The 144,179-nt window shown below is 43.3% G+C and overlaps 1 long non-coding RNA gene across 2 annotated transcripts; it reads left to right on the top strand.

The window, feature by feature from the left end:
• Window positions 1–36,542: 36,542 nt before the first annotated feature.
• Window positions 36,543–143,897, top strand: LOC126263105 (uncharacterized). Of its 2 annotated transcripts, none has more exons than XR_007546840.1 (3): window positions 36,543–36,687; window positions 132,899–132,989; window positions 143,707–143,897. It is a non-coding gene; the product is annotated as an uncharacterized LOC126263105 (long non-coding RNA). The 2 variants fall into 2 exon arrangements; XR_007546839.1 differs by lacking the exon at window positions 36,543–36,687 and adding an exon at window positions 119,188–119,292.
• The last annotated feature ends 282 nt before the right edge of the window (window positions 143,898–144,179 follow it).

Raw genomic sequence — 144,179 nt, 5'->3', positions numbered from 1 at the left:
CGTCTTGTGGTGAAGGGTACTTGTGGCACCACTGACTGATCCCCCTATCCTGTTTCACTCACGAATGGCGCGTCGGAAGAATTTTCTCGTCGTGGCCATTTTGCGAGATGTATGTGGGGGGAAATAGTGTGTTGTCCAACTCTTCCCAGAAAGCGCTCTCTCGAAATTTCGGTAGTAAAGCTCTCCGTGATGCACAACGCCTCTCTTGTAACTTCTGCCACTGTACATTGTTGAGCATTACGGTAACGCTCTCGTGCCGACTATAAGATCAGATGACGAAATGCGCAGCTCTTCATTGGATGTCCTCTATCTCTTCTATCAGTAAGGATCCCATATTGATGAACGCTACTCAACAATCTGTCGAAAAAACACCTTATAAGCCACTTCCTTCATCGACGAGTTACGTTTCCTTAAGATTGGTCCTATGAATCTGTCTGGCATTTATTTTCCTACAATTTTTTTTACGTGACCGTTCCACTCAAGGTTACTCTTGATAATGACTCGTAGATTTTTTACGATAGACACTGTTTCCAGCAGTTTGTCGTCAATAGTGTAGTTGTGCAGTACTGGACGTCTTTTCCTTTGTACGCGGAATCATATGATCAAAACATACTACAAAACAATTTAGAAAAAATATCTGAATGGTGCGAAAAGTGGCAGTTGACCCTAAATAACGAAAAGTGTGAGATCATCTACATGAGGGCTAAAAGGAACTCGTTAAACTTTGGTTACGCGATAAATCAGTCTAATCTAAAAGCCGTAAATTCAACTAAATACCTAGGTATTACAATTACGAACAACTTAAATTGGAAAGAACGCATAGAAAATGTTGTGGGGAAGGCTAACCAAAGACTGCGTTTTATTGGCAGGACACTTAGAAAATGTAACAGACCTACTAAGGAGACTGCCTACACTACGCTTGTCCGTACTCTTTTAGAATACTGCTGCGCGGTGTGGGATCCTTACCAGATAGGACTGAGAGAGTACATCGGAAAAGTTCAAAAAAAGGCAGCACGTTTTGTATTATCGCGAAATATGGGAGAGAGTGTCAGAGAAATGATACAGGATTTGGGCTGGAAATCATTACAAGAAAGGCATTTTTCGCTGCGACGGAATCTTCTCACGAAATTCCAATCACCATCTTTCTCCTCCGAATGCGAAAATATTTTGTTGACACCGACCTACATAGGGAGAAACGATCACCACGATAGAATAATGGAAATCAGAGCTCGTACGGAAAGATATAGGTGTTCATTCTTTCCGCGCGCTATACGAGATTGGAATAATAGAGAATTGTGAAGGTGGTTCGATGAACCCTCTGCCAGGCACTTAAATGTCATTTGCAGAGTACCCATGTAGATGGAGATGTAGATATGTAGCATTTATTTACGCAGGGTCAGTTGCCAGAGCCTACACCGTTAATAAATGCTTTGCAGGTCATTTTACAAATCTATACTGTTTTTTGCCGGATCCCTAAAACAAAACAAAAAACTGTCTTCTGCCGTCGCTAGTTTCTTAAAGACAACAACATCATCTGTGAACAGTCTTAAAGAGCTTCCGACGTTTTCTGCTAGATCATTCATCTACATCTACATCTACATACATACTCCGGAATCCACCATACGGTGCGTGGCGGAGGGTACCTCGTACCACAACTATCATCTTCTCTCCCTGTTCCACTCCCAAACAGAACGAGGGAAAAATACATTACATTAGATATTCATTGTAAACAGTACCTTGGGCTACTCCAGAAATTACGTTTACGTCTTATTTCATCCTACAGTGTAGCTTTTACATCTGTCGATTTTGTTCCATTAAGAGCGACTTGTTGAGTTCTGTCTGCAAGGAAGTCTTGAATCCAGTACTCGATAAGCTCGTATTTCTTTTTTTTCACTAACCGACAGTGCGATACGGTGTCGCGTGCCTTCCTGAAATCAAGGAACACGACTTCGACTTCCATTTCAGCACCGTTGTCTACAGCGCTATGGATCTCATGGAACAACAGAGCAAGCTCAGTTTCGCAAGATCTCTGCGGAATCTTTGTTAACTTTTATAGTAGAGGTTTTCCCTATCCATAAACGTCATAATTGTTGAGCGTAAAACATGTTCCACAATTATTCAACAGATTGATGTCAACGATATAAGTCTATATGTGCATCTGTCCTACGGCCCTTCTTGAAAACTGCAATTACCTGCCCTTTTTTCCAGTCGCCAAACACCCTTCGTTGCTCTGACGGCCTACGATAAACTGCTGCTGGAAGGGGAACAAGTTTTTTCGCATAATGTTTGTACAGTCTCACAGATATCTCGCCCTTATGCCTGTCCACTATCAAGCCATATATTTGCTTTTCTACTCTGCAGTCTGACAGGAGGGAACGTGTTACGAACTTCCGCAAGATCGAATTCAGAAATTTCGGCCTTCTCTTTGCGATATTCCCTTTTGGTGTCAGCATGCTCATTGAGTTAAAAATATAGGATTTCGAAACGCTTAATGACTTTACATAGGACGATAACCTCTTAGGCTTCTACTCAGATTGGTTGACAACTAGTCCATTCAGAGTCCTTGAACGCGTCTCTCATTGCTCTCCTTACTTTCATTATTAGTTGGAGGTGACTTTAATATATCGAGTGTATACTGGAATGTCTATGGATTCACTGCAGGTGGTATCGACAGACAATCTTGTGGAGAAGTTCTGAGCACTTTTACCGAAAACTGTCTTGAGCAGCTAGCTCGACAACCCACACGCAATGGCTATATTTTTGACGTTGTAGCCACAAAGAGAGCTGATCTTATCGATAGCATCCATGTCTGCCAGAAATTACTAAAGTCAATAAATCCCTCAAGAAAACTGGGACATATTCACATGGAAGAGCCTAATATCGTGTAGGGCCCCGCGAGCACGTAGAAGTGCCGCAACACGACGTGGCATGGAGTCGACTAATGTCTGAAGTGGTGCTGGAGGGAACTGACACCATGAATCCGGCAGGGCTGCCCATATATCGGTAAGATTACGTGGGGGTGTAGATCTCTTACGAACAGCACGTTGCAAGGCATCCCAGATATGCTCAATAATGTTCATGCCTGTGGAGTTTGGTGGCCAGTGGAAGCGCTTCAACTCAGAAGAGTTTTTCTGGAGCCACTCTGTAGCAATTCTTGACATATGGGGTGTCGCATTGTCCTGCTGAAATTTCCCAAGACTGTCGGAATGCACAATGGATGTGAATGGATGCGGGTGACCAGATAGGATGCATATGTAAGTGTCACCTATCTGAGTCGTATCTAGAAGTACCAGGGGTTCCATATCACTCCAATTGCACACGAACAACACCATTATAGAGCCTCCACAAGGTTGAACAGTCCCCTGCTGACATGCAGGGTCCATGGATCCATGAGGTTGTCTCCATACCCGTAAACGTCCATACGCTCGATGCAATTTGAAACGAGACTCGTCCGAAAAGGCAACACGTTTCCAGTGATCAGGAGTCCAATGTCGACGAGCCCAGGGGAGGCGTAAAGCTTCGTGTCGTGAAGTCATCATGGGTAGACGAGTTGGCCTTCGCCTCCGAAAGCCCATATCGATGATATTTCGTTGAATGGCTCTCACGCTGACACTTGTTGTTGGCCCAGCACTGAAATCTGGAACAATCTGCGGAAGGGTTGCACTTCTGTCACGCTGAACTATTCTCTTCAGTCGTCGTTGGTCCCGTTCTTCCAGGATCTTTTTCCGGCCTTAGCGATTTCGGAGATTTGATGTTTCTGATATTCAGGGTACACAGGTGAAATGGTCGTACGGGAAAATCCCCACTTCATCGCTACCTCTGGCATGCTGTGTTCCATCGTTCGTGCGCCGACTATAACACCACGTTCAAACTGGCTCAGATCCTCATAACCTGCCACTGTAGCAGCAGTCGCCGATATAACAACTCTCTGTATTTGAATACTCGTGCCTGTAACAGTTAGTTTCCTTGGTGCTTCAGTGTATATTGGGAAGAGTAGACAATCAGTTTTTACCATCATACTTAGACAATGAAGGAACATCAGTTTAGTTCCACAACGATCGACAAAGACGACTGTAACATTCGACATAAAAGTTTTCTGTGTATGGTACCGCGTGCTATTGTATAAAACTATTGCTGGAGAAAACCAACGTTTCGGCCACGGTTGCAGCGGCCTTCTTCTAGGTCTACTGGTGCGTTCAAGCTATGCAGTGTCTCCTATAATTTGTTATTACTGTTCACTGCGCATGCCATTACGTCATAACTTTTTTCCCTCTCCTTCTTCCTTAAGTGACCTATGAAATGAACTAGCTTTTAAAATTATGACATAATGGCATGCGCAGTGAACAGTAATAACAAAATATAAGGACTACTGTACAGCTAGAAAGGACCAGTAGACCCAGAAGAAGGGCGCTGCAACCGTGACTGAAACGCTGGTTTCTCCAGCAGTAGTTTTATACAATATGAGCGGTACCACACCCAGGAAACTTTTATGTTGACTGAGTCTGGCTGCGGACGCCTACGAAATGACTGTAACATGCTTGCATCTCCGAAGGAACGTTGCATCGTAAATCTGAAGATGTTCGAAGGAACGTTGCATCGTTATTCTGAACAACGCAGGCACTGCAATATCGCATTTATAAAGGAGATCGCATATAGGTAATTGTGCGCCCTATTCTTGAAAACTGTTCGAATGTATGAGATACCCACCAGTTCTGATAAAAGACATGGACACAGTTCAGAGGTAGGCTGCTAGATTTGCTACCGTTCGGTTAGATCAACGATCGAGTATTACGGAGATGCTTCTTGGACTCGAATGCGAATCACTGGAGGAGAAGACACAATTTTCGAGAGAAAATTTAGAGAACCTGCATTTAAAGCTAACTGCAGAACAATTCTACTGCCGTCAATGTACACTTCGCACAAGGACGTTGAAGAAAAGAGAAGAAAATTATTGTTCGTGCGGAGTCGCTTGGACAGTCGTTTCTCCCTCGCTCCATTCGCGAGTGAAAGAGGAACAGGAATTACTCATACAAGGTACGGTCCACCACGCACCTTATGGTGGTTTGCGGAGAGTGAATGTAAATGCAGAAGTCGATGTAGAGTTAAATATACTTTGATTAAATAAAATAAGATTTGGAGTGGGTTTCATACAATAATTAATTTTCATAGGGTTACTTTATAAAGTTTCAATTAATTCAATGAGCTGGACACTAGGCTCATTAATACATGCCTGTTAAAACATGCTACAGTGTCTATACAATCATGAGACAGAAATTGTTAGTAATGTGAAATAGAAATATGGGATATCGGGCCACGAATTGTTGCGAAGTACATATACTGAAGAAATTGAAGTGCGTATATCGTAAAAGGTGCCTGTAACCCGTTTAAAACCCTTCTGCTCCTGCGTATTATACTTATTCACATCTGATTTCGCATTTTTCGAATCACACTTTACGCTGTACGCCATGGACTTTTAGAAACCACTACGATTGTTATTAATAGTAGGGAGAACGTTACTGCATCCCAGTTTCATCTTGTGCAGTGTCATGTGTGGACTATATGAAAGGTTACTTATATTTGACCCAATGAACTATATGAAAAGCGAAAAGGAAATTAATATTGAGACTTCAGCATAACGATGTGGGGAATGGGTTTCATTTAATACACTATGTGATCAAAAGTATCCGGACAACTGGCTGAAAATGACTTACAAGTTCGTGGTGCCCTCCATCGGTAATGTTGGAAATCACTATGATGTTGGCCCACCCTTAGCCTTGATGACAGCTTCCACTCTCGCAGGCGTACGTTCAATCTGGTGCTGGAAGGTTTCTTGGGGAATGGCAGCCCATTCTTCACGGAGTGCTGCACTGCGGAGAGGTATCGAAGTCGGTCGGTGAGGCCTGGCACGAAGTCGGCTTTCCAAAACATCCCAAAGCTGTTCTATAGGATTCAGGTCATGTCTCTGTGCAGGCCAGTCCATTACGGGGAAATTATTGTCGGGTAACCACTCCGCCACAGGTCGTGCATTATGAGCAGTTGCTCGAACGTGTTGAAAGATGCAATCGCTATCCCGAATTGCTTTTCAACAGTGGGAAGCAAGAAGTTGCTTAAAACATCAATGTAGGCATGTGCTGTGATAGTGCCACGCAAAACACCAAGGAATGCTAGTCCCCTCCATGAAAAACACGAGCACGCCATAACACCACCGCCTCCGAATTTTACTGCTGTCACTACACACGCTGGCAGATGACGCTCACCGGGCATTGGCCATACCCACACCCTGTCATCGGATCGCCACATTGTGTGCCGTGATTCGTCACTCCACACAACGTTTTTCCACTGTTCAATCGTCCAATGTTTACACTTCTTACACCAAGCAAGACGTCGTTCGGCATTTACCGGCGTGATGTGTGGCTTATGAGCAGCTGCTCGACCCTGACATCCAAGTTTTCTCACCTCCCGTGTAACTGTCGTAGCACTTGCAGTGGATCCTGATGCAGTCTGGAATTCCTGTGTGATGGTCTGGATAGATGTCTGCCTCCTACACATTACAACCCTCTTAAACTGTCGGCGGTCTCTGTCAGTCAAGAGACGAGGTCGGCCTGTACGCGTTTATGGTGTACATGTCCCTTCACGTTTCCACTTCACCATCACATCGGAAACAGTGGACCTAGGGATGTTTAGGAATGTGGAAATCTCGCGTACAGACGTATGACACAAGTGACACCCAATCACCTGAGTTACGCAGGATGCCCCATTCTACTCTCTCACGGTATCTAATGACTACTGAGGTCGCTGATACGAAGTACCTGGCAGAAGGTGCCAGCACAATGCACCTAATATGAAAAACGTATGTTCTTGGGGGTGTCCGGATACTTCTTATCACATAGTGTACTAACTGAGTACTCAGCGTTGCCAGAGTATGCATTTATTCCAGCCTTCTATTAGTCCATCTCCACCTTCTTCCTCTATCTCCTCACCCCCTCTCTTAGTCCAAATGCTCCTCCCCTTCTCTGTGTCCATCTCCTACAGCCCCCTACTCTCTGTCCATGTCTTCATGCCCTCTCTACACCCATATCTCCCCCCTCTCACATTCCATCTGCCCCTCCCCTTCTCTCATATCATCTAGTGATCCCCCTCCTCCCAATCCCCTATGTCCATCTATTCCCTCCCACTGTGTCCATCTCATCTTCCCCTCTAAGTCGATCTCCTCGTCCCCCATCCCCTCCTCACCCCCTCTAACTCCACCTACTTTCCCCCATCTCTCTCTGCCATTACAATCCTCCCCCTCTCTCTGCCCATCTCCTCTTCCTCCTTCTCCTTCTCCTCTTCCTCTCCCTCTCACTCTGTCCACGTCCTCCAACCCACACTCTCTGTCCATCGCCTCCTTCCCCATCCCTGTCATATCCTCATCCCCCTCACTCTGTCAATATTCTCATCCCCCTCCCTCTGTCCATCTCCTCCTCGCATTCTCCCTATCATTCCTGCTCACCATCTGTCCATCTCTTATCTTCTCTACCTGTCCATCTCCTTCTCTTCCCTTTCTCCGGCCATTTCCTTCTTTTCCTCTCCTTGTATGTCTCCTCCATCCCTATCCCCTTTCCTTTCTCTGTCCATCTCTTCCTCCCTCCTCTCTCTGCCCAACTCCTCTTCTTCCCTTGGTCAATTTCTCCCTCCTCTCTTAGGGTCCACTTCCTCTTGCCCCTCTTTGTGTCAATCACCTCCTTCTCTTTCTCTCTCTAGCTCCTTCTCCCACTTCTCTATCTGCATTATCACCCACCCTCCCCAACATAAGGTATTTGCTTCTTTATTTTGTTTCATCAGTCTTCTGACTCATTTAGTGCGACTAGCAATGAATTCTTCTCATGTGTCAAACTCTTCATCTCAGATGCCAGCCTGTGTTCTCAATCATTTGCTGGATCTATTCCAATTTCTTTCTTCCTCTACAATTTTTACCATCTACAGCTTCCTCTAGTATCCTGAAAGTTATTCCCTGACGTCTTAACAGATGTCTGTCCCTCCTACTTGTCAGTGTTTCCCATATATTCCTTTCCACTCCAATTCTGTACAAAACCTGTTCGTTCCTTACCTTATCAGTCCACCTAATTTTCAACATTCATCTGTAGCACCACATCTCAAATTCTTCTATTGTCTTCTGTTCTGGTTTTACCAAGATCGATGTTTCTCTACCACACTATGTTATGCTCCAAACGCACACTCGCAGAAATTTCTTCGTCCAATTAAGGCCTATGCTTGATACCCCTTTTTGCCAGTGCTAGTCTGCTTTTTATGTTCTCCTTGCTCCGTCCGTTTTGCCGCCTAGGTAGCAAAATTTCTTAACATCATCTACTTCATGAACTCCAATTCTCATGTTAATTTTGACACTGCTCTCATTTCTGCTACTTTTCATTACTTTCGTCTTTCTTCAATTTACACTTAACCCATAATCTACACTTATTAGACTGGTCATTCCGTCCAGCAGATCATGTAATTCTTCTTCACTTTCATTGAGCGTAGCAACGTCATCATCGACTCTAATCATTGATATCCTTTCACCTTGAATTTTAATTCCACTCTTGAACCTTTGTTTTATTTTCATCAGTGCTTCTTCGATGTTTAGATTGAACAGTAAGGGCGAAAGACTACACATCCTAGTCTGACACCCTTTTTAAACTGAGCACTTGGTTCTTGGTCTTGCATTCTTATTATTCCTTCTTGGGTCTTGTACGTATTGTACATTACTAGTCTCTCCCTACAGCTTTACCCCTATTTACCTCATAATTTCGAACGTCTTGCACCATTTGACATTGTCGAACACTTTTTCCAGGTAAACAAATCCTATAAACGTCTCTTGATTTTTTTTTAGTCTTGCTTCCATTATCAACCACTACGTCAGAATAGCCTCTCTGGTGCTTTTACCTTTCCTAAAGCCAAACTGTTCGTAAACCAACACTTCCTCAGTTTTCTCTTCCATTCTTCTGTTGTATTATTCTTGTCAGCAGTTTGGAAGCATGAACTGTTAAGCTGACTGTGCCATAATTCTCCCACTTGTCAACTCTTGCAATCTCCGAAATTGTGTGGAGGATATTTTTCCGAAAGTCAGATTGTATATCGCCAAACACATACATTCAACTCGCCAATGTGAAAAGTCGTTTTGTTGCCACTTCCCAAAGCGATTTTTGAAATTCTGATGGAATGTTATCTATTCCTTCTATCTTATTTGATCTTACGTCTTCCAAAGCTCTTTTAAATTCTGATTATAATACTGGATCCCCTCTCTCTTCTACATCGAATCCTGTTTCTTCTACTATCACATCAGAAAAATCTTCCACCTCATAGAGACTTTCAATGTATTCTTTTCATCTATCCGCTCTCTCCCCTGCATGTAACAGCGGGTCTCCCATTGCACTCTCAGTGTTACCACTCTTGCTTTTAATGTCACCGAAGGTTGTTTTCACTTTTCTATATGCTAGGTCAGTCCTTCCGACAGTCATTTCTTTTTCGATTTCTTCACATTTTTCATACAACCATTTTGTCTTAGCTTCCCTGCGCTTCGTGTTAATATCATTCCTAAGTGACTTGTATGTCTGCATTCCTGAATTTCCCTGAACATTCTTGTACTTCCTTCTCTCAGCGGTGAACTGAAGTATTTCTTCTTTTAGACGTGGTTTCTTCGCAGTTACCTTCTTTGTACCTATGTTTTTATTTCCAAATTCTGTGATTGCCCTCTTCAACCACTGCCTACTGAGCTATTCTTTATCGCAGTATTTGTAGCCTCAGAGAACTTCAAACGAAACTCTTCATTTCTTAGTACTTCCGTATCTCACTTCTTTGTGCACTGATTCTTCCTGACTAGGCTCTTAACTTCAGCCTATTCCCCAAGCCCATATTCTCCTGCTCCTTCCCCTACAACTGCATTCCCGTCCCCCATGACTATTAGATATTCATCTGCCTTTACATACTGTATTACCCTTTCAATATCCTCATATACTATCTCTGTCTCTTCATTTTCAGCTTGCGACGTCGGCGTGTATACCTGAACTATTGTTGTTGGTGTTGGTTTACTGTTGATTCTGATAAGAACAACCCTATCACTGCATTGTTCACAGTAACGAACTCTCTGCTTTACCTTCAAATTCACAGCGGATCCTACTACCGTTACACCATTTTCTGCTGCTGTTGATATTACCCTATACTCATTTGACTAAAAATCCTTGTCTTCTTTCCATTTCACTTCACTGACCCCTACTATACATAGATTGAGCCTTTGCATTTCCCTTTTCAGATTTTATAGTTTCCCTACCAAGTTCAAGCTTCTGACATTCCACGTCGCGACTCGTAGGACGTTTTCCTTTCTTTGGTTATTCAGTATTTTTCTCCCTTGGCAATCCCCTCCCAGAGATACGAATGGGAGACAAATCCGGAATCTTTTGCCAGTGGAGAGACCATCATGACACATTTTCAATTACAGGCCACATGTCCTGTAGATACACATTATGTGTCTTAATGTAGTGGTTTCCATTGCCTTCTGCGTGCTGATGCTGATTCTTCCGCCTTTAGGGGCAGTTTCCCACCCCAAGGGCAAGAGAGTGCCATCAACCTATGTTCGTTCCTCCGCCCTCTTTGACATTGTATATCGTGAACTTTATGTCATACAATGGTATAATTTTTCAGTTACAGCCAGCGGTATACATGGATACTGTCTATGAAATGTATTCCGATTGGAGTATGTAGTAAATAAATAATAAATCAAAACGCAGTGCTTGATGCGACAGTTTTACTGCTTGGGGGGGGGGGGCGAAAATGTCGGAAGTGCTACACATTCTGCATTAAATTACTCTTGCAGAGGCAAGACCATTGTTTGTTGTGTTGGTACAGAAGATAATGAAAACTAAGTGAAACTGATACAGTATAAAATGGAAAAATAGTAGTTAAAGTAGTCGACGATGGATAGTTATTAAAAATTCCTACCCTGAGAAGAAGGTACATCTTGGTACATCATCAACTATGGCATCCAGCATTGATTAACGTGGTAGTGTAGATGATAACTGTAGGTGAAGACGAACTCTAGAAAATTCAGAACTGTTTGCGTCTATCACAAGTGTAGAGTTGAGAATGTTAGCACAAAATATGATGAAACTGAAGACAGCAACAGAACCAATAACAAAAACCGATTACTTAATATGTGTTAATAGTAATGTAACTGAACAGTATCCACACAACAAAGTGATCTGTTGACGTAGTGCTTTCAAGAAACTTCTATATACGCTGTCTATCTGTTTCAGTGCGAGGACCCATGCGCGAATAATCCATGCAAGGGCGGAGAGAGGTGCACCTCAGTCCAGGTGCAGTGTTTCGTACCACCATGCTGCCCCATATCTGAATGCAAGCCAGCTTCTTATGGTTAGCTATACATTATAACTTAAGTTTGTGTATTGAATGTACTGACAAATACTTATTAAATTGCTACAATCTGATGTGTCTTATTTTTTCTACCCTTTCACCACTGACATCAACAGAAGCTAGTCATACAGTAAGCTTAAGCATTCGTGAACACAACGCCATCAAAATCTTAGTCGATTTGTGATGCTGTCATTAACTTATCCTCGATTGCACACGTCAATTTAGGGGCCTAATTCTCATCATTTGCGGGACGTTCAAATTTACTGCTTTAACATGAAGACGTCTGTGGATGCGGCTCATATGACTTATGATGAGGCACCTATTAGTGAAAGAAAGTGCAGAGAATGGGTTCAACGCTTCAAGGAAGCTGATTTTGACGCTGAATGCAGGCATGGCGAAGAAAGTTGGTTTTCGAAGTTACTGCAACCGACGGAAACAGTCACAGGAGATCGTTAGCGAAAGCAATTAATGCGTTTGAGAAGCACGTTGAAAGACAGACCCCCAGAATACGGTGATAACATGAAAACGAAATATTTGCAGAATGACAGTGACGTATTCTATTCCGAAAAACCCTTCAAAACATACTTTGAAACGTTGAAATCGGAAGTCCTAACCCCACCTGCCGTTTTCTCGAGACACTGCCCCCTATAGTGCCACCTTTTTGGCCAGGATGGCAAGCATTGCGTGTCACATGAATAAGTTTAAAACTGGGTCGATTGATGGGTTCCTTCAAAAGACGCCCAGTTCATGCACCCCTGGATTCGTATGCTTCTCGCAAAATGCGAGGAAGTAGTGGCTAGCGACGCCCAACACTTCGAATTGTAAATTTTTTGCAATTTTTTCACAATAAAGTCTCAAACTGGTCTTGGAAGAACGGTTGAACAGGATGGATAGTGTTTTGAAAAGGTAGTACAAGAAGTACTTCAACAAATGTGGAGTCCTACCCACTCGTCTCTTGCAGGGTGCCCAAAGGATGCTGCGTTCTCAGAACGCTATGCAACAGTTCAAGCAGATCACATTAATATCTTTTATTATAAATAAGCAGATTGACAATATTTAGCTTTGAATTTACAATGGTGTCGCAAATGACGGGCAACAAGCAAGCAGTCAATGTCTTTCGCCATATTCGAGATCCCTGTAATCAACTGATATGGGTCACACGTCACTGCTATCGTAGTTCTCTCCTAATACTGTGCTAATGCTGAGCGGGCGAAGCTGGCAGGAGCGGCGCTTATGTTCTCTTCGGCTAGAGGGCGCTCCTGTCGTGGTCAGAGGACTATTGGTTGACGTCATCTCACAGCCTTCATTGCTCTTGCGCTCTTCATCTTCGGGCCGTCGCTTATCGTTACGCCGGAACAACAAAAGTAAAATAAGGGTAACGGAATGTTGTCGAATTAAATCAGGCAATACTAAAAGAATTATATTAAGAACTGCGGTAATAAGTGTAGTAGGGTTTTGCTATTTGAGCAGCAAAATAGCTGATGATGACCGAATAAGTGATGATGCAACACCCAGAGTAGCCACAGTAAAGAACATGTTTCAGTAAAAGTTGTTCTGATAATCTTGTGAAATTCTACTATAAATGTAAGTTCTACAAACTCTTCTCTAAGGTATTTGTCTCATGTGTTGCCTTGCACAGCAGTGAAATGTCGACAATAAACTGTTCAGACAAGAAGAGAATAGAAACTTTTGAAATGTAATACTATAGAAGTTGGGTAGGTCAAATAACTAATGGAGAGGTACTGAATCCAAAAATCTAAGATACAACATAACTAAAAGAAGGGAGTTGTTGACAGAATACATTCTAATTTATAAAAGATTTACCAAATTGCTAATGTTGTGGAGGGGGAAGAATACGGGTGGGGAATTAAAACTGTAGGGAAGACGAAGAGCACAGTAAGTGGCATCAGATGGATGTTGGCTGCAGTAGCTATGCTGAGATGAAGAGACCAGCTGCATCAAACCAGTCTTTTGACAGACGACAATAGCAACAACAAAGCTACAACAATATCAACTTGCTACATCGCTAACGTATGACGTTGACAGTAACTGTAGTAATGTTTCGAAAGGTGAGGTTCAACAGCTGTAAAGTATTTTATACAATGCATTTTAACCATCAGCTGCCTGTTGGTCCCATTAGTCATCTACCGGTTATTAACCATCATCCTGGATGTATATCAACATTAAAAGAACGCGTATCTGGGTGCAAAATTTCATACGTTTACTTACAGGGTACAACAGATTAATTAAAAGCATTCCATATTCCTCTGAAGCTGAATAATATCGAAATTATCCAGTGAAATATTACTAACACCTGACATAATTTGTCTTTGAATACTAACAGTCATATCTCTTGTGATACAGACAAAAATCACAGGAAAAACAAGATGAACAACATATTGTTTTTTACTATGTGTGTGTTAATATAACAATTATTTCTTGTATATAGATTAGTAGCCTCCTAAGGACCATTAACGTAATTTGTTTTTTGTATCTTCATTTGGTAATCTCTATTTACTTATCTGATGATTGTCTTCTGACTTTTAAGAGTAGCTCTTACAGTATGAGGTATAGGTGATATTAGGGTTGTCACTTGATAATTACATAATGAAGTTTTTTATTACATTACCTATAACTATATAACTGTTCATCTTGAAACGATGTTCAAAATTGTATACTAGTGTTAGTCTTAATTTAATACGTTAGATACAGCTTCTTTTGAAAAATATCATTTAGTTAGAAAAGGAGACTAGGTGTTTCTGAATTTATACCCTGGCTGACATGTTTACTGCATAAAGGGTGTCGTTGCAAATGAAGTACTGCTGGAAATTCGATATTGCACTTTAGATTAACATTATTGCTTTCATTACACAATTTGTTTTGCATCCTGAACCTGGTGTATACATTTGGTGTTGTAAGCATATCTGATTTCAGTGATATTGGTTCCAATTTTATTTTGTGACTGTTTTTACTGAAACTTTTCGTGTTAATGGTTCTCTGTTTTTGATTACGTTCAGTTAAAGACGTTGGTAAAGACGTCCTGTTCCTTCACTTCACCTCTGACGGAAAAGTACGTTGTTATGTTACCTGAGCAGTACAAATGTACTAACTTTTTTATAACTTGCTTGCTGAGGAATTCCTCCAGTAAATGTTCGTCTTGTTTTTCCTGTGATGTTTGTCTGTTTGAGATGAGATACTACTGTCAGTATTCTAAGACAAATTATGCCAGGTGTCTGTACAATTTCACTGGCTAATTTTGATATTGTTCAGCTTCAAAAGAGTATGGGATGCTTTTAACTAATGGAATTTTTGCCCCAGTATACGTATATATTGGGTTTCGATATTTTTATATGCATTCTACTTTCAAATATATATTATACATCAGAAAAAATTTTGCATCACCTCGGTTCCGAGAGTTCCAGAACCAGTACAGAAAATTGCAATAGATATCAACATAAATGTCAATTCCGCCCTTTTTATTACTCATGAAAACCACACATTGCATGTTATACCACCACACAGCGAGACCTTCAGAGGTGCTGGTCCAGATTGCTGTTCACATCGATACCTCTAATACCCAGTAGCACGTCCTCTTGCATTGACGCATGTCTGTATTCGTATTGGCATACTATCCACAAGAACATCCAGACAGTGTTGGTCCAGATTGTCCCACACCTCAACGGCGATTCGGCGTAGATCCCTCAGAGTGGTTGATGAGTCACGTTGTCCATAAACAGCCCTTTTCAATCTGTCCCAGTCATGTTCGATAGGGTTCATGTCTGGAGAACATGCTGGCCATTCTAGTCGAGCGATGTCATTATCTTGAAGGAAGTCATTCACAAGATGTGCACAAAGGGGACGCGAATTGTCGTCCATGAGACGAATGCCTTGCCCATATGCTGCCGATATGGTTGCATTTTCGGTCGGAGGATGGCATTCACGTATCGTACAGCCATTACGGCGCTTTGCATGACCATCACCGGCGATCAGGGAACCTCCTCCTTGCTGCACTCGATGGACAGTGTGTCTAAGGCGTTCAGCCTGACCAGGTTGCCTCCAAACAAGTCTCCAACGATTGTCAAGTGAAGGCATATGCGACACTCATCGGTGAAGAGAACATGATGCCAATCCTAAGCGGTCAATCCGGCATGTTGTGGGGCCAATCTGTACCGCGATGCATGGTGTTGTGTTTGCAAAGATGGACCTCGCCATGGACGTCGGGACTGCGCATCATGCAGCCTATTGCGCACAGTTTGAGTGGTAACGCGACGTCCTGTGGTTGCACGAAAAGCATTATTCAACATGATGGCGTTGCTGTCAGGGTTCCTCCGACCCATAATCCGTAGGTAGCGGTCATCCATTGCAGTAGTAGCCGTCGGGCGGCCTGAGCGAGGCATGTCATCGACAGTTGCTGTCTCTCTGTATATCCTCCGTGTCCGAACAACATCGCTTTGGTTCACTCCGAGACGCCTGAACACTTCCCTTGTTGAGAGCCCCTCTTGGCACAAAGTAACAATGCGGAGGCGATCGAACCGCGGTATTGACCGTCTAGGCATGGTTGAACAATAGACAACACGAGCCGTGTACCTCCTTTCTGGTGAAGTGACTGGAACTGATCGGCTGTCTGACCCCCTCCGTCTAATCGGCGCTGCTCATTCATGATTATTTACATCTTTGGGCGTGTTTAGTGACATCTCTGAATAGTCAAAGGGACTGTGTCTGTGATACAATATCCACAGTCAACATCTATCTTCAGGGGTTCTGGGAATCGGAGTTGATGCAAAACTTTTTTTAATGTGTGTGTGTATAAACATATAATGTTGATGTTGATAACATCCTGGATTGTGGTTAATAACCGGTAGATGTCTAATGGGACAAATAATCAGATAATGCTTAAAATGCATTTTATAAAAAAAGTGTTTCGTTTCCCTGTGACTCACTGAGTTTTTCATTCGTCTCTGCGTATAACCCTGCATAGAGGAAAACGATGCGCTGTATGCAGGTCAAGAAATTTTGAATCCAGTCACAAGCCCATTTAGGTGTTACATACATATTTTGTGCAGATAGCAGTGTCGTTCTGACTCAACAACTTTACAAGAGTCGACGAACACTATATCGACCTGTTTATCTCTACACATACCCCAATATAGTGAGTTGGGTTTCACACGACAAACGTTTTCAAAATGCATGCTGGTGTCCATACAGTTGCATCGCTTTTTTTTTAAGGCGAAAGTAAATCGTGTTTTTCCAGTCGCAAAGATCAGTTTTCCACCGCTCATCGGCTGTTTGGTATCCCGTTTGAACAATAAATAGAGTAACCAACTCTTAACTTCTGTGTGTAACTTGTGAGCAGCGTAGTCCCTGCCACTCTGAGATGCCGTCGAGGCCAGTATGGATTTATATTGTGACAACCACAGTCTAATAAATACAGTCGCAATACTCTCTGATGCGAAAGATGTTACCGTTTGAAGGCTGGAGCGACACTAGTGCTCCAAGCGGAGACAAAGCGTACAGTCACATACCCCATAAGGACATTTGATTTTAATTATTTTTTACTTAATTATCGGAATAATTCTCATTTTTTGCGCTCCATATGGTAGTAAGTTACTAAGAAGCATGAAGCGTCGTGAAATATATCTAATTCAGCCGAATCACACTGATTCAGTGACAAAAGCTACAACCCATTTGCAAAGAAATAATTTCGAATGTGTCTATATTTTCAGCTTATTCCGCTGAAAGCAAGAAAATATAAACCCATTTCATGCATGAGAAGTGTATATTTCTGTTGTTGTCTGTTATTATCATCATAGGCACTTTCCTTGGGACTTGAAAATTGTTGTTGTTGTTAGTAGTGGAACAAGGCCAGTTCTACCCCACAGGGTGCCCAAAAGTTCCGTTACGATGACACCATCCAAGATAGCGGCGATGACATCACCCCCACCCCAGGCTGGTTATACCCCACAGGGTGCCCCAAAAGTTCCATTCTGATGGCGTAATCAAGGATGGCGGCGCTGACGTCATCCAAGACGGCGTCGATTACGTCACTAAATATGGCGGCCGTGACGTCATCAAGATGGTGGATTTTGCCGGAAGTTTGAATTTTGGTGAGAAGAAGGTCAATTGGGCTACCTCCAATAACCTAACCCCCTCCCCTCCCCTCACCCAGAAAAATGGCGGGAGGTTCAAATTCCAACAGGATAATGCATCACACCCTGTTTATCTCTACCAATCAAAGAAAATCGCATGAAGATAGCACACTTGGGCTACTCACACTAACCTAAGTCTTCTGACCACCACTTTCTCCTACCAACTGGTGCCAAGTTTGAATTTTGGCAGTAAACAAAATTCACTTGGGGTTTTGATGCTAATCTAAGAAAATGGCGTGAAAGGGAGGACACTTGTACTAACCTCACTCACCCAACTGCCACTTCCTCCCAAGAATTTGTGGGCAAAAAAGGACTTGTCTTTATTATTTAAACAATTTCATCCCTGTACGTTTGCCACTCATGCCATGAGCTTGAATATTAGAGCATGAAACCGATCTCCAGCTCAGAAATATGTCAATGTGTACTGTGTCGATGTAGTAAACATACAATTCGTATCCTACGGCATACAAAATCACCTAAATCACCTCTTTTACATCAGAAAGCCCTCAGTGAATAGAAGTCGCTCTCAGAACTGATGCGCAAAGACAGGCTCATTTCACTCTCGGTAGAAACATTCTACTGTTTCTGGTCTGGACCTACCTGCTTTCTTGCATTTCTACACCCATCTCCAGACTCTGGGACTACACGAACACAAATATTTAAGCATCATCTGCCATAATGTTATATCATTTTCCCTGTACTTCTCGATATCAAGCACACAGAAGTAGACGCGTGATCGCTCACGCAACATAATTCTGAAGATATAGACTGGAAATTACTTCTCTACAAACCTGAAACTTTAGCTAGGTAGAACATGCTCTAGACAGACTAAAAACATACAAATGAAAAGTGATATTTCCACCTGCAAATACCAATCTCGATTATGTAACATATTCCAAATCATCCCTATAACTTACAAGCCAACTAATGTCTTTCCCATGTCTAGAGAACAGGCAAACGTGTCTTCCACATGCCAGATGCACACACCACAATCGATTTTCTCTCAACTAAATAAAGGCCCAAAATTTGCAGAAGCAGTCAACCGAACAATTTACATGGGAGGGAATAACAGTCCAGCGCAAACGCACTTCCATACACAATCTTCTCAAACTTCCGCTTGATCATGAAAGGCGCCCAACACATACTAAGTATTAGTTCTCTATTCGATCGTCTAGATAAGTCAAAGTCAACTCACATACACTCCTACACTAGAACAAGCCTCTGCATTCGAACGGCTGCTGCCATTAATGGGGAACGTGAACCATTCCCACCACAGCCCATGTATACACGGAATTATTCCAGAAAACCAGTCACATGTATTTTTTATCATTATACTTACAGTTAAATGTTACGATCGCAGTCTCAACTGAACAGCATTTGACAATGAGCAAAGTATCGGAAATACAACCTGCTGTCAGCAGTGGCTCTGGAAATAGAAAAATCTGTACTTTCCTTACTACTGGACATACAGTTTCCTTTGCTATCATAGTACTCCAAGCCAAATCCATACCCTCCTTACGAGTGGACATATTCATTTCCTTTCCACAAACACATACTTTATAAACCTGATGCTCAAATGCGAACATATCACGCATTCCCTACTACTACTAAGTATAATACTTCGTCAGTAGATGATTGCCTGCAATACGAAATAATACTGACCGAAAATCAATGATCTGTGTGTTTGTCTCTTAGGTTTTTCTTGCGAGTCCTACCATCCTGTCCTAGAAAGAGAGACGTAATCAGTGAGATTTTAAAGAAAAAACCGATCGCAACAACTACCATATGTTACTGTCACAAGTGGTCTTGGTTCTACAGGTGCACACAAGTATCCATGTTGAAAGCTTTACGAATCGAGGTATGACATTACCTCTGAATGAGGTGGGTTTTTTTCTGGCCAAATACCGCGACGGTGATTGTAGGAATGTGTATTACCAACCCGTGATGCAACCTCACGATAAAATTATCCCATTTTGAAAGTGATTCGTCTAAGGAACGTGGTATGTAAGCTGTATTTGCGACTCCCTCACACCACCCGAATTCTATAGTATTTCTAGCTCATTCTGTCTCGACACCATATTAGAGGTTCTGCCATATATCCACTGAGTTATAGGCGATGGCTGATTGAGAAACAACAGAAACGGTAGTAGTAGATGATGTGCTGCTTGAGGTCGTAAGAAGAAAAATGTACACTAGTTTCTCAGATCTCTAGTGTTAAGCGATCCGCTAGAAATGATCTCAATCATTTGGAATCAGGTCTCTCCATTCAACCACATACCTGCATCCGATCACACCCACAAATGAATCATATTTCTGGCACTCCCATATCTCGAAACAAGTCACCTTTCCCGAACCTACCTGCTACAGTAAAATTGCAACGTGGTTTAAGTCACCCCCTACGCATCTTGCAACTGCTCCCATTTCTACGGCTTTCCTCATGTGATCGTTCCAATTTAAGTCTGAACTGAGCGGAAGTCAGAGAAAGACCACCTTCCGCAACCAGTGTAGAAACAGAACGACCTGAGTTAGTGCAACTGGACAGTGTTTTGACCATTCGATGGAAATGCGCGCAATACAACTACATACAAGAACTACAGATTGACGACTATTTAGATCAATCAGTCCAACATGCTATCATCGTTATTCTCTACCCCCAATATAGAAAAATTACGAACAATAAAAGCTCATACGATTTAGAAGTCGTCTAGGCACCGATGCAGGCGCAATGATGCATAGCCTCGTCGCGGTCCAGCGCAGAGAAACACATTTCGCAATGCTTCCTCAGAATAGCGAAGCCTGCAGCCATCCAAGCAATCCTAACGGTTTACCACGTCCCTCACCGAATTTACATCTCAAACTGCTAATTCTACTAAGGCCTATTAAATATACAGACGCTGCAGAGGCCACTTTAAAGTTTGAAAAGCTGTACTCTAGGTGAATGATCTTATCCCACAGACTATACTCCCTCTGGTCCTGGTTAAAACACAGACATACAGAAAACAGGGCAAACACCCTCAGAATATGGAGGTGACTGGATACAGTCGAGTACAGTGTTATATTACACCCCCCCCCGCCCCCCCCCCCCCCCCCCGTCAGTGCTTTGGGCTAGATGTTGGCAGCTGTGCTACATTTACAGGCAATTTTAGATCACAGAACGAGGTGTTATGTCGTGATCGCATGGCTAGATCTGACCTAAAATCGATAGAATTGTGAAAAATGACGAGGGAATAGGTATAAATTGACGGAATATACACCGAAATTGAGGAAGTACTTGCGTATCTTCTGGTTCGCGCCGAACAATTTGTACATTGGAACGAGTATGCGGCAACAGGAGGAATCCGAGAAAACGTCGATATCGAAACGATGGGAATCAGGGACACACTGCATATGACACAGTTAACCATAAGTTGCTTACCCAGAAAGTGTATAATGTCACTAAGGACTACACCCTTTCTATGTTCGTGCAATGTCTGCTACAAAACAGACGCTACTATGTAACCTTACAATCTAAAAACAGCCGTTGGAGGACACAGAAAAATGGACTTGCACAGGGTAGTGTCTTGGCTCCAATATTATTTAACATCTGTACCAATGATCTTCCCATCAGCCGCCAGACACGAATGTTCATATATGCTGATGATGCAGCAGTGGCCACTCAGGATAAAACCTTTGAACAAGTGGAGGAGAATCTCACAGGAGCCTTAACAGAACTTGCTACCTATTACGACGGCAATAATCTCAAACCAAACCCTAGTAAATCTCAAGTATCCGCCTTCCATCTTAGGAACAAACAAGCCAAACGGAAACTCCGAGTCATGTGGCAAGGGGAAGAGCTGAAACATACAAACAGCCCAAAATACCTGGGAGTAACATTGGACAGAGCACTTACTTTTAAGCAGCACTGTCACAACACTAAAAAAAAGGTCTGTGCCAGGAACAACATACTGCGGAAGCTAACAGGTTCATCGTGGGGAGCTCAACCACATGTTTTGCGCACCACGGGTCTGGTGCTGAGCATCTCAGCAGCGGAATATGCGGCGCCAGTTTGGAGGAACTCTGCTCACACTAAGCAAGTTGACGTCGCCGTAAACGAAACTGTACGTATTGCCACAGGATGCCTCAAACCAACTCCCACAGACATCATTTACCCCATCATAGGCATAGCACCACCCACTATCGGCAGACAAGTAGCCGCCGAGATCGAAAGATCAAAACAAAAGAATGATCCTCGACACCCGATGCATATGCACCGAAAACAACGTGTCCGGCTGAAATGCCGCAGGAGTTTCATTGAAACTACTGAAGAGCTCGCCACCAAGCCCGTCGCCAGGCGGCTATCTCTTTGGGAAGAAACGGTGCCACACTCCACAATGGAACTACTTGAGGAGGGATCTGCTGGATTTCAACTACCTTTTACAACTTGGAGGTCATTAAACCGGCTGCGCACTGGAGTAACTGGGTGCAAATCTAACCTATTTAAATGGGGTTACAGTGATGGCGACAGGTGTGAATGCGGAGCAATACAGGACTTGGACCACCTACTGATCTGCCCAGATATGTCTATGACATGCACTAAAGATGATATTTTGAAAGTCAATGACAAAGCAATCTACGTTGCTAATTTCTGGGAAGGGAAGATATAATTGGTGCATCCGGACACGGAAGAAGAAGAAGAAGGGATGTAGTCAATTTTTTTCCGTGGAGTCAGTATTATACTGTATGTTTGTTGAGGTACCAGTGATACACGAGAGTTGACTACTGTATTTGATGCTTTTCAAGAGGACGGAGAACCATTCAGCTCTAAATTTACTTGCATCTGGGTTAAAGGATAACAGAGAGTGGATGGGATGATCTATCGAGATAGAGCTGTAACGAGGTACGATTTAATGGTTGACTGATTCATTCTAGAGAAGGAGAAGTTGCTGCAGGTAGATTTTTTTCCAGTGTTCTGTCCAGATGCGTCAGTTGCGTCACATAGCCTGCATTCTACTCGTGTTCTGGATGAGGTTTAAAGCACTGTCTACTTACTATCATTAACGGTAAACCTGTCGGTCATCAGAGGACTTCCATCTCATATGTTGTGAAACCTCTAAAGTGAAATTTGACGCTTTCCTCTAAAGTGAAACTTGACACATTCCTCTAAACCAACTTTGCCATGTACACATTTGCCTGACAGATGTGCTGTTTACAGAGTTAGTGATGGAATGACTTGTAATTTTCACATGTTGCACACTGCTGCTATGGGTTTATTAGTTTCCTCGTAGGATGTATCCCCCGCTACTAAAGATCATTTTATATAGGTCTGATGCAGGCATGGTATAATTTCTGAACGGTGTTCGGATGTGAACAGTGGACACTATACGTCTCTGGAAAGCTATTTTTTTTTGTCGTCAGTCTACTGACTGGTTTGATACGGCCCGCCACGAATTCCTTTCCTGTGCTAACCTCTTCATCTCAGAGTAGCACTTGCAACCTACGTCCTGAATTATTTGCTTGACGTATTACAATCTCTGTCTTCCTCTACAGTTTTTGCCCTCTACAGCTCCCTCTAGTACCATGGAAGTCATTCCCTCATGTCTTAGCAGATGTCCTATCATCCTGTCCCTTCTCCTTATCAGTGTTTTCCACATATTCCTTTCCTCTCCGATTCTGCGTAGAACCTCCTCATTCCTTACCTTATCAGTCCACCTAATTTTCAACATTCGTCTATAGCACCACATCTCAAATGCTTCGATTCTCTTCTGTTCCGGTTTTCCCACAGTCCATGTTTCACTACCATACAATGCTGTACTCCAGACGAACATCCTCAGAAATTTCTTCCTCAAATTAAGGCCGGCATTATTATATTAGTAGACTTCTCTTGGCCAGAAATGCCTTTTTTGTCATAGCGAGTCTGCTTTTCATGTCCTCCTTGCTCCGTCCGTCATTGGTTATTTTTCTGCCTAGGTAGCAGAATTCCTTAACTTCATTGACTTCGTGACCATCAATCCCGATGTTAAGTTTCTCGCTGTTCTCATTTCTACTACTTCTCATTACCTTCGTCTTTCTCCGATTTACTTTCAAACCATATTGTGTGCTCATTAGACTGTTCATTCCGTTCAGCAGATCATTTAATTCTTCTTCACTTTCACTCAGGATAGCAATGTCATCAGCGAATCGTATCATTGATATCCTTTCACCTTGTATTTTAATTCCACTCCTGAACCTTTCTTTTATTTCCATCATTGCTTCCTCGATGTACAGATTGAAGAGTAGGGGCGAAAGGCTACAGCCTTGTCTTACACCCTTCTTAATACGAGCACTTCGTTCTTGATCGTCGACTCTTATTATTCCCTCTTGGTTGTTGTACATATTGTATATGACCCGTCTCTCCCTATAGCTTACCCATACTTTTTTCAGAATCTCGAACAGCTTGCACCATTTTATATTGTCGAAAGCTTTTCCCAGGTCCACAAATCGTATGAAAGTGTCTTGATTTTTGTTTAGCCTTGCTTCCATTATTAGCCATAACGTCAGAATTGCCTCTCTCGTCCCTTTACTTTTCCTAAAGCCAAACTGATCGTCACCTAGCGCATTCTCAATTTTCTTTTCCATTCTTCTGTATATTATTCTTGTAAGCAGCTTCGATGCATGAGCTGTTAAGCTGATTGTGCGATAATTCTCGCACTTGTCAGCTCTTGCCGTCTTCGGAATTGTGTGGATGATGCTTTTCCGAAAGTCAGATGGTACATCGCCAAACTCATATATTCTACACACCAACGTGAATAGTCGTTTTGTTGCCACTTCCCCCAATGATTTTAGAAATTCTGATGGAATGTTATCTATCCATTCTGCCTTATTTGACCGTAAGTCCTCCCAAGCTCTTTTAAATTCCGATTCTAATACTGGATTCCCTATCTCTTTTAAATCGACTCGTGTTTTTTCTTTCATCACATCAGACAAACCTTGACCCTCATAGAGACTTTGAATATATTCTTTCCACCTATCTCCTCTCTCCTCTGCATTTAACAGTGGAATTCCCGTTGCACTCTTAATGTACCACCGTTGCTTTTAATGTCACCAAAGGTTGTTTTGACTTTCCTGTATGCTGAGTCTGTCCTTCCGACAATCAGATCTTTTTCGATGTCTTCACATTTTTCCTGCAGCCATTTCGTCTTAGCTTCCCTACACTTCCTAATTATTTCATTCCTCAGCGACTTGTATTTCTGTATTCCTGATTTTCCCGGAACATGTTTGTACTTCCTCCTTTCATCAATCAACTGAAGTATTTTTTCTGTTACCCATGGTTTCTTCGCAGCTACCTTCTTTGTACCTATGTTTTCCTTCCCAACTTCTGTGATGGCCCTTTTTAGAGATGTCCATTCCTCTTCAACTGTACTGCCTACTGCGCTATTCCTTATTGCTGTATCTATAGCGTTAGAGAACTTCAAACGTATCTCGTCATTCCTTAGTACTTCCGTATCCCACTTCTTTGCGTATTGATTCTTCCTGACTAATGTCTTGAACTTCAGCCTACTCTTCATCACTACTATATTGTGATCTGAGTCTATATCTGCTCCTGGGTACGCCTTACAATCCAGTATCTGATTTCGGAATCTCTGTCTGACCATGATGTAATCTAATTGAGATCTTCCCGTATCTCCCGGCCTTTTCCAAGTATACCTCCTCCTCTTGTGATTCTTGAACAGGGTATTCGCTATTACTTGCTGAAACTTGTTACAGAACTCAATTAGTCTTTCTCCTCTTTCATTCCTTGTCCCAAGCCCATATTCTCCTGTAACCTTTTCTTCTACTCCTTCCCCTACAACTGCATTCCAGTCGCCCATGACTATTAGATTTTCGTCCCCCTTTACATACTCTATTACCCTTTCAATATCCTCATACACTTTCTCTATGTATTCATCTTCAGCTTGCGACGTCGGCATGTATACCTGAACTATCGTTGTCGGTGTTGGTCTGCTGTCGATTCTGATTAGAACAACCCGGTCACTGAACTGTTCACAGTAACACACCGGCTGCCCTACCTTCCTATTCATAACGAATCCTACACCTCTTATACCATTTTCTGCTGCTGTTGATATTACCCGATACTCATCTGACCATAAATCCTTGTCTTCCTTCCACTTCACTTCACTGACCCCTACTATATCTAGATTGAGCCTTTGCATTTCCCTTTTCAGATTTTCTAGGTTCCCTACCACGTTCGAGCTTCTGACATTCCACGCCCCGACTCGTAGAACGTTATCATTTCGTAGATTATTGAATCGTTTTCTCATGGTAACCTCCCCCTTGGCAGTCCCCTCCCGGAGATCCGAATGGGGGACTTTTCCTGAATCTTTTGCCAATGGAGAGATCATCATGACACTTCTTCAATTACAGGCCACATGTCCTGTGGATACACGTAACGTGTCTTTAATGCAGTGGTTTCCATTGCCTTCTGCATCCTCATGTCGTTGATCATTGCTGATCCTTCCGCCTTTAGGGGCAATTTCCCACCCCTAGGACAAGAGAGTGCCCTGAACCTCTATCCGCTCCTCCGCCCTCTTTGACAAGGCCGTTGGCAGAATGAGGCTGACTTCTTATGCCGGTAGTCTTCTGCCGCCAATGCTGATTATTTATCAAAATTTAGGCAGTGGCGGGGATCGAACCCGGGACCGAAGACGTTTTGATTGTGAATCAAAGACGCTATCCCCAGAAGCTATATTGTGCTCGTATTACGCAGAGCAAGTGTTTTACCGTTCGATAACATAGTTTTTCGTAGAGAAAGTGCGGAGGAGGATGTATGTCATGCGCTTTAAATATATTTCTCACAAAGTAATATTAACACCGGAACATTCCATACGTCTGTTAGGTCAGAAACGCAGTTGATCTAATATTATAGGCCCGTTTTAAGTGCAGAACATTGTAGTCTTAGGAGTGCATATATTTATGTTCTGTCTTTCCAATACCTTCCATGTACCGATCCTAGTCTCTAGAACAGTACTTTAGAATTTATAGCTTGGTTGATTTACGTAAAACTGCGTCGAACTCCATTCGTCTGGAGCTCCATCGCCAATAAAAATGATTCGTTTCTTGTTCTTCTTAACTGTCTGCTATTACATGATGGCACTTTGAAACCTGTTACTATACATCGATAAGGTGTGCTAAGCTCCTCGACATAGACGTATCTCGAAATGGGTGAGGACTCGGAAAGCTCCATTCATTCACGAGAGGTGGAGTGTAGCGGTCTCCTTCTGGTCAGTTGGAGATTAATTCACTAACGGCGTTGCATGGCGGGTTGGTCAGTGACAATGTGAGTAGGCTCTTTCACTCTCTAATTTTACCCTAAGACATTGAGAATGCTCTGTGACTCCCATAGGCAGAGAGACAGATCGTAAATTACATACTGTTCTCGATGTGATAGAAATACGTGTAGCGCTGTCTGGTATACTTTGATGATTTATGTGTTCAAGAATTAACACTGAATGGGTGTACTGCGCCGTCATCTATCCATGTTCGCACTATTACTCGCAACGTGGAGAAGGGTTGATTTAGCTACTATACTGAAATTGGGGGAACATGCTGTCATATCACTGGCCAGTGTTGAAGTTACAGTAAAACTGTTCGCGCTATCAACTATGATGCTTATTATTACAGTACATGAATGTTGTCTTTTCCATTCCATCCGTGCACTGGTTACCACATAATAATTAACTGATATTTCTTGTATGAGCTGGGGAAAAAGTTTTCGTGTATAGACAGCAACTTCTGGGTGGATAGCGACGAAACACTGGTCGTGTACACGAGTGCAGAATCCAGAGTCATGAGCTATTCCGTCAGTGTGAGAGACGAGTATAAATGTACAGCTCGTGAATCACCTTCGGACTGTAGTTTCGAGATCTATGACAACGTGCCAAAACTCCTCCAGTTTGCTTATGCTGTAATTGTCTTTTATTTAAAATAAACCGATGTGTGGCGTGTTATGCTATCCGTCGTAAGAATATTATTTACACCATGTAAGGTCTAATTTCCTGCGAAAGGCCATAGACCAGAACTTCTTAATGTCAGTTTAGAACCTGACGCTGGCCTCGAAGTCGTGGCAGAAAAACGAAATGTTTGGCATTGTACAAAAGCGTGTTAGAAAACAGTGTTTGAACCAGGACCAGAAGGAGCGTCTCATGCGAGTTAGGATAGTCTGCGGAATAAGATCATTCACCTAGAGTATAGCTGGTCAAATTTTAGTGGCCTCTGCAGCGCCTGTATATTTAATAGGTGTTAGTAGAAGTAGCAGTTTGTAGTGTAAATTCGGTGAGGCACTTGGTAAACCATTAGGAATGCTTGCATGGCTATTCCCGGGAAGCACTGGGAAATTTGTTTCTCTGCCCTGGACCGCGCTGCAGCTATGCGTCATTGTGCCCGCATCGGTGCCTAGGTGACTTCTAAATGGGATGATCTTTTAGATTTCGTAATTTTTCTATATGTGGGGTAGACAATAACGATGATAGCATGTTGGGCTGTTTGATTTGAATGGACGTGGATCTGCAGTACTTGTACGTAGTTTGGGGATGTACAGCATTGCGCGCCTTTCCATCGAATGGTCAAAACACTGTCCTTTTGCACTAAGTCGAGTCGTTCTGTTTCTACACTGGTTGCGGAAGGTGGTGGGAATGTCTTTCTCTGACTTCTGCTCAGTTCGCAACATGCGTAGGGGTGACTAAAACCACGTTGCAATTCTACTGTAGCAGCTAGGTTCGGAAAAGGTGACTCGTTTCGAGATATGGGAGTGCCAGAAATATGATTCATTTTTGGGTGTGATCATATGCAGGTATGTGCTGGAGTGGAGAGACCTGATTCCAAATGATTGAGATCATTTCCAGCGGATAGCTTAACACTAGAGATCTGAGAAGCTAGTGTACATTTTTCTTCTTGCAACCTCAATCGGCAAATCATCTACTACTACTGTTTGTGTTCCTTCTCTTCGCCGGACTGCAGTTAGAGCAAGGGTAACGACGAACCCACGTGCGCGGCCAAGCTTGGAGCATCTGCGGTCTGTAAATAAGTCTTAGATCCTGTCCGATTGCGTCATCAATGGCGTCAAGATGCAACTTTCACCGCGACTGTGCCAGCGCGCATGTCCTTGGCCAGTCGCGCCAGGACGTGTGTATAGGTGAAGAGGTATTTGGATAGGAATTTCTCAGAAATCAAGTATGAAAGGTATGTGGCCGCCTCATGCTTCCGGGACCCGACTAGGGGCCTGTGCATGGTTTGACAGCTGACGGCCGTGTCACTTTGCGGTCCGGTGGACAGGGTGTGTGTGTGTGGGGGGGGGGGGGGGGGCAGTGCTTGCACGTGTTGATTACATTCTTTTGCGAGCTGGCCTGTAGGCTGTGCCATGCGCTATTTGAACAGTCTATGAGTACTGGGCGTGTCTACACATCACTGTGCTGCATTATTTAGGAGTAGTCTGCAAGTGTGTACTGAAATTATTTGGTTAATTTAGGAGTTGTTTGCGTGTCTGGAGAGCGTTATTTAGAAATAGTTTGCAGGTCTGTGTGCTGTATGAGATGACCACAAGCATGTGAGCATGTGAGAGCGTGTGTTTTGTATCAGTGTGACAAGTGTACTCCATCCCTAAATAAAATGTTCAAAAATAAATTGAGTGCACTCCTTCCTTACTCTTCCCAGCAGCCCAGCGCAGCCTCATTCATTTTCGCGCCATTTTCCTTCTACAGACCATCATCTCGGGTTCTATGACGTAGAATCACGTGAATAATGCAGTAGTCAATAGGAGTGCAGCATTCTACAGGTTGAGGCTGCTACCTCATGAATGAACACTATGCTCCTAGTGTAAATTCTCATTTGATAATTGAATATCCAAATAGTACATTCATTTATGGAGTATCACTAAAATTGAATTGGAATTAAGTACTTAAGTAATGGATAGGTTAGGTGCCCAATGTGGGTTCATATGTGTTCAGTTACATTCGCTAGCATACTTCCAGAGGACTATCTGTGGCGCCTGCGGGGTCTACAAGCATAGCACACGTCGTTATAGAAACGTGAGAGAGAAAGCATTACACCATCTCAGTGCTTGACTACAGGGGTGACGTTAGTTTGACCTAGAGCATATGGCGAACAAAATGTATGCAGCCATCTTGAATAACGGTATTTGGGTCATCACCTGACGTCACGGTAGCGCCCTCTGGTGGCGACGATATGTACTAAGTAAGTTGGAGTCCCCATCTCTTGGTGAATACACTGGGTGCTGCCATCATGGGTTACGGTACTTGTGTCATCACCTGACTTCACGAGAGCACCCTCTGCTGTTGGCTATGTGCACTAAGTCAGTTGGGGTCTGGATCCAGTGGCGGGGACACGTGGATGAAATTGTTTAAATAATAAAGACAAGTCCTTTTTTGCCCACAAATCCTTAGGAGGAGGTGGCGGTTGGGCGAGTGAGGTTAGTGTCCTTTCTTTCACGCCATTTTCTTAGATTAGTAGCGAAACCCCAAGTGAGCTTTGTTTACTGCCAAAATTCAAACTTGGCGCCAGTTCATAGGAGGAAGTGGCGGTCAGCCGTCTTAGCTTACTGTGGGTAGCCCAAGTGAGCTATCTTCATGCGATTTTCTTTGATTAGTAGAGATAACTGAGATGTGATGCATTATCCTATTGGAATTTGAACTTTGTGCCAGTTCGTAGGAGGAGGTGATGGTCAGATGACTTAGGATAGTAGAAATGATCTATCTTCTCGCAATTTTCTTAGGTTAGTTGCGAAACCGCCAAGTGATCTTTGTTTACCGCCAAAATTCAAACATGGCACTATTTCGTAGGAGGAAGTGGCAGTCAGTTCAAAAAATGGTTCAAATGGCTCTGAGCACTATGGGACTTAACTGCTGAGGTCATTAGTCCCCTAGAACTTAGAACTAGTTAAACCTAACTAACCTAAGGACATCACAAACATCCATGCCCGAGCCAGGATTCGAACCTGCGACCGTAGCGGTCTTGCGGTTCCAGACTGCAGCGCCTTTAACCGCACGGCCACTTCGGCCGGCGGCAGTCAGTTGACTTAGGTTAGTGGAGGTAGCCCAAGTGAGCTATCTTCCCGCGATTTTCTTTGCTTAGTAGAGATAACCATGGTGTGGTGCATTATCCTGTTGGAATTTGAACTTCCCGCCATTTTCTGTGGTAGGGGAGGGGGTTAGGCTAGTGGATTTAGCCCAATTGACTTTCTTCCCACCAAAATACAAACTTCCCGCCAAAATCGGCCATCTTGAATGACGTCAGGGCGCCCATCTTGGATGATGTAATCGACGCCATCTTGGATGACGTCATGGCCGCCATATTGCAAACGTCATCGTGACGTTGGGGCGTTCCTGTGGGGTTGAACTTGCCTGAGGTGGGGGTGACGCGATCGCCGCCATCTTGGATGACGTTTTCGTAATGGAACTGTGGGGTAGAACAGGCCCTGTTCCAATACTGTTGTTGTGGTCTTCAGTCCAGAGACTGGTTTGTTGCAGCTCTCCATGCTGTGCAAGCCTCTTTATCTGCAACCTACATCCTTCAGAATCTGCTTAGTGCTTTCGTCTCTTGGCCTCCTTTCAGTACTAAGCTGGCGATCCCTTGGTGCCTCAGAACATATCCTACCAACCGATCCCTTCTTATAGTCAAATGTGCCACAAACTCCTCTTCTCCTCAATTCTATTCAGTACCTCCTTATTAGTTATGTGATCTAACCATTTGATCGTCAGCATTCTTCTATAGCACCTCATTTCAAAATGTTCTGTTCTCTTCTTGTCTAAACTGTTTATCGTCCATGTTTCACATACGTTCGTGGTTACAGTCGATATAAATACTTTCAGAAAAGACTTCCTGACACTCGAATCTGTACTCGATGTTAACAAATTTCTCTTCTTCAAAAAAACAGCAAAACACATTTTGCTACTTTAGGTGTCTCATTTCCTAATCTAATACAGTCACAATCACCTGATTTAATTAGATTACATTCCATTATCCTCGTTTTGCTTTTGTTGATGTTCATCTTATATCCCTTCAAGGCATTGTCCATTCCGTTCAACTGCTCTTCCAGGTCCTATGCTGTCTCTGACAGAATTACAATGTCATCGGCAAACCTCAAGGTTTATATTTCTTCTGCATGGATTTTAATTCCTACTCCAATTTTTTCTTTTGTTTACTTTACTGGTTGCTCAGTATACAAATTGAATAACATTGGGGTTTGGCACAACCCTGTCTTACTCCCATTTCAACCACTGCTTTCCTTTTATGGCCCTCGTCTCGTAACTGCAGTATGATTTCTGTACAAATTGTAAATAACCTTTCGCTCCCTGTATTTTACACCTGCCAGCTTCAGAATTTGAAAGAGAGTATTCTAGTCAACACTGTTAAAAGCTCTATCTAAGTCAACAAATGCTATAAACGTTGTTTGGCTTTCTTTGACCATCTTCTATTAGGAGTCGTAGGTTTAACATTGCCTCGAGTGTTCCTACATTTCTCCGGAATCCAAACTGATCTTTTCCGAGGTCGAATTCTACCAGTTAGTGTTTTGCATCCGTGACTTATTAAACTGATAATTCGGTAATTTTCACACCTGTCAGAACCTACTTTCTTTGGAATTGGAATTATTATATTCGATGTCTGAGGATATTTCACCTGCCTCATACATCTTGCTCACCAGATAGAAGAGTTTTGTCATGGCTAGCTCTACATCTACATCTACATTTACATTGTTACTCTGTATTTCACACATAAGTGCCTGCCAGACGGTTTATCGAACCATTTTCATACTACTTCTCTACCATTCCGCTCTCGAATGGAGCGTGGGAAAAAGGAACACCTAAATCTTTCCGTTCGAGCTCTGATTTCTCTTACTTTAGTATATGAACATTCCTCCCTACGTAGGTGGGTGTCAACAAAATATTTTCGCATGCGGAAGAGAAAGTTGGTGATTGAGATTTCGTAGATAGATCTCGCCGCAAATAAAACCGCCTTTGTTTCAGTGACTGCCACCCGAACTCGAGTATCATATCAGTGACACTCTCATCCCTATTGCGCGATAACACGAAACGATCTGCCCTTCTTTGCACTTTTTCGATGTCCTTCGTCAATCCTACCTGGTAGGGATCCCATAACGCGCAGCAGTATTTGAGCAGAGGAAGAAAAAGTGTAACGTAGGCTGTCTCTTCAGTGGGTTTGTCGCATCTTCTAAGTGTTCTGCCAACAAAGCGCAGTCTTTGTTCGCTTTCCCCAACAATATTATCTATGTGGTCTTTCCAATTTAAGTTCCTCGTATTTGTAATTCCTAGGTATTTAGTCGAATTGATAACCCTTAGATTTGTGCGATTTATCGTATACCCAAAATTTATCGGATTTCCTGTAGTACCCTTGTGGATGACCTCGCACTTTCCTTTGTTTAGTGCCAGTTGCCACTTTTCAGACCATACAGAAATTCTCTCTAGATCATTTTGTAATTGGAATTGATCGTCTGATGATTTTACTAGACAGTAAATTACAGCATCATCTGCAAACAATCTGAGGGGGCTGCTCAGTTTATCACCTAGATCATTTATGTAAATCAGGAACAGCAGAGGGCCTATGACACTACCTTGCGGAATGCCAGATATCACTTCTGTTTTACTCGAGGATTTACCGTCTATCACTACGAACTGCGACCTTTCTAAGAGGAAATCACGAATTCGGTCACACAACTGAGACGATACTCCATATACACGTAATTTGCTTAATAGTCGCTTGTGAGGAACGGTATCAAAAGCCTTCTGGAAATCTCGGAATATGGAATCGATATGAGATCCCTTGTCGACAGCACTCATTTCTTCATGGGAATAAAGAGCTAGCTGTGTTGCACAAGAACGATATTTTCTGAATCCATGTTGGTTATGTATCAATAAGTCATTTTCTCCAATGTGATTCATAATGTTCGAATGTTCGAATACAGTATATGCTCCAAAATCCTACTGAAAATTGAGGTTAGTGACATGGGTCTGTAATTCAATGGGTTACTCCTATTTCCTTTCTTGAATATTGGTGTGACCTGTGCTACTTTCCAGTCTTTAGGAACAGGCCTTTCGTCAAGTGAGCGGTTGTATATGATTGCTAACGAAGTCGCCTCTCCCGAGGCTATCAGTAGTTCTAAGGGAATGCTGTCTATACCCGGAGCCTTGTTTCGACTTAGGTCTTTCACTACTCCGTCAAATTCTTCACGCAATATCATATCTCCCATTTCATCTTTATCTATGTCTTCTTCCATTTCCATATTATTGCCCTCAAGTACATCGCCCTTGTATCGACCCTCTATATACTCCTTCCACCTTTTTGCTTTCCCTTTTTTGCTTAGGACGGGTTTTCCATCTGAGCTCTTGATATTCATATAGGTGTTTCTCTTTTCTCCAAAGGTCTCTTTAGTTTTCCAGTAGGCAATATCTATCTTACTCCTAGTGATACATATTTCTACATCGTTGCGATTGTCCTCTAGTCATACCTGGATATCCATTTTGCACTTCCTGTGGATCTCATTTTTAAGATGTTTGTATTCCTTTTCGCCTGCTCCATTTACTGCATTTCTATGTTTTCTCCTTTCATCAATTACAATCAATACCTCTTCTGTTACCCAAGGATTTCTACTAGCCCTCTGTCTTTTTACATATGTGATCCTCTGCTGCCTTTCCTATTTCATCTCTCAAAGCTACCCATTCCTCTTGTACTGTATTTCTTTCCCCTGTTCTTGTCAATCGTTCCCTAATACTCTAAAACTCTCTACAACTCTGGTCCTTTCAGTTCATCTAGGTCCCATTTCCTTAATTCCCATCTAGTTGCAGTTTCTTCTATTTTAATCTTCAGTTCATAATAAATGGTGATCAGAGTCCCCTGGAAATGTCTTACAATTTAAAACCTGGATCCTAAATCTCTGTCTTACCATTATCTAATCTATCTGAAACATTCCAGTGTCTCTAGGCCTTTTCCACATATACAATCTTCTTTCATGATTCTTAAACCAAGTGTTACCTATGATAAAATTATGCTCTGTACAAAATTCTACCTGGTAGCTTCCCCTTTCGTTCCTTACCAGCAGTCCATATTCACCTACTACTTTTCCTTCTCTTCCTTTTCCTACAGTCGTAGTCAAGTATTGCTAAGTTTTCGTTTCCCTTAACTATCTGAATAATTTCTTTTATCGGATTATACATTCTTCAATCTCTTCATCATCTGCGGAGCTGGTTGGCATATAAACTTGTACTACTGTTGTAGGCGTGGACTTGGTGTCTATCTGGGCTACAATAATGCGTTCACTATGCTGTTTGTAGTAACTTATCCTCGTTCATATTTTTTATTCATTATTAAATCTACTCCTGCATCACCGTTATTTGATTTTGTATTTATAACGCTGTATTCACCTGACCAGAAGTACTGTACGTCCTGCCACCGAACTTGACTAATTCCCACTATATCTAACTTTATCCTAACTATTCGCTTTTTAAATTTTCTAACCTACCTGTCCGATTAAGGGATCTGACATTCCAAGCTCCGATCCGTAGAACGGCAGTGCTGAATGGGGGACTATTTTATCTCCGGAATATTTTACCCAAGAGGACGCCATCATCGTTTAACCATACAGTAAAGGTGTATGTCCTCGAGAAAAACTACGGCTATAGTTTCCCCTTGCTTTCAGCCGTCGGCAGTACCAGCACAGCAAGGACGTTTTGGTTGATGTTACAAGGCAAGATCAGTCAATCATCCAGACTGTTGCCCGTGCAGCCACTGAAAAGGCTGCTGCCCCTCTTCAGGAACCACACGTTTGTCTGGCCTCTCAACAGATACCCCTCCGTTGTGGTTGCACCTACGGTACGGCTATCTGTATAGCTGAGGCACGCAAGTTTCCCCACCAACGGCAAGGTCCATGGCTCAAGGGAGAAGGGGGGGGGGGTGAAAATTGTTATGGAGTTCAATAGTTCGCCCTTTCTTACTCTTCACTTGACTTTCTAATAGACGAATATTTTTGTAAATGTAATTACGTTTGCTTCGAAAGCAAATGTGCTTGATATTCTTGCCATTTGTGGCTCAGATCTAACAGCAATTGTGGAATTGTTTTCTGCTGTGTTGGGAAATAGTTTTATGACTGTTGACGTTTTGTTGTCACATCTGTGTGCTTTTCCCTTAAGCAACAACTGTGGTGGCTTATTTGATACGTTAAATAATGTAGCTCTTACATTCCAAATAGGTTTCCTACCGACCACATTCACTGATTTGGCTGAAAACGTAGCGAACGAAACTGGATGGATATACGACGTCTTTTTCTAAAAGATCGGGTCTTCTGGTATGTACCAGAAGTATTTTGCTACTGGAGGTAAAGGACATTACTCAGGAAATGTCTGTATGTTGCAAGAGAATCGTAAATAAACTGCCCTGTAATGCACCGTTTCGTATCTCCTAGGGTCCTTAGGAAACTAAATAATCATAGATGTGCTGTAATTTTATAGTCATTGTCGATTTTTATGACACTAAGTTCACTCTCTATTGCAAAAACTGTGTTAAAAATCAATATAAATGTTAGCATCGCACCCATCCCATATCGTATTCAGAAGTATTGCTTGCTGGCCGCTCGAGGCGCTGCTATCGTTGGGGGTAACGAAAATGGGACGGAGTGTCGCGACTGTTATGTTAAGACTGTGGTGACAACCAACAAGGAGCAGTCTCGTTCAGTTTGCAGCACGCGTCCATAGCTGCATTCTTCGTAGAAGACCTTGGTGTTTCCTGCGTAGACGTTTGCAGCCGCACAAAGGAAAGGAAAAAGACAACAGAATCTTTATAATGAGGTGCTGTGACACCACGCAACCTCTTTCCTTACAAGGTCTGTTGTATCAGCCACGCGTACCTGGTAACGCCGAAACTTGTTTTCGCTGAGTTAGCGGGAAGTCTGTGCATCAGGTGATTCCCCAGCATTAAACTTGATTTCATTCCTTTAACGTGTTCTGCGGCTTGTCGGGTGGGGAGGGGGCACAGTGATATTACTCGCCTCTCCTCCTCCGGTAAACGCGTTAGTTGCCAAGAGCCCTATAAGACAGCACGCACTGCCAGTCAGCCATCAGCTTCCACACGCGGAGCTGGGTTCCTGTTGGTGTGTGTCTGTGTAAGTACTGACATTGGGAGATAGTTGTGGCGACACAATTTTTGTGATAAATGTACAGTGTATACGTGCGCTCTGGCATTGACTGTGTCGTTCCCTTGAAGAATGTGTGTTGTTTGTAGAAGGTCTTCTCGTCAGAATTCTTGTCTGATTTAGTGGGCAAAGAATTGCATGTACATCAAATGGCTATACTGTACATCTGAAACTGATTCAACATTTGACTGACACCGAAACAAACAAAGAGTTTCAAGTTTCTGTCAAGTACGACTAATTCAGCGCAAGAATCAATATTTTATAAACCTACTACTAGCAGAAATGAGATAGTATGTATGTTATGAAAGTGAATTAATAAGCGTTTGAAATGTTTCTCCCACCTTGCCTATCAGCAGGCTTTAATTGAAGTCCACAATTCACTGATTGTGATGGACAAATTGGCAAGAAACCGAATGTGAAATGTATCCATTCCGGGACAAAGACGGCAAAAGGTCAATCCAAAGATGAATAGTTTGAGATGTGCTGGGATAAGGACTACAGTACCCTTGTTGTGATTTACCAAATTGTAATACAGCATTGGTAGTTAGTAACATGTTGAACTAACGACGTAACCTCAGCGTTTGTGACTTTTCTTGCTCAATAGTTACTGTTGGGTATCCTCAGTTCCTAGAAATCAGACAGATGATAAACTATGGCACATAACAAATAATGCTGCTTCCAGTCCAATACAAACGAGATTCTGGTAAGTGTCTGCAAGATGTGACCGAAGTTATAATGGACTTACAAGTACAGTCGCCCAGTATAATTTGGCAGCAAATACTAATATATAAAAATCTGACTTTCCTTGGATTCAGGTAGGTTATATGAATGCTATCTTAAGCTTGGCGGTACAAATATACTTGTACATCGTAGGGTGACTGGTTCTTTTTTAAAATTTATGCCGTTTTTAAGTCTTTATGAACTGGCTACATTATGATGCTGAACGGCTGCAGTGCTGGAATCCCATTTTTGTAATGAGTTTGTTGTTACGATCAAAGCACATACTGTTCAGTCAGCTTGTGATCGTCTTCCATGACTATACCATAATATTTTGAGAAAAAATCTTCAGTCACAACTAAAATTTGCTAAGACAAACAATTTTCGCATTTACTGTTTCGTCTATCATCTAGAGAAAATTAATTTTTCCTTACGCAGTTGTGTATTAAATTATCTCCCTTCACTTTCTGTTCATGAATCTTGGCTCTCGCCGTTTTAGTATTATACACGGTGTTCTATGCACTGAAATGTGTTGGTGTGACTGAAAATTTGTTTCTGTTATATTCGTAGGTCTGCATGTATCAACTTGATCTGCAGAATAGCTTTATTACCGCGCGACTGCTACGGTCGCATGTTCGAGTCCTACCTCGGGCATGGATGTGTGTGATGTCCTTTAGTTACTTTTAAGTATTTCTGAGTTTTAGGGGACTGACGACCTCAGATGTTAAGTCCCATAGTGCTCAGAGCCATTTGAACCATTTGGATAGCTTTATTTGTGTAACTTTCGAAGTTAGTGGTGCTGTGTGTGGTGAATCGAAATACTGTACAATGCGAAAAATTTCCATCGTCGGCAGAGGCTTATAAATAAGTCAGCTACTTCATTTTCAAGTTGCGCCATAATCTGTCGAGCATCAAATTTACCAGTAACGTTGGTAGAGCGATCGAATAATCTACTACTAGGAGCCTGGCACAGTGCCTTAGGGTGGGACTTATTCCATGGTCCACAGATATTGTTGGGCGAGTTTTGACGGCAGTTATCTTTATTGTTCAAAAGTATGCTCGTTGGCAAAAATGAACAAAAGGTCTTCTTTATTACCTTGCAGATGGGAAATAAAAAGAATAGCTAATACTGTTTTTTGGATTCACTGGGCGAAACGATGCGTGAGAGGAGGCTTGGACTGCAAACTAAGAGTACAGGGAATTTCATGTACGGCGTTGCACAGGACGGATTGCCAGGCAGGCACTCGCTCCAATAGGCACTTGTTCTCCAGTCAGTTCGTCCGAATGTGACAAGCGGGGTACCCGCTTCAGCGGAACTGGAGGAGTTAGAAGTGGTCTTGGAAATAATTAGCTCCGTTTAGCACTACAGACTAGTGTGTCAGTAACTTTTGTACATAGAGCTCTGCACAAACTCGAACTGACGTCCTACGAGGTAATGGCAGTGCATCGACAGGCAGTTCAGATTATTTTGCTAGACTTACTGTACTGTAACTGGCTGCTACAGTCTTTGCGTGATAGGTTGATCCTAAAAATCTCTTTTTCCTGGTGAAGCGTGGCTGCACTCATTCGGATACAAATTTCAAGCTGACTGCAGAACGTTTCTACTGCTGCCAACGTACATTTCGCGTGAAGACCACAAAAAGATTAGACAAGAGAAATCAGGCATAATATGGAACCGGATAGAGAGTGTTTTCTCCCTTACTCTGTCTGCAACTAGAACAGGAAGGGAAATGACTAGTAGTGGCACAAGGTACTCTCCGCCATACACCACATGGTGGCTTGCGATGTATTTACGTAGGTGTAGATACTTGAACTTGCGCAGCAATCGGCATTGGACTTCTGGAAATCTTCAAGGGCGTTTGCGTGACCTGAATACAGGAGTGTATTGAGCAATTTCTGCAACATGAATTACTGGGTCGATCTTTTTGCACCAAGCCTAAACTTCTGATAGGTATAATCAAAATATCCACGGGTGTGCTGCCGGTCTATAGTGTCCAACGGGCACAATATTTCGGCGATCATACATGTCGCCATCATCAGGTGAACTGACGTACTGAGCTCCTGTGAACGTGCTGGCACGGAGATCCGTACGCTATGGCTGCTCAGAGGGAACTGGGTTCGGTCGAGGCGGCGGCCGATTTAAATACCCTCCGCCCACGGCGCGCTCCCTCCGCCGTCCGCGCCCCGCGCCACGGTCGCGCGGTGGAACAGATTGCGACGGCGTCTGAGATGACGTCGGTGTGATGGCTCTGTCCGCCGTGGTCGTCACAACTATACGTTTGCTCGATTTACTCTTGATTAACCCAATCGCTGGTTCCCAAGCCTTGCTAAGATTATAGCCACAGTCACGGTTTATGAGGTCGTCATTGGTGCGAATTTCGATGGCCTCTCTAACAACGCTCTCCCAGTATCTCGACGTCTGTACCAGAATCCTCGTGCGGTCATACTCCATGGCGTGATTTTCCGACAAACAATGTTCAGCGACCGCCGACTTGCTCGGATACATCAGTCGAGTGTGCCTCTGGTGTTCACGGCATCGATCCTCGACGGTACGCATCGTCTGACCAATATACGACTTGCCACATTGACACGGAATCTGGTACACGCCGGCCTTCCTCAAACCGAGGTCATCTTCGGCGCTCCCCACCAGTGCACGAGTTTTATTTGGAGGACAAAACACAGTTCCGACCTGGTGTTTCTTCAGAATGCGGGCGATTTTCCCCGAGAGTGCGCCTGTGTATGGAATAAATGCAGTGCCTACCTCCTCCCTCGTGACTTCATCCATCTCAACAGGTTGTGCTGCAGTGGTTGGGCGGAGAGCACGTTGAATCTGCCACTCTGAGTACCCATTTTTTCTTTTTCTTTTTTCTTCTTTTTCTGATAGGTATGTCGTAAACATGGCAGTCTTTTCGGAACTATTCCGTAGTGTTCACACAGGTTGGCGAACGCAGTTCATGCCTTCAAATATGCCCACAGACATTGAACTAAATCATTAATAACCCCACTGGGTTCGACGACTTAGTTCACTGATGGCAAAACAGTTGTGGATAGAATTAGACATGCACTGTCAACCACACTCTACACTGTCTCAAAGTGCACTATAGGCTCCATTTGTGGAGGAACAAAGGTGGTTCTCATCCATTTACATTACCTAATAACGCGCCTCTGCCGTTGCGCGGCTCCAAGATCAGCTTCAGCGTCGCCATACCTGGACTGCTAAAAATCTCTTACTAAAGATAAATGGAGGCAAGTCAAGCATTTGCAACGAAGCCCCTGAGAAAGGTACAATGAAAGTACGAGGTGCATTCAAGTTCTAAGGCCTCCGATTTTCTTTCTCCAGACTGGAAAGAGATAGAAACATGCGCATTGTTTTAATATGAGGCTGCGTTCATTGTCTATACGTCCCAGAGATGGCCGCACCGTACGGCAGATGGAATTTTAGCGCCAGCGGCGAGAATGAGAACTGTTTTAAATACTTAAAATGGCGACGTTTTCCTTACTTGAACAGCGTGCAATAATTCCTTTTCTAAATTTGCGTGGTGTGAAACCAATTGAAATTCATCGACAGTTGAAGGAGACATGTGGTGATGGAGTTATGGATGTGTCAAAAGTGCGTTCGTGGGTGCGACAGTTTAATGAAGGCAGAACATCGTGTGACAACAAACCGAAACAACCTCGGGCTCACACAAGCCGGTCTGACGACACGAGCGAGAAAGTGGAGAGAATTGGTTTGGGGGATCGCCGAATGACTGTTGAACAGATCGCCTCCAGAGTTGGCATTTCTGTGGGTTCTGTGCACACAATCCTGCATGACGACCTGAAAATGCGAAAAGTGTCATCCAGGTGGGTGCCACAAATGCTGACGGACGACCACATGGCTGCTCGTGTGGCATGTTGCCAAGCAATGTTGACGCGCAACGACAGTATGAATGGGACTTTCTTTTCGTCGGTTGTGGCAATGGATGAGACGTGGATGCCATTTTTCAATCCAGAAACAAAGCGCCAGTCAGCTCAATGGAAGCACACAGATTCACCGCCACCAAAAAAATTTCGGTCCGTGTTCTGGGACAGAGAGGGCGTAATCCTTACCCATTGCGTTCCAAAGGGCACTACGGTAACAGGTGCATCCTACGAAAATGTTTTGAAGAACAAATTCCTTCCTGCACTGCAACAAAAACGTCCGGGAAGGGCTGCGCGTGTGCTGTTTCACGAAGCCAACGCACCCGCACATCGAGCTAAAGTTACGCAACAGTTTCTTCGTAATAACAACTTTGAAGTGATTCCTCATGCTCCCTACTCACCTGACCTGGCTCCTAGTGACTTTTGGCTTTTTCCAACAATGAAAGACACTCTCTGTGGCCGCACATTCACAAGCCATGCTGCTATTGCCTCAGCGATTTTCCAGTGGTCAAAACAGACTCCTAAAGAAGCCTTCGCCGTTGCCATGGAATCATGGCGTCAGTGTTGTGAAAAATGTGTACGTCTGCAGGGCGGTTACGTCGAGAAGTAACGCCAATTTCATCGATTTCGGGTGAGAAGTTAATTAGAAAAAAAATCGGAGGCCTTAGAACTTGAATGCACCTCGTAAATGGCGCATATTTCACATGAAACAGATTAAGTACTTTAACATGCAGCAAGGTAGACATCGAATTTGTGTAAGCTAATGAATTCGTGACGTTCAAATGTATGAAAAGCCCAGTATAATACGTGATCAGATATGATATACAAGATAGTCGTTATGGCTGTCAACAGATATCAGTTCAGAATATTTTATATCCCTTCCGAACATCACCTCAGAAAATTTGCTAAGAAATAACTTTACAATCTGCTAGAAATAGACTTGTGAGAGAACGAAGCTATTTGTAAGACACACACACACACACACACACACACACACAGACGGTATGTGCATTAGATGTATATGTCTGAGATCTTCTCCCAAATGCCTAAATCGATTTCAACCGAATGTGGCACAGAAACAACAGGTCTCACAAGTATCAGCACAGTGGGGTTTATGACCTAACACCAATAGGAGTAGAGGTGCGTGTTTTTTCCAGCTTCTGGTGTATTGGCTTTTCTGCATGACAGGCACATTCTGTGGGAACAGTATCGACCTGCCAAATCAACCTACTTTGCAGGGCAGCCTACATGCCAGGGGCAAGAAACGATTTTACAGGCCCCAGCATGAAGGTTGCACAGCATGACAAGCATCTTCCGCTGCAATAATATGAGCCAGCTTTATCAAACTACTTTGCAGGGTGGCCTGTACATTAGGACCAAATATATGATCTGCGTGCCCTGCATGAAGGTTTGTTGTGAGAGTAGTAGAGGGAGTAGATGTTGTGGGAACAGTAGTGGGAGTGGCTGGGGACAAGTTGAGATGGATAGATGGTGGTGATGGTCAGAGCCAGTGCAAGGAGGGAATGGACAGAGGTAGAGGAGGAGATGTAAGTGCTTGAGGCAAGTGGAAGGTGTAGAGAGGTAGGGACAGGTGAAAAAGGAAGAGTGGGAGGTGGAGATGGGAAGTTAGAGATGGAGGAGAATATGGTCATAGGCAGTGGGGAGGAAGAAATGATTGGACAGAGAGGGTGGCGGAAATGGACAAAGAGAGGGAGAGGGGGAGATGAAGATGCAGAGAGAGTGGGGAGGAAGAGATAGATAAACATGGGAAGGTCAGGTGGACAGACAATGGAAGAGGTAGACACAGTTAGGGGAGGAACAGGTGTGTTCAATACACATGTTAAACGCATACATATACAAAACTGTAGGGAAACACTAGTATACATATAGATGGACATGTGTAGAAGTGTATCTGTGTATGTCCAGCATCTCCTTATAAACCACTGGATCCGTTGCAACCAAATTTGGTACACTTTTTCAACATCAGTCTTCTGACAGGTTTGATGCAGCCCACAGCAAATTCATCTACTGTGTCGAACTCTCCATCTCAGAGTAGCACTTACAACCTATGTCCTCAATTATTTTCTGGGTGTATTCCAATCTCCGTCTTCCTCTACAATTTTTACTCTCTACAGCTCCCTCCAGTACCATGGAACAGATTTCCAGATGTCTTAACAGATCCTATCATCCTATCCCTTTCTCTTATCAGCTTTCCCCATATTTTCCTTTCCTCATCAATTCTGTGAAAAACCTCTTCATTTCTTGCCCTATCAGTCCACCTAATTATATCAACATTCTTCTGTAGCGCCACATCTGAAATGCTTCGATTATATTCTGTTCCAGTTTTCCCACAGTCCACGTTTCACTCCCATAAAATGCTATACTCCAAACGCACTTTCTCAGGAGTTTCTTCCTTATGTTAAGGCATATGTTTGATACTAACAGACTTCTGTTGGCCAGGAATGCCGTTTATGCCAGTGTTAGTCTATTCTTTATGTCCTCCTTGCTTAGTCCATGGTGAGTTACTTTGCTGCCTAGGTAGCGGAATTCCTCTGCCTCGTCTACTTCGCGAAACCCCATTCTGATATCAAATTTCAGCTGTTGACATTTCCTCTTTCTTCGATTTGCTCTCAAACTGTATTCTGTACCCATTAGACTGTTCATTCCGTTCAACACATCAGGTAATTCTCCCTCTCTTTCAATGGAGATAGCGATGTCATCAGCGAATCTTATCGTTGATATCTTTTCACTCTGATTTTTAATCCCGCTCTTGAATCCTTCTTTCATTTCAGTCATTGCTTCTTCAATGCATAAACAGTAGGGGCGAAAGAATACGTCCCTGTCTTACTCCCTTTTTAGTCTGAGCACTTCGTTCTTGGTCTTATAGTCTTATTTTCCCCTCTTGATTCTTGTACATATTGTACATTACTCATCTTTCCCTATAGCTTACCCTTATTTTCCTTAGAATTTCGAACGTCTTGGACCATTTGACATTGATGAAAGCTTTTCCATGTCGACGGATTCTGAGAATGTGTCTTGATTTTAGTTCAGTCTAGCTTCCATTATCAACTGCAACGCGAGAATCGCTTGTCTGGTGTGTTTGCCTTTCCTAAAGCCAAACTGCTCCTCATCTAACAGATCCTCAATTTTCTATTCCATTCTTCTGTATATTATTGTTGTCGGAAACTTGAATGCATAAGCTATTAAGCTAATTGAGCTTTAATGTCGGCTCTTCCTATCTTTGGAATAATGTGGATGATGTTTTTCCGAAAGACTGATGGTCCGTCTCATACTTCCTACATACCAGCATGAATAGTCGTTTAGTTTCCACTTCTCCTAATGATTTAAAAATTCTGATGGAATGTTACCCATTCCTTCTGCCTTATTTGATCTTAAGTCATCCAAAGCTCTTTTAAATTCTGACTAATACTATACCTCCTATCTCGTCCCGGTCGACTCGTACTTTTTCTTTTATCACATCATCATCAGACAATTCCTTCCCCTCACAGAGATCTTCAGTTTTCCCATTCCTACTATCCGCTCTATCCTCTGCATTTAACAGCAGAATTCCATTGCACTCCTAACGTTACCACCCTTACTTTTAATTTCAACGAAGGTTATTTTGACTTTTCAGTATGCTGAGTCAATCTGTCCGACAATCATTTCTGTTTCGATTTCTTCTCATTTTTCATTTAGCGAATTCTGAGTGTCTTCTGCACTTCTTATTTATTTCTTACCCAAGTGACTTGTATTTCTGTATTTCTGAATTTCCCTGAACATTTTTCTACCTCCTTCTTCAGTCAGTCGACAGAAGTATTTCTTCGGTTGTCCATGGTTTCTTCACAGTTGCCTTCCTTGTACCAATATTTCTTCTTTTCGACTTCTATGATTGCCCTTTATACAAATGTCCATTCCTCTTCAACTGGACTGCCTACTGAGCTGTTTGTTAGCGCAGTAACTACAGCCTCAGAGAACTTCAGGTGTATCTCTGCATTCCTTAGTATTTCCATTTCCCACTTCTTTTGCGCATTGATTCTTCATGACTAGTCTCTTAAACTTCAGCCTACGGTTCATCATCACTAAATTGTGATCTGAGTCAGTATCTGCTCCTGGGTACACCTTACAATCCAATGTGTGATATCGGAATCTCTGACTGACCATGATGTAATCTAAGTGGAATCTTCCCATATCTCCCACCCTTTTCCAAGTATTCGCTATTACTAGCTGAAATTTATTACGGAACTGAATTAGTCTTCCTCCTCTCTCATTCCTTTGGCCAAAGTCGTATTCTCTGGTACCCTTTCTTCTACTCCTTCCCCTAAAACTACGTTCCAATCTCCCAAGTTTATTAGAGTTTCAGCTCCATTTACATTCTGAACTATCCATCCAATATCTTCATGTACTTTCTCTGTCTCTTCATCATGTGCCTACGATGTCAGCATGTATACCTGAACTGTTGTTTCTGGTTTTCTTTGTTGCCGATTCTACACATGCTATTTGCTCTCTGGAAATCAACATTGTGAGTTTGAAATCTCCTAGCTCCTATAGGAGTGGAGATACAGGTGAATAGGATTTTTAGATTCTTGCATTTAGTCCACCCTGCATGACAGTTGACAGTACAGGTAGTTATCAGAAAATGTTGTTGGGGCTACATGTTGAAATAGGCATGGCTGAGCAGAGAGAGGGGTGAGGAGGAGACAGATATTGAAAGGGGAGGAAGGAAGAGGATGGGTGGATGGATGTAGAGAGAAGGGGAAAAGGAGAAATAGAGTATGGAGAAGATATGGACAGATAGAAGTGGGAGATTGCTGAAACCAGGAGGAGAGGGGGGAGAATGAGATGGACAAAGAGTTGGCAGGAGGAGATGGACACAGAGTGTGAGTAGGAGGTGGACAGATGGAAAGGACATTGAAGAAAATGGTCAATGAGAGGGGGAAGGAGGATTTGGACAGAGAGAGATGGGACAAAGACAGAGATAGGGATAAAGAGGACGAGATTGACAGGCGAAGACACGTAAAGGAGGAGGAGGCAGAAAGACAAAGGGAGGAGGAGGTGGACAGACAGCGATGTGGGAAGATGAAGCGGACAGAGAGAGACGTGGGAGGACGAGACAGAGAGGCAGATGCAGGGAGGAGAAGGAAATGAACACACAGAGATGGGGGAGATGAGATGGACAAAACGAGATGGGGAAGAGGAGATGGACATACAGAGCAGAACAGGAAGAGATGGACAGAGACAGTTAGGAGAAGGAGGAGGAGGAGAAGGAGGAGGAGGAGGAAGAGGGAGATGTTTAGAGATAGAGACAAGGGTACGAAGAGATGAACAGAGAATTGTCGCACAGATGACAAAATGGTAGATATCGAAATAGACAACAGAGGGATAGAGAAACAATAGAAACAATCAAAATCGCTCAAAAGAGGAAAGGCCGCTGGACCTGATGGGATACCAGTTCGATTTTACACAGAGTACGCGAAGGAACTTGCCCCCCTTCTTGCAGCGGTGTACCGTAGGTATCTAGAAGAGCGTGGCATTCCAAAGGATTGGAAAAGGGCGCAGGTCATCCCCGATTTCGAGAATGGACGTCGAACAGATGTGCAGAACTATAGACCTATCTCTCTAACGTCGATCAGTTGTAGAATTTTGGAACACGTATTATGTTCGAGTATAATGACTTTTCTGGAGACTAGAAATCTACTCTGTAGGAATCAGCATGGGTTTCGAAAAAGACGATCGTGTGAAACCCAGCTCGCGCTATTCGTCCACGAGACTCAGAGGGCCATAGACACAGGTTCCCATGTAGATGCCGTGTTTCTTGACTCCCGCAAGGCGTTCGAGACAGTTCCCCACAGTCGTTTAATGAACAAAGTAAGAGCATATGGACTATCAGACCAATTGTGTGATTGGATTGAAGAGTTCATAGATAACAGAACGCAGCATGTCATTCTCAATGGAGAGAAGTCTTCCGAAGTAAGAGTGATTTCAGGTGTGCCGCAGAGGAGTGTCATAGGACCGTTGCTATTCACAATATACAGAAATGGCCTTGTGGATGACATCGGAAGTTCACTTAGGCTTTTTGCGGATGATGCTGTGGTACATCGAGAGGTTGTAACAATGGAAAATTGTACTGAAATGCAGGAGGATCTGCAGCGAATTGACGCATGGTGCAGGGAATGGCAATTGAATCTTAATGTAGACAAGTGTAATGTGCTGCGAATACATAGAAAGATAGATCCCATATCATTTAGCTACAACATAGCAGGTCAGCAACTGGAAGCAATTAATTCCATAAATTATCTGGGAGTACGCATTAGGAGTGATTTAAAATGGAGTGATCATATAAAGTTGATCGTCGGTAAAGCAGATGCCAGACTAAAATTCATTGGAAGAATCCTAAGGAAATGCAATCCGAAAACAAATGAAGTAGGATACAGTACGCTTGTTCGCCCACTGCTTGAATACTGCTCGGCAGTATGGGATCCGTACCAGATAGGGTTGATAGAAGAGATAGAGAAGATCCAACGGAGAGCAGCGCGCTTCGTTACAGGATCATTTAGTAATCGCGAAAGCGTTACGGAGATGATATATAAACTCCAGGAGAGACGCATAGTAGCTTGGTACGGGCTTTTGTTGAAGTTTCGAGAACATACCTTCACTGAGGAGTCAAGCAGTATATTGCTGTCTCCTACATATATCTCGCAAAGAGACCATGAGGATTAAATCAGAGAGATTAGAGCCCACACAGAGGCATACCGACAATCCTTTCCGCGAACAATACGAGACTGGAATAGAAGGGAGAACCGATAGAGGTACTCAAAGTACCCTCCGCCACACACCGTCAGGTGGCTTGCGGAGTATGGATGTAGATGTAGATGTAGATGTAGAAGGGCGAAAGAGGAAGATGGACAGACAGGGTGATGGATGGGGAGTTGGCCTGAGAGATTGGGGAGGTGGACATTGGCACTTAGAGTGGCGAGGAGGATATGGAAAGAGAGAGGCGTAAGGTCTGGATAGTCAGAGAGACAGGGGATGAACAGTGTAGTGGTACCACCCTTCTGGTGTGGGATAACAGTGTAATGACTATGCACTCCCGAACATGATATCGGAATCGTCGTTGTACTATCGAAATTGCTAAAATCATTAGAATGCGACGTCACTAACTTCCAAATATTTTGTCTCGACTCAGGAGGCACTTAATCGCTTTCTTGCGGTTAAATTGTGGTCACAACATCCCTTTTCTTTTCCGAAAATAAATATCAAGAGGTTCAACGAATCGCGATTATTAGTGGCGCAGTTAATTGCGTTTCTATGTCATCCTATGACTGATGTCGCAGTATGCAATGATCTTCGACAAGCGAAATAATTATTTTCAATCAACCATTAATTCACATTTTAAAGTTTACGTTCATTATGTTCATTTGGAACTGTTAATTACTATACTATTCACTGATAGACGATATCCTGCTCCTGTCCCTTCAGAAACATGAAAATATTCAGTGTAAAATTCAAGTAGTCTCAATGTTTAAAAACCGAAGATAACCACAGAGTATCACTTTAGAGTCGTAAAGACCATTTTTTTACGTCAGTATTATCAGTTCGTTGAAGTATCTTCTTAGTAGATAATTTTCAAAAATATCTTGGTTTAGGGTAATATCAAAGAAATCATTCCACCAACAAATTTACGTTATCTTCAATATATCAAACATATTTACTGCACAGAGCAACGTACATGCTACTGCCACATAATTAACCTAATTTATGAGAATGTACAAAAGCAATCATGGGTAGATCAGAACTGATTTTGTCATATAGAATATTTTGTTTTTATTTATTATACTGGCGTAACAGTTGACACTGTAGTTAAATGTAGCTTCAGGCTGCACAGCCGTTGACTCCTGGAAGATTACATTCGGCGATGCAAACAACCTGTGCAGCAGTGAAAACTGCCGTCGGCTCCCACATACTTTCTTCGTTGCTGACGTAACAAAGAGGCAAATACTTACAAATGTTGTGTACTTATTTCAATTTAAATTTCTACTGACATGCATTCAGAGTAATACGCTCCATACATCTTACTTTTGACGCTCGCAAATAATGCGACACATAATCCTCTGAAAAAGGGCACAAGGTGCCTGAAACCGGTAAAGGAATAAATTTTATTTTGCGCAAGTTGTTGCTGATTATTTCAACAAACAGAAATACAGTTTCTAATGATTGATAAAAAGCTAAATATCTAATATGTTTATTTCAGTACTTTAAAGTGTAAAATAACAAAGACAAAATCTTTGTTCCAGGGACGCTTCTCCAGAAATCATGAGTATCTTACTGAAGCTGTGCTTTGTACTGCTGGCGTTGTCAACAGTTACTGGAGCTGATGATGAGCAGGTGAGAACGAAACCTTGTTTCATGTCTAAATTGTTTTCGTTGTGAACAGTAAATAGTTATTTCTTCAATCTTGAAATACTGGGGGCCACTAACTGTCTCGTAAATCTAACCATTCATTTTCTATTACATTTTTTTATGAAAATCATGTTATAAGGTACATCGAACATAGAATCCAACATTTGGAAATTAGATGGATATGAATAGTACAGGAAAAAAACACAGTTTATCTTCGTTTATTGTAAGTACAACAATAAAGAGAAATCACACGGAAGTGGATTGAAATTATAAACACTAGCAGGAATGAACGTGAGAGAAGCTGTAGAAGGACAGAAAGAGAACGTGGTAAAGAACAAATCACGTAGGCAGGGGAACAGAATGTGGAGTGACTAGTGGAGACCTGGAAAAAGTAACAAACAAACTGGGAGAATATGGGTGTATTTGCTTCAATATTTGTCAAAAGGGAAACTGGTAATTTACGTTAACCATTTGGGGAACTTATGAGGCCGACGAAAGAAGTACTTCATCTGCTTCTTAAAAACAACAAGGCACCCAACAGTCTGCAGGGTAGCTTGTTCCAGAGCCAGATAGCAGCAACAGAGAACGTGTTTGCAAATATTTTTGTTTTATGGATGTACAAAGGTTGCACATTAGCACACTGAGCATCTGACGGAGTGAAGTATACACGGCGTGTGGTAGTAACGGAATTTGTCTGGCCTCAATCATCCGAACTGGTCGTATTAAGCACTGACGTAGGCAATCAAATGTTGCAGTACTAACGCACACAAGCATTCGTGGATAGTTTTGACCGTCTATAGCAGGGCCAGTCCCGGTGTGCCAAACTTCGTGCGCGATGTGTGCGCTGTATTGTGTGGTGCACAGATATCATTGGAATAATCGCAAATGGAATGGTGGTGTCTGAATTGCCATTCCTTCCTTCACGAAGAAATAATACACTATTTACGTTGCAACTATTTGCGCGCAATGAGTCCTTTGAATAACGTGACAATATTTTTGTATATGATTCATCGTCAGGTAGGTCACATCTTTTACGAAACACTTTTAATTAGGATTCAGTAGTAAATTCTTATGTAAGTTGTAATTAAGAAAATAATAACTTAGTGGCTTATTCCCTTTGCCGATGAATGATTGCTGTAATGTTTTGAAAAGTATTGTGAAGTTGTTAGTTGCAAGACACAAATACCAGTGAACTTTCAGAACTAAGAAAATCTGTTTTTCAGGTTACTTTCCATTAGGAAAGTGGGTGCACTCAGGGACTGTTATGTGATTTATAAATTATGGAACGCAGCAATCAGTCGTCCTTTTTTTGCAGGTTTTATTACACAAATTCAGATATCGGCTAGTGCCCAGCCATTATCAATGCACTATTTTCTAATCTCGATGCATGTTATTTCCCTGTTGTTCGGGCTCAGTCACAGTTCTTTGAATAATACTCATATTTAAAGAACTGTGACTGAGCCAGAACAACAGATTAGAAAATAGTGCGTTGGTAATGACTAAGCTCGAGCCGAAATCTGGATTTGCGTAATAAAACATGCAAAAAAAGGACGACTATTACTGCGCCCTATAATTTATAAAACTGTTTTTCCTTACGTCTTGAGTTAAATTGTAACTCATGATTCATAACTTAAATAGTATATTTGTTCTGATCTCACGACATATTTACATCGATTGGCGGGAATTTGTCAGTCATCGTATATGAGTAAAATTCAATATACACTGAAAACCGAATAAACTGCTATGCCTGCCTAGTATCGTATAGGGCCCACACGAGCACCCACAAGTGTCGTAACATGATCTGGCATCGATCGACTAATGTCTGAAGAAGTTCTGGAGGGAACTGACACCATGAATTCTTCAGGGCTGTGCATAAATCCGTAAGAGTACGAGAGGGTGGAAATCTCTTCTGAGCAGCACGTTGCAAGACATCCCAGATATGCTCAATGAGGTTCATCTCTGGGGTGTCTGGTGGCCAGCGGGAATGTTTAAACTATGAAAACCAGTCTGTAGCAATTCTGGACGTGTGAGGTGTCGCATTGTCCTGCTGGAATTGCCCAAGTTGGTCGGAATGCACAATGGACATAAAGGGATTCAGGTGATCGGACAGGATGTTTACGTACTTCCTACCTGTCAGAGACGTATATAGACGTATCAGGGGTCCCACATCACCCCAACTGCACACACTCAAACCATTACAGAGCCTCCACTAGCTTGAACAGTCCCCTGATGATATGCAGGGTCCACGGATTCATGAGGTTGTCTCCATACCCGTACACGTCCATCCACTCGATCCACCTTGAAACGAGACCCGTCCGACCAGGCAACATCTTTCCAATCACCAACAGCCCAAAGTCGATGTTGTCGGGACCAGGCGAGGCGTAAAGCTTTGTGTCGTGCAGTCACCAAAGGTACACGAGGTGGCCTTCGACTCCGAAAGCGCTTATCTATGATGTTTCGTTGAATGGTCTTCTGTCACGTTCGACGATTCTCTTCAGTAATCGTTGGTCCCGTTCTTGCAGGATCTTTTTCCGGCCGCAGCGATGTCGGAGATTTGATGTTTTACCGGATTCCTGATATTCACGGTACACTCGTGAAACTGCCATAGGCTAAAATCCCCACGTCACTACCTCTGAGATGCTGTGTCCCATCCCTCGTGTGCCGACTGTAACACCTTTCCTAATGGAAAGTAACCTAAAAACAGATTTTCTTTGTTCTGAAGGTTCACTGGTATTTGTGTCTTGCAACTAACAACTTCACAATACTTTTCAAAACATTACAGCAATCATCTGATAACCTGCCATTGTAGCGGCAGTAACCGATCTAGCAACTGTACCAAAGACTTTTTGTCTTACATAGACGTTTGCGACCTCAGCACCGTATTCTGCCTGTTTACATGTCCATGTATTTGAATACGCATGCCTATACCAGTTTCTTTGGCGCTTCAGTGTATTTCAAAAGCCGATAGCACAATAGACAACTAACAGAACACGGTTGTCCCTAGCAAACATCACACATGATAAACAGGGGGTTCATCTATCAAATGGAACACTGGTCCACATTAACCATTATTTCTGATAATGTTTCACACTAAAGTATACGTGGGCAAGAAGTAATCACAGGATCCATTCGATCGTAAAAACGCAGGGGACACGAAAACTGACAACTGCTAACATAGATTAGTCATAATCTAACAGTTAAATGACCTGACAAAGACTAGATAATTTAAGCGAGTGGAACAAAACTGGGATCTTACAAATGAGTTATGGAAGAACAAATCCACTGTGGACACACATTGCCTGACTGTATCAAAAGAACGAAAAGTTACAACATGCATATAATACCACTGATCTAGACATGAACGAACTTTCAGTTGCTTGGGAAAACCAAAAGATTCGCGGTCTCTGCTTGATCCTAACAACACGTTTACAGATATTCAATAAGTCTCATACCCTGCTCACCAACGCTTCAGATTCTCACCATATTCTGCATCCAGTTAAGTAGAGAGTTGTGAGTGCAGTGATCTGGTGCCGTCTGCAGTACATCAGCTCTCAATTGTGGCTAAATCTCTTCTCTCCAGACTCCACCGACTAGGTACTCTCTTCAGGATCTGCAGCCAAAAGCGTTCCCTTCAGAATCCGCAGACCAAGTTTCCTCTTCCAAAACAGACTTCTCTGCTCTCTCAACTAGTCTGGCCAAATTCCATGTCTCAACTAAAAAGGCCAATGATACTGTCATTAGCCAAATAAATAACTCCCCACTAAGCAAAATTTTTTCAATATTAACCAGTTGAATAATTCCAACGTACGCAGTTCTTAAACAATTCTGTGTTGCATTTCAACTCTTGAGTCAAGTTTTTTGAACTTCAGTCAATTCTCTAGTCTCCAAGACCGAATTTCTTGGAAAACGGCGTCCTGATTTTCTTTCCCCACATTTTTTATGATTAACCAATGAGGAAACCTCTTACAACTTTTTGGACAATAGTATGTTTACCCGGGGTATAGGAGTGCCAGGAAGTACAAGTACTTTACAAAGATAGAAAAGAATTCTTGAACACGAGGGAGTTATGTTGCTTCTCACAAGATCAGTATCTATGGTCAGCTTCCACCACCATAGTATTCCAGGAGGGCGCCTCTACGGTGGAAAACAAAGTTCTTTTAAAATGTTTTTTTGACGAGAAGGCACAGCTGGTAAAAAGTGCAGATGCTCGTTACAACACGTCATATAAGTTCTGTGTATGAAGACCTGGACCCCATATTGCACATGGCACATTATGAAAACAACTGCCAGAGTGCAGCTCCTAGGAGCCCGGGCAAAACAAAGCTTCAGTTGTTGCATTGTACCTGGACGAATGGACACTTCACTTCAGCCCCATCGCTTTCTCCTTTGAAAACCGAGTCAAAACTGCCAGGGTGTCGAACCAGTCAGCGAGTCACTGCCCTGGCCCTCTCTGCTACCCTGACTCTTCATGGACCCAACGAAACTACAGAAAATACCACATAGAAAATTCCTAACAGAAAAGAAATAATCAATATAAAAGTAGATGGTTTAGTCTCGGCAGTTATTGAAGTAAATTATTACAAGCGCTGAATATCTGTTAACTGAGAAGGGCAAAACACAGACTGCGACGAATTTAAATCATTTATGAATTAAGCTCGAGATGTACCAATTGAAAAATGAACGGATGCTTATCAATATTAATTACTGTGCCGTCATCATTTATATCCGTATCGATATTGTGGGTACTTCCCTGACTATGTATCATGTGTGTAGATACAGAGCATTCTCTTTCAGTGATAATGATGACATGAGTGAACTGGATTGTTAGATATGAGTTCAACTCGTACCTGATTCCTCTTTGATATCAGCAGTTTCATTATTACATAGTTACTTCTTTTAAACGAGAGTATGCCTACATGCATAGAATGAAATTTTCCCACATTCTGCGATTACTCTGAGTGTATACTACACTACTGGCGATTAAAATTATTACACCCAGAAGATGACGTGCTACAGACGCGAAATTTAATCGTCAGGAAGAAGATGCTGTGATATGCAAATGATTAGCTTTTCAGAGCATTCACACAAGGTTGGCACCGGTGGCGACATCCACAACGTGGTGACACGAGGAAAGTTTCCAACCGATTTCTCATACACAAACAGCAGTTGACCGGCGTTGCCTGGCGAAACGTTATTGTGATGCCTGGTGTAAGGAGGAGAAATGCGTACCATCACGATTCCGACTTTGATAAAGGACGGACTGTAGCCTATCGCGATTGCGGTTTATCGTATCGCGACATTGCTGCTCGCGTTGGCAGAGATCCAATGACTTGTTAGCAGAATATGGAATCGGTAGGTGCAGGAGGGTAATACGGAACGCCGTGCTGGATCCCAACGGCCTCGTATCACTAGCAGTCGAGATGACAGGCATTTAATCCGCATGGCTGTAACGGATCGTGCATCTACGTCTCGATCCCTGAGTCAACAGATGGGGACGTTTGCAAAACAAAAACCATCTGCATAATAGTTCGACGACGTTTGCAGCAGCATGAACTATCAGCTCGGAGACCATGGCTGCGGTTACCATTGACGCTGCATCACAGACAGGAGCGCCCACGACGAACCTGGGTGCACGAATGGCAAAACGTCATTTTTTCGGCTGAATCCAGGTTCTGTTTACAGCATCATGATGGTCGCAAAAGTGTTTGGCGACATGGCGATGAACGCACATTGGAAGCGTGTATTCGTCATCGCCATACTGGCGTATCACCCGGCGTGATGCTATGAGGTGCCATTTGTTACACGTCTCGGTCACCTCTTGTTCGCATTGACGGCACTTTGAACAGTGGACATTACATTTCAGATGTATTACGACCCGTGGCTCTACCCTTCATTCGGTCCCTGCGAAACCCTACATGTCAGCAGGATAATGCACGACCGCATGTTGGAGGTCCTGTACGGGCGTTTCTGGATACAGAAAATGTTCGACTGCTGCCCTGGGCAGCAAATTCTCCAGATCTCTCACCAATTGAAAACGTGTGGTCAATGGTGGCCGAGCAACTGGCTCGTCACAATACGCCAGTCACTACTCTCGATGAACTGTGGTATCGTGTTGAAGCTGCATGGGCGGCTGTAGCTGTATACGTCATCCAAGCTCTGTTTGACTCAGTGCCCAGGCGTATCAAGGCCGTTATTACGGCCAGAGGTGGTTGTTCTGGGTACTGATTTCTCAGGATCCATGTATCCAAAGTGCGTGAAAATATAATCACGTGTCAGTTCTATTATAATATATTTGTCCAATGAATACCCGTTTATCATTTGCATTTCTTCTTGGTGTAGCAATTTTAATGGCCAGTAGTGTAAATACGGACACTTATTATAGTGACCATAATGATTGCTTTTAGCTAGGGTCGTTGAAATCCTCTGTTTTACTAGTGTAGTGCTTCGGGTATAACAGTTGCCGACACAATTTGGGAGGAATTGCTCCGATGACTGTCTACATGTATAAACATGCCGCCATTCTGATTATTTCTGGTAAGTCCGAGCTGCGAAGAACAACTGACTGCAGCTTAAGTGCCAGCATTGTTATCAGCACTAAGGGGCCGACACTCACACAAATTGTACCGAGCGAGGAAGCTCAGTGGTTGGCACAATGGACTCGCATTCGGGAGGTTGACGGTTCAAACCGGCGTCCAGCCATCCAGATTTAAGTTTTCAGTGATTTCCCTAAATCACTTAAGACAAAACCCGGGAAGGTTCCTTTGAAAGGACACGCCCGACTTCCTTCTATGCTCTCCCATAATCAGAGCTTTTGCTCCGTCTCTAATCTCCTCGGCGTCACCAGGATGTTAAACATTGATCTCCTCCCTCCTCACATACACTGTCTCTCTGAGTCCAGAGGAAGTCTCTGGCGCTTTCCTCTACAGATGACGACCTAATGCGAGGCTTTTGCCGAACTGACAGCTGTGCATCGCAGGTGTTGGCAGTGGTGTTTTTGACAACCTGCTGTTGCTGTAACTCATCCTGGAGCTGCGTGAGCTGACGAAATTCTCCATGTTGGTGTGGTAGCAGCGCCGGAAGAGAGGCCTGCTGATGCAGTCCTATATCTGAACGGGCTCTTGGAGCTGTTGTGGTTGGACCTGCGTCTGGCGTAATGGTAATTCATGCTGGGCTGTTGATTTGTAAGTTATGGGCAGTCTGCAGTCTGGCATGACACTTTGATTTTTAGGGGGATCTTTTCCGTAATCACCGCTGGTGGGGTCAGCATAACATGCAGTGATCCCACTCGCTTTCAATTGACCACTCTCAACTGGCGTTTTCGCCCATTTTCTTTTGAATGCCTCACTGCTCAACCTTTCGGTACGAATATTGTAGAGAAGTATAAATACGGAATGCATGAGTTCACTTGTTTACACTTGGTAACAGCGACCCACTTACAAGCGCAGGTTGCGTGCGTCCGAATAATGGACACTGGGCTCCACGTGCAGATCATCCGGGCACGTTGTACTGTGATCACCACCCGAAAATGTTTAGTTAGCTGGTTAGTTTCATGTTCCATGGATTAATTTGCACGGTAAATCGTAATGATGTCATTTTGCATTCGCGTCGCAAATTAATTTGTAAATATGGTTACGTGCTGACATTGATAAGGTTTTTTTTCAGTATAGAGATGTGAGTTAGTAATTCCTACCCATCACCTTTCAAACATTACGATAATATAACTTCTTCTACGGAATAGAAGGAATTGTCAAGGATAAAATTTTCAGATTGTCTTCAAATTATACTTTGGTACTGACTGTTAGACATCTCATATAACTAGGTAAGTCATTAAAATTTTAGTTGCAGCTTCAAGCATCGCTTTTTGTGCTAACCGACCTTGGTGGCCGGCCGGTTCTAGGCGCTTCAGTCCGGAACCGCGCTACCGCTACGGTAGCAGGTTCGAATCCTGCCTCGGGCGAGGATGTGTGTGATGTCCTTAGGCTAGTTAGGTTTAAGTAGTTCTAAGTTGTAGGGGACTGATGACCTCAGATGTTAAGTCCCATAGTGCTCAGAGCCATTTTAACCATCTTTTTGTGCTAAAGACAATCTTTATGTGGAACAATGAATGTCTTTTTACTTCTGGTATTGTAATTGTATACTTCGATGTTCCTTTTAGAACTGTTGTAGATTATTTGCAACAAACTTCTTGAGTGAGTAAATGTACGATGAAGCAATAGTCAGAGCGCCCAACTCCTTCAACAGGTGTCCACAAGATTATCCTTACAGCGTGTTTTTGAGCAATGAAGATTTTCTTTCTTGAAATGAGTTACCTAAGAACTTTATTGTGTATGATGTTATTGAATGAAAATATACAAAATATGTCAATGTACTGATTTGTCTCTTCCCCAAGATTTGCAGTGATTCTACCTGGAACTGTGGCTGAACTAAATTGTTTTAGGAATTTCAAAATGTGCTTTGTCCACTTTAAATCATCATCAATATGTACATCTAAGAATTTTGAGGTTTCCACACTATTCATTTATTTATTCAAATAACCCTTTTGGAGGGTACGATAAATCAACTTTGGTTTTTCTTCTTTGTTTTTAATTATCGTTGCTTCCAGACTTTCTTCACCTTTCCCCTTCTCCCTTTTTCAGACCTATTCCTTTCGTGAAATCCTGCCTCTTGTGTTGCTGCTCTAAAAAGTATTTTGCTATCTATCGTGTCGAATTTAATCTCTGTGTTTTTCGTATATTTGTCAATTTGGATGAACCATGTGAATTTGAATTTGTATCTGTTTAGTAACTTATTATCCATTAGTTGTATGTTTCCATAAAATTGCAATCTTGTTTTCCTCATTACGTCATCTGGCTTTTCCACTTTCAAATACAGCTCGTGTTTTATCTTAATTTGTATTCAAAACTACTGTTACTTCTAGGTACCAGTATTTCCCTTGTAATTCTTCTATCAACTTTTTCCTGTTTTTCAAGGTCCCCAGATCTTCTTCGTTGAAGTGTTTCTGCTGTGTACAGCGTTTCAGGCCTTCTCAGTGTTTGATAGTGTCTTAGTTTTGCGTTCCAGGACAAAGTTTTTTGTTATATACGTTTTTTTGTTATTTGTAATGCCCTTTCCGCACTATTAATTACTTCCTCGCCATGTGTTACACGCACGTTAATTACTCACAATAATCTTTTTATCTTCCCATAATTCTTCATCTGTAGGAATGACTTTTACTGTGCTGAAAATACTGAAAATAAGCTCGCTAAACGGTGAACTTCTAGTCAACATGTTCCACAGGCATGTAAGTATCACTTTGGTAGGTGTTCGTGATGTAACATCTTTCCATTTACGTCCCTGCAGTTCCATTTGTGTTATTTGTAGGGAGACCATTCGTCCCGTTTTTTGAGGCTCAAAAATTTGTCCCGACTTTTTTTTTTTTAACAAGCAATTTGTCCCGATTTTCAAGGATTATTTTCAGACATATGGAAAGTGGTTAAAATATTTTCTGAGTGTCGAGTGTCGATTTTATAAACTATCAATTGAAACTGACATTCCGTACGTTGGTACCCCCTGATAATGTACAGCTTAAGCACTATAATTGTTGGGCACTGTTATTTTCATTGCTTTTGCTTGCCATTGTTGTCAGCACTCAGTATCAGTTTCGTGAAGTGCCAGCACGTCGTGGCGATGCCGAAACGAAAAGCAAAAGGAAATTTCCTTGCTTCACTCCCACAGACAATGACTGTTCAGCAAAATGTAACGTGTGTAACAGTGCTGTATCCGCGTCTCATGGTGGTGCTGCAGATCTCAAGCAGCATATTGAATCAGAGAAACACAGGAAGAATCTTCGATCGGCAGGTTCCTCGCAAAAAATTGCGAGATATTTTGTAACTTCAAATACACAGGAACAGAAAAACGTAACTGAAGCAGAAGGAACCCTGTCTTTCCATGTTGTTAAACACCACCAAAGCTATCGTTCTAATGGCTGCAGTGTTCAAATAAACAAAAAAATTTACTGATTCGTAGATTGCAGAAAATGTTTCGTGTGGAAGAACAAAGTGTGAAGCAATTATCAACAATGTTATAGCTCCGCATTCCCAGAAACCGGTAATAGCTGCTGTAAACAGTGCAAAATACTTTTCAATATCTACTGATGCTAGCAACCATGGGCATCAGAAAATTTTCCTGTGATATTTCAGTATTTTTATGTAAGAGAGGGTGGAATGCAGAGGAAATTGCTTGATCTTGATGAATTGCAGAACGAATTTCTTTCTCATGTTATACAGTCATTCAGTATCATCTCAAAGTGTGTTGCATTTGGTGCAGACAATACTAACTGTAATTTTGGGGGGTTAATGAAGAAAGAAATTTGGTGCGGACAATACTAACTGTAATTTTGGGGGGTTAATGAAGAAAGAGGGTAATAATGTTTTCACACATCTGAAAGAAAAATTAAAAAACTCTAACATTGTTGGCATAGCACATGTTGTTCATAACACACTTCAAAATGCTTGTGATGTTTTACCTGTTGACATTGACTGCTTTGTCATGAATTTGTACAACCATTTTCATATTTTTTTATTCGTGTTACAGAACTCACTGAATTCTGTGAATTTGTTCGTGTCACTTCCAAAAATTTACTTTCCTTTTCCAAAACAAGGTGGCTACCATTGTTGCCAGCCATAGAAAGAATCTTGAAAATGTATGAACCTTTGAAATCTTACTTTTTGTCACAGTCTAACTCAAAGAGCCCTGCAATCTTAAAGGGTTTTTTCAGTGATCCTATAAATGAATGTTATTTACATTTTGTGTATTCACAAATGAGTGTTTACAACAATCCATTCTGAGCATTGAGAAACAGAGTACTTCCATATGTGAAGTATTAGCAGTCTTAAATAAAGCTTTGACAAGTCTAAATTAAAGGAAACATGAACATTTTGTACCACTAAGTGTAAAAAAACTGCAGAATGATTGTGGAGACCAATCTGTTAAGATATTTGACATAGCAGTATCAACGTTTTATGATGTTTCAGTAGACTATTTACCCTCATGGTTACAGGGAATAGCTGAGTTTTCTGTATTCTCATGGATGATGCTCACAGAACCACCAGAACGGTCAGTAGTTGAAAATACTTTAATGTGGCTAAATGAAAAGCGCATTCTAGTAAATGACAGCCTCTTATCTGATGAAATAGTTCATATACAGTCATTTGTAAACAACAAGTGGAAACAGACAGTGAACAATGGAATCAGTTGATGGCACATGAAAAATGGTGTAGGTTTTTCAGATCTTGCCAGTGTAATGAACAGGTCAGAGAATCGCTTAATATAGTGCAGTACGTCTTTTCACTCCCTGCCCACAATGCAAATGTTGAAAGAGTTTTCAGCTTACTATCGTCACAGTGGACAGATGAGAGGAATAGATTTATGGTGGGAAGCGTTAACTGTATTTTACTGACCTGTTTAAACTTCAGTAAATACAGTTGCAGTGACTTCTATTCATACCTATTAGGCAAACCTGAGTTGCTAAATGAAATTTCATCTTCGAAGAAATATGATTGCAGTGTGAAATCCACAAAACCATAAATTCCTTGTGTTCACTAAGAACTTTTTTTGTAGTGATTGTTGCTGTATGTCTTTCTACATTCTGTGTTATAAATGTAACATTTCTTAATAAGTAAATTTCGTAAAACTTGAAATGTACTTCTTTCCAGTCTTTCCATTCTTTGTTTGGTTTTGTACACAGACACACACACACACACACACACACACAAATATCAGTGAAGGCCATATTTGCAGAAGAAGAAGAAATTTTAGCATTAAAAGTGATATTTAACGAGAAATAAAAATTGTCCCACTTTTTGGCCAAGAAAATGTATGAAAGTCCCACTTTTGTCTGAAGAAAATATGGTCATCCTAGTTATTTGGGACTGAGAATATGAGTACCAAAAGGTGGGTACAAACTGTTCTGAGTGTATAGTTTTGAGAAACATTTTTGCTGCTTTGCGAGATACAGGTGACTGAACAAGAGGGAAGACCCAAGAAATGTCGGAAATATTGCGACAGCTTAGAATTGTGCAATAAATCGAAAATCCTTCGCCATGTACGACTCCTCGCTCGCGTACCTCAGCACGTTAGAAGCAAAGCTGCGATGACGGGAACAAAGACAACTTGATTGCAAAAGCACAACAATACATTTCATGGGGTCAGGATGTAAGGGTACTACGTGATCTTCATGGCCTTCATTGTCGATAAATACATTCAGAAAGAGGCAATATTAGCCACAAGCTTCGATCGTTTACTAGGATCATTAGTAGTTTATCAGAGGTTTTGTCGGTATCCCTTCAGGGATGCTAAAATTTACACTCAATAGTCAATGGCTGTGTCTTGGAAATTCGTTGTAAAATGACAAATCAATGACCATGGTTGCTTATACCACATAGGTTAATTGGAATTCAAGCCTTATTTAATTATTAACACTTAATTCTGGAAACTGAAATTGCTCCTAAATTGGTCACTTCCGAAGCTCCATTATAAAAATATCCTTCGTCTCTGTTGCAGTGTCCGGATCCATGCAGGACGTCGCCCTGCGCCAAAGGAGAGCGCTGCGTGCCAGAAGAGGTGGTGTGTGTCAGATCGCCGTGCTGCAACGTTCCGTCGTGCGTCAAGACTAGCGGTCGCACGCCTGCCTAACTGAAACATTTTTGTAACTCATCTGTGTGTTCAATAAACTACTAGTAATGTTGTATTAACATGTCACGTTTTCCTATGATTGCTCCCCTTAGTAAGTGTCCGTTTACAAAGGCAAATTATTTCTATGTTAAATGAAAGTTCTTTGATAGAGAATTGAGTTTTGTTTAGTGTCTCGTAAGGTCACCATGTAATAGATCTTCTTGTTACTTCTAGAAACGCCTTCAGAGTTAATTACAATGAAACGCTTCCAGGTGCATTACATGCTTTATGTCTACATCTACATCCATACTCCGCAAGCCACTTGATGGTGTGTGGCGGATGGTACCTTGAGTACCGCCGGCCGCAGTTGTCTCGCGGTTCTAGGCGCGCAGTCCGGAGACGTGCGACTGCTACGGTCGCAGGTTCGAATCCTGCCTCGGGCATGGATGTGTGTGATGTCCTTAGGTTAGTTAGGTTTAAGTAGTTCTAAGTTCTAGGGGACTGATAACCACAGCAGTTGAGTCCCATAGTGCTCAGAGCCATTTGTACCTTGAGTACCTCTGTCGGTTCTCCCTTCTATTCCAGTCTCGTATTGTCGTGGAAGGAAAGATTGTCGGTATGCCTCTGTGTGGGCTCTAATCTCGTGGTCTCTTCGCGTGATATGCTTAGGAGGGAGCAATATACTGCTTGACAGCTCGGTGAAGGTATGTTCTCAAAACTTCAACAAAAGCCCGTACCGAGCTACTGAGCGTCTCTCCTGCAGAGTCTTCCACTGGAGTTTATCTATCATCTCCGTTACGCTTTCGCGATTACTAAATGATCCTGTAACGAAGCGCGCTGCTCTCCGTTGGATCTCTCTATCTCTTCTATCAGCCCTATCTGGTACGGATCCCTCACTGGTGAGCAATATTCAAACAGTGGGCGAACAAGTGTACTGCAATCTACTTCCTCTGTTCTCGGATTGCATTTCCTTAGGATTCTTCCAATAAATGTCAGTCTGGCATCTGTTGTACCGACGATCAACTTTATATGATCATTCCATTTTAAATCACTCCGAATGCCTACTCGCAGATAATTTATGGAATTAACTGTTTCCAGTTGCTGACCTGCTATAGTGTAGCTAAATGATAAAGGATCTTTGTTTCTATGTATTTGCAGCACATTACACTTGTGTACATTGAGATTCAATTGCCATTCCCTGCACCATGCGTGAATTTGCTGCAGATCCTCCTGCATTCAGTACCACAACATCATCCGCAAAAAGCCTTAGTGAACTTCCGATGTTATCCATAAGGTCATTTATGTATATTGTGGATAGCAACGGTCCTACGACACTCCCCTGCGGCACACCTGAAATCTCTCTTACTTCGGAAGACTTCTCTCCATTGAGAATGACATGCTGCGTTCTGTTATCTATGAACTCTTCAATCCAATCACACAATTGGTCTGATAGTCCATATGCTCTTACTTCGTTCATTAAACGACTGTGAGGAACTGTACAGACGCCTTGCGGAAATCAAGAAACACGGCATCCACGTGGGAACCCGTGTCTATGGCCCTCTGAGTCTCGTGGACGAATAGCGCGAGCTGGGTTTCACACGATCGTCTTTTTCGAAACCCATGCTGACTCCTAGAAAGTAGATTTCTAGTCTCCAGAAAAGTCATTATACTCGAACATAATTATGTAACACAACAACACACTAAATTACAGTTTAACTGAGTTGATTATAGGTGTTAACTTGTACATCGGACTTAAGCAACAGTTCTCCTCGTCTCCACATTGACAGTTTCTTTCTGGCAGTTTTGTTCAAGCGGATCATTCCTTCCACGACGACAGTATAGTGTCTTCCATTCATTTGGCCAGTAGGACGGCATGGTGCGTACAGAAACTGCGATATTACCAACGTAGCCTGTCCTGTTTACGGTGATGAAGGTGCATAATCTCTTGACGTTGTGAGTGTATCACACAGCTAATCCGTTATGCATACCTCAGTTTATAAATATTAAATTATTAGCGTCACATTAAGTTCATTTGTAATCTGTTTGCAGCTAGACGAACAGTGAAAAGGAGCTCGTAAAGCAAACAGCAATTCCTTCACACAACTTCCTTAATAACGGAGGTACAGGAATCAAAACTATGTTTTTGAATAAAACAATGCTGTTTATACCCTCAAGATAATGGATCTCGATGATATAAGTTGAGAGATATAATTTTTTGCAGATGTAACAAGAAATCAGGGAGCTGAAATACATCGAATATACACTCCTGGAAATGGAAAAAAGAACACATTGACACCGGTGTGTCAGACCCACCATACTTGCTCCGGACACTGCGAGAGGGCTGTACAAGCAGTGATCACACGCACGGCACAGCGGACACACCAGGAACCGCGGTGTTGGCCGTCGAATGGCGCTAGCTGCGCAGCATTTGTGCACCGCCGCCGTCAGTGTCAGCCAGTTTGCCGTGGCATACGGAGCTCCATCGCAGTCTTTAACACTGGTAGCATGCCGCGACAGCGTGGACGTGAACCGTATGTGCAGTTGACGGACTTTGAGCGAGGGCATATAGTGGGCATGCGGGAGGCCGGGTGGACGTACCGCCGAATTGCTCAACACGTGGGGCGTGAGGTCTCCACAGTACATCGATGTTGTCGCCAGTGGTCGGCGGAAGGTGCACGTGCTCGTCGACCTGGGACCGGACCGCAGCGACGCACGGATGCACGCCAAGACCGTAGGATCCTACGCAGTGCCGTAGGGGACCGCACCGCCACTTCCCAGCAAATTAGGGACACTGTTGCTCCTGGGGTATCGGCGAGGACCATTCGCAACCGTCTCCATGAAGCTGGGCTACGGTCCCGCACACCGTTAGGCCGTCTTCCGCTCACGCCCCAACATCGTGCAGCCCGCCTCCAGTGGTGTCGCGACAGGCGTGAATGGAGGGACGAATGGAGACGTGTCGTCTTCAGCGATGAGAGTCGCTTCTGCCTTGGTGCCAATGATGGTCGTATGCGTGTTTGGCGCCGTGCAGGTGAGCGCCACAATCAGGACTGCATACGACCGAGGCACACAGGGCCAACACCCGGCATCATGGTGTGGGGAGCGATCTCCTACTCTGGCCGTACACCACTGGTGATCGTCGAGGGGCACTGAATAGTGCACGGTACATCCAAACCGTCATCGAACCCATCGTTCTACCATTCCTAGACCGGCAAGGGAACTTGCTGTTCCAACAGGACAATGCACGTCCGCATGTATCCCGTGCCACCCAACGTGCTCTAGAAGGTGTATGTCAACTACCCTGGCCAGCAAGATCTCCGGATCTGTCCCCCATTGAGCATGTTTGGGACTGGATGAAGCGTCGTCTCACGCGGTCTGCACGTCCAGCACGAACGCTGGTCCAACTGAGGCGCCAGGTGGAAATGGCACGGCAAGCCGTTCCACAGGACTACATCTAGCATCTCTACGATCGCCTCCATGGGAGAATAGCAGCCTGCATTGCTGCGAAAGGTGGATATACACTGTACTAGTGCCGACATTGTGCATGCTCTGTTGCCTGTGTCTATGTGCCTGTGGTTCTGTCAGTGTGATCGTGTGATGTAACTGACCCCAGGAATGTGTCAATAAAGTTTCCCCTTCCTGGGACAATGAATTTACGGTGTTCTTATTTCAATTTCCAGGAGTGTAGAATGTTTTCAGTCCGTTGCAACGTTGTAATGCACAGCTACCCGAAAGTTGAGGTCATTCTGCAAGGAAACTTGCGTCGCCGAGGCAATAGGTACGTGATGTTTACGCTATTTTTGATACATGTACCTTCCAGATAAGAGATCCGTTGTCAGTTGTGTATTACACTTTGGGGGAATGCCGTCGAACCACTGTCTATGTAGATCAGTTTTGTTATGAGGAGCGCTGCGGTTCATTTGTAGTGTTTTACATCTACATAGCTGAATCGTTAGTAATACATTACCCTGCCTTCAGGAGTACAATGGTATTTACTAATGAAGAATTGGTTGACATGATCTAAATCTATATTGAATGTCACCAAAATACATCAAGAACAGCATTACCTGTATCCAGAACGGTTCCCAAGTAAATTATGTCCAACTCCTTCCACCTTCATTAATAACATCAAAAGACATCACATGCCAACCATTTACATAACCACTAACCTAAGGACAGCACACACATCCATGCCCGAGGTAGAATTCGAACCTGCCACCGTAGCGGTCGCGCGGTTCCAGACTGAAGCGCCTAGAACCGCTCGGCCACACGGGCCGGCATACGACACCTTAGATGTCGCTTGCTTCGCCCACGGGCTCTGCTACCGAAGCATCTTCCAGCGTACTCGACGCAAGGGGTCTGCGCTCACCGCTATGTCCGTGGCGGGTTGTCAGGTGCTGCGTTGGTTGAAGAGAAGACTCAATGTGGGGACTGACCGTCTGGCCTCAGCTGTCACACTGCGAGTGGACAGGTGGCTCCCCGTCAGCAGGGTCCGAGTGAGCACACGGGGGGAAGGGTTTCTTGGTTATTAGGAGATCCAATGTTAGCCTCAGAGAAGTGGCGTTAAGAACTGGAAAAAACTCTAATGTGCGCTCGGTTGAGATGTGGATGAGGCCCTGTCTGGAGCTTTAAAGAACGCAGGGCGCAGTCATCATCAAGACACCTGTTGCTTAGGGCGTGAGGCCATCCTCAGTTCGTACAGCCGGTTGGCTCAAGTGGTTACGACCGCTGGCCTCATTCGCAGGTGCAAGCAGAGCCTACTGTACCCTAACACAGTATAAAGGGAAGACAGGAGGATACGTCTACGATTCCCGAGCCGTTAGGAGAAATTGCAGAAAGACGAGCTTCTGATGGTGGCAGGGTGATGGCGTGATTCAGCGCTAACAAGGGAACTTCCCCATCGCACCCCCCTCAGAGTTAGTTATAATTTGGCACAGATCAATCGAGAAGACAGGAAGAAGTTGTGTGGAACTATGAAAAAATAAGCAAAATATACAAACTGAGTAGTCCATGAGCAAGATAGGCAACAATTAGGATAATGTCAACTCAGGAGCGCCGTGGCCCCGTGGTTAGCGTAAGCCGCTGCGGGACGAAAGGTCTTTGGTTCAAGTCTTCTCTCGAGTGAAAAGTTTTATTTTGAGACAATTATCAGAGTTCAGGCTCTCACTCATAATCAACTTCGCTCTCCAAAATTCCAGGACATTTTCAGATTTGCTTGGACATATGCAGGATTTGACGGTCTACACACGGAAAAATTTGAAAACGTTAAAAACATATGTTTTGAGAGTACAGAGAAAACTGTGCGACTGTGAAACTGTTGCATTCATTTGTTGCAGTTTATGTGACACACTCTTATGTTTTCATCACTTTTTTGGGAGTGATTATTACATCCACAAGAAAACCTAAATCGGGCAAGGTAGAAGAATCTTTTTACCCATTCGCCAAGTGTGCAAGTTAGGTGGATCGACAACATATTCCTGTCATGTGACGCACATGCCATCACCAGTGTCGTATAGATTATATAAGACGTGTTTTACTGGATCAAATGTTTTCGGTTCCCATTGGAGAGGCACGGCCTTTCGTCTACGAATCGCACGGTTTTGCGGTGCGGTCGCAAAACACAGACACTAAACTTATTACAGTGAACAGAGACGTCAATGAACGAACGGACAGATCATAACTTTGCAAAAATAAAGCAAGTAAAATTCTCCCTCGAGGGAAGACTTGAACCAAGGACCTCTCGCTCCGCAGCTGCTCACGCTAACCACGAGACCACGGCACTTCTATGCTCACATCCTCTTTGATATTGCCTATCTTGCCAATGGACTACTCAGTTTGTATATTTTGCTTATTTTTTCATAGTTCCACACAACTTCTTCCTGTTTTCTCGATTGATCTGTGTTCAGTTTTTCAAGGCCTATCCACTGTGCCAAATTATAACTAAATCTGAGGGGGTGCGATGGGGAGGTTCCCTTGTAAGTACTATCGCAGGGCACCTTCGAGAGGCGGGAGTTTTTCGACCTAATAGGATCCTCGATTAGGAGACTCAGGGAACTCAGAGGTCTGATTAATGCTGCTTAATAGCAATCACACTAATTACTAAACTAAAGGTTGATTCTAAACGTTGGAAAAAGCAAAGAGTGGAAGTGGAAGCACAATAGAAATCAGCGTCTGAGTCTGTTGGGCGCGAGGTAACAGGCATAACAATCACTAGCAGTGTTTTGAGTACAAACTTTGAGAGCAGCACTCCAAGTGAGAAAAATAGACTTCTTGGAGCTTACTCGAGGCTGGCGACAAGTGACACGGAGTTGGCGTCTCAATAATCTGACTGAGAACCCCATCTGAATACATAAACATGGGTTTTAAAGGTTTGTGGCGGCCCTCTTTCTCTCCCTTCCTATACTCGCATCACAACCCACTGAAACTTTACAGGCTTCGGCCAATCTGACGAGTGGCTCTACACGTCCAGGGCTCCTCTGCACAACCACATTCAGATTCCTCTCCTTCTATTACGTGGTAGGCAGGGATATCTCTGAGCTTTACATTAACAAACTCTGTTTCGGAGCAACAGCGTTCAGCTGGAAGCTAGAGTCACTACTCCTCATATTATGGCTAGCAACAACAGTGTTTTACGTCACTTGGCGCCACCCTGAGGAGTCTTCTGAGTGGGGACCGGTGTTGTAGCTCTCTAACCTATGTAAACCCACTGAAATCTGCTAAAACGTGCCGTTTCCTGACCATCTTACCATTCTGAGCATCTCACAACAGCGTCTAGGCGGTCGACGAGGTTACCGAATGTTCAAATGTGTGTGAAATCTTATGGGACTTAACTGCTAAGGTCATCAGTCCCTAAGCTTACACAATACTTAACCTAAATTATCCTAAGGACAAACACACACACCCATGCCCGACGGAGGACTCGAACCTCCGCCGGGACCAGCCGCACAGTCCATGACTGCAGCGCCCCAGACCGCTCGGCTAATCCCGCGCAGCGACGAGATTACCAATTAATTCTTTGAAATGAAACTTCTCTCCTGGGACAGTTGCCCACAGTGTCTGTAATTCCGATGGTCCTAGCGTTACTGTTTACCTCCTGTGAGCTAAACGCTAACACGTTTGCCTGCTTTCTGCATTGTGTTCCTGGTTTCCTATCTTGGAGTGCCCCAGTTGGCTTCCAAAAGGTTTAAGCTTAACAATGTACAGATCAATATAACATCAATATATGACACTACAATTTGCAGTATTGTAACCTTTGATTTGGAGCCGAGTGGAAAGTCTCACCAGTGGCTGCATATTTCTGTACCTACTTTACGTTGTAGAGAATATTAGTATTCCACGTGATAAGCCAGGGGTACACTACGTAGAGAAAACAGCTGGTCTGGAGTGGAATGCTCATGCTGTTTTTTTTAGGCTAGACGACATTTTGAGGTCCTCTGAAGCGGGAGCTGCATGAAACCCTAAATAGCAATCTCCGAAATATGTAACGTGTCGTGGAAAGTTTATCGAAAAGACAAATTAAACGCCATAGTAGGCAGTCGACGAAAATAAATTTTTCTGTTAGGTCGTATTTGAGTCTGGCTGCTAAGTTACCTGTACACGAGTAACCGGCCTAGGTGAAATCAAGTTAATTGGATATTTTTACCGGCTTCCCGACTGTGCCATAAGAGTTGTAGGATCATGGTCGTTACGGGACCATTTAATCCTCAATGAGCAATTACAATTACATAATAAAAATTTCTTTGATGGTGTAAAGCCCTTGCTTAAAATCACTTAACGCGGAATATTGCTATTATGCTTCCCGTACTGTAGACTTAAATATTGTTCTCTCTCTCTCTGTTTTACAGTATAATATTTTGTTCAGTTTTCGATCTGTTACATACTATCTGACATAATGTAATCAGCACATTACGTGCACTCCTGTTCCAATGCTTCTGACAGCTGTTGTCACTGTAAATTACAAGCATTCAATACTAGATGGCGCGATACAAGGTGCTGACTTGCTAACATCGACGGCGCTCGCGCCTGTCAGTCTGATGCTGCTTACAGTGCCGGTCGCACACGCGACCCTTAGCGCCGCGTCTTAATCAGGTTGTGCATTCCTAGGAACATTTTATAATGTACAAATATTTTTAACATGAGCACTGTTGCTCTAAACCATTTCATAACTATTTACTCTATGTAAGTATGCTTTCTTTGTCTACTGTACCGTAGCAGTTAGCTATGATGTAATTTTATTACATTTGTTGAATTTAATAATTTTTTATTATTCCAAAACTCTGTTGTAGGTAATGTAAAAATATTTTACTTTTGATGAAGGCTGCTTTAGAGCAGTTGAAACCCAGGTAAAGTTGAAAATTTTTTACCTGTGCAACCGAAGAGCTGTATTTTCAAGTAATATTATAAATTTCGTCTACGGTTGCTGCATTATCGGCCATGTTCAAAATTGTAAGAATACTCAAGAATCTGTCGAAAAGGCAGCTTTAAGACACTTACTTCGTGAATGAGTTACATTTCCTTAAGATTCTTCGTACGAATGTGGCTGGCATTTGTTTTACCTATTTATTTTATGTGGTCATTCCACTTAAGATCGCTCTGAATGGTTACTCCTAGATATTATTGCGATAGATTCTCGTCAATAGTGTAGTTGCACAGTAGTGGAGTTCTTTTCCTAGACTAATTCAGTGTATGATAGGTATTTAAAATGACAGTTACATAAAAGGGGCCTGAAACGGGCCCCACTCGTAATAAAACGGAACAAAATTTTTAGCATCGGTATGTATGCGACAGCAGGCGCTACCTAACATGTTCCCAAATGCCGCATGTAAAACCGTTTTTTTTCCGCTGTTAATACCTAGACATCTAGTGTCCACAGAAAGGCGCGGTCAAGAGTTTTGGATAGTCCTTGGGCTAGGGACCATTTGTATGCTCAACATAAGGATCGTCTTACTATAACTATCATACAGTACAGGGTCAAAGTTTGAATTTTTCACACTTCCTGCAGCTTAGGCAAATGGAGCAAATCGATTGGTCCTTTATGCATTATACTGAGGAGCCAAACTGGTGCACCTGTTTAATTTCACGTCAGGCCTCCAAGAGCACGCAGAAGTGCCACAACACGACGTGACATGGACTGGACTAATGTTTGAAGTAGTGCTGGAGAGAACTGACACCATGAAGACTGCAGGGCTGTCCGTAAATCCGTAAGAGTACGAGGGGGTGGATATCTCTTCTGAACATCACGTTGCAAGGTATCCCCGATATGCTCAATAATGTTCATGTCTGGGGAGCTTGGTGGCCAGCGGAAGTGTTTAAACACAGAAGAGTGTTCCTGGAGCCACTCTGTAGCAATTCTGGACGTGTGAGGTGTCGCATAGTCCTGCTGGAATTGTCCAAGTCCGTCTGAATGCACAATGGACATGAATGGATGCAAGCTATGAAGGGTACACGAGTGGGCCTTCGGCTCCGTAAGCCCATATCGATGATGTTTGGTTGAATGGTTCATACGCCGACACTTGTTGATGGCATACGGGATAATCCCATCATCGTTACCTCGGAGATGCTGTGTCCCATCGCTCGTGCGCCGACTATAACACAACGTTCAAACTCAGTTGAATCTTGATAACGTGCCATTGTAGCAGCAGTAACCGATCTAACAAATGCGCCAGATACTTGTTGTCTTATATAGGCGTCGCCGACCGCAGCGCAGTATTCTGGCTGTTTACGTATTTCTGTACCTGAATAAGCATGCCTATACCAGTTTCTCTGGTGCTTCAGTGTATGTGATCTATGGTGCACTTTAGGGGGTTACGGAGGCGCAATTTAGTTCACTGGTGGTTCCTGAGAAAACCCGGAAAACATGGTCTCTGGGTACCAAAATCCGCTATAAATAACAAATAGATCCTAGTCTCGAACAACCTCGAAAATTTCTTGCATATGTTCAGTCGTTTCCGAGGTACAGAGGTTCAAAGTTACCCTACTCGTACACGCGAAACACGCACGTGAAGTACGGCGTGAGGCGAAAATATAGTTTATAAAATGACGTATCACAGAGAAATACGCTGTAAAGTGTCTCCGTTATTATTAGAAGGATTCTGGGAACCCAGTGTCGTAGTACTGAAACACATGCAAAATTTATGTGCATGTAAAATACGCTCTGAGGTGTAAAATTAGTTCTGCGTTATTCCAGTTTCACATAAGTGAACTATGAAAATTTTACTGACCCATAAAGTTCTTTTCATGAGATTGATTTTCCCAACGGAGAAATGCTCCTATCGAAGCACAGAAAAGGCTAATATCCTCCTGTTTTAAAAGACAGACTGAAAAGTGGGGTATCACCTGCCTCATTCTACGTTCCTCGGCACCTTTAAACACTTCCCCAAGGAGCTTGGCATGGAAACACATTTGAGCTTTTTTTTTATGGTGGGAGAGAAAGAGATAGGGCAATGGAAAAGAGATGGAAAAGTGGTTAATATTGGAAGACAGTTCACAGTGGTTGTGGTATAGGAAGAGCATAGGAGACTATAGCGGTGTGAGAGAAAGAGAGAGAGTGGCAGTGGAACACAATTGTCAGTGATGGAACAGTGTTGGGGAAGGAATGAAGGAGACAGTGCCAGTTGGAGAGGAATAATGGCAGGAGAAATTAGAAGAGCCGAGATATGAGAAACAGTCTGACAATAAGAACGAGGAAGAGAGAGATAATGATAGTGAGAAGAGACATTAGCAGTGTGAGGGAATCAATGAGATAGCAGCAGTAAGAGAGGGTAAGAGGGGAACAGTGACAATAAGGGGACAAAGTAGGACAGAACAAAGGCGACTGTAGCTTTCAGACAGGAGACAGTGACAGAGAGACACAAAAAGATAATACAATGAGTTGGGCTGAATAAATGAGTGCGAATGGGCAAGTGGGAGTGGGTGGATTTGAGCGATGGACCAGTGGGCGTAAGCGAGCTACAGTTATGGGAGCTTGTGGGAACGAGAGATGAGTTACACGTCAAAAGGCGAGCGAATATGTTCACATGCCAAAATTTTTGAAAAAATTTTTTAAGGTGCTGAGGAAGGGAGAATGAGGCAGCTGGTAGTCTACTTTTCAATCAGTTCGATAGGAGCGCTTCTCCGCTACTGACTGACTGACTAAAAAAAGAAATGAAAGAAGAAAAAACACATACTGACTGATTCATAGGGCCAGATTCTCCCAGGGGTTTTCTCTGAGTGCCAGTAGATACATGAGATTACAAGTTCTGTGCAGTATATTTAGCCACTTCTATTACAGAAGTGAGCTCCGCTGCCTCGTGTACTGATGCTGCTTAGGTAAAGCACTAGCAACTGAATGCCTCGATTCTTCACCAACAGCAAATGTAAGCAGAACGGGTTGAAAAATATCATTTGTTTTTGTGTAACTGTCATTTATTAACAGATGACAGCATTTAGATTCTGATATTTCTGCTAAAGTATACAACAAACATTGTTTGGCGCACATATGTTACCTAACATTTGGTTTTGAAATTGCTGACTTTAATACTGAAACAACTACATATGTTCACCTTCAGGAAGCGGCAATGTCCCTACGACGACCATTACAGCACTCAGTAGTCTAAACTGTCTGTTTCAGACTTGATACTTGTATGTATACGTGCTCGATTTCAGGACTGCCATGTCCGCTACTAAATAATTGGATATGCACTGACGGTAAAAAAGTTGCAACACCAAAAAGTTATTGATGTAGGGTGAAGAAATTTCTGAAACACATTTGTGTAGATAGCATATTTAAGTGATTAACATTGCAAAATCACAGGTTAATACAATCAAAAAAGAAACTATTGCAAATGTGAAATGCTGGTACATAACACATAATCGGTGTATCGGCCAGAATGTTGAAGGTAATCTTGCAAACATGCATCCAGTAGAGGTGCAGGGTGTCAGTTTGTGGGATGGAGTTCCATACCTGTTGCACATGGTCGGTCAATACAGGTACGGTTAATGCCGTTGCTCGATTGGAGACAGATCTGATGCTCGAGCACGCCAGGTGAAGATTTCGACACTCTGTAAGGCACGTTGGGTTACAACAGCGGTATATGGGCGTGCGTTATCCTATTGGAAAACACCCCCTGGAATGCTGTTCGCGAAGGCAGCGCAACAGGTCGCATCACGAGAACGACGTACACATTTGTAATCAGGGTGCCTGGGACAACCACGAGAGTGCTCCTGCAGTCATTCCAAGTCACACCCCAGGCCAGAACTCCAGGTGTATGTCCAGCGTGTCTAGCACGCAGACAGGTTGGCTGTAGGCCCTCAACTGGCCTCCTTCCGACCAAGATACAGCCATCACAGGCACCGAGGCAGAACCAGCTTTCATCGGAAAACCCGACAGAACCCCATCCTGTCCTCCAATGAGCTGAAGTCGCAGATGGTGGTGGTTTGGGGTCAGTAAAATGCAAACTAGAGGGCGCCTGTCTCGGAGCTGTCCTTGAAGAAACCGATGTGTAACAGTTCGTTTTGTCACTGCGGACCCTCTGCTGCTGAATTAGCTGCTGCAGAAGCAGTACGATGCACCAGAGCCATACGCCGAACACGATGCTCTTCCCTCTCGGTAGTACCACGTCCAGATCCTCGCAGCGTTATTAAAGTCAGTGAGGTCTTGATAATGGTGTACTTATCGTCTTACAGGCATGCTTGACTAACATAAACTCACCATTTCCAGTTTTAAAGGTAACTAACGTTCACGACCGTTACAGTGTGTATTTAAAACAAACCTGATTTGTCTCCTCATAGGGGGTCTGCTAGCGCCACTCTTATGCGACTGGTGCGAAGTTTGATTAGATATCTTTCAGATGTGGAAACGCGACTACCAACTTTCGTTTATGTCGCAAAGCTCCAATTTGGTGGTGAGATTTTTTTTTCTGTCAGTTTATTGCAATACATTCGTACCTACAGCGCTTGCGACGCCCGGTAAGGCCGACATTTACCAATCGTGCAAAATTAAACAAATAAGTGCAAAAAAACAGCCTAGGTGGAAACATATTAGTGTCTGTCAAGAAATATACAGCTGTGAAAAACCATGTGAAAAAAATGATTAAAGGACTAGTTTTTGTTACATGTTGTACTCATCGGTTGAATAATAAAACACAAGAGGATTTACTTTAATCGTTAAATTTCTACTTGGTACATCTCTCCCTTCTTCAGCTGAATGTAGACTAGTTGGTGGTGGCAGACATTGGTAATATTGCCATCTCGACGCAAAAGCTGCAAGACGATTGCAACAGAACAGCAGTCTGTATGGCAAGTGTTCCACTCCCAAGACTCATGCCTCAGCTGCACAGAAGTGTCGACCAAAGTGTTTCTCTATCCTTGCTCCTTTTTTCATTTCTTGTCATTGTCTAAGGTAGTGCACGTTCTCCAACCTGTGGACGGCAGCGTTACAAACTCGTGGCTTGCACCAAGTCCGCTTGGTGCCACTTTGTTCCCCCCAGAAAGACATACCACGTGAGATTTCCTTCTAAAACTGGCAGCTTTCCATCGACTCGCAATATTCGAACAGCCTCTTGAGTGTGACTGCTTCTCTCTGCCACACTCACTTTCCCAAGACGGACGTTTCCTGTCACCAACTAGACGGCACAGCAGGGATGGGGAAAAACAGACGGGTTAAAGGCAATAGCGGTATTTTAGTTCTGGATAAAGGGTATTTTTCAGTATTCATGTTGTCTTGGTGGTAACAGACTCTTTCTTATATTTTCCTAATAACCGAGTAAAGAAACCGAAATATCAATTAGTCATAGCAGCAGTGCTTAAATTTTCATTTTTAAAGACACCATTTTTAAAAGAGGCGTAACTTTTATACGTAAATTTTGCAGTGGTTTGTAATATTGCGTTATTGTAGGTGATGGGAAAAAGCGATTAGTAGTATTTTAATAGGAATGGCAACAGGAACGAGCAACAAACACATGGCATAAGAACCGGCACAGAACTGTTGAGACAATGATGTTCATGTTCCCATTTGTCGTGGCTTAAGGTACTAGTCAACTTGCCCCCACCTAGTCTGGACATATTTTTATAGAGTGACATACCTATGAAGTTCAATGCTTCGTTTGCTTTAAAGCATTATATATTTGCTTGCTATTTCTGTGAAATGAGAATGAGGAAGAAAATTTTGGTAACAATAACAAATTAAGTACCGTGATTAACAACAATTCATTCATATTACGCCATAAAAATAGAAAGTAGCTGAGCCGCCGCCTGCGTCTACATAATATGACCCTATCTGCTTGCAGCTCTTCAAATCGGACAATTTAACACGAAAAACAAACTTCTTTAACCTCAGAGTTTTTCCTTCAGCACAAATAGTGGTGTGATTCCCGACTGCAACATCATTTTACATGTGTACTGACTAACGTTTTTTTTTAATTTAATGTTTTCGTCGTATAGATGTTGAAACTGCGAGTCAAAAAATTTATTTCTTCGGTTTTTACGTTTATTCCAGAAAATAATAGGAATAAAACACAGAAAATATATTATTTCCGTAACTGTTTTTGACACTTAGGTCCCACTGGCATGGAAAAAAATGATATAGCCGAAACTGGTTGTTTATAGCCAACACAGGGCTTAGAGAGATGTATGCCTGCCGACCAACAACTACCAAAAGCTTACAGGAAAGCGTGTATGCGGTATGTTTTCCTTCTCCACGATCGGCTGTTGTAGATTAAATTGTACATATTGCCTACGCCATTGTATGGAATCGTATAACATACAAACAGAATCATTTTCATGTCAAATCACTTCACTCCTATGTTTATCTCCACAGACATATGTTTCTGTCGTGGTAGCACATGATTCCTACACACTATATGTTGGACTACCAAACATATATCTAGCAGGCATCTTTTTAAAGGACTGAGAACACTGTTCACAGCATCAAAGCCCATTTATTCACTAGTGAAATTTGTTGCCAGAACTCTAATGCAATTGCATTGCAACAGGGATAACCACAAATTAAATTCTGAAACGAAAATAACCTGCTGTTCCATCTAGTGAATCTGTCTTTATTGCAAAAATAACTGAAATACATAGCTATAAAACTCTGACAATCTGTTCATGTTTAACAAATACCAGAGGTATTTTCAGAGTTGTTTCTCCTTAACAACGTCTTCTGTGTCATAGAAGAATAGTAATTGGTAGCCAATTATAAACTCACAGAAACCATCATTTAGCCATATGTGTATAATTGTCTATGCAATCTCTAGTTGATACAGTCCACATCAAAAAGTCTGTTGTGAATATGATCTATGGAGCATTTCATTAACTACTCTGAGGTACTTGCTGTTATATAGTGATGATACGTTCTGTGCTCATAATGTGAAGTGTTGATCACACTTTCCGTACTTCTACTGTAGTAACTGTCAATATCCACGCCTTTGTTTGTAGCAAACTCTATGCAAATATCACATGCAATTAATGTGAAGGTATTTTTTGTCTCTTTTAGCTGAAATTAACAATTGTTTCCTTTGTGTTACGTCATTATTTATTGAAAAATACAAAAGTCCAAACATTCCAGAGAGTTCCATTTGCATTATCTGTCAGGAATGTGCAACTATTATCTACGATAACGGTGTTACTGCCGTACCTAAGAGTAGTTCTCCCCCTTGTCTAACCCTATATCGAGAGTTACTGACGAATTATTTTTGTCCTAAGATGCTGCCGCAAGAAAAAACTATATTAATGTATTTTCATTCATGAATGTTCTACAAAAACTTTTACTTCATTTGTCATTGCTGCTTTCTGTACTCTGTGTAGTCTGTTTTCCAGATAGGAACAGAACTTGTTAGTTGTTATTCATCTTATGTCTGATTCCAACTTATTTAGTATAATTTTAAGAGAAATAGTGTCTAGTGCTTTGAACAGGCGTACAAAATTAACTGGTAATGAAGTCATAATTGGCCAGTGACCAAGTACCACCTCTGTAATCTCTGCTATAGCTAATTTTGTACTTCGACCACTTTGAAAATCAAACTGTGCTTCGCTAGACAGTTTAATTCATAAACTTAATTAGTCTTCCATAAATGCTTCTATTATTTTTCCTGCTAAGAGCAGAGATGAAAGGCTATAATCTGCTGTAGATTCTGCATTAAATTCCTTTTTCAGAGGTAAGACTATTGTTTGCTTTATTGGCACAGAAGGGTGGTGAAACTAAGTGAACTGAAGCGGTATAAAATGGAAAAATAGTTGTTAAAATAGTCGAGGATGGATTGTTACGAAAATTTCTAACCCCGAGAAGAAGGTACACGTTCTTATGTCAACTACTGTGGCACCCATGACTGATTAGCTTGGCGCTTAAATGGCCAGTAAAAAGGAGGGAGACACTGTAAGGAGAGACGTAGCCTAGAGAATTCATAACTGGTTACGTATATCACATGTAGAGTTGAATATGTTAGCACAAAATATGATGAAACTGAGGGTAGCAACAGAACCAGTCAAAAATCAGATTACTTAACATGTGTTAATAGTAATGTAACTGAATGGTATTCACACAATAAAGTGATGTGTTGACGTAGTGGTTTCACGAAACTTCTATATAAGCTGTCCGTCTGTTTCAGTGCGACGACCCATGCGCGAATAATCCATGCAAGGGCGGAGAGAGGTGCACCTCGGTACAGGTGCAGTGTTTCGTACCACCATGCTGCCCCATATCTGAATGCAAGCCAGCTTCTTATGGTTAGCTATACATTATAACTTAAGTTTGTGTACTGAATGTATTGATAAATACTCATTAAAGAGCTGCAGTCTACATGTGCCTTATTTTTTCTATTCTTTCACCACTACCATGAACAGAACTTCGTCATCAACACAAGAACACTGTAAATACACCTACATTATTGGCACATACCGTGAGAGTGTACCAGACAGTGTGATGACTAAATTAAATGAAATATCCCAAATATACTTAGGTATGTCTTTTGGCTTCCATGTAGCAGCAGTGTGGCCTGGCGGAGCAGTAATAATAATTCGTCGATACTAACGCTCTACTATGCTACTCCAATCAGCATGCGGGTAATTACTCTTGATTTGATATACCAGCCAAATCAAGAGTGGCTTTAGGATGACCTCCCACACCTACTACGTACAAGGAATGCTGACTTCTCACCCAGTCTGAAACAAAACACACAACCTATTAAACCACGAAGAACTACATTTATTCTGTTTATGGCTTTCCCGGCACTGTAAATATTTCTACAGGTGCTGAATGATAAGTCGGATGGTGTTGCAATAGCTTAACAAAATATTTCGACAGATCACATTTTTTCCATTTCCTGGTAGTGATGCAAACTCAAAATTGTAAAGTATGGAGGATACCATCTACGAAGTTTGGAAAATAGGAAAGAAACCAGTCTGTGATCAATATGCCATTTTTTAGTCTGTTTTGATATTACAATACGTTACACATCTTATAGCTAGTTATCATCAGCAGAGACTAAGCTTCTAATTTGGTTACAGTTACCAGATTACGTATTACTACTTGGCTAAAACAAAGAGTTCATGATTTCCCTTTTAATAGAACAATGACAGTTTTTAGGGTACTTTGGAAATTTCTGTTGTGGCTCACGGGACTAATTTCCAATACATACGGCGATTCGGCTATACTGCTCCCCTCAGGAATTTCCCGATCAGTTTAAAAATTGTAATTTTGTTTTTACCGAAATGATTTTCCAACTGCACTACAGTAATTTCTGTTCTAAAACAGAAAAATTCAACGGCTTTTCACTCTTTCAGATCAGATTAGTAATTCCGGAGAAATTAACAACATTTAGAAGCGATCGTTGTATCCTGTGGAACTGCTGCATCAAGCTAATGGTGCGCCCCAGCTCTACACAGATAAGAGAGCATGTTCACGGAAAAGGAAAAACGGGGAAAAATTTATTTTACAACTGACACTAATCACATCTGGCTACGTGTGGCTGGATCTACAGACCAACCGAAAAAAAAGAGGTGTATAAGAATGAATCACCGTAGTTATAGGGAATGCTCCTACCTACAGCTTTAATGCAACCCACAGTGCCTTCAAATACCAAGCGGAAGATTTTCATGTTCTCTCGGTCGCTATGCGAAGACTATTAGTACTGCAGAAAAAATTAATGTAGTTAAATTTAGTAACTCGAAAACCGTAGGCCTCGAGCGAAAACGTATCCCAGTACAACATTTAACTACGTTAAATTTCCTACAAGAAGATCCTGTTCATTTTTTCTGTAGCACTAATAGCTGGCGTGTAGTGAGTCAGAGAATATGAAAATCTCGCACGTGATTTTTGAAGGCGTTGTGGGTTGCATAAAAGCTGTAGGTAGGAGCAGCTGAATCATTCTGCATAGTAAGTAGTATACAAAAAGGAACAGTGAGCTTCAGTCACAAGATGATGATTCACCATTTAAATAAGATTAAAATTATGGTCTTCTTTCTGGCAGAGCCTTGAAACATAGGCACATGTCAAAAACTGATCTAATTTTTAACACAGGGAACTGATATATAAAGTTTGTTTAATGAAAAGTCCGCAGCAACAGCAACAAAAAGACACCACAAAAATGTGGCCATAAGTACTAAGTTAAAATTACACTTATAGCATCAAGTGTTGGAAATGGCCACCGTCTAGTACAATACACATTTTTTTGACATCATTGCACGTACGAAAACAATGAAATGTTTCAGATTATCTTGGGTCGTCGAAACATGTCCATAGACTTCGTCCCTGGGTTTATCTTTGTAAGAGAAAAAAGCTCAGTGGCGTAAAATCAGGAGAACGGCCAGGCAAATTGACGCCTTCACATCATACCCAGTGACCAGGAAACAACAGGCTGAGCGCTTTCCTAACCACAAGCTGGTACTGAGTCGGGCATGCATCGTTCTGGTACCAGACACATACACGTGGGACGCTTTTTCTAGGAGAACTGTTAGCACTTCCGCAAGAAATTGTGCGTCTCTTCATGTGATAAGGTCTCTTCATTGAGGTAACGACAGATCAGGCAGTCACCAATAGTCCAGCACCAAACTTTCTATCTTCACAGCCTCCGATGATCAGTCTGCCTCAGCCAGTGGATATTCTCGGCGGCCCAGCAATACCGGCTGGGTATAATTAAAGTGTATCTACCCGCGGAGGCCCTGTGTGGGCTGCAGTTATATGGCAACGAAACTTGGTGGATATACTAATGCGTTAATGCGGAACCGATTTACGCTTGGCAACAAATCATTTCCAACTGTAGCTACCAGGCGGAAATCTGGTGCTGTACACTGTTTGCGTGACGGTGTGACATCCACGTGGTCATTTGACAAGTCATACCTCGAGTGAACCCCTTTGTATCGAGCAGAGAGACCACGCGCTGTTAGAGAAATTGTTTTATGTGGACGGCAGCAATTACAGTGCTGCACTCAGAGAGTATTGCCGATTGAAAGGTTGAGGGAGGCCCTATATCATTAAATCGTTTAAATAAGATGATAAGGAAATTCGAAAACACGGGTGAGCTTGGTGTGGCACATGAAAGAGGAAGGTGTCCTATCCCGATGGAAGTTATCGACGAGTTTGCTGTCGCTGTATCTGACCACGCAGCACTTGCCCTGGTCTATGGTAGTGCTCGTGCAGTGTCACGAGAATTGTCCACCCTAAGGTCAAAAGTACAGAAAGTTTAGCGGTCTATTTTACGCTGGTACCCGTACAACCAGATGGTGCGGCAACTGAAACCTCATGATCCGCAGTAACGTTCGGAATTTGTTTTTCGGTTTGTGGCACGGATAGAAGTTGATAACATGTGATCGGGCAATATTGTATGGAGTGACGAGGCACATTTTACAAAGCAGGGAGAAGCGAATACACGTAACTGCTGAATTTTGGGTACTGTTAAACGACGTGTTGTGTACGAAGAACCACTAAACTCACCGAATGTGACTGTGTGGTGTGGATTCACAGGCACCTTTATTCTCGGTCCGTTCTTCTCTGAAGAGAATACACCCAGAGGGCCTGCCAGGTGTACCGTGAAGTCATCGAGACCCACTTGTAACCGAGCGAGGTGGCGCAGTGGTTAGCACACTGGACTCGCATTCGGGAGGACGACGGTTCAATCCCGTCTCCGGCCATCCTGATTTAGGTTTTCCGTGATTTCCCTAAATCCTTTCAGGCAAATGCCGGGATGGTTCCTTTCAAAGGGCACGGCCGATTTCCTTCCCCATCCTTCTCTAACCCGAGCTTGCGCTCCGTCTCTAATGACCTCGTTGTCGACGGGACGTTAAACACTAATCTCCTCCTCCTCCCCACTTGTATAGCATTTGATTCCCGCTGTGGAAGGGCGAAACAAAAGCCTCGTGTTGCTTGACCAGTGAAAGATCTGCTTAATGCAGCCTTCCACAAAAGTGTTGCCTCCGTAGGTTTTCCAGATGCACTGTCTGCCAGATCATATAGCAGCACGTTGCCCATTTGCTAAAATACCACCGGAACTGCTGCGAGGAACTGTTGATCACACCGTTTCACGGATGCAGCATCTCGTCGACGTCTCCAGTGCTCATATTGAACAAACTGTGTAAGCGGCTGTTAATAGTGAAATCAACATATCGGTTTGTTTGACCTTTTCTGCCCACGTCCCGTTCCTAATCCATTATATATGGAAACATTTCGATACGTATTTCTTGCATTCACAACTCCAGATTTTTCAACTGATGGCCACAACTGTAACTAATTTTTTTCAGAGCAGATCTGTTCCGCGTTAACGCATTAGAATACAGCCTTTGTCGGTAACTGCACTTCAGTTGTAACCACTCGGTACATATTATTTATTCTCACGATAAGTACAAATGTTTGCATCGGTATTCCATTTATATTTTCATGGTTTGGAAAGGTAACTTCATCGGTAAATAGATTTCTTTGAAGAAAGCACCTTTTGTCCTGATTTCGCATCAGAAAAGAGCGACAGAATTCCTTGCGTCTTTTGAAATCGCCCCCGTTAATCTGTTGATTAAGTGACACGTGATCCAGATGGAAAGCGTCCGCACGCAAAATACAAACAATATTAGGCTGGCTCATTCCAGAAGCGCTCGCAGTTTTTCTGGAGTTAACGTGTGTATTCTGAGTAACAGCTACCAGAAAATTAATTTCGTTCGCTCTGCTCCTTGCAGGCTTGCCTCTCAACCTCCGCGTAGAGTTCCAGTGGCCTCAAAATAACAATTTTTCCGCAATCGCTGACTTATTATTGTTGTTGGACACCTATGTCCATACAACTCCTCTGTCCTATTCGTATTACTTGTGCATTCTCAATAATGAAGTAGCATATTGAGTTGCTCTTGGTTTGTGAAAGACAGTTACTTTTTTTAAAGCAACCTGCAGTCGATACCTGTCAACAACACAGACAGAATGAAAGCTACATCACTTCTGTGCCTCTTTTATACCGATAACGCTTATATCTGGTGCCTGGTTGCCGCCACAGTGAAGATCACGAAATTCTTCATAACACAAAGCACGCTGCCTACAAAAACCGTAACAAGCGGTTGGACAATTACAAAGAAATAGCGGCGGCAATCAACTGCATTCGAAGTTGCTGCACTGCGGTTGATGTTAAGCTTACATCGAGGACAGTGCAAGGAGATGGAGATGGGAAAGGCCAAGTGTGTCCAAAGTGTACATAAGTGAAATAAACGTATTTATTTGTACTCTAAACCTTCATAAATTCCTCATTACCTGACTTAAATATTTGTTCACGTTTCTGGAATAATACGTAAAATGGTACACCGGAATTCGAGTTCTATACTGAAAGTTGGTTCAAATGGCTCTGAGCACCATGGGACTTAACTTCTGAGGCCATCAGTCCCATAGAACTACTTAAACCTAGCTAACCTAAGGACATCACACACATCCATGCCCGAGGCAGGATTCGAACCTGCGACCGTAGCGGTCACCCGGTTCCAGACTGCAGCGCCTAGAACCGCTCGGCCACCTTGGCCGGCCTGAAAGTTGGAATAACTCTGCCCGTTGCTAAAAATCTTAAATTATCCATGAGACGACCTTTAGTATAAACAGTTTTCCTGATTTAAGTAATGAAATACTGGGGCAGTTACGTATTTTTTCACGATACACAATGCTCTGTGAGAATTTATTCTCACGATCAAGTGCAAATATTTGCATTGGTATTTTAAGTGATGTTTCGGAATATGAGGCAAAAGAAATTTGTCCGATTGGAGTAAACGTCATTCACCAGCAGTTCAAGCTCCGCTTTCACGGCACCACTCATAACGCAGACGTTTGTGTTGTGGTGTTAACGGCGGTGCACGCATAGGACAGGAATTGCATAGTCCTGCAGGCATGGCACAATAGTTCCATAGTCTTGCAAGTATGGGGCAGTAATTCCCTAGTCCGGTTGCAGCTATTCAGCGAACAGTTCTGATACTGATTGTAAAGCTTCTTGTGCAATTGCTCAAAGAACCGTAAATATCATATCCTCACCACTACAGCAGATGAGATCTGGTGGTATCAGTGCGATCCAGAGACCAAGCGACAATCAGTGGCTTCGTGTTGATCGTCTTCACCACCTCCCTCAGGAAGGTGATCGTGTTGGAGCAAGAGCTTGCCGTCGAAATAGGTAATCAACATTGTCTTGATCTTGTATTCTGTCAGCTTCTTTAGGAGACGGGGAAAACAGTGAACATCGTGTCACTGACTGTCGCGTTGTTTCTGGATGGTATTGGTAACATCAGGTTTCATCTCCCGTGGTGGTGCAGATAACCAACAACGCGTGACCATGGTGCTTCGAGCGATTCCGCAAGCAGCGTTTTTGACAGTTGCCAACACCTTTGCAACCGATATCAGAGGTGTGTGGCAGCTACTGATGATGACTGTCAAGGGTGGTAAAGGTATTTTCTCACCAACTTATTTTGTTTGTAACTCTTGATTAACAGAACTGAGCATCCGGAAGGAGAAGCGGAAACTAAATGACACTTCACGTGTTGAGAGGGCGTGTGAGATTATTTCAGTGATTATGAAATCAATTTACAAAGAACTTGGCAGTATCAGCCAAGTTATCACTATGACGTTACACCGCTTCTGGCTTGCGTGGATGCACTAAGCTGGCCGACAGCTGTTGTAACTGTAACTGGATACCGGCACCTGGACGAGTTGACATTCGGGTTGGTCCGACACGTATTTAATCTAGAACGGATCAGGGGATCATGCTGGCCACATGAGTACCTCAGCGTTCTACAGCATTGTCCTGTTGAAAAATGGCACCACGATATTGTCACTGACAAGGGAACCTCCCCATCGCACCCCCCTCAGATTTAGTTATAATTTGGCACAGTGGATAGGCCTTGAAAAACTGAACACAGATCAATCGAGAAAACAGGAAGAAGTTGTGTGGAACTACAAAAAAATAAGCAAAATATACAAACTTAGCTGTCCATGGGCAACATAAGCAACATCAAGGACGCTGTGGCCTCAGGAGCGCCGTGGTCCCGTGGTTAGCGTGAGCAGCTGTGGAACACGAGGTCCTTGGTTCAAGCCTCAGTCTGCTTTCGGCCGGTGAGCGGCGAGGACGTCTTGTTTACGTCCCGTCCGCAGAGTCGCGGTCCCGTCCGCAGAGTCGCGAGCGCGCGTAGTTTGTTTACTTCCTCGCCGCAGCTAATACTCGCGTCCGTTAACACTGAGTCGCCATGGCTCATTCGTACAGAAAAGCTACCATCAAGATCAGCTTCCAGCCCGACTACGCACGACCACGAGCCTTTGAAGTAGAACGATTCATCCGTGACGAAGTTCAAATACCAACACAGCACATCATCGGTATCCACCTATCCATCACAAGTAGCGTCGTTTACGTCAAGATGATCGATGACGAGTTATGTCACGCAGTTGTGAACAGATGTGCGAACACTCTCAAGTTCAAACACTCCGATGGTCACATCGGAGAGGTTACTGTTGACCATGCTGGACTAGGATTACGCACACTACGAGTCTTCGAACTCCCTTTCGAAGTACCACCGGACGTCGTCACCTCAGCTTTCCGCCCTTATGGGACGGTAATTAGCCACGTGGCCGAAAAATGGAACACCTTCGAGACGTACCAAGTCCTCAACGGCGTCCGACAAGTGAAAATTGAATTAAAGAAACATGTGCCGTCCTACTTAGTCATAGGTGGCTGTCGAGCAATAATAATGTACGACGGCCAACCTCGTACTTGTTCTGGTTGCGGCCAGGAGGGTCATGTGCGCTCGGCGTGTATTCAGCGTCGGGTTACACAACTTCCATTGCATGACACGACACCACCTCCTACGCTCACGGCCCTCCCCCTCAATTACGCAGAGGTGACACGATCGACCGTCATGACAGACGACAACCCCCCCGGCAGACAGGAAGCGTTAGAATGCGCACCTGTCGCCGGTCCTGGATTGACCAACAACATTACGGTGTCTGCAAGGGTTGAAGAACGCCGGCCATCGACTCCACATGAAGATTCGGACGAGAGAATGGAACTCGACGCTAGGGTTGTACCGACCTCTGCCTTTCTCCCTGAGGGGGATACTATACGGGAACCACAAACTCTTTCGGACACAGAAACCCACGTCCGCAAACAAAGGTCACCGAGAAAACATAAAAAGCGACGTCGCACACCCTCAGACGATTGCCTCCAGCGGACGTCTTCTCCAGTTGACGACCGGACGACCGACGAAACGACGAGGAAAATGGATGACACGAGATCGCCCTCACCTGTCACTTTGTCTGATTTTGACAAACCCGATTCCGCTCTCTCGGACAAACGGATGGCCAGCACAGCGCCCGCCGTTGGTACACAACCGGAAACAACTGCGGATTTACCCTTAGTCACTCAGCCCACAAGTGTTCTACCGCAGTCACCGTTAACTTACGGACCTTGGGCGGATGACATTGAAGACGATTCTACGGCCGCTGTGGTGGATGAGGAGAGGGGTCTCTCCTCCCACACCTCGGCCCCTCCCGAGTAGCAACAGATGACGGCGCGGACGCGGCCAGCAGATCACGGGCCCCACCTTTTACGGCGACACTGACGGCAGCCCCCACCGCAGGAGACGATCTACAAACCTATCGCTTGACGACCATCAACATTAACACCATTCGGACATGTACGAAGTTGTCGCTGCTCCAAGACATGCTCAATGCAGCAGACGTTGACATTGTCTTCCTCCAAGAAGTCTTCGTCGCCGATTTTCCGGGTATGTATGGTTATACGGCTCATGTGTCCCACGCCTCGCCAACTAACAGTGGAGTCGCCATCCTCCTCAGAGAGGGCCTCGAGGCGGACGAAGTCCAATATCTCCCCGACGCTAGAGGAATGGCCGTAACGGTGCAAGGCGTCCGGTTTATCACTGTGTACGCCCCTTCCGGAACGAATCGCCGTCGTGACCGATCGCTCTTCTTCGCAGAAGGAATAGCACCGCTTTTTCAGGGCAGGCACGATGACTTGATATTAGGGGGCGATTTCAATTGCACCCAAGCACCTAAAGATCAGCTGCCACGCCATTCACCGTGCCCCGAACTTGGGACACTCATCGGCGATCTCCAGCTAGTAGATACATGGGAACATGTCCGAGGAAATAGACCGGGATACACCCATTTCACAAGTCACTCGTCTAGTCGCCTTGATAGGATTTACGTCTCCCGTTCTCTCGCGGCAACGGTGAGTGACGCGGAGGTGTGGCCAGTAGCCTTTTCTGATCACGAGGCCTATATATGTGCCGTCACCCTTCGTCGCCAACGGGTGTGGCGAAGCCGACATCCCTGGAAATTAAACCTTGCTCATCTCGCTTCTCCGGATTGTCGACGCGCCATCGAAGACACGTGGAGTTTGTGCGTCCGCCGCCTCCCAACGTATCCTACGTCGATTAGTTGGTGGTTAACCTGCGCCAAGCCGGCCCTACGGCGAACCTTTATTACGTATGGTCGTGAGACTGCTGCTTGGAGGCGGCAGACCCTTGATTTTTATTTCACCGTCCTTCGCGAATGCGCCTCCTTGCCACCCACACCGGAACGACAGCTGACAGTTCAGCGTGCGAAAGCACAGATCGTAGCCCATATGCGCCGACACCTCGAAGGGACGATCGTCCGAGCGCGGACACAAGACAGACTCGCAACGGAACGACCCACCATGTACCACGTCATCCGAGAACGTACACTGCGAAGACGGGCGCTGATACATGCCGTCACCACTGAGGACGGCCATCATCACACCACACAACGCGATATTGCTGCAGTCTTCTTCGACCATTACGCACGACTTTATTCTGCTCAATGTTCCGACCCGACGACGGTGACAGCAGTCTCACAACTGGTTTACGGCATTGTCCCACAGGACTTACAAACTGAATTATTGAACGACATTACGGAAGACGAAGTTATCGACGCCATCGGTAAAGGAGCGGCGAATAAGTCTCCTGGTCCCGACGGGCTCCCTGTGGAGTTTTATAGAACTTTCCAGTATTTACTGGCTCCCAAGTTAACAGACATCTGTCGGGAACTTATGACCCCTGCGGTGCCGCTCCCTACGACCTTCGTAGAAGGAATAATTATACCGGTTCACAAGCCTAAAGGTGGGGCTCGAATACAAGATTACCGCCCGCTAACACTCGTCAACTGCGACATGAAGATATTCACCAGACTATTAGCAAACCGTCTACGACCGACCCTACCTTACGTCATCTCGTCAGATCAGACTTCCCTAGGGGGTCTCAACAACATCCACACAGCACTGTGTCGATACCGTGACTTAACGGCCCTAGCCAGGGCACGCCGCATCCCGGGAGCGCTGGCATCACTAGATTTTAGCCAAGCTTTTGATCGAGTGGATCACGCGTACCTAACGTCCGTTCTCCAGCACATGCAGTACCCACAGCAATTCACAGACGTCGTGATGCGCCTACTCCGAGGGGCGACTTCCAAAGTGCTCGTTAACGGGCGTCTCTCGCAGTCCCTCCCGATTTTCCGCTCCGTCCGTCAAGGCTGCCCCTTGTCGACGTTACTATATGCTCTGGCACTGGAACCGCTCCTCTGTGGTCTCCGTCAACGCCTCACCGGTCTTACCCTACGTGACGTCACATTTCGCTGTACAGCATATGCAGACGATCTGGTTCTCGTGTTCCGCAATCGCGGCGATGTCAACAGAGCACTAGAATGGATTACCACGTACGGTGTGGCTTCCGGCAGCTGTCTCAACGTCGCCAAATCGGTCGCCATGGCCATAGGAGACGGGTTGACCCCAGCGTGTGTCGAACCCCTACAGCTTCGTGGCACTATCAAATGTCTCGGAATAGAGTTTCACGACGACATACGGCGCACCGCGGCTCTTAACTACCGCCGCTTATTACAACAAATTCGGGTCCAGATCTTCAACCTTCGTCTGCGGACCCTCGACATTCTCCAAAGGACACACTTCGTCAATGTTTACCTCGCATCGCGCCTTCCACACATTGCGCGTGTTCTCCCAATACCGTTACTGATGGCTCGACGTCTATTAGCGGCATTCGGAGCCTACGTCAGTACAGGCATGCTCTTCAAAGTCAGTTATGAGTCACTGACCCTCCCCCCAGAAAGGGGAGGTCTTGGTCTAGTCCATGTCCACGACAGAGCTGTGGCCCTGTATGTCAGCTCACACATCAAGCTGTGGCGCCACCACCCGGAAAGTTTGACAGGTTTGCTGTTGGAGTCCTTAGCTCCGCCCTCCATTATGCCCCCACTGACGACGCAAGACATACCCCCACCCTTCTACTACTTCGGGAACTTTTACATTGAACACAGCTATGTCCGTATCGCAGTACCACCGACGAAACAGGCGTCGGCGCGGGATATATATCATGTCCTACAGCAGAGGCGCCCACCAAACATCGTGGAGACCAAAAGCCCTCAGGTTAATTGGAAGGTGGTGTGGAAGACGATTCACGCGATTCCACTGGACACAGCCGTCCGATCCACATGGTACATCACAGTCAATGGTAAACAGATCACCCGATCACGCCTCCACAAGATAAACATGGCGGAATCGCCTCTCTGCGTAGACTGCGGGATACCAGACACGGACGAACACCGTCTCACATGTGGCGCGGCAGAAGACGTATGGCGCTTGGTGCGTCAAATTTTGTCGTATTTTCTACGAGTGACTCCGGAACACATTACACCTCGGTTTCTACTATTTCCGGATCAACAGTATTTCCCGCGCGCCAAGACCAACGCTGTCACGTGGATCCGTGCGCGTGCGGTACACTACTTATTTCACGATGGACCTAAAGATGTATTAGACTTTTGGAACTACCTACAAGAACGTCATTGCAAGATCGTACGGAACCCAAAATACAGACAGTATTTTTCTAATTACTTAGGGAGTGCCCTACGCGACCCTCCACGCAGCTGGATCATCAACAGGTAGGAGAAGATACCCATTGAGTGCGCTGACATGACTAAGTTCGATTCTCGGTGGAACAACATGATATACGTGAAGACGTCCCTGGATGATGAAGCGTAAGGAGAGTAGTGACACTCCCTTCTGCATCCTGTATGAAGCACTTTTTTTTCGTTTTCCCCATATACATTACCTCGGTGTAGGAACGTGCCGAGCTATTGTTTTCTTTTTCTCAGAGCACGACGCGGTGCTAGATACATTTAATTTTGTTGTGGTATAAAGTAAAACCACATTAAGAATGTATTAAAACAGTAAATAAAAATAAATAAATAAATAATCATTCCCACAAAAGATTTCCCCTTCCCATCCCTGATTCCTTGACGGACGAGGGGGACACTGCGACCGGGCCTCGGGTTACGACCCCTGATCGCTCTGCCCTCCCCGCCCTCCCCCACCTCCTAAAAAAAAAAAAAAAAAAAAAAAAAAAGTCCTTGGTTCAAGTCTTCCCTCCAGTGAGAATTTTACTTTCTTTATTTTTACATCGTTATTATCTGGAAAAAAAAAGCAGCTGCGGAACGACAGGTCCTTGGTTCAAGTCTTCCTTCGAGCGTAAAATTTTATTTTTTATTTTCAGACAAAAAAAATTAAAAAAAATAAAAAAAAAGAAAAAAAAGTAAAAAAGAAAAAAAAAAAATAAAAAAAAGACAAAAAAAGAAAAAAAAAGAAAAAAAATAAAAAAAATAAAAAAAGCCTCTCCTACAGCAAAAATTTTAAATTGTTATTTTCAGACAATTATCAGAGTTCAGGCACTCACACATAATAAATTTCGCTCTCCAAAATTCCAGGACATATTCAGATTTGCTTGGACATATGCAGGATTTGACGGTCTACACACGGAAAATTTGAAAACGTTAAAAACATATGTTTTGACAGAGAACAAAGAAAACTGTGCGACTGTGAAACTCTTGCATTCATTTGTTGCAGTTTATGTGACACACTCTTATGTTTTCATCACTTTTTTGGGAGTGATTATCACATCCACAAGAAAACCTAAATCGGGCAAGGTAGAAGAATCTTTTTACCCATTCGCCAAGTGTGCAAGTTAGGTGGGTCGACAACATATTCCTGTCATGTGACGCACATGCCGTCACCAGTGTCGTATAGAATATATCAGACGTGTTTTCCTGGATCCAATATTTTCGGTTCCCATTGGAGAGGCACGTCCTTTCGTCAACTAATCGCACGATTTTGCGGTGCGTTCGCAAAACACAGACACTAAACTTATTACAGTGAACAGAGACGTCAATGAACGAATGGATAGATCATAACTTTGCAAAAATAAAGTAAGTAAACTCTTCACTCGAGGGTAGACTTGAACCAACGCCCTCTCACTCCGCAGCTGCTCACGCTAACCACGAGACCATGGCGGTCCTGTGCCCAGATCATCCTTGATGTTGCCTATGTTGCCCAAGGACTACTCAGTTTGTATATTTTGCTTATTTTGTTTCATAGTTCCACACAACTTCTTCCTGTTTTCTCGACTGATCTGTGTTCAGCTTTTCAAGGCCTATCCACTGTGCCAAATTATAACTAAATCTGAGGGGGGTGCGATGGGGAGGTTCCCTTGTGAGAGCTAATACACAAGGATGCAGGACGTTCGTCACCTAACGTTCTGACATCAAGGTTACCTTTGTCATTAGCAGCAGCCGTGACCTGAAGGCATGTCTGATGGCTGCCCAACAGCACGAAACGAGAAGCAGGCTACCACCGCTGAGCCTGTCCAGAATATTGGAAGATTAGAGCCTCTCCACAGGTTGCGACCGTACTCGACGAATATGGTCATCCGTGCTAGCGTAGAACTCTGATTCGTCTGTAAACACAATGCCGCGCCATTCATCAACCGTCCATGCTTCCCAGTCACGGCAGCATCACGGCGTTTGTGATGTGGTGTTGACGGAAGCCTGCGTGTGGGATGGTAATTCGTTATTTCGTCTGTTGCTAGACTGTGACCAGTGGTGCTTTATGACACAGAACGTCGCAGTGTAACCATTACTAGCTTTCGGATGGCGGGAGAAGATGTGAAGGGGTTACGATATGTTTGGTGCAGAATACGGCATCAGTCAGAGTTCAGGGCAGAAATAAGCAAAGAAAAGAAAGCTGAAAGAGGAACTAATATGCAGAAGGGCTATACAAAGGAATCAGAACCGTCCCGGGTACCCGAGAGCGCTAAATCACTCGCTTCTGGGATACGGGTAGCCGAGCCAACCTCTGGCCGAGTAACGCCTCGCGGATTAACGACGTGGCTTGGTGAGTCGTCCAGCCTGGATGTGGCTTTTAGGCCGTTATAGCTGGTACCCAAGTTCCTCTCAGATTCACACTGCACAAACACACGTTTTCACACTTGAACATGAAACATGAACTGGACGGGGACAGATGAGGTACACAGACTCCTTTCTGGGGGAAAGTGGTGGCGTCAGGAAGGGGCTCTCGCCACCAAATGCCACTAAGACTTCCTAACCTGGTATAAAGGTGCTGACCGCATAGAAAACTAGGAAAGGCAAGAGGGAATTGGAGAGGGGGGCGTGGGGGAGGGGGGGGGAAGAAAGACGATACAAGAGGGAATAGATGAAGATGATATGAGAAATATGATACTAAGAGAAAAATTTGGCAGAACTACGACAGACCTAAGTCAGTATTATTGAGATCCTAGGAAGAGCCAGCCGCCCGCATCTCGTGGTCGTGCGGTAGCGTTCTCGCTTCCCACGCCCGGGTTCCCGGGTTCGATTCCCGGCGGGGTCAGGGATTTTCTCTGCCTCGTGATGGCTGGGTGTTGTGTGCTGTCCATAGGTTAGTTAGGTTTAAGTAGTTCTAAGTTCTAGGGGACTTATGACCACAGCAGTTGAGTCCCATAGTGCTCAGAGCCATTTGAACCATTTGAAGAGCCAGCCTTGACGAATCTGCTTCAGCTGCTGTGTTAAGACATATGAGACTGGCGGAATACCTTCATTCTTCTAGAATAATGTAATACAGTGATTCCTATTCCGCAGGAGGGAAATGCAGACGGTGTGTGGCTATTACCAAACCATCACTTTAATAAGCTATGGATGCGAAATACTGACACGAATTATTTACAGTGGAATGAAAACACTGGCAGTAGGCCACCTCGGCGAATATCAGATCGTGATCCGGAGAAATTTAGGAACACACGACGCAATACTCGCCTTATAACTTACATTAAGCGAGAAATTGAGCTAAGAAAATTCTTTGTTTATTAAAAAAAATGGTTCAGATGGCTCTGAGCACTATGGGACTTAACTTCTAAGGTCATCAGTCCCCTAGAACTTAGAACTACTTAAACCTAACTAACCTAACGACATCGCACACATACATGCCCGAGGCAGGATTCGAACCTGCGACCGTAGCGGTCACGCGGTTCCAGACTGTAGCGCCTAGAACCGCTCGACCACGTCGGCCGGCTCTTTGTTTATAGCATTTGTAGATTCAGAGAAAGCTTTTGACGACGTTGACGGGAACACACTCTTTTAAATTATGAGGGCAGCAAGTATAAAATACCGGGAGCGAAAATTTGTGCCTAGCTTGTATTGCAACCAGACTGCGGTTATAAGATTCGAAGGGGATCTAAATTAGGCTGCAGTTGAGAATGGAGTGAGACTTGGTTATAATCTGTCCCCAATGTTAATCAGCCTGTACGTTTATCAAGCTGTGTAGGAAACCAAGCAGACATTTGGAAAAGGCATTAAATCTGGGAGAACATATAAAAACACTGAAGATGGCCGATGACATTGTATTAGGGCTACAACTTTGCTTCCGCCGTTTTGCAATAGACGGCAGTAGCAGTGGTGGTACACGTCATAGGTCATAAGTGTCATACAGTAAGCTTAGACATTTGTAAACATAACGCCATCAAAATCTTAGTCGATTTGTGATGTTGTCATTCAGTTGTTCAAATGGCTCTGAGCACTATGGGACTTAACTTCAGAGGTCATCAGTACCCTAGAACTCAGAACTACTTGAACCTAACCTAAGGACATCACACACATACGTGCCCAACGCAGGATTCGAACCTGCCACCGATGCGGTCGCGCGGTTCCAGACTGTAGCGCCTAGAACCGCTCGGCCATTCCAGCCGGCCATCACGTTGTCCTCGACTGAACAGGTCAATTTAGGGACCCAGTTCTCGTCATTTGCTGGAAGTTTTAATTTACTGCTTTAACATGAAGCAGCCTGTGGATGTGGCTCATATGACTTATGATGAGGCACCTATTAGTAAAAGAAAGTGCAGAGAATGGGTTCAACGCTTCAAGGAAGCTGATTTTGACGCCGAATACAGGCATGGCGAAGGAAGAAAGTTGGTTTTTGAAGTTACTGCAACCGACGGAAACAGTCACAGGAGATCGTTAGCGAAAGCAATTAATGCGTTTGAGAAGCACACTCAAAGACAGACCCCCAGAATACGGCGATAACATGAAAACGAAATATTTGCATAATGACAGTGACGTATTCTATTCCGAAAAACCCTTCAAAACATACTTTGAAACGTTGAAATGGGAAGTCCTAACCCCACCTGCTGTTTTCTCGAGACACTGCCCGCTATAGTACCACCTTTTTGGCCTGGATGACAAGCACTGCGTGTCACAAGGATAAGAGAATAAGTTTAAAACTGGATCGATTGATTGGTTTCTTCAAAAAGACTCCCTGTTCATGCGCCGTGGGATACGTGTGCTGCCCGAAAAATGCAAGGAAGTAGTGGCTAGCGACGGTCAACACTATGAATTGTAAATTTCTTACAATTTTTTCACAGTAAAGCCTCGAATTAGTCTTGAAAGAACGGTTGAACAGATTGGGTAGTGTTTTGAAAAGATGGTACAAGAAGTACTTCAACAAATGTGGGGTCCTGCCCACTCGTCTCTTACAGGGTGCCTAAAGGATGATGCGTTCTCAGAAAGTTATGCAACAATTCAAGCAGATCACATTAACATCTTTTATTACAAATAAGCAGACTGACAATACTTAACTTTTAATTTACAATGGTGTCACAAGTGACGGGCGACATGCAAGCAGTCAATGTCTTTCGCTATATTCGAGGTCATTGTAGGCAACTGATATGGGTCACACGTCACTGCTATCGTAGTTCCCTCCTAGTACTGTGCGAATACTGTACGGCCGAGGCTGGCAGGAGCTTATATTCTCTTCGGCTAGAGGCCGCTCCTGTCGTGGTGCGGTCCTAGTCAGAGTACTATTGTCTGACTTCGTCTCACAGCATTCTCTGCTCTTGCGTTCTTCATCTTCGAGAAGTCGCTTATCGCTACGCCGGAAAAACAAAAGTAAAATAAGGGTAGCGGTATGTTGTCGAATTAAATCTGGCAATGCTAAGTGAATTATATTAAGAACTGCGGTAATAGCCGGCCGGATTGGCCGAGCGGTTCTAGGCGCTACAGTCTGGAACCTCACGACCGCTACTGTCGCAGGTTAGAATCCTACCTCGGGCATGGATGTGTGTGTATGTCCTTACGTTAGTTAGGTTTAAGAAGTTCTAAGTTCTAGGGGACTGATGACCTCAGAAGCTAAGTCTCATAGTGCTCAGAGCCATTTGAACAATTTTTTTCGGTAATAAATGTACTAGGGTTTGCTATTTGGGCAGCAAAATAGCTGATGATGACCGAATATGTGAGGATGCAACACGCAGAGTAGCCACAGTAAAGAACATGTTTCAGTAAAAGTTGTTCTGATAATCTTGTGAAATTCTACTATAAATGTAAGTTCTACAAAATTCTTCTCTAAGGTATTTGTCTCATGTGTAGCCTTGCACGTCGACAGTAAACTGTTCAGACAAGAAGAGAATAGAAACTTTTCAAATGTAATACTATAGAAGTTGGGTAGGTCAAATAACTAATGAAGAGGTGCTGAATCCAAAAATTTAAGACATAACATAACTAAAAGAAGGGAGTTGTTGACAGAATACATTCTAATGTATAAAAGATTTGCCAAATTGCTAATGTTGTGGAGGGGGAAGAATAGGGGTGGGGAATTAAAACTGCAGGGGAGACGAAGGGCACAGTAAGTGGCATCAGATGGATGTTGGCTGCAGTAGCTATGCTGAGATGAAGAGACCAGCTGCATCAAACCAGTCTTTGGACAGACGACCATAGCAACAACAAAGCAACAACAAGATCAACTTGCTACATCGCTGGCCGGCCGCGGTGGTCTCGCGGTTCTAGGCGCGCAGTCCGGAACCGTGCGACTGCTACGGTCGCAGGTTCGAATCCTGCCTCGGGCATGGATGTGTGTGATGTCCTTAGGTTAGTTAGGTTTAAGTAGTTCTAAGTTCTAGGGGACTTATGACCACAGCAGTTGAGTCCCATAGTGCTCAGAACCATTTGAACCATTTTTTTTTTTGCTACATCGCTAACGTATGAAGTTGACAGTAATTGTAGTAATGTTTCCAAAAGGTGAGGTTCAACAGCCATATAGTATTTTACACAATCAGCTGCTTATTGGTCCCATTAGTTATCTACCGGTTATTAATCACCATCCTGGATGTTTATCAACATTAAAAGAACGTATATCTGGGTGCAACATTTCGTAAGTTTGCTTACAGGATACAACAGATTAATTAAAAGCATTCCATATTCCTTGGAGACTGAATAATATCGAAATTATCCAGTGAAATTGTACAAACACCTGACATAATTTGTCTTAGAACAATGACAGTCATATCTCATGTCAAACAGACAAACATCACAGGAAAACAAGACAAACAACACATTGTTTTTGACTACTAAAATATGTCAATGTAACAATTATTTCTTGTATATAGATTAGTAGCCTCCTAAGAACCATTTACGTCATTTGTTTTACGTATCTTCATTTGGTAATCTCTATTTACTTATCTGATGATTGTCTTCTGACTTTTAAGAGTAGCTCTTACAGCCCGCATCTCGTGGTCGTGCGGTAGCGTTCTCGCTTCCCACGCCCGGGTTCCCGGGTTCGATTCCCGGCGGGGTCAGGGATTTTCTCTGCCTCGTGATGGCTGGGTGTTGTGTGCTGTCCTTAGGTTAGTTAGGTTTAAGTAGTTCTAAGTTCTAGGGGACTGATGACCATAGATGTTAAGTCCCATAGTGCTCAGAGCCATTTGAACCATTTTTGAAGTAGCTCTTACAGTATGAGGTATAGGTGATTTTAGGCTTGTCACTAGATAATTGCATACTCAAGTCTGTAATTACATTACCTAGAACTATATAACTGATCATCTTGAAACGATATTCACAATTGTATACCACTGTTTGTCTTAATTTAATACGTTAGATACAGCTTCTTTTGAAAAATATCATTTAGTTAGAAAAGGAGACTGGATGTTTGTGAATTTATGCCCTGACTGACATGTTTATTGCTTAAAGGGTGTCGCTCCAAATGAAGTACCACTGGAAATTCGATGTTGTACTTTAACATTATTGCTTTATTTATTTATTTATTTATTTTTTGCACAATCTATTTTGCGCCCTGAACGAGGTGTGTAAATTTGGTGTTGTAAGCATATCTGACTTCAGTGATATGTGGTTCCAATTTTATTTTGTGACTGATTTACTGAAACTTTTAGTAAATGATACCTAATTGAAACACTTAGCTGCCGTCAGGTGTTGATATACGTCGATGGGGGCAGCTGAAAATATATGCCCAGACCGGGACTCGAACTCGGGATCTCCTATTTACATGGCAGGCGCTCTAGCCATCTGAGCCACCGAGGACATAGATGAAATTTTAGTGTTAATGGTTCTCTGTTTTTGTTCAAGTTCAGTCAAACATGTTGGTGGAGATGTTCTGTTCCTTCACACCACCACTGACGGAAAAGTGTGTTGTTATGTTACCTGAGCAGTACAAATGTACTAACGTTTTTATAACTTGGTTGCTGAGGGATTCTTCCAGTAATTGTTCGTCTTGTTTTTCCAGTGACGTTTGTCTGTTTGATATAAGATATGACTGTCAGTATTCTGAGACAAATTTATGCCAGGTGTCTGTACAATTTCACTGGATAATTTCGATAGTGTTCAGCTTTAAAAGATTGTGGGATACTTTTAACTAATCTGTTGTATCTTATAAGCATACCCATATAAGTATATATTGAGTTTCGATATTTTTGTATGCATGTGCAAAAGGTTTGCGTCACCTCGATTCCGAGAGTTCCGGGAACTGCACAGAAAAATTGGAATAAATATCAAAATATCAACATAAGTATCATTTCCGCCCTTCTTATTACGCATGAAAATCACACATTGCAAGTTATACCACCATACAGCGAGACCTTCAGAGGTACTACTCCAGACTGCTGTACACTTCGATACCCAGTAGCACGTCCTCTTGCATTGACGCACGCCTGTATTCGTCGTGACATACTATCCACAAGGTCATCAAGGCACTGTTGGTCCAGATTGTCCTACTCCTCAACAGCCATTCGGCGTAGATCCCTCAGAGTGGTTGGTGAGTCACGTCGTCCTTAAACAGCCCTTTTCAATCTGTCCCAGGCATGTTCGATAGGGTTCATGTCTGGAGAACATGCTGGCCACTCTAGTCGAGCGATGTCATTATCTTGAAGGAAGTCATTCACTAGATGGGCACGATGGGGGCGCGAATTGTCGTCCATGAAGGCGAATTCCTCGCCAATATGCTGCCGATATGGTTGCACTATCGGTCGGAGGATGGCATTCACGTATCGTACAGCCGCTACGACGCTTTCCATGACCATCAGCGGCGACCAGGGAACCTCCACCTTGCTGCACACGATGGACAGTGTGTCTAAGGCGTTCAGCCAGACCGGGTTGTCTTGTTGAAAACATATGCGACACTCATCGGTGAAGAGAACGTGAAGCCAATCCTGAGCGGTCCATATGGCATGTTGTTGGGTCCATCTGTGCCGCGCTGCATGGTGTCGTGGTTGCAAAGATGGACCACGCCATGGAAGTCGGGAGTAAAGGTCCGTATCATGCAGCCTATTGCACACAGTTTGAGTCGTAACAAGACGTCTTGTGGCTGCACGAAAACCATTATTCAATATGGTGGTGTTGCTGTCAGGGTTCCTCCGAGCCAAAATCCGTAGGTAGCAGTCATCCACTGCAGTAGTAGCCCTTGGGAGGCCTCAGCGAGTCATATCATCGACAGTTCCTGTCTCACTGTATCTCCTCCATGTTCAAACAACATCGCTTTGGTTCACTCCGAGACGCCTGGACGCTTCCCTTGTTGAGAGCCCTTCCTGGCACAAAGTAACAATGCGGACGCGATCGAACCGCGGTATTGACCGTCTAGGCATGGTTGAACTACAGAAAATACGAGCCGTGTACCTCCTTCCTGGTGGAATGACTGGAACTGATCGGCTGTCGGACCCCCTCAGTCTAACAGGTGCTGCTCATGCATGGTTGTTTACATCTTTGGGCGGGTATAGTGCCATCTCTGAACAGTCAACGGGACTGTGTCTGTGATACAATATCAACAGTCAACGCCTGTCTTCAGGGCTTCTGGGAATCGGGGTTGATACGAAACTTTTTGTGATGTTTGTGCATATATACATAAAATGGTGGTGTTGAAAGACGTCCTGGACGATGGTTAATAACCAGTAGATGACTAATGGGACAAATAAACAAATGATAGTTAAAATTCATTGTATTTCGTGTCCCTATGACACACTGAATTTTTCATTTGTCTCTGCACAGAGGAAAACGATGTGCTGCACGCAGGTCAAGAAATCTTCAGTCACAAGCCCATTTAGGTGTCACATATGTATTTTCTGCAGGTAGCAGTGTGGCTCTGACTCAAAAACTTTTCAAGAGTCGACGAACACTACATCCACCTGTTTATATCTACACATATCACGATATAGTGAGCTGGGTTTCACATGACGAACGTTTCCAAAATGCATGCTGGTGTCCATAAAGACATTTAGTTCGAAGATTTTCATCGTGTCGTAGTTTGGAATGCGTTCTATAATTCTGCAACAGGTAGCCATAAATGTTATAGGACTGTAGATCCGTTGCGCCCCCTTTTTTTTAAGGTGAATGAAAATGGTGCTTTTTTCTAGACGCAAAAAGCAGTTTTCTACCGCTCAACGACTTTTTGGTATCCCGTTTCAACAGTAAATAGAGTAACCCACTCTCAGCTTCTGTGTATAGCTTGTGAGCAGCGATTCTAAGATGCCGTCGAGGCCAGTATAGATAAATAGCGTGACAGTCACAGTCTAATAAATACAGTCGCGGTACAATCTGGTGCGAAAGTTGTTACCGTTTGGTAGCTGGATCGACATTAGCGCTCCAACCCCATAGGGTCATTTGTTTTTAATTATTTTCTATTTAATTAACGGAATAATTCTCATTTTTTTGCTCTCCATATGTTAGTAATGTACACAGAAGTATGAATCGTCGTGAAATATATCAAATACAGCCGAATCACACTGATTCAATGACAAAAGCTACATCCCATTCACGAAGATATAATTTCGAATGTGTCTATATTTGCAGCTTATTCCGCTGAAAGCAAGCGAATATAAACACATTTCATGCATGAGAAGTTTATATTTAAGTTGTTGTCTGTTATTATTAACATAGGCACTTTCCTTGGGACTTGAAAATTGTTGTTGTTGTTGTTGTTGTGGTCTTCAGACCAGAGGCTGGTTTGATGCAGTACTCCATGCTACTCTATTCTATATAAGCCTCTTTATGTCCGAGTAACTACTGCAACCTACATCCCTCTGAATCTGCTAAGTGTAGTCATCTCTTGGCCTCCCTTTGTGAATTTTACCCTCCACGCTTCCCTCCAGTAGTAAACTGGTGATCCCTTGATGCCTCAGAACGTGTCCTACCAACCGATCCCTTCTTGTAGTCAAATGTGCCAGAAATTCCTCTTCTCCCCAATTTTATTCAGTACCTCCTCATTAGTTACGTGATCTAACCATTTAATCTTCAGCATTCTTCTGTAGCACCACATTTCAAAAGCTTCTACTCTCTTCTTCTGTAAACTGTTTATCGTCCATGTTTCACTTCCATACATGGCTACACTCCATACAAATACTTTCAGAAAAGACTTCCTGACACTTAAATTTATAGTCGATGCTAAGAAATTTCTCTTCTTCAAAAATACTTTTTTTGCCATTCCAAGCCTACATTTTATATCCTCTCTACTTTGGGCCTCATCAGTTATTTTGTTCCCGAAATATCAAAACTCATTTACTACTTCAGGTGTCTTATTTCCTAATCTAATTCACTCAGCATCACCTGATTTAATTAGATTACATTCCATTATTCTCGTTTTGCTTTTGTTGGTGTTCATCTTATATCCTCCTTTTTTCTAGACACTGTCCATTCTGTTCAACTGCGCTTCCAAGTCCTTTGATGTCTCTGACAGAATTATAATGTCATCATCAAACCTAAAAGTTTTTATTTCTTCTCCATGGATTTTAATACCTACTCCGAATTTTGCTTTTCTTTCCTTTACTGCTTGCTCAATACACAGATTGAATAGCATTGGGGATAGGCTACCACCCTATCTCACTTCCTTCTCAACAACTGCAACTCTTCCCTGCTCCTCGAATATTATAAGTGCCATCTGGTTTCCGTACAAATTGTAAAGAGTCTTTCGCTCCCTGTATTTTACACCTGCCAAGTTCAAAATTTGAAAGTGAGTATTCCATTCACCACTGTCAAAAGTTCTATCTAAGTCTACAAATGCTATAAACTTTGTTTGTGTTTTTTTTAACCACCTTCTATTAGGAGTCGTAGTTTTAACATTGCCTCGCGTGTTCCTACATTTCTCCGGAATCAAAACTGATCTTCTCCGAGGTGTCTTCTACCAGTTTCCCATTCGTCTGTAAAGAATTCATGTTTGTATTTTGCATCCGTGAACCATTAAGCTGATAGTTCGGTAATTTTCACACCTGTCAGAACCTACTTTCTTTGGAATTGGTATAATTATATTCTTCTTGATGTCTAAGGGTATTTCACCTGTCTTTTACATCTTGCTCACTACATGGAAGAATTTTGTCGTGGCGTGCTATCCCAAGGCTATCAGTAGTTCTAATGGAATGTTGTCTATTCCCAGAGCCTTATGCCCCCAGGGGCTGAGCATTCATTTGATGGGTACGGGCTTGGCGACCCCGGGGTCCTGAGCTGGGGACTGGTAAGCGCCGCCAGTCCCCTGTCACCGTAAGCTCTGGGCATACTTCAATGACCACCGTGCGGCGCGGCGGTGGAATGTTGTGTGTCTCAGGGAGTGGGGATCTTGGCTTGACCGCCCGGATCGCGAGGATGGGATGAACCTCTATAAACAACCCTCAATCTCAAGGTGTGCTGCGCGCTAATGAGATGCATGGCTGTTGAGGTGGAACAGTCGATAGCGGGCAACCTCTGGGGCACCTGCCGCACCCCAGTTGTATAAGGCTTAACTAGGCATGTGGGGCTCTGTCTAGGTGGACTTCTAGTTTCCTAGCTGCTCGTGGGACCGAGATGGAATCCTCGAACTTTTCTTCTTCTCCTCCCAGCGGAAAGGGTAGGCCGCTGGTGGGTTCTAACACCCAATCTAACAAGAGGGCTCGTGTAGCCAGTCCTCCTGATTCGGGTAGTCGTAACAGAACGCATGCTGCTTCGCAGAATGTGTTTCTTATAATTAAAAGAAAAGATGGGAATTTCGATAAAGTTTCACCGTTTTATATATAGAAGGGCTTAGAAGGTATTGCTGGCACACTAAAATCTGTGAAGCGCTTGCGAAATGGCACCTTGTTGGTTGAAACATCTAGCTTCCAGCAAGTCCAGAACATTCAGAAGGCACAATTTCTTGGGGAGTTTGCGATAGAGACTGAATTTCACTACACCTTGAACTACAGTAAGGGTGTTGTGACTTGCAGAGATCTTGTTGACATTCCCCAAGACGAACTGAAGGCTGAATGGTCCCGGGAAGGAATTGCCGACGTGCAACACGTTATGAAACGGGTGGATGGTACTCTCATAAAGACTGACTCATTTATCTTTACATTTAACAGCACCAAATTGCCGGAGCATGTGAAGGCAGGTTTCCTACATCTTAGTGTACGGCCTTATTACCCCAACCCCATGCGGTGTTTTAAATGCCAACACTTTGGACACACTACTCTCGGCTGTAGAGGGGAAGCCACTTGCGGAATTGTGGTAAAGCCGCCCATGAGGGAATTGGTTGCTCCTCTCGTCCCAAGTGTGTCAACTGCTCTGGGGATCACTCTGTGTGGAGTAGGGAATGCAGAGTTTTCCTTGAGGAACGGAAGATCCAGGAACTTAAAACCACAAAACGCATCCCGTATGGTGAGGCAAAGAAAATATACAAGTCCCCGCAGCCGCCCACGTTCGCTGCTTCCTTTTCTTCCGTTCTGAAACAGCCAGTCTTGAAAACTGATGCCGCTACACAAACGGAGGTTGCTATTGCCAGCACTAGCACCTGCGTTTGTCAATGTACGTGTGCTGCTGCCGTTCCTGTGAAGCCTGCTGCTCCTCCCCGGCCTTCTGACCAGGCCGTGGTAGCTGACATCTTCGACCTTCCTGCCCCTTCCCGGGTCCAGTCTTGTGCACTGCCCAGCACTGCTACACCACCTACTGCTTCTGAGTTTTTGGCTCCAGTGCCACCTCAGACCAAAAAATCTAAGCCAAAGCCAAAGGTAAAGACTCGCCCGCTGAAGGAGACTGAAGTTATACAGTCTGCTGATGTGGATGTCATTCTCTCTGACGTCTCTCTCGACTCTTCTTCAGAGGCGATGGAGGTTGATGTCAGACTGGGGCAATCATCTCGCCCCAAAACTGAGCCTCCACCTGTTGTGGGCTCTCCTCCCCGACAGAAAGTGAGAATGAAGGTACTCCCGCCCTGATAGATGGCTCCCATTATACAGTGGAACATCAATGGTTTCCGAGCACATGTGGAGGAACTGAACCTCCTAGCACGGCAACACCCCCTGTGCTTGTGTTTACAGGAAACGCATTTCAAACCATCTGATGCTCCTGTACTACGGGCTATACATTATATCGCAAAGATGACCTGACTGGAGAAAGGGCCAAAGGCGGAGTCGCCGTGTTTGTCAATAATGACCACCACTCCTCTGCTCTCCCCCTGGATACTGACCTGCAAGCAGTTGCAGTTGAAATTCATTCACGTCGGAGGCTTACCGTTTGCTCCCTTTATTTACCCCCTCTGGATGCAATGACCTTAGACGCCCTCACAGATCTTATCGACCAACTCCCCCGCCCATTTCTCCTCCTGGGAGACTTCAATGCCCGTCATGTCCTGTGGGCCTCCACTTCTCTTTGCACTCGAGGTCGAATTTTGGAGAGCCTCCTAACATCTCAAGTGTTGTGCATCCTCAACACAGGTACTCCAACTCATTTCTCTACTGCTACTGGGTCATTCTCAGCCATTGACCTATCTTTCTGCTCTCCAACCCTTACCGGCTCTGTTCACTGGGTGGTCATTGACGACCTTCATTCCAGCGATCACTTCCCCATCCGCATTCATCTCCTGGATGGTGTATTGCTGGAGCAGAGGCCGCCATCGTGGATGATTGGCAGGGCTAACTGGCCACTGTTCACTCAGTTGGCTGTCTTTGAACGCCACAACAGCGTACAAGAATGGGAGGATCACATCACACTTGTGATCCAACATGCTGCTGATCTGTCCATACCACAGTCTTCTGGCCCTCTTAGGCGGCGCCTTGTGCCTTGGTGGACAGAAGAGTGCCGTTCAGCCATCCGGGACAGGCGTGCGGCTCTTCGCCGATTTAAATGCCGCCCAACAGCGGTCAATCTTACCGCCTTTCGAATCGCGAGAGCCAGGGCACGCCGTGGCATTCAAGAGAGCAAGAAAAGATCATGGCAGGAGTTCCTTGACTCCATCAACCGTTCCACTTGTTCCACAAAAGTATGGGAAGCCATCCGGAGGATTTCCGGTAAATGCAGCCGTTTACCAATAGCTGCAGTCCTGAACAAGGTGAGAGGTGGCATGAGCCCCCTCTCATATTTCTATCTTACGACTCTCCTCTCTATTTGCATGCGGTGGAGGGCTGCTATTCCTTCACATGCGGACTTCCCACGCAGCGTCTCTCGTCACCCGGGTGGTCCGGTGACAGGCGGGTTAAGCCGACGTGTGTGAGGCAGTCGAGTGAATGCTTTGCAGACGCCGACATTGTCAAGAGACACGCCCGCTGGGGTGTGAAGTAGCGGCTGGGCTAGAGGTTCCGTTACTTCGGAGAAACTTAGCGAAAACACTTTCTGACGGGCTACCAGCGAGGCGTGGGAATGACTTGTGTACCCTGGCAGTTGTGGCGGGAAAATTCCCGCACTTTCTGCAAAATAGTAACGGTGATTGGTTTGCTCAGGGCATAGCGCCGTGACGTAGCAAAATCAGCACAGAAATTGGCGCCAAGAATCTCCATTGGTGGAATGGTAGTGCTCCGGCAATGGAGTGGAATTTCCGCCGGTTTTCGGGTTGCTGATTGGAACGTTTAACCTCGGCCACTGTCGTGGGGGCGGAAATGTTGTGTGTTCGGCCTGTACGGGTGCTCTTGGTAGTCGGCAGTCGCCTTTCGGTCGAGGACGTCGAAGCAACCAGCCCTCGCCTGCGGTACGCCAGATCGTGTTCAGGGAGATAAGAAGACCGTTTGGTAATGTACGTCCGCAGCACCGGCAGATAGGGATTTTCCTAGGTGACAATCAGAGCTCAGCAGAGCGCGCCTGTTCATCCTTTTCTAACTTTGTTCTGTTTCGAGTAGCAGCAATTACTATTGGGTTAGCTGGGTGTCTCTCTTGAGATTTGAGTGGAAAGGAATTGGCTCCACATACCACTTCGTCTTAAACCTCACGATCTAAGTTAGGGACAACTTCACCTTTATAGTGTTTGTATTAATCTCCAATTTTAGCCAATTTGATGTTTTATAAATATTTCCTGTATTTCTTTTACTATTCTGTGTTTAATCTTAATAAATCATATTGTTATTTTGGACAGAACTTTCATTCTGTTAATCGATCGAGCAACCCTATCATTCCTCACTATGCTAATGAAACCTTGGTTTATTTAACTTATTTATCAAATTAAATTATTGCAGGTGCCAAACTCTCTTCTACTCCACTAGCAGGGTTGATTAGAGTCAGTTCGCGTATTTCTTTTATCCTTGTGCAACAGCAAAAGTCGGAGTTAGAATAGGGGGGGCTTAGAGCATGATTTACATATGTGGATTCTAGTAGAACTTAGTGATAAATACACTGCAAGCCCCGGCACCTCGCATAAAATGGCGACCCTGCCAGGATCTTTCCTGTGAATCTCTGATAGGCAAACAGGATTCTTAGTAGGAACATTCAATTTTTTTTCTCTACTTTTTTTTAATGATTAATACTCAACTTGTTTTTTTCTGGTAGTTCTGCGTTTAGTTTTAAGTAGCGGCGCATGATTACAGTTTTTGTTTTCAGTGTATATATTTTTATTGTTCATTGTTTTTTGTGTTTCGTTGATGTGGTGTCCGTACCACATCGCACTTTGTCGGATTTGTGTGTGGTTTCTGTACCACATCAAATTGTGTTTGTGATTACAGCGTTGGAACAGCGTTGTTGAAATTTTATGTCTATGTGTAAAAATATATGGAGTAGATTAATTTAATTGTGCAGTCTAGATAAATTTGTTTTTCATGAATGATAACGAGAAGTAAGGCACGACTATTATCGATCGAAGCTAAAACAAAAGAGGATAGAATAATGGATAAGGGGCAGTTTACTGACGGGGATAGGTTCAGAGATGAGACGGGCACATTTTTAGCAGGACAGGACGCCAGGGTCATTGATGAGGAAGGTGATTTGGACGCGATCTTAGAGCAACGTCGCCGCCGTGATTATGAGAGTGAGGTAGAGGATGAAACAGAGACGGGCACACAGGTCGAGACGGTAGTAGAGGTTTATAATCAAACGAACGAGAGCAGACAGGGGCCAGCTCGGCCACGTCAGAGCTCTAGTGCACAGGTGTCCAGAGTTACATCACCCAGGTGTGACGAGGATCAAAATGATGACATTAACCCAATACTGAGCTTCCTACGATCAATGAAAGAAGAAGCTGAAGAACAGCGTAAGAAGGAGAAAGAAGAAGCTGACGAACAGCGTAAGAAGGAGAAAGAAGAAGCTGACGAACAGCGTAAGAAGGACACGGAGGCAATAATTTCGCATATAGGGGAAATTCGTGGGGAATTATTAACAATAAAGAAAGAATGTGGAGAAGCAAAACAAATGTCAATGGTAGCACAAAAAGTAGCAGGCCTAGCCAAAACTGCAGCAACAGGGGCAATGAAAATCGCAAGAGTAACTTCTCAACTCGCAGGGCGCTTGCGACGTGCGACACAAGTCCACGCCAAATCCCTAGCGGCCTTAAAGACTCAAGGTAATATTGCGGTTACGAACATCACGAAACGAGTGAAAGAAGTAGAGAGTCGGATAGCAAAACTAGAGCGAAACGGGCACACGAGCACTGCGCGTTCGGATACCAATGATGGAGTACACAGAATTGTATCTCCGAGGAAAAGCCCGCCGTGCTCTAGCCCAGTGACAGAGTGCGGAACTAACAATGCACACGCAGAAACAGAGAGTAATAGCTCCAATAATTGCAGCCCACTTAGAAGAGCGAATGCTGAATGCCACTTCCACTGTGATACAGACGTAGCACATCACAGTTATCAGCAAGATAGATCAGGACACTCAGACTCAGCAGACGTGCAAGTATCGGAAACGAGTGACAACACCAGTGCGAGGATCGGACAGAATTTTGATCACAATCACTTCCTGTCGATACTAAAATTCCAGAAATTCAAAGATAATGGAGGGTCGATGCATCCGAAGAGCTGGGTGATGCAATTTACAAATTCATTACCGTCGTCATGGCCAACCCAGGCCAAATTAGAATTCATGTGTGGACACATCGAAGGCCAAGCTGCGGAAAAGATGCGGGGCGTGGCAGCGACGTGTCGGACTTATCAGGAATTTGTTGGTGCATTCCTGCGGACCTACTGGTCAAAGGAAACGCAAGACAGGATTAAAGAGGAAATAATATTTTGTCCTGAACTGGAAGTGTCCGGGCATAGAAGCGCAACCAAATTTTTTGATGATTTACTCAAGAAGAATCAGTTTTTAGATAGTCCATATAGCAACGGAGAAATCATTAAATTTTGCTTTTCTAAATTGCCAGTTAGGTATCAACAGACACTTGTCGGGAAGTGTGGATCTGACATAGATGCATTCAAGAGTCTACTGCGCGAACTCGAAGTAGTCTTCGATAAACAAGACGCAAAGGACAGGAAGAAGGCGCAAAATAACAAATACCACGGGCCAGCAAGGGAAGACGACAACAGATCGCATAATCGCACTGGTCAGTTAGGAAACCAGGGTTACGGAAATCAAGGTTACGCTATTCAAGGTTATGGAAACCAGAGACACGGAAACCAAAACGTCAGGGAACAGGGTCAATCTAGACAAGCAATCTGGGACAGGAGGAATGTCGAACGGCAAAGCGACCGTAATTGGAGAGAGCGAAATCAAGGACAACAGGAGAACCGGGAGATAGAAAGACCTCCAAATCCTAATGCACGTCAGAGGAGGGGGAGTCTAAGAAGGGATTGACGCTAGTCCATAGGACTCCACCACTTCTCTCACACAAAGAAGTTCGTGGAATAATAGTAGTTTAAGTGGTGTACATATTAGAATAGGCAAAGATATGAACCTTTCTTCGGGGAACAATAATCGTTGCATTAATAGATTAAGATTGTTAAAGTATTAACACGCTGCGTTTTCTCGCTTAAGAATTTACTGCTGTTAACTTTTTGTCTATGTTCGGGATCTCCTCTGTCGTTGCGATAAGAGGGACTACCTTTCCATGAGCAATGTTTTTGTCCTTTCCTATCTGGTGTCCATGTTAAGGGATAAAGATGAGTGACGAGACGTCGCACAAACGGGCGTATACAAGAACGTGCTCTTAGAAGCGTTCTGAGAAGTCGTGATACGCTCAATAGCGGCCACAACCAGTTCGTGAAACGTTCATACCAATGCTTGCAGGCACGCGTCAGTGCACGGCAAGATTGTGGTATATTGCGTGATTTCGAGGATGAATATGGGCAGTATAGTTTTTTGCAGAGCTGCGCCAGCATCGTTGTCTTGCAAGTCGGGGTGATCCTGTGAGCGTTTGACTCCAATGGTGCCCTAGACGAGAGAAATGCGAGCATAAAGCCTACCATGCCAATGTGCTGGTTGGGGATTTAGCGTGCTGCTCGTGACTGTCACAGATGAATAACCAGGGACTTATACTTGGATATTCGTGACATACTGTGTAGCTGGCGTGTGTTGGGCGACTGAATCCTCAACAGGAACCACCCCTGGCTTGGTCATATTACATTGCTTCTGGAAAGGTGTGCTTTGATCCCGAAAACCGCATCAGATAGAGAAGGAAGTTGCAACTATAAATTTATTGTCGTGTATAGCCATGGCTAACCCAGTCTCTGGAGTTTCAGTGAGGCGTAGTGAGAACTCGGAGGCCATGTCGTACGGCGCGCACATCACTGTCGTCAATAGCGGCGAGCAGCGAGACATCTCAACGTAACAGGAACTATGTCATGAAACCACAGACCCGAGATGGAGGGACGACCGGCGAGCGAACGTACAATAGTTGCATGTTCGAACGTACAATAGTTGCATGTTCTCTATAGCTCAGTAAAACTTCAGCCTGCATAATAATATAATTTATTTAGAAGACATAGAATGTAGATCGTTGGCATATGGTAGTTAACTCTTGAGCATGTCTACTGTCGATCTATATAATTAATAGTAATATTAGTGCGGGCCCGCACATTTAGTTGTTCATCCATTACAAAGCATCAGTTATCACACACCATGTACATACTGAGATCGGTCTCTACACATATATCAAAATAAATTATTTCCATGTCTAGATTAGATGTTATAATGATTGCCATAGATTAATAACTATAAAAGTAAAATAAGAGTGTCTGAAATGACAGACCATCAATGTTTCATTATGTAAATTTATTATAACATAGAAGGTCATGGGAAAAAGTTAGGCATAAGATTTTTGTAAGAATTGTGCAGATGACGAGGATCGTGGCAATGCGGAGGCCGGCCGGAGCGGGAACAAGAGGTCTACGGCTACCTGCAAGAAAAGAGCGTCAGCACCCCAACTGACGTGAAGGGCGAGCGCATCCGGTCCACAGGCTGACAGTCACCCGGCCGCCTACCTGAGGGATTACGCGGGACCCTCGCCAGGCCACAAGCGAAAGTGAGGCTGGCCGTTGACACTGACACGCGACCCACACGCGACAGCCTGCTAGCTCTCCGGACGCGGCAGCCGATTGGAGGGATTCCCTGCGGCAGACCACGTTGTCGTGAGTACACGAAGAAGATCACATATCGTGTCAGAACCTGCGCCTCATGTGCCTCAGGACAGAAAGGGACGCTATATACTCACCTGTTTGGGTTTTTACAACTCACTAGCATTGGCCGATCTGCATACACAAAGCAGTATCGTGCCACACTAACAAATGTATGGTCTCATTACTTACTTCTCCTCTCTATTAGAGAGCAGTTTTAACAATAGTCGCTCCTAGTTCGATCCTGTATGGATGACCTCACACACTTGTGGAGTCACTCCACGTGCCATCATCCCTTGTCGAACTGCAATATTGGGAAACGTAAAGTACTGTCCAGCGAGAGAAGAGACCTAGACTAGTGATGTATCCCAACAAATAGACCTCAGAGACAATTAATCGACGTGAGGAGAGCCTATCACTGTGTCTTCCTACCGTACTGACGTGATCATATGCGTGGGTCTGACTACAATCTCAACAGCGTACTGCAGACACTCCAGAACTCCCTATTGCTGTTGCCACAACGTAGCAACAACACCCGACGTTTAGCCTTATGTGATGTCAGTACTGTGTAATTAGTGAAGTGCTACGGATATTTCTAACAATGTGATTTAGTGCCTCATTCTCAGCACAGTCGTGAACTTTGTGCAATGTGCATGCACAATTTGATGCCCCATGAACCTTTTTTTTTTCTCTTTCTTAAATTTCTTTCTCTAGTGTTGGTTTTGTAATGAATGTTATACCTTGTATGTGTTTGTGTTTTACACTGTAATTCTTATTACAAATTACTGTATTGTTCTCCACACCATGTTTTTTTTGTATTTTGTATTTATTGTTGTGTGTATGCGAACAGTGTGCCTGAAGTCCCCATAAACTGAAGCAGATACCACCACTGTCATTGTGAATGGACCATCAGTTCAGGGAACATTTTGTAAAGGTTATTCTTGCTGCAGGGAGACAGAATGAATCGGAGGTTGTAATTAGATTCTGAAAGCTCACAAAGAGATTGTTAACTTAAATAGTATCATGTGTGAGTGAGTTCAGGTTAGTTTAATGATTAAAATTGTTGTAACATCTTGGGCATTTAATTGCGGAGCACTCCAACTCTGATTGTAAAGAATAAACTGCTCCATATTTGGCTCAGATGCCCGGGCCATATTTAGAGCGTGAATGTCTGCGTGAATCGGTGTTTGGAAGGGGCTCCCTGGGTATGGATGTGTGATGTGAGTGTTAGTGTTCCATATTAAGAAGGTGAAGTTGGCTACATCATAAATAATCCTCCCTCTATGAGCTGCATTTTTCAGTTGCAGTGATTTTCTTTATAGAGTGCGGCATGTTGGAGCCAGTTGCGAGATTGTTCTTGGGCGATTGACTCACTACCTTGCTCCTAAGTGAGCCAACCGCTCACCAATTACAATCTAAAATGGCGTAGGGGCTATGAGAGGTGGCATGAGCCCCCTCTCATATTTCTATCTTACGACTCTCCTCTCTATTTGCATGCGGTGGAGGGCTGCTATTCCTTCACACGCGGACTTCCCACGCAGCGTCTCTCGTCACCCGGGTGGTCCGGTGACAGGCGGGTTAAGCCGACGTGTGTGAGGCAGTCGAGTGAATGCTTTGCAGACGCCGACATTGTCAAGAGACACGCCCGCTGGGGTGTGAAGTAGCGGCTGGGCTAGAGGTTCCGTTACTTCGGAGAAACTTAGCGAAAACACTTTCTGGCGGGCTACCAGCGAGGCGTGGGAATGACTTGTGTACCCTGGCAGTTGTGGCGGGAAAATTCCCGCACTTTCTGCAAAATAGTAACGGTGATTGGTTTGCTCAGGGCATAGCGCCGTGACGTAGCAAAATCAGCACAGAAATTGGCGCCAAGAATCTCTATTGGTGGAATGGTAGTGCTCCGGCAATGGAGTGGAATTTCCGCCGGTTTTCGGGTTGCTGATTGGAATGTTTAACCTCGGCCACTGTCGTGGGGGCGGAAATGTTGTGTGTTCGGCCTGTACGGGTGCTCTTGGTAGTCGGCAGTCGCCTTTCGGTCGAGGACGTCGAAGCAACCAGCCCTCGCCTGCGGTACGCCAGATCGTGTTCAGGGAGATAAGAAGACCGTTTGGTAATGTACGTCCGCAGCACCGGCAGATAGGGATTTTCCTAGGTGACAATCAGAGCTCAGCAGAGCGCGCCTGTTCATCCTTTTCTAACTTTGTTCTGTTTCGAGTAGCAGCAATTACTATTGGGTTAGCTGGGTGTCTCTCTTGAGATTTGAGTGGAAAGGAATTGGCTCCACATACCACTTCGTCTTAAACCTCACGATCTAAGTTAGGGACAACTTCACCTTTATAGTGTTTGTATTAATCTCCAATTTTAGCCAATTTGATGTTTTATAAATATTTCCTGTATTTCTTTTACTATTCTGTGTTTAATCTTAATAAATCATATTGTTATTTTGGACAGAACTTTCATTCTGTTAATCGATCGAGCAACCCTATCATTCCTCACTATGCTAATGAAACCTTGGTTTATTTAACTTATTTATCAAATTAAATTATTGCAGGTGCCAAACTCTCTTCTACTCCACTAGCAGGGTTGATTAGAGTCAGTTCGCGTATTTCTTTTATCCTTGTGCAACAGCAAAAGTCGGAGTTAGAATAGGGGGGGCTTAGAGCATGATTTACATATGTGGATTCTAGTAGAACTTAGTGATAAATACACTGCTAGCCCCGGCACCTCGCAAAGGGATGCCTCCAAACAACACCCAGAGCCATTGCTCAGACGCTGGCAGAGCATTTTGCACGAAGTACTGCCACTGCAACCCAGGATCCAGCGTTTCGTCGCTACCATGCGACTGTCGAAAGGGCGAACTTGGACTTTCGGTCGAACAGTTCTGATGCCTACAACTCCCCTTTCTCCATGTGGGAACTTGAATCGGCACTTACAGCGACTTCTGACACTGCACCAGGTTCCGGCCGCATCCGGTACTCCATGCTTCGACATCTTCCAGCGGCGTCAAAGGAAATCCTCCTCGAATGTTTTAATCTCATATGGCAGACAGGAGTGTTCCCCACCTCGTGGAGGCAGGCAATCCTCATACCTCTCCTCAAACCAGAAAAGGACCGCACATGTCCCAGTAGTTATCGTAGTATCGCCTTGACAAGCTGTGTCGGAAAGACCCTGGACCGGATGGTTAACCGTCGTCTGGTCTGGCTGTTAGAGACTAGACAGCTCCTTAGCCGCTTTCAGTGTGGATTCCGAAAATTTCGGTCCACGGTCGACAACCTGACCCTCCTAGAGGCGGCTATTCAGCAGGCTTTCCTCCGTCAGCATCACTGTATTGGTATCTTCTTTGATATCAGTAAGGCGTATGATACTACTTGGAGACACTGTATTCTTGGACAACTGCACCAATGGGGCTTTCGTGGCCGCCTCCCCATTTTCATTCGGTCTTTCCTGTCTCACACCTACGTGACTTGAAAGCCAGAACGCTGAAGGCCCTGAACATCCTCAAGTGCCTCAGCCACAGGTCTTGGGGCGCGGACAGGGCGCGTCTCCTTCAGTTTTATCGAGCTTTTGTGCGTTCACGGCTAGACTATGGGTGCACAGTATATGGGTCAGCAAGGCCGTCTTATTTGTGGATCCTTGACGCTGTTCACCATGCTGGGATTCGACTGGCCACGGGTGCTTATCGGACCAGTCCCGTACCCAGCCTCTGTGCTGAGGCTGGCGAACCGCCACTTACCATCCGGCGGCAGCTCCTGCTGGTGCGCCAGGCTTGTCACTTTCTTGCAGCTCCCAGCTCGCCTGCCCACCATCTTGTTGCCCATCCACCTCTGGACCGCCTTTTTTCCCGCCGCCCCCGGGCTACGTTGCCGTTTGGGATCCGTGTGCAACGTGTGCTAGAGTCGCTTGGTGTGGAGTCTGTACAACCCCAAATCCAGGGTTTTAACTGCCTGCCACCCTGGTTACTGAAGAGGCCCGGAGTGGTTTTAGATTTATTGCAGTACAAGAGAGATTGCACCCCTGCCACCGTTTTTAATGCAGCATTTTCTGCCATTTTATCTGAGCACCACGACTATGTAGCTGTTTTTACGGATGGGTCGAAACAAGGGGATTCCGTTGGTTGCTCAGTCGTTTTTCCGCATCGTGTCCTCAAGGTCCGACTGCCTCAGACTTTTACTGTCTTTGATGCAGAATTGTCTGCGATCTTGCGGGCGCTGGAGCAGATGAGACATTCTTCCTCTCCTAAATTTCTTGTCTGTTCCGATTCACTCAGTGCCCTTCACTCATTACACCATTTGTATCCGGCAGATAAAATAGTCCAGACCATCCAGGATGCCCTCCTCCGACTACAGCAACTGGGGAAGGTTGTAGCTTTCTGCTGGGTTCTGGGGCATGTCGGCATTGCTGGGAATGAAAGGGCAGATCTCGCAGCCAAGGAGGCGTGTCTCGGTCCACACGTATCTCAGTGTGCTATCCCCTTGCACGCACTCACCTCGCTGTTGAGCTCACGAGTCATGCGTCGGTGGGAGGATGAGTGGCTGGAAGTGACTGACAATAAGCTCCGTATAGTCAAGCCCACAACGCGTGTGTGGTGTACTTCCTTTCAGCCCCGTCGACGGGACGAGGTTCTCCTCACACGGCTTCGAATAGGCCACAGCATTATGACGCATGGGTTCCTGCTCCGGCGGGAGGATCCTCCAATTTGTGGTGCTTGTGGCGTTCAGGTCACTGTGCGCCACGTTTTATTGGATTGTGTTTTATTTTCTGACCAGCGGGCCGCGGCTGACTTGCCAGCGGACCTGCCATCTCTTTTAGGCAACACTCGGACGAATGTGGTTAAAGTTTTAAAGTTCTGTGCCATGTCAAATGTTTTTACAAAGATCTAAGGGAGAGGATTTTAATTTGCTCACTGTGTGAGAAGCTCGCCCATATTTTATGTAAGTGGCCAGACAATGACGATTTCCTGTGGCATTCTTGTTGCTATGTTTTCCCTTTCCTTAGGTTTTACTTTCTTATGTAGCGTTATCCTTCTTTTCCTGCTTTCTTTGAGTGTGTGCTTCAGTTTTATTAGCTCTGTCCACATTCGTTCCTTTTAATGTGTGTCAGGGCGGTGATGACCTCGAAGTTGAGCGCCCATAAGCCCCAACACACACACACACACACACACACACACACACACACCAGAGCCTTCTTTCGATTTGTGTCTTTCAGTACTCCGTCAAATCCTGCACGCAATATCACATCTCCAATTTCATCTTTATCTACGTCTTCTTCCATTTCCATATCATTGCCCTCAAGTACATCGCCCTTGTATAGACCCTCTATATACTCCTTCCACCTTTCTGCTTTCCCTCTTTTGCTTAGGACGGGTTTTCCATCTGAGCTCTTGATATTCATATAGGTGGTTCTCTTTTCTCCAAAGGTCTCTTTAATTTTCCTTTAAGCAATATCTATCTTACTCCTAGTGATACATATTTCTACATCCTTACATTTGTCCTCTAGCCATATCTGCTTAGCCATTTTGCACTTCTTGTCGATCTCATTTTTGAAACTTTGTATTCCTTTTCTCCTGGTTCATTTACTACATTTTTATATTTTCTCCTTTCATCAGTTAAACCAATATCTGTTCTGTTGCCCAAGGAATTTTGCTAGCCCTCGTCTTTTTACCTACTCGATCCTCTGCTTCCTTCACTATTTCATCTCTCAAAGCTACCCATTCTTCTTCTACTGTATTTCTTTCTCCTGTTCTGGTCAATCGTTCCCTAATACTCTCTCTAAAAGTCTCTACAACTCTTGTTCTTTCAGTCATCCAGGTCCCATCTCCTTAAATTCCCGCATTGTTGCAGTTTGTTCAGTTTCAATCTACGGTTCATAACTAATAAAATGTGGTCAGAGTCCACATCTACCCCTGGAAATGTCTTAGAATTTAAAACCTGCTTCCTAAATCTCTGTCTAACCGTTATGTAATCTATCTGAAACCTTCCAGTGTCTCTAGTCCTTTCTCACGTATACAACCTTCTTTCATGATTCTTAAACCAAGTGTTGGGTATGATAAATTTTTTGCTTTGTGCAAAATTCTACCATGCGGCTTCCTCTTTCATTCCTTAGTCTTTGTCCAATTAACTTACTACTTTTCCTTCTCTTCCTTTCCGTAATATCAGATTCCAGTCCCCCGTGACTATTAAATTTTCGTCTCCCTTAACTATCTGAATAATTTCCTCAATCTCTTCATCATCTGCGGAGCTAGTTGGCATATAAACTTGTAACACTGTGGTAGGCGTAGGTTTCGTGTCTATCTTCGCTGCAATAATGCGTTCACTGTGCTGTCCGTAGTAGCTTATCCTAGTTCCTATTCTTTTATTCATTATTAAACCTATTCGTGCATTACCATTCTTTGATTTTGTATTTATAACCCTGTATTCACCTGATCAGTAGTCTTGTCCCTCCTGCCACCGGACTTCACTAATTCCCACTATGTCTAACTTTAACCTACCCATTTCCCTTTCCAAATTTTCTAACCTACCTACCCGATTAAGGAATCTAACATACCACGCTCCGATCCGTGGTACGCCAGTTTTCTTTCTCCGTATAACGACGTCCTCCTGAGTAGTCCCCGCCCGGAGATCTGAATGGGGGACTATTTTACCTTCAGAATATTTTGCGCAAGAGGGCGCCTCATTATCTTCACCATAAAGCTGCGTGCCCTCGGGAAATGTACAGCTGTAGTTTCCCCTTGCTTTCAGCTGTTCGCAGTACCAGCACAGCAAAGCCGCTTTGGCTGATATTACGAGTCCAGGTCAGTCAATCATTCAAACGGTTGCCCTTGGAACTACTGAAAAGGCTGCTGTCCGTCTTCAGGAACCACATGTTTGTCTGGCCTCTCAACAGATAGCCCTCCATTCTGGTTGCACCTACGTTACGGCTATCTGTATCGCTAAGGCATGCTAGGCGAGGTCTATGGGGCGGGGGAGTGGGGGGGGGGGGGAGGGGTGCGGAGGAGGAGCGGGAGAGGATGGAGATCAAAATTGTAATGGAGTTCAATAATTCGCCCTTTCTTACTCTTCACTTGACTCTCTAACAGACGAATATTTTTGTGGCTCATATCTAGCAGCAATTGTGGAATTGCTTTCTCCTGTGCTGGGAATAGTTTTATTACTGTTGACGTTTTTTTGTCAAGTCTTTGTGGTTTTCCCTTAAGCAGCAGCTGTGATGGCTTATTTGATAAGTAAAATAATGTAGCTCTTACATTCCATATGGGTTTCCTGCCGTCCACATTCACTGATTTGGCTGAAAACGTAGCGAACAAAACTGAATCGATATACGACGTCTTTTTGTAAAAGATCAGGTCCACTGGTTTGCACTAGTAGTAGTTTGCTACTGGAGGTAAACTACATTACTCAGGAAATGTCTGTATGTTGCAAGAGAATCGTAAATAAACTGCCCTGTAATGCACCGTTTCGTATCTCCCAGGGCCCTTAAATGTGCTGTAATTTTTTAGTTATTGTCAGGTTTTATGATACTAAGTTCACTCTCTATTGCAAAAACTGTGTTAAAAATCAGTATAAATGTTAGCATCGCACCCATCCCATATCGTATTCAGAAGTATTGCTTGCTGGCCGCTCGAGTTGCTGCTATCGCTGGGGACAACGAAAATGAGACGGAGAGTCGTAACTGTTATGTTAGACTATCGTGACAACCAACAAAGAGCGGTCTTGTTCAGTTTGCAGCAAGCGTCCATAGCTGCATTCTTCGTAGAAGACCTTGGTGTTTCCCGCGTAGACTTTTGCAGCCGCACAAAGAAAAGGAAAAAGACAACAGAATCTTTATCATGAGGTATTGTGACACCACGCAACCTCTTTCCTTACAAGGTCTGTTGTATCAACCACGCGTAGCTGGTAACGCCGAAACTTGTTTTCGCTGAGTTATCTGAAGTCTGTGCATCAGGTGATTCCCCCACATTTCTCTAACGTGTTCTGGTGGTTGGCGGGTGGGGTGGGGGGGACGGTGATATTACTCCCCTCTCCTCCTCCAGTTAAACGCGTCGGTTGCCAAGAGCCCTATAAAAAGACAGCACGCACTGCCAGTCAGTCATCGGCTTCCAAACGCGGAGCTGGGTTCCTGTTGGTGTGTGTCTGTGTAAGTACTGACATTGGGAGATAGTTGTGGAGACACAAATTTGGTGATAAATGTACGGTGTATGCGTGCGCTCTGGCATTGACTGTGTCGTTCCCTTGAAGAATGTGTGTTGTTTGTAGGTCTTCTCGTCAGAATTATTGTCTGATTTAGTGGGCAAAGAATTGCATGTACATCAAATAGTGTAAACCTGAAACTGATTCAACATTTGACTGACACCAACACAAACAAAGAGTTTCAAGTTTCTGTCAAGTACGACTAAATCAGCGTAAGAATCAATGTTTTATAAACCTACTACTAGCAGAAATGACATAGTGAGTTACGAAAGTGAATTAATAACAGTTTGAAGTGTTTCTCCCTCTTTGCTATCAGCAGGCTTTAATTGAAGTCCACAATTCACTGGTTGTGATGGACAAATTGGCAAGAAACCGAATGTGGAACGTATCCATTCCAGGACAATGACTGCAAAGGTCAATCCAAAGATGAATGGTTTGAGATGTGCTGAGATACAGACACCAATACCCTTAATGTGATTTACCAAATAGTAATACAATGTTGGTAGTTGTTAAAATATTGAACAAATGACGTAACCGCGGCGTTCTTTTACTTTTCTTGGTCAATAGTTACTGTTGAGTATCCTCAGTTCCTAGAAATCGGACAGAGATAAACCATGCCTTAGAACAAATAATGCTGCTTCCAGTCCAATACAAGTGTCTGTAGAATGTGACCGAAGTTATAATGGAATTATAAGTACAGTCGCCAGTATGACTTGGCAGCAAATACTAATATAGAAAAAATCTGACTTTCCTTGGATTCAGGTAGATTATATGAAGGCTATCTTAAGCTTGGCGTTACAAATATGCTTCCACATCGTAGGGTGACTGTTTTTTTTTCTTTTTTTTAAATTTATGCCGTTTTGAAGTCTTTATCAAACGGCTACATTGTGATGCTGAACGTCTGCAGTGCTGGAATCCCATTATTGTAATGAGTTTGTTGTTACGATCGAAGCACATACTGTTCAACCAGCTTGTAATAGTCTTCCATGACTATACCATAATATATTGAGAAACAATTCTCAGCCACAACTATAATTGCTAAGACATACGGTTTCCGCAGTGACTGTTTTGTTTATCATGTAGAGAAAATTAATTTTTCGTTACGCAGTTGTGTATTAAATCATGTCCCTTCACTTTCTGTTCATGAACCTTGGCTCTCGCCGTTTTAGTATTATACACGGTGGCAAGGCCAAAAACTTTTTCTAAGCACTGAAATGTGTTGGTGTGACTGAAATTTTGTTTCTGTTATATTCGTAGGTCTACGTGTATCAACTTGACCTGCAGAATAGCTTTAATACAGCTCGACCGCTACGGTTGCAGTTTCGAATCCTGCCTCGGGCATGGATGTATGTGATGTCCTTAAGTTAGTTAGGTTTAAGTAGTTCTAAGTTCTAGGGGACTGATGACCTCAGATGTTAAGTCCCATAGTGCTCAGAGCCATTTGAACCATTTGAATAGCTTTATTTGTGTAACTTTCGGAGTTGAGTGGTTCTGTGTGTATGTTTGTACCTAGTTTATATAAGGTGAATCGAAATACTGTATAATGCGAAAAATTTGCATCGTCGGCAGAGGCTTATAAATAAGTCAGCTACTTCATTTTCAAGTTGCGCCATAATCTGTCGCCGCGCGGGATTAGCCGAGCGGTCTTGGGCGCTACAGTCATGGACTGTGCGGCTGGTCCCGGCGGAGGTTCGAGTCCTCCCTCGGGCATGGGTGTGTGTGTTTGTCCTTAGGATAATTTAGGTTAAGTAGTGTGTAGGAATAGGGACTGATTACCTTAGCAGTTAAGTCCCATAAGATTTCACACACACACACACACAATCTGTCGGGCGTCGAATCTACCAGTAATGTTGGTAGAGCGAACGAATAATCTACTAGTAGGAGCCTGACAGAGTGGCTTAGGGTGGGACTTATTCTATGGGCCACAGAAATTGTTGGGCGAGTTTTGACGGCAGTTATCTTTATTGTTGAAAAGTGTGCTCGTTTGTGCTGTCTAACTTGGCAATCATGAACAAAAGGTCTTATTTATTACCCTGCAGATGGGAAATAAAAAAATAGCGAATACAGCACTTTTTTTGGATTCGCTGGACGAAAGGATGCGTGAGAGAAGGCTTGGACTGCAAACTAAGAGTACAGGGAATGTCATGTAAGGCGTTGCACAGGAAGGATTGCCAGGCAGGCCGGTTCGCTCCAATACGCACTTATTCTCCAGTCATTTTGTCGGACTGTGACAAGTGGAGTACCCTTTTCAACGGAACTGGAGGAGTTAGAAGTGGTCTTGGAAATAATTAGCTCCGTTTAGCAATACAGACTAGTGTGTCAGTAACTTTTGTACATAGAGCTCTGCACAAACTCGAACTGATATCTTACGAAGTAATGGCAGTGCATCGACAGGCAGTAGAGATTCTTTTGCTCGACTTACTGTAGTGTAACTGGCTGCTACAGTCTTTGCCGTGATATGTTGATTCTAAAATCCTCTTTTTCCTGGTGACTCGTGGCTGCACTCACTGGTATACAAATTTGAAGCTGACTGCAGAACGTTTCTACTGCCACCAACGTACATTTCGCGTGAAGACCACGAAGATAAGACAAGAGAAATCAGGGATAATATGGAGCCAGATAGACAGTGTTTTCTCCCTTACTCTGCAACTGGAACAGGAAAGGAAATGACTAATAGTGGCACAAGGTATTCTCCGCCATACACCACATGGTGGCTTGCGAAGTATTTACGTAGGTGTAGATACATGAACTTGCGCAGCAATCGGCATTGAACTTCTGGAAATCTTCACCAGTTATATCAAGGGCGTCTGCATGACGCGAAAACAGGAGTGTATTGAGCAATTTCTGCAACACGAATTACTGGGTCGATCTTTTTGCACCAAGCCTAAACTTCTGATAGGTGTGTCGTAAACATGGCAGTCTCTTCGGAACTATTCCGTAGTGTTCACACAGGTTGGGGAACGCAGTTCATGCCTTCAAATATGGCCACAGACGTTGAACTAAACCAATAACAACCCCACTGGCTTCGACGACTTAGTTCACTGATGGCAAAACAGTTGTGGACAGAATTAGACATGAACTGTCAACCACACTCTACACTGGCTCAGAGTGCACTATAGCCCTCCATTTGTGGAGGAACAAAGGTGGTTCTCATCCATTGCCTACATTATCTAATAACGCGCCTCTGCCGTTGCACGGCTCCAAGAACAGCTTCAGCGTAGCCATACCTGGACTGCTAAACATTTCTAACTAAAGATAAATGGAAGCATGGCAAGCATTTGCAACGTAGCCCTTGAGAAAGATAAAATGAAAGTAAATGGCGCATGTTTCGCATGAAACATAGATTAAGTACTTTAACATGCAGGAAGGTACACTTCGAGTTTGTGTAAGCTAATGAATTCGTGACGTTCAAATGTATGAAAAGCCAAGTATAATACATGATCAGATATGATATACAAGATAGTCGTTATGGCTATCAACAGGTATCAATTCAGAGTATTTTATATCCCTTCTGAACATCCTCTCAGAATATTTGCTAAAAAATAACTTTACAATCTGCTAGAAATAGTGAGAGAAAGAGAGGAAGAAGCTATTTGTAAGAAACACACACACACACACACACACACACACACACACACAGACGGTATGTGCATTATATTATTATTATTAGCGAATGTCCCCATGGGAGAACGATAAGCAGGTGATTAACATTTCTTAATGTTCTTCTTATTTTCCCAGTATTTCTTCATTGCCTCCCCAAAGGCCTTCTTCCTTTCTTCGGTCCACTTTGGTCGGAAAGGTTTAGATTCCGTCTCTGGAGTAAACTTCCACTTGTCGATTTTTCTTCTGAATGTATCCCGGTCTGATGTGTTTGTTATGTCAATTTTTGCCTTTTTCAAATCCTTCTTAACTTCAGTTACCCAGGGTATTGTTGCCTTAAGTGATGTCATATAGTCCAATAGACGTTTAGTTAACCTGTTTCCAGGTAATCTGTCTATATGTCCATAAAACTTCATCCGCCTCTTCCTGATATCTGCCTCGATGTTTGATATTTTTTCGGTTGTCTCGGTAGTCTGCAGCCTGTATCCATCTTGTGTGTATCGTGGTCCTAGGATTTTTCTAATAATTTTTCTCTCTACTTTCTTAATTTCGTGTAAATCTAATTTTCTATTCAGGGAGAGTGTTTCACTTGCATATGTGACTGTTGGTTTGATGACTGTGTTGTAGTGTCTGATTTTAGTGCCTTTTGATAGACATTTCTTGTTATATATATTTTGAATAAGTCCGAATGCTTTCTTGATTTTCTGTAATCGGTTTTTTTGTGCTATTTTCTCAAGTCCTGTTGGTTCAATAACTTCACCGAGATACTTAAAGTGCTTGACTCTAGTTATTTCACCATACTTTGTTTTTAGTTTCGAAATATCTAATTTTGAGCAGATGAATTCTGTCTTCTCAAAGGAGATTTGCAGGCCAACCTTCTTAGCACATTCTTTAAGTGTCTCAATTTGTTTTACTGCTGTTTCTTCACTGTCAGTTATAATTGCCAAGTCATCTGCAAACGCTAAATAAGGGATGTTCAATTTTCCTTTACCTCTTCCTAGTTCAATTGGCTTCCACAAGCTTTGTTTCCTTAGTGTTACTTCCCACTCTTTCATAACTTTGTCCAAAACTATATTGAATAATAGTGGTGAGATCCCATCTCCTTGTCTTACTCCTGTTTTAATTGAGAATGGTTCCGAAATTTCCCCTCTGAATTTAATTTTTGATTTGGTTTCTGTTAGTGTTTGTTCAATTAGTTTTCGGGTTTTAGTGTCTAGGCCTCGTTCTTCGAGAATGTGACATAGAGACTGTCTGTCTATGGAATCGTATGCCTTTTTGAAATCAACGAATGTGCAGATTATTGGTTTTGACCTGATTGCTTTAATCTTTAAAATAGTTTTAAGGTTGAATATCTGTTCCGGGCATGATCTATTAGGACGAAAGCCTGCTTGGTAATCTGAAATTGTATGTTCTAGTTGTTCTTGTGCCCTCTTTAGGAGACATGCAGATAGAATTTTGTAGGTAACTGGTAAAAGTGAAATGCCTCTGTAGTTGTTTACGTCTGATCTCTCTCCCTTTTTGTGCAATGGGTGAATTAGTGCACACTTCCACTCCTCTGGGATATTTTCTGTCTGCCAAATTTCTTGGATGATGCTAGTGATCTCTTTTAACGAATTTGGACCAAGGTTTTTCAGTAGTTCAGCTACAATTCCATCTTCTCCCGATGATTTATTATTTTTGAGTTTTCTAATGTGACTATAAATTTCTTCTTGAGATGGTGGTAGTGAAGTCTCATTCGTGTGTTCTGGTTGTAATCTGGGGAATCTTGTACTTGGTTGTGGGCAATTTAGGAGTTGTGAGAAATATTTAGCTAGTTCTTGGCAATTTTCTTTGTTAGTTAGTGCCAATTTTCCATTCTGTTTCCGGAAGCAGAGATTTTGTGGAGTGTATCCTTTGATTTGATTTACGAATATTTTATAAAAATCTTGAGTGTTGTGGTTCTTAAAGTTTTCTTCAATTGTGTTTAGCTGTTCATTAAGGTATTTTCTTTTAGTTTGTCTAAGTATTTTAGCTGTTTGTTTTCTCACTTTGAAAAATGTTTGTTGTGTGGTTTCTGATTTGTCACAATTGTAATTTAAAAAGGCTTGTTGTCTCTCTTCTAATGCGTTATCACAATTCGAATTCCACCATGGATGCTTGGATATTTTCTTTAACGGAATCAAATCTCTTGCTTTCTGTATAATTTTCGTTCGGAAATCTTTCCAGTTGTTTGTTGGTTGTTTATCCCATGCTTCTGTAATTTCTGATTCCTTGATATTTTTCAAGTCAAATTTGGGAATTAGTGGTGATTTCCTTTGGCGTTTCCTTTTTGGAGTGAATTTAATTTTAACTCTGGTAAGGTAGTGGTCAGAATCTATATTTGCCCCTCTGCGGACTTGAACGTCGTGTATTTCTTTCTGGAAGTCATAGGAGATCGCAACATGGTCTATTTGAAATTCACCAAGCTGAAGGTTTGGTGATCTCCATGTTTTTTGTTTCTTGGGGTCTTTTCGAAGTGATGTTGTCACGATTTTTAGGTTGTTTTGCTGACATAACTCGATGAGTCTCATGCCGTTCTTGTTTGTGAATTTGTGTGCAGGGTAATTACCGACTGTTTTTTTATATTTCCTCTCTTTGCCAATTTGCGCGTTGAAATCCCCTAGAAGAATTTTTACATCCTCCTCTGGAATTTTGGACATTTCAGTTTCGAGTTTTTCCCAAAATTTTTCTGTCTTCTCCGGTTCTTTTTTGTTGGCAATGTTGGTAGGTGCATGAACATTAATAAATGTATATATTTTGTTGGTGTGCTTGATTCGCATGGTCATTAGTCTGTTACTGATTTGATTTATGTCTATAACAGAGTCAAGGGTGTCCTTATTTACAATAAAAGCCATGCCAAATATTGCAGCTCCTTTGCCAATTTTCTTGTCTGTTTTACTTTTAAAGATACGGTAATTGTTGTAGTCTATTGTTTCTGAGTCAGTGAATCTGGTCTCTTGGAGAGCAAGGATTTGAATTTTCTGTTTGTTGAGTTCTGTTGTAAGATTATGAAGTTTGCCTGTCTGAATGTTAAAAGTGCCAATAAATGTATGGGACTTTCGTGGACGTTTACTAGAGAACTCCGACTTTCTCTGTCGTACGAGCCCAAGCTCCCCAGAATCCGATAGCTTGGTTGTCGCCACAGGGCGAGTGGATTGGCCACCTGGGGTAATATTAATTTTACTTGTACGAATCATACTGCTTGTAATTAAGTTCCAGCTAATGCTGGGTAGTTAGAACCAGGGATTGTTAGTTCCTGGAGCTTGGTGTTCAGCCGCACCTCACATGGTGAACAGACGCTGGCCAGAGTACCGGTGGTTGCCACACAGACGTGTCTGGGCTTTTCAATATGCTTTATCTTGTTGATAATGCTTGCCTCTTCCGCCAGTTCCGCCGTACCGATGATCTTCATCTCCGTCTTCACTACCGTTGAGGTCTTCGCCGTATCCCTGGCAAGGGACCCTCACAAGGTACTATCACCCGGGCCAGGTGAACCAAGGTTTTTTTTACGAGGTGTTACTCCTCCCCCTCCTCCTTTTACAACCGGGCTTGGGACCGGCTTAGGCGGAGTTTATGTGCATTATATGTATATGTCTGAGATCTGGTACTTATGAGACCTGTTGTTTTTGTGCCAAATTCGGTTGAAATAGATTTAGGCGTTTGGGAGAAGATCTCAGACTATGTGCATTATATGTATATGTCTGAGATCTTCTCCCAAACGCCTAAATCTATTTCAACCGAATTTGGCACAAAAACAACAGGTCTCATAAGTACCAGCACAGTGGGGTTTATGACCTCCTAACACCAATAGGAGTAGAAGTGTGTGTTTTTTCCAGCTTCTGATGTATTGGCTTTTCTGCATGACAGGCATATTCTGTGGGAACAGTATCAACCTGCCAAATCAACCTACTTTGCAGGGAAGCCTACATGCCAGGGGCAAGAAGCGATTTTACAGGTCCCAGCATGTAGGCTGCACTGCATGACAAGCATCTTGCGCTGCAATAATATGAGCCAGCTTAATCAAAATACTTTACATGGTGGCCTGTGCATTATGGCCAAATAAATGATCTTCAAGACACTTATGTCCTGCCCACCCTGCATGAAGGCTTGTTGTGGGAGTAGGAGAGGGAGTAGAAGTTATGGGAAGAGTAGTGGGAGTGGCTGAAGTTGAGATGGATAGATGGTGGGGATGGACAGAGCCAGTGCAAGGAGGGAATGGGCAGAGATGTAAGTGCTTGAGGCAAGTGCAAGGTTTAGAGAGGTAGGGACAGGTGAAAAAGGAAGAGAGGGAGGTGGAGATGGAAAGTGAGAGATGGAGGAGAAAATGGTCATAGACAGTGGGGAGGAAGAAATTATTGGAGAGAGAGGGTGGAGGAAATGGACAAAGAGAGGGAGAGGGGGAGATGAAGATGCAGAGAGACTGGGGAGGAACAGATAGATAAACATGGGAAGGTGAGGTGGACAGACAATGGAAGAGGTAGACACAGAGAGGGGAGGAGCAGGTGTGTTGAATACGCATGTCAAACGCAATCATGGACAAAACTGAAGGGAAAACACTAGTATATATATATAAATATAAATATAAATATATATATATATATATATATATATATATATATATATATATATATATATAAGTGATGTAGAAGTGTATCTGTGTATGTCCACCATCTCCTTATAAACCACTGGATCCGTTGCAACAAATTTGGTGCACTTTTTTAACATCAGTCTTCTGACAGGTTTGATGCAGCCAACCACAAATTCGTCTATTGTGTCAAAGTCTCCATCTCAGAGTAGCATTTACAACCTATGTCCTCAATTATTTTCTGGGTATATTCAAATCTCTGTCTTCCTCTACAGTTTTTACCCTCTACAGCTCCCTCCAGTACCATGGAACAGATTTTCAGATGTCTTAGCAGATACTATCATCCTGTCCCTTCCTCTTGTCGGTGTTCTCCATATTTTCCTTTCCTCGCCAATTCTGTGAAGAACCTCTTCTTTTCTTGCCTGATCAATCCACCTAATTTTCAACATTCTTCTGTAGCGCCCCATCCCAAATACTTCGATTTTATCTGTTCCAGTTTTCCCACAGTCCACGTTTCACTCCCATATAATGCTACGCTCCAAACGCAATTTCTGAGGAATTTCTTCCTTATGTTCAGGCATATGTTTTACACTAGCAGACTTCTGTTGGTCAGGAATGCCCTTTATGCCAGTGTTAGTCTGTTTTGTATGCCCTCCTGGCTCAGTCCATGATGATTTACTTTGCTGCCTAGGTAGCAGAATTCTTCTGCCTCGTCTACTTCGAGAACGCCATTCTGATGCCAAATTTCTCGCTGTTTTTGTTGTGGCGTAAGAAGCTAGCTACGCCACACTGAGAAGGGAGCCGAAAGGCACGCGTACACACACGCCGACTGGCGTCAAGTCTGGAACAGGATACGTTATGACTGCTATAAAGAAAATACGTAGCTTTGGAATATACTTAACTTTTAATCACTCCTTGTGATACATCTCTCTTGACTATACAATTGAGACTCGTAAGATACATGCACCGATACAATTGGCGCCTTGCTAGGTCGTAGCCATTAACTTAGAAGAAGGCTATTCTAACTGTCTCTCGGCAAATGAGAGCAAAGGCTTCGTCAGTGTAGTCGCTAGCAACGTCGTCGTACAACTGGGCCGAGTGCTAGTCAGTCTCTCTAGACCTGCCGTGTGGTGGCGCTCGGTCTACGATCACACAGTGGCGACACGCGGGTCCGACATGTACTAATGGACCGCGGCCGATTTAAGCTACCACCTAGCAAGTGTGGTGTCTGGCAGTGACACCACAGTTTTCATTTTCGCTTCTTCTCCGTACTTTCCTCTTTCTTCGATTTACTCTCAACCCATATTCTGTACTCACTGGACTGTTCATTCCGTTAAGCACATCAGGTAATTCTCCCCCTCTTTAAATGAAGGTAGCGATGTCATCAGCGAATCTTATCGGCGATATCTTTTCACTTTGAATTTTAGTCCCACTCTTGAATCCTTCTTTTATTTCTGTCATTGCTTCTTCAATGCATTAACAGTAGGGGCGAAAGACCACATCCTTTTTAATCTGAGCACTTCATTCTTGGTCTTCTACTCATATTTTCCCCTCCTGATTCTTGTACATATTGTACATTATTCATCTTTCCCTTAGCTTACCCTTATTTTCCTTAGAATTTCGAACGTCTTGGACCATTTGACTTTGACGAAAGCTTTTCCATGTCGACAGATTCTAAGAATGTGTCTTCATTTTACTTCAGTCTAGCTTCTATTATCAACTGGAACGTGAGAATTGCTTGTCTGGTGTGTTTGCCTTTCCGAAAGCCAAACTGCTCGTCATCTAACAGATCCTCAATTTTCTTTTCCATTCTTCTTGTCAGAAACTTGAATGCATGAGCTATTAAGCTAATTGTACGATAATGTCGGCTCTTTCTATCTTTGGAATCATGTGGATGATGTTTTTCCGAAAGTATGATGGTACGTCGTTTGTCTCATACTTTCTACGTACCAGCATGGATAGTCGTTTGGTTTCCACTTCCCTCAATGATTTAAAGTTCTGATGGAAAGTTATCCATCCCTTCTGCCTTATTCTGTCTTAAATCACCCAAAGCTTTTTTAAATTCTGAATAATACTGTATCTCCTATCTCGTCCCGGTCGACTCCTACTTTTTCTTTTATCACATCATCATCAGACAATTCCTTCCCCTCACAGACGTCTACAGTTTACTCTTTCATCCTGTCCGCTCAACCCTCTGCATTTAACAGTAGAAATCCCATTGCACTCCTAACGTTATCACCCTTCCTTTTAATTTCAACGGAGGTTATTTTGAATTTTCAGTATGATGAGTCAGTCGGTCCAACAATCATTGCTGTTTCGATTTCTTCACATTTTTCATTTATCGAATTCTCAGTCTCCTCTGCACGTCCTATTTATTTCTTACCTAAGTGACTTGTATTTCTGTATTCCTGAATTTCCCTGAACTTTTTTGTACCTCCTGCTTTCATCAGTCTTCTGAAGTATTTCTTCTGTTGCCCATGATTTCTTCGCAGTTGCCTTCCTTGTACCAATATTTCTTTTTTCCGACTTCTGTGATTGCCCTTTACACAAATGTCCATTCTTTGTCAGCTGGATTGCCTACTGGGCTTTTTGTTAGCGCTGTATCTACAGCCTCAGAAACTTAGGTGCATCTCTGGATTCCTTAGTATTTCCATTTCCCACTTCTTTTGCGCATTGATTCTTCATGACTAGTCTCTTAAACTTGAGCCTACTGTTTATCATCACTAAATTGTGATCTGAGACAATATCTGCTCCTGGGTACACCTTACAATCCAATGTGTGATTTCGGAATCTCTGCCTGACCTTGATATAATCTAAGTGAAATCTTCCAGTATCCCCCACCCTTTTCCAAGCATACGTCTTTCTCTTGTGATTCTTGAACAGAGTATTCGCTATTTTAGGTGAAATTTGTTACAGAACTGGATTTGTGTTCCTCCTCTCTCATTCCTATGTTCTCTGCTACCCTTTCTTCTACTCCTTCCCTAAAACTACGTTCCAATTTCCCACGTTTATTAGAGTTTCAACTCCCTTTACATTCTGAATTATCATTTCAATATCTTCTTGTACTTTCTTTAGCTCTTCATCATGTGCTTGCGATGTCAGCATGTATACCTGAACTATTGTTTCTGGTGTTTCTTTGCTGCCGATTCTACACATACTATTTACTTTCTGGGAATCAACATTGTGAGGCTGAAACCTCCTAGCTCCTATAGGAGAAGAGATACAGGTGAGTAGGGTTTTCAGATTCTTCCATGTAGCCCACACTGCCACGACAGGTGTCAGTATAGGTGGTACCAGAAAGTGTTGCTGGGGCTACATGTTGAGGTAGGCATGGCTGAGCAGAAAGAGGGGTAAGGAGGAAACAGATAGTGAGAGGGGAAGAAGGAGGAGGAGATGGGTGGATGGATGTAGACAGAGGGGGAAAAGGAAATGGAGAAACAGAGAGAGTATGGTGGAGGACATGGACAGATAGAAGTGGGAGGTTGCTGTAGTCAGAAGGATAGGGGAGGATAAGATGAACAGACAAAGAGTTGTCAGGAGTAGTTGGACAGAGAGAGAGGGTGAGGAGGAGGTGGACAGATAGAAAGGGCGTTGAAGAAAATGGACAATGAGAGGGGAAAGGAGGAGTAGGACAGAGAGAGCTGGGACAAAGAGAAATGGAGAAAGAGGAGGAGTTTGACAGGCAGGTGGAGGATGAGATAGAAAGTGAAAGGGAGGATGAGGAGGTGGACAGACAGCGATGTGGAAAGATGAGTTGGACAGATAGAGAGGGGGGAGGAGGAGATGGAGAGCAGAGACTGGGAGGAGGAGTAGATGGACACACAGAGAGGTGGGAGGATGAGGTGGAGAAAAAGAGAGGGGAAAGAGGAGATGGACATAAAGAGCAGAGCAGGAAGAGATGGACAGAGACAGCGAGGAGGAGAAGGAGAAGGGAAATGAGGAGGAGGAAGAGGGGGATGTTTAGAGATAGAGATGGGAGTATGAAAAGATGAACAGAGAAAGGCGAGAGAAGAAGATGGACAGAGAGGATGAGGGATGGGGAGATGACCTGAGGGACTGTGGAGGAACATATTGGCACTTACAGTGGCGAGGAGGATATGGAAAGAGAGAGGCGTAAGGTCTGGATGGTCAGAAAGATCCTAGTGTGTATAATGACTATGCACTCCCGAACATGATATCGAAATCGTCGTTGTACTACCGAAATTGCTACAATCATTAGAATGCCACGTCACTAACTTCCGAAGATTTTGTCTCGACTCAGGAGGCAGTTTATCGCTTTCTTGCGGTTTAATTGTGGCCACAACATCCCTTTTATTTTTCGATAATAAATATCAAAAAGTTCAACCAAAATGGCGATTATTAGTGGCGCAGGTAATTGCGTTTCCATGTCATCCTAAAACTGATGTCGCAGTATGCAATGATCTTCGACAAGCGAAATAATTAATTTGAATCAACCGTTAATTCAAATTTTAAAGTTTGTGTTCAATATGTACAGTTTTGGGACTGTTAATCACTATACTTTTCACTGATAGACAATGTCCTGCTCCTATCCTTCAAGAATATGGGAAATATTCAGCGTAAAATTCAAGTAGACTTAATGTTTAAGGACCGCAGATAACCACAGAGTATCACTTTAGAGTTGGAAAGGCCATTTTGTGTTATATCAGTATTATCAGTTCTTCGAAGTATCTTCTGATTAGATAATTTTCAAAAACATCTTGGTTAGGGTAATATCAAACAAATCATTCCAGCAACATATTTATGTTATCTTCAATATATCAAACATATTTATTGCACAGAGCAATTTACATGCTACAGCCATATAATTAATGTAAGTTTATGAGAATGTACAAAAGCAATCATGGGTAGGTCAGAAGTGAACATATTTTGACATATACAGTATTGTATTTTATTTGTTATACTGGCGTAACAGTTGACACAGCAGTTAAATGTAGCTGCAGGCTGCACGGCCGTCGACTCCGGGCGGATTACATTCGGCCATGCGAACAACCTGTGCAGCAGTGAAAACTGCCGTCCTCTCACACGTACTTGCTTCGTCGCTGATGTAACAAAGAAACAAACACAAATGTTTTGTATTTATTTCAGTTTACATTTCTATCAACATTCATTCACAGCAGTATGCTCCATACATCTTATTTTGACACTCGCAAATAATGCGACGCTTAGAATCATCTGAAGAAAGGAATTGGGTGTCTGAAACCGGTAAAGAAATAAGATTTCTTTTGTGTAAGAACTACAGTTGCTAATGATCGATAAAAAAACTAAATACCTATATGTTTATTTCAATACATTAAAGTGTAAAATAACTCAGACAAAATCTTTGTTCCAGGGACGCTTCTCCAGAAATTATGAGTATCTTACTGAAGCTGTGCTTTGTACTGCTGGCGTTGTCAACTGTTGCTAGAGCTGATGATGAAGAGGTGAGAAAGAAACTTTGTTTCATGCCTAAATTGTTTTCCTTCTGAACAGTATAATTATTTCTTTAACATTTAAATACTGGGGGCCATTAGGCTGTCTCGTACATCTAACCAGTCGTTGTCCGTTACATTTTTTTGTGACAAGCATGTTATAACTAACATCGAACATAGAATCCAACATTTGGAAACTAGTATGATATGGATAGTGCAGGAAAAAAAACAGAGTTGATATCTGTTTACTGCAAGTACAACAATTAAGACAACTTACACGCAAGTAGATTGAAACTATGAAGACTAGCAGGAATGGACGAGAGAGAAACTGTAGAAGAAGGACAGAAAGAGAACATGGTAAAGAACGAATCATGTAGGCAGGGGAAAAGAAAGTAGCGTGACTAGTGGAGAACTGGAAAGAGTAACAAACAAACTGGAAGAATATGGGAGTATTTGCCTTAATGTTTGACAAAAGGGAAACCGGTCATGTACGTTAACCGTTGGGGGAGCGTATGAGGCCAACAGAAATAAGTGCTTCACCTGCTTCATAAAAACAACAAGGCACACAACTGTCTGTAGGGTAGCTTTTCCCAGAGCCAGACAGCAGCAACAGAGAAGGAGTTTGCAGAAGTTTTTGTTTTATGGATGTACAAAGGTTCCTTATTAGCTAAGTGAGACCTCGTCTTTCGTTTATGACGAGATGACAGGTAACTGACCCCCGAGGTGAGATTCTGGGGAGTAAGCACATTGAGCAGCTGACGAAGTGAAGTGTACATGACTGTGGTAGTAGGGAAGTTGACTGGCCACAATTATCCGAACTGGACTTATGAGGCACTGGCGTGGGCAATCGGATGTTGCAGTAGTAACGCAGACACGCATTCGTGGGTAGTTCTGACCGACTAGAGGAGAGCCAGCCACGGTGTGCCGCATTTCATGCGATCTGAATAAGCTGTCTTGTGTGCTGAACAGATACTATTGGAATAATCGCAGATGGTATGGTTGTGTGTAAGTTGCCATTCCTTCCTCAATTTATTCGTAAAGGGAAACGAAAACATAGTACAATATTAATGTTGCAACGATTTGCGCGCTGTGAGTCCTTTAAATAACGTTAAAGTATTTTTTTATGTGTTTCATCGTCAGATAGGTCACATTTTATTATGAAACATATTTAAATCAGTAGTAAATATCTCATGTAAGTTGTAATACAGAAAATAATATTTTAATAGCTTATTCCCTCTGCCGATGAATGATTGCTGTAATGTTTTGAAGAGCATTTCGAGGTTTATATTAAGATAGTAAGTCTTCTCGAAAGAACAGATACCATTGACGACCGTGCAGCTTCTCTAGAATAAATGATAATGTCTATTAGGAACATTACGTATGCAGATTGTGGACAGTTGGGAATGTGGGTCTCACGGGAAGCGTGCTAGGGGTAAGTCACTGCAGTCGCGCTATTCATCTGTGTCCTCGGTGGCTCAGATGGACAGAGCGTCTGCCATGTAAGCAGGAGATCCCGGGTTTGAGTCCCAGTCGGGGCACACATTTTCAGCTGTCCCCATCGTGTACATCACCATCACCTGTCGGCGGCTGAGGGTTTCAATTAATTATCATTTATTGTGAGGTTGTTATTTGCAAGACTTGAATTTTAGTGAACCTTTAGAGCAAAGAAAATCTGATTTTTTTTCTTACGTCTTGAGTTAAAGTGTAACTCATGATTCATAAATTAAATAGTACATTTATTCAGATCTCACGACATATTCACGTCGGTTGGCGGGAATTTTCCATTCATCGTATATGAATACAATTGCATATAGGTTTGTGAATTTAGAACTCCAAAAACGGCGGCGCCCTTGTATCTGACGGTAAATTAGGACATAATATAAAGTTCCAGTCGGTATAATGGTGATTAAGAGAGCAGTACAGGCATCTAGGAGCACATGTTGATCTACACTGTGTGTGATCATGTTCACTAACACACCTGGCGCAGCATGGTTTACTCCGATCCTGCGTCCATACATGACAAAACCGGAGGTAGTTATAAAACTAACTATGGTGTAGAACACGGCACCTCAAGTAAAATGAGACGTTATATGGATGTCGTCGAGACCTGAATGTCACCTGAAGTCCTACAGTAATTCAATAGATGGATTCTCCACTGACCTCTTGTTTTTAAGAGTATGCTTTTAATTTTAACCATATAGGTGATGGTATATTGTGAGGGGTCAACTGAACTTTTAACATACCCCGGTGGATGCCAGAATGATCGCATTGGTTGGATTGCCTGATAGATCGCATCCCGTAGACTCATATACTTCAGCAGGTCTGTAGCACAATAGGTAACTAACAGATAACAATTGGTCCTAGCAAACATCAGACATGATAAATAGGGGGTCATCTGTCAACTGGAACACTGATCCACATTAACCCCTATTTATTATAATGTCCCACACTAAAGTACACGCGAACAAGAAAAAATCATAGGAGCTACTCGATCTTAAAAAATGCAGAAAACACGAAAACTGACAACAGTTAACGTGGAATAGTCATAATCTAGCACTGAAATGAACTGGCAGAGACTAGATTGTTAGGCAAATGGGACAAAACTGGGATCTTACAAACGAGTTATAGAAAAACAAATCCACTATGCACGCAAGGTGATAGCCTGACTGTGACAAAAGAATGAAAAACTACATCATGCATGTAACACCAATAATCGAGGCGTGAGTGAATCTTCAGCTGCTTGGGAACAAGAGATTCGCGGACCAACGATACAATTTCTCACCATATTCTGCATTCAGTAATGTGGAGAGTTGTGAGTGCAGTGGTCTGGTGCCGTCTGCTTTACATCAGCTGTCAATTGTGGCAACATCTGTTCTCTTCAGACTCGACAGACAAGGCGCTCTCTTCAGAATCTGCAGCCAAAAGCGTTACCTTCAGAATCCGTCGACCAAGTACTCTCTTCTGAAACATTCTTCTCTCTACTACTCCCGACAACTCCTGTGTCTCAGTCAGAAAGGCTCTGCAAAATGGTGGCCAATGATATTGTTGTTAGCCAAATAACTAGCTCCCCAGCAAGAAAATGTTGCTCAATATTAACCAACTGACTAATTCCAGTGTACGCAGTTCTTAAACAATTCTGTGTTGCACCTCAACTACTGAGTTACGTTTTTCTCACTTCAGCCAATACGCTAGTCTCCACGACTGAATTTCTTGAAAAATGGCTCCTGACTTTCTCTTCTCCACAATTCTTTAAGATTAGCCAATGAGGAAACCTCTTACAACTTTTAGAACAATTGGGTGTTCACCCGGGTATAGGAGTCCCAGAAAGTAGGTCCAATGCTTTACGAACATAAAAAAGAATTATTGAACACAAGGAAGTTATGTCACTTCCCACGAAATACAGAGATCAGTGTGTATGGTGAGCTTCCACCAACATAGCATTCCAGGAGGGCGACTCTTTGGTGAAAAACAGTACTTTTAAAGTGTTTTTAGACCAGAAGGCACTGCTGGTAAAAACCAAGATCCTGCATTAGTGCAGATGCTCGTCACAGCACGTTACATAAGTTCTTTGAATGGAAATCTGGACCCCATATTGCACATGGCACATTATGAAAAAAACTGCTAGAGTGCGGCTCCCAGGAGCCCGGAACAAACAGATCTTCAGTTGTGACATTGTACCTGGTGCTAATGGACACTTCACTTCAGCCCCGTCGCTTTCTCCTTTGAAAACCGAATCAAAACTGCCAGGGTGTCGAACCAGTCAGCGAGTCACTGCCCTGGCTCTCTCTGCTACCCTGACTCTTCATGGACCCAACGAAACTACAGAAAATACCACATAGAAAGCTCCCAACAGGAAAGAGAAATAATCAGTATAAAAGTAGATGGATTAATCTCGGCAGTTATTGCAGTAAATTATTACAAGCGCTGAATATCTGTTAACTGACAAGGGCAGAACTCAGACTGCGACGAATTTAAATCGTTTATGAATTAAACTCGAGATGTCCCAATTGAGCAATGAATTGATGCTTACAAATATTAATTACTATGTCGTCATCATTTAAATCCGTATCGATATTGTGGGTAATTCCCTATGTATCATGTGTGTCGATACAGAACATTCTCTTTCAGTGATAATGACATAAGTGAACTAGATTGCTAGATATGAGTTCACTCTTACCTTATTCCTCTTTGATATCAGCAGTTTGATTATTACGTCGTTACTTGCTTTAAGCGAGAGTATACCTACATCCATAGGACGAAATGTTCCCACATTTTGCGATTACTCTCAAGGTATATTATACAGGGTGGCCCATTGATCGTGACCGGTCCAAATATGTCACGAAATAAGCGTCAAACGATAAAACTACAAAGAACGAAACTTATCTAGCTTGAAGAAGGAAACCAGATGGCGCTATGGTTGGCCAGCTAGATGGCGCTGCCATAGCTCAAACGGATATCAACTGCGTTTTTTTTTTTAAATAGGAACCCCCATTTTTATTACATTTTCGTGTAGTACGTAAAGAAATATGAATGTTTTAGTTGGACCACTTTTTTCGCTTTGTGATGGATGACGCTGTAATAGACACAAACATTTGGCTCACAATTTTAGACGAGTAGTTGGTAACAGGTAGGTTTTTTAAATTAAAATACAGAACGTAGGTACGTTTGAACATTTTATTTCGGTTGTTGCAATGTGATACATGTACCTTTGTGAACTTATTATTTCTGAGAACGCATGCTGTTACAGCGTGGTTACCTGTAAATAGCACATTAATGCAATAAATGCTCAAAATGATATCCGTCAACCTCAATGCATTTGGCAATACGTGTAACGACATTCCTCTCAACGGCGGGTAGTTCGCCTTCCGTAATGTTCGCACATGCATTAACAATGCGCTGACAAATGTTGTCAGGCGTTGTCGGTGGATCACGATAGCAAATATCCTTCAACTTTCCCAACAGAAATAAATCGGGGGACGTCAGATCCGGTGAACTTGCGGGCCATAGTGTGGTGCTTCGACGAACAATCCACCTCTCATGAAATATGCCATTCAATACCGCTTCAACCGCACGCGAGCTATGTGCCGGACATCCATCATATTGGAAGTATATCGCAATTCTTTCATGCAATGAAACATCTTGTAGTAACATCGGTAGAACATTACGTAGGAAATCAGCATACATTGCACCATTTAGATTGCCATCGATAAAACGGGGGCCAATTATCCTTCCTCCCATAATGCCGCACCATACATTAACCCGCCAAGGTCGCTGATGTTCCACTTGTCGCAGCCATCGTGGATATTCCGTTGCCCAATAGTGCACATTATGCCGGTTTACGTTACCGCTGTTGGTGAATGACGCTTCGTCGCTAAATAGAACGCGTGCAAAAAATCTGTCATCGTCCCGCATTTCTATTGTGCCCAGTGGCAGAACTGTACACGACGTTCAAAGTCGTCGCCATGCAATTCCTGGTGCATAGAAATATGTTACGGGTGCAATCGATGTTGATGTAGCATTCTCAACACCGACGTTTTTGAGATTCCCGATTCTCGCGCAATTTGTCTGCTATTGATGTGCGGTTTAGCCGCGGCAGCATCTAAACACCTACTTGGGCGTCATCATTTGTTGCAGGTCGTGGCTGACGTTTCACACGTGGCTGAACGGATCCTGTTTCTTTAAATAACGTAACTATCTGGCGAACGGTCCTGTCACTTGGATGATGTCGTCCAGGATACCGAGCAGCATACATAGCACACGCCCGTTGGGCATTTTGATCACAATAGCCATACATCAACATGATATCGACCTTTCTCGCAATTGGTAAACGGTCCATTTTAACACGGGTAATGTGCCACGAAGCAAATACCGTCCCCACTGGAAGAATGTTGCGTGATGCCACGTACTTATACGTTTGCGACTATTACAGCGCCATCTATGACAAAGCAAAAAAAGTGGTTCAACTAAAACATTCATATTTCTTTACGTACTACACGAATATGTAATAAAAATGGGGGTTCCTATTTAAAAGAACGCAGTTGATATCCGTTTGACCTATGGCAGCGCCATGTAGCGGGTCATCTATAGAGCCGTCTGGTTTCCTCCTTCAAGCTAGACGAGTTTCGTTCTTTGTAGTTTTTTACGTTTGATATGTTAAGTCCCATAGTGCTCAGAGCCATTTGAACCATTTTTTCGTTTGATGCTTATTTCGAGAGACATTTGGCCCGGTCACTATCAATGGACCACCCTGTACACGGACCCTTATTATAGTGACCATAACGATTGCTTTTAGCTAGGATCGTTGAAATCCTCTGTTTTACTAGTCTAGTGCTTCGGGTATAACAGTTGCCGAAACAGTTTGAGTGGAATTGCTCCGATGACTGTCTACATGTATAAACATGCCGCCATTCTGATCATTTACGGTAAGTCCGAGCTGCGAAGAACAACTGACTGTACCTGACATGCCAGCATTGTTATCAGTACTAGGGGGCCGACACTCACGCAAACTGTACCGAGCGAGGAAGCTCAGTGGTTGGCACAATGGACTCGCATTCGGGAGGATGACGCTTCAAACCGGCGTCCAGCCATCCAGATTTAAGTTTTCAGTGATTTCCCTACATCACTTAAGACAAAACCCGGGAAGGTTCCTTTGAAAGGACACGCCCGACTTCCTTCTATGCTCTCCCATAATCAGAGCTTGTGCTCCGTCTCTAATCTCCTCGGTGTCAACAGGATGTTAAACATTGATCTCCTCCCTCCTCACATACACTGTCTCTCTGAGTCCAGAGGAAGTCTCTGGCGCTTTCCTCTATAGATGACGACCTAATGCGAGGCTTTTGCCGAACTGACAGCTGTGCATCGCAGGTGTTGCCAGTGGTGTTGTTGACAACCTGCTGTTGCTGTAACTCATCCTGGAGCTGCGTGAGCTGACGAAATTCTCCATGTTGGCGTGGTAGCAGCGCCGGAAGAGTGGCCTGCTGATGCAGTCCTATATCTGAACGGGCTCTTGGAGCTGTTGTGGTTGGACCTGCGTCTGGCGTAGTGGTAATTCATGCTGGGCTGTTGATTTGTAAGTTATGGGCAGTCTGCAGTCTGGCATGACACTTTGATTTTTAGGGGTATCTTTTCCGTAATCACTGCTGGTGGGGTCAGCATAACATGTAGCGATCCCACTCGCTTTCAATTGACCACTATCAACTGGGGTTTTCGCCCACTTTCTTTCAAATGTCTCACTGCACAACCTATTGGTATGAATACTGTAGAGAAGTGGAAATACGGAATGCATGAGTTGACTTGTTTACACTTGGTAACAGCGACTCACTTACAACCGCTGGTTGCGTGCGTCTGAATAATGGACACTGGGCTCCACTTGCAGACCATGCGGGCATGCTGTACTGTGATCACCACCCGAAAATGTTTAGTTAGCTGGTTAATTTCATGTTCCATGCATCATTTTGCACGGTAAATCGTAATGATGTCATTTTGCATTCGCGTCGCAAATTAATTTGTAAATATGGTTACGTGCTGACATTGATAAGGTTTTTTTTTTCAGTATAGAGATGTGAGTTAGTAATTCCTACCCATCACCTTTCAAACATTACGATAATATAAATTCTTCTACGGAATAGAAGGAATTGTCAAGGATAAAATTTTCAGATTGTCTTCAAATTATACTTTGGTACTGACTGTTAGACATCTCATATAACTAGGTAAGTCATTAAAAATTTTAGTTGCAGCTTCATGCATCTATTTTTGTGATAACCGGCCGCGGTGGACGAGCGGTTCTAGGCGCTTCAGTCCGGAACCGCGCGACTGCTACGATAGCAGGTTCGAATCCTGCCTCGGGCATGGATGTGTGTGATGTCGTTAGTTTAGTTACGTTTCTACATCTACATCTACATTTATACTCCGCAAGCCACCCAATGGTGTGTGGCGGAGGGCACTTTACGTGCCAGTGTCATTACCTGCCCTTTCCTGTTCCAGTTGCGTATGGTTCGCGGGAATAACGACTGCCGGAAAGCCTCCGTGCGCGCTCGAATCTCTCTAATTTTACATTCGTGATCTCCTCGGGAGCTATAAGTAGGGGGAAGCAATATATTCGATACCTCATCCAGAGAAGCACCCTCTCGAAACCTGGACAGCAAGCTACACCGCGATGCAGAGCGCCTCTCTCGAGTATGCTAAACATCTCCATAACGCTATCACGCTTACCAAATAACCCTGTGACGTAACGCGCCGCTCTTCTTTGGATCTTCTCTATCTCCTCCGTCAACCCGACCTGGTACGGATCCCACACTGATGAGCGATACTCAAGTACAGGTCGAACGAGTGTTTTGCAAGCCACCTCCTTTGTTGATGGACTACATTTTCTAAAGACTCTCCCAATGAATCTCAACCTGGCACCTGCCTTACCAACAATTAATTTTATATCATCATTCCACTTCAAATCGTTCCGTACGCATACTCCCAGATATTTTACAGAAGTAACTGCTCTGCTACCAGTGTTTCTTCCGCTATCATATAATCACACAATAAAGGATCCTTCTTTCTAAGTATTCGCAATACATTACATTTGTCTATGTTAAGGGTCAGTTGCCACTCCCTGCACCAAGTGGCTATCCGCTGCAGATCTTCCCGAATTTCGCTGCAATTTCCTAATGCTGCAACTTCTATGTTTAAGTAGTTCTAGGGGACTAATGACCTCAGATATTAAGTCCCATAGTACTCAGAGTCATTTGAACCGTTTTTTTTTTTTGTGTGCTAAAGACGACCTTTATGTGGAATAATGAATGCAAATTTTCCTTCTGGTATTGTAATTGTATACATAGATGTTCCTTTCAGAACTGTTATAGATTATTTGCAACAAACTTCTTAGGTGAATAAATGTACTATGAAGCAATAGTTAGGGCGCCCATCTCCATCAACAGATTTCCATAAGATGATAGGTGGCGAGCACGACATATTATCCTTACAGAGTGTTTTTGAGCAATGAAGATTTTCTTTCTTAAAGACGACTTACCTCAGAACACTATTCTGTTTGATGTTATTAAATGAAAATATACAAAATGCGTCAGCTTAATGATTTGTCTCTTCCCAAAGATTTGCAGTGATTCTACGTGGAAATGTAGCTGAACTAAACTGGTTTAGAAATTTCAAAATGATCTTTGTCCAATTTAAATCATCAACAATATGTAGATCTAAGAATTTTGAAGTTTCCACACTATTTATTTATTTATTCTAACAACCCTTTTGGAGGGTACGTTAAATCAACTTTGGTTTCGCTTCTTTGTCCTTATTTTTCGTTGCTGCCAGACTTTCTTCATCTTTCGTTCCTTTTCTTCCTGGGTCCACTTTCTTCCTTTTTCAGACGTCTTTCTATCGTGAAATCCTGCCTCTTTTGTTACTTCTCTAAAAGTGATTCTGTTATCTATCGTGTCCAGTTTATTTTCTGTGTTTTTCATATCTTTGTCAATTTGGATGAACCACGTGAAATTGGATTTGTAACTGTTTAGTAACTTATTATTCATTCGTTATATGTGTCCATAAAACGGTAGACTTCTTTTCCTCGTTACATGAATTACCTTTTCCATTTTCAAATACGACTCCCGTTTTATCTTAATTTATATTCAATATTACTGTTACTACTAGGACCCAGTATTTTCCTTGTACCTCTTCATTCAACTTTTTTCAGTTTTTCAAGATCCCCAGATCTTCTTCACCGAAGTGTTTCTGCTCTGCACAGTTTTTCAGGCCTTCTCACTGTTTGAGAGCATCTTAGTTTTGTGTTCCAGGACAAAGTTTTTTTGTTATATACGTTTTTCGTCATTTGGAATGCTCTTTCCGCACTATTAATTACTTCCTCGCCATGTGTTACACACGCGCTAGATACGCACAATAGCCTTTTTGTCCTCCCATCATTCTTCATGGAATGACTTTTACTGTGCTGAAAATACTGAAAATAAGCTCGCTAAAGGATGAACTTCTAGTCAACATGTTCCACAGACATGTAAGTATCACTTTGGGAGCCGTCGGTCAAGGTTTTCGTGATGTAACATCTTTCCATTTCCGTCAGTGTACTTTCGTTTGTGTTATTTGGAACTGAGAATCTGAGTACCAAAAGGTCGGCACAAACTATTCTGAGTGTGTAGTTTTGAGGAACATTTTTGCTCCTTTGCGAGATGCAGGTGACTGAACAAGAGGGAAGACCCCAGAAGCGTCGGAAATATTGCGACAGCTTGGAATTGTGCAATAAATCGAAAAGCCTTTGCCACGTACGACTCTTCGCTCGCGTACCTCAGCACCTTAGAAGCAAAGCTGCGATTACGGGAAGAAAGACAACTTGACTGAAAAAGCACAACAATACAGTTCATGCGGTCAGAATGTAAGGGTACCACATGATCTTCATGACTTTCATTGTCGATAAATACATTCAGAAAGAGGCAATATTAGCCACAAACTGCGATCGTTTACTAGCATGATTAGTAGTTTGTTAGACGTTTTGTCGCTATCCCTTCAGGGATATTACAATTTACACTCAATAGTGAATGGCTGCATCTTGGAAATTCGATGTAAACTGACAATTCAATGACCATGGTTGCTTATACCACAAAGATTAATTGCAATTCAAGCCTTATTCAATTATTAACACAGAATTCTGGAAATTGAAATTGCCCCTAAATTGTTCACGTCCGAAGCTCCATTCTCAAAATATCCTTCGTCTCTGTTGCAGTGTCCGGATCCATGCAGGACGTCGCCCTGCGCCAAAGGAGAGCGCTGCGTGCCAGAACAGGTGGTGTGTGTCAGATCGCCGTGCTGCAACGTTCCGTCTTGCGTCGAGACTAGCAGTCGCACGCCTGCCTAACTGAAACATTTTTGTAACTCATCTGTGTGTTCAATAAACTGCTATTAATGTTGTATTAACATGTCACGTTTTCCTATGGTTGCTCCCCCCAGTAAGTGTCCATTTACAAAGGCAAAATAATCTAAGTTAAATGAAAGTTCTTTGACAAAGAAATGAGTTTTGTTTAGTGTCTCGTAAGGTCAGCATGTAATACACTACTGCCCATTGAAATTGCTACACCAAGAAGAAATGCAGATGATAAACAGGTATTCATTGGACTAATATATTACACTAGAACTGACATGTGATTACATTTTCACGCAATTTCGGTGCATAGATCCTGAGAAATCAGTACCCAGAAC

This window comes from Schistocerca nitens, chromosome 6 (genome assembly GCF_023898315.1).
Source record: "Schistocerca nitens isolate TAMUIC-IGC-003100 chromosome 6, iqSchNite1.1, whole genome shotgun sequence".
Classification (NCBI taxonomy): Eukaryota; Metazoa; Arthropoda; class Insecta; order Orthoptera; family Acrididae; genus Schistocerca; species Schistocerca nitens.
This window is presented reverse-complemented; position numbering and strand designations above follow the sequence as displayed.